We start from the raw sequence: 144179 nt of genomic DNA, 5'->3' as shown, positions 1-144179 counted from the left end.
GATCATGAGGCTGACTCAAAGGAAATTTTTGTTGGGTTTTACCCCAACTCAAGATGCAAGGGACAACAAGAGGAGTCCAAATCGAACACCGCCAATATCACATGTTAAAAAGGGAAAAGAATTAACACCATTAGACTTCAATGGAAACAACAACTATGAATTAATGACTAGACATGCTAAGAATAGGATAAATATCAATTTCACACTTTAAAACCAAAGAAACCAAACTTGCCTAAAACTCAAAATACTCACAACTAATTCAATGAACATTGAAGATATTTGCTTATGTAATTCATTGATTAATCAACTATCAAAAAAGAAATTTTTATATAGATCTTGAGAACACGAACAAGTAATGAACTGATTCAAACATCTAACTTAAACATAGAGAATGGAAAACAAGACATTGAATACTGATGACTACTCTATATCGCACACATTCATAATGAGCAAGAACAAAAGTGAGACAGGTAGAGTAATTCAAAATTAATCATGATAAAGCTATGAGGAACAAGAAAATGAGAACATTATCAAGTTACGATCATAATTCTAATACATAATTGTAATCTAACTAATGTTCAAATGTTCACAAGAAATGCTAGATTTATGAAGGGGCCAAGCATAGGCTGGAACTTGAATGAAATTTAAAACGATAAATTATGGCGACTACATATTCACAGAAACAAAGTAATATATACAAAAGGAAAAAGATATTACCTTTTTTAGGGCAGCGTCTTGGGACCGGGATGAGCTTAACAATGAAGGAGCTTCCACACCTCAAAAAATTATAAAAATGAAAAAATTATTTAAAAAATAACTTGAAAATATTTTGGATTTTATTAATTCTAATTATTTTAAATTGTTTGAAATTGAAGAAGATCGATAACTAATTTATGTTATCGAGGATCAAAATTGGGTGTCAACAATTATCCCTCTCTTTGGATAGGGTCGAAGAAAGAGAACCTAGGCAAAGAAAAATGACTAATCCAATTTTGGCCAACCACATCTTCAGCTTTTTAAAGGGATTTGGTATGGACTTTAGAAAATTATGGTCGGACCCTGATATCGTGTTGCCTACATATCTTAGGCTATATGAGAATTCAAGTCACTAGTAGTTCAAAATGCTTGATTTAGTGCACGAATTTGAAAGAATACAAAAGCTATCATAGTGTAAAATTTATAGAGAAACAAGAATGCTCGGGAATGATATGAGAGAGTTTTATTGGAGTACAGTTGAGTTTTCAACATTGAGTCCGCCTACATATCCCTAAACTTGGGAATCAGACTTTTGTAGTTGGACTCAATCTGTTGAAAAGAAAATATTTTATGCTAAGATAACCTTCAGTTGGGAGGAGTGAAAAATAAATAGAGTATGAAAAAAGGCTTGCAACCTCTTCACCATGAATGTGGTGCACATCACTCCCATAATTAAGAACTTGCATGACATAATTTCCATATCTCTCGGTGCATTATCACTCAGATTGGACAGTTGACTCCTGTGAGAGTCGAAGATTTTCGGATGCAAAAATGAAACTAAAAATTCTCAAAAAATATCGCATGCCTTCTGATAGGGGTGTGGTTTCATTGTGGTGGAGGTCACTCCTTAGCTCGGTTCAAATAGTTTGATATTTCTCTTCGGACTATATCTTAGTTTGCCGCTAAGAAAAAGTTTCACATTGTACTACATCCTTTTTTATGTCATCCTCACTTGTGGTTTGATTTAGAATACATCCTCTTGGATGTTCTCGATAAAGACTAAGAAGAAACTTATTAGTAAAACTGTAATTTAGATAGAGAGATGATATCTTTGACCATATTCAGCACATGTTCTTTCTTTGAATATTTTGAAGTCATCCTCATTTTATTTTGACATAATAGATGATAAAATGATATGATGCAATATGTTGATGGCCCCCTCGGTGATGATATTATGTTGATTACAGTGATATAGACATGATGTCGCTCTTGGTGATGATGTTATGTTGATGACATTCTTGTAATTGTATAAAGATGAGGTCACTCTTGGTGATGAAAGCGATGTCCCTCTGGGTAATTAAGATGATGTCCCTCTGGGTAGTAAATACGATATCCCTCTGGGTGGTAAATACGATGTCCGTCTGAGTAATTAAGATGATGTCCCTCTCGGTAGTAAAGACGATACCCCTCTAGGTAGTAAACATGATGTCCCTCTAGGTAACTAAGATGATGTCCCTCTGGATGATTAAGATGATGTCCCTCTAGGTAGTAAAGATGATGTCCCTCTAGATAGTAAAGACGATGTCCCTCTGGGTAGTAAAGATGATGTCATTCTCGATAGCAGTATTATCTCCTTTGATAATATGGCACAAATGTCCCTCTAGGTAGTAAATATGATATTCCTTTGACAATGATATAAAGATGATGTTTTCTCCGGCAATGAAATGAAGATGATATCCCATTCACAGTGAAATGAAGATGATGTCCCCCTCAACAGTGATATAAAAACGATGTCTCCCTCTATGATGAAATGAATATGATGTCCCCCTCAGCATTGATATGAAAATGATATCCCTCTCAGCAATAAAATGAAAATGATATCTCGCTCGATAATAAAATAAAAATGACGTCCCCCACAGCAATGAAATGAAGTTGATGTCCCCTTCAGAATTGATATTAAAATAATGTCCCCATCAGCAATGAAATGAAAATTATGTCTCCCTCGGCAATGAAATAAAGATGATGTCTCCTTCATTAATGATATGAAAATAATACCCCCCTCAGCAATGAAATAGAGATGATGTCTCTCTCAGCAATAATATGATCTTATTTAATAATACGGTGTGAATGACCCTCTAGGTAGTAGACAATGGTCCCTCTGGGGAATGCATATCACCGCTTTGATACTGATGTGACTTATGAATTTCCTTCAAACGTCCTTGATGCTGGAGAATGTAATTCGACATCATTGTAAATGCTAGTATATCTTGAAATTGACCTTATTGCTTGTTCCTATTTTGAATGCTTTGTGTTTGTTGTGACTCATGATGTGCTGGAGATTTGAACGAGGCATTGTTGCTCATATTTTAAACTTCTTTTTTATCATCTAATGATCCTCAATGACTTTCCTCCTTTCACTAAAAAATTATCAGTTTTGGATAGCTCTTTGCTCTTTTGACTTTCTCGTATTTGCTGAACTGAAAGATAGGATGATCTAGTGTCATCCTTGTAAACCTGCATTCAAAGAAAAATCTTTTAGTCTTAAACAAATTGATCTGTGTTGACTCCTTTGGTTGTTTTCTCCTTGTATTGATATCTCCAATTAATTACTTTTATATCACGCTTCTTGATAGATACAAGACGATTATATTTTACGCAAAATATTTTAACACATGTAGAAAGCTTTTTAAGGAAAATAAATTTTGAAAAAATGAATTTGAAAAAATCACTATCAAGTGTCATGTCATGTAAAACATAGATGAAAGTCCTTGGTTCAAAGATTTGGCCTGTCTGATAGCTTGTTCGAAGGATTTTAAGATCTTGAAGCTAAGGAGATCTTGACATGGTTTTCTCAAAGATTGCTATAATTGGTGAGCCTCGCAGGTGACTCTAAACTCTAACGGTGCTGAAGATTGTTGAAGTTAATCTTGAATTTTTAACGATGCTGGAGATTATTTGAAGTTGATTTCTAACTTTTGATCATGCGTGATGAAATATTTGAGGTCATCCTCAAAATATTTTGGTCTAGTAAGATGTCTTAGTGAATCTCGAACTTTAGAAGGAGCTTGTGGAATTTTTTAGACACTTTCAAAAATTCTACCCCAGTTGCTTTTTCTGATGCATTCTCAGTCTTGATTAGTTGGAGAAAGATCTTCCTCTTTAGAATTTTTGAGTCCCTCTCAAAACATTTTTCCTAGTTTCCATTATTAAGAGAAATGGAAATCCTACGGGATATGACCGAACTGTTATGGCACCTACGTATTTCGTTGAGGTAGGAATCAGATCAAACATAGTCTTTGTCTATCAAGACAAGCGAGGAACCATGAGCGGATTGGATGTCCAATTAGGCATTTGCTCCTTTAGCTCAGTGTCTCATATGCCTGGCATCTCGATCATCACAACATCACTTTCTTTAAATATATTCCTGACTCCTTCCCCTAGACCAACATCATTGTCATGTTTTCACACTGATAAAGACTGGTACATGTGAGACAAAGACTTCAATGGAACACGATCAACTTTATTCTTGTTCTGACCCTTTGTTGGCACTAAAGCAAAAGTTTGATGGGGTTCCATGATTACAAATTTAGGTCTCTTTTTTTGCTTAGTGAAGCTATCGCTCCTTCATGATGGTCAAGATTGATTGAGACTATTGCCTTATCTGTACAGTAATCTTTTTTGACTTCAATCATGTTAATAGTCACCCCTCTATGATTCGACAGGGTTATTATTTACATTACAGTTTGAAAAGAGACAACTTTTGATCTCTCAAGTCTTGAATGTTATGCTTCAAGTTGATACAGTCCTCGGTGGTATGTCCAGCACCTCTTGATTGATAAGCACAATAAAGATCTGATTCATAAATTTGGAATTGTCATTAATGTTCTTTGGATCAATCTCTCAAAAAGATGGGTTCGACTCTCAATCAAAGGAGTAAAGACTCGAGGGGGTTTCTTCTCAAGGTTTGGGCAAGGAAGGTTGTAATTATTTCATGGATGTGGAGGTATTTAATGATATTTCAAAGGATTTCGATAAGTGTTGGCATATGGAAATTTGGGTATATTGGAGTTTGGTAGCTAAGAGGGGCATTTTGGTAGTGTGGAGATGGGTAGTTAGGAGGCGGATTTGGTAACTTGGTTGGATGTAGAAAATTGGGTAGGGGTTTTGCGGATCTGAGGGATATATTTTGGAGGATGAGGCTTTTCTAGAGCTAAAATTGGACAATCTATTTGTCCTTCTATCAAGCTTTTGAGAAATAAATAACACATCTTCTTTTTTGTTTTTGAACAAACCTAAGGACCCAACTTGGACAGCCACATGGGCAATCTTTTTGTTCTTAAGACCGTCTTCGATAGTCTTACCTACTTTGAATATCTCAGTAATTTTTTATCCTACAAGCAACAACATCCTATCATAGTATTAAGTCTCTTGAATGCGTACAAAGACTTCGATAATCTCTTTTTCAGTCATAGGAGGTTAAACTCTGACAACCTCTTTCTCCAACAGTAGGCATACTCTCGGTAGTTTTCAATAGACTTCTGTTTGATTCTTTCTAAAGAGTAACGATCAGGAATGATCTCCACATTGTAATCAAATCTCTCAATGAATTCCATAGCTAATATATTCCAACTAGACCATTGCTTATTTCTTGAGAGGTAAACCATTTCAAGGCCTCCCCATTCAAACTTCGGCTAAAAAGCTACATCAACAAAGCTTCATTTTTCCAACTCCCATAAGTTGGTCATAATATGCTCTCAGATGAGCCAAGGGATTTCCGGTTCCTCCAAAAATATCAATTTTTGGTACTTTAAACCCTTTTGGAAGGTCTAAATTAGGGTGAATGCATAGATCTTCATAGTTTAGCCCTATAACGTCTAGAGCATAATGAAACTATTTCATAGCTTTTATAATCTCTTCCTTTATGCTCTGCTTACTCATCTCTTGTTTAGCCCTCCATTGTGTTCCTTCTCCTCATAATAATCGAGTTTGGGATAGGAAATATAGGGACGATGAGGTTTTGTGTGAACTGGAATATGAAAAGTAGCTTTTGAAGGTAAGGGTTGAGTGGTAGGTGGGTTTTGAATGTTTTTATATGGAGTCTAGTACATGGGAGGAAATGTTTGTGAATGGTAAGCATTTATCATTTAAAGGGAAGGAAGGTTTGAGAGTTGTTGGTATTTGGTCCTTGAGAGGAAGGAAAGGTCTGAGAGTTGTTGGCATTTGATGCTTGAAAGGGGGGCAAGTTTTGAGAATTATTGGCGTCTGAGCCTTGAAAGAGAAATGGTGTTTGATATGAAGGGCTAGCATGATGTGGGTTAGGAGTGGTTAAGTCGATGATTGATGATTTCTGAGTTGGAACGACATGAGGGTTATTTAGGATATTTTCTAGAGGATTTTGAGGATGAAGATGGAGCGGAGGCATTCCTTCTCCTAGAATCGGAGTGTTGGCGGCGATAGCCAGATTTTTCGAATCTCAATTTTTTTGTATTTAAACTCTCATCTAGGCGATTTGTTGCACCAACTGTGCAATCAACTCATTTTGTTCAACGATGACAGGGTCCATCACAACAATCTTAGTCAAACCAGTGTTCTCATGATTGCCAGTCATTTTTTTTCCCTTTCGACGAATTTCGGTCGGGGAAGGAATTTTTAGAGATTTTGAATCTCATAAAGTATGGATGCTCATCCAGTTTATCAACACAGATCAATTTTGATTGCCTGTAAAGAAAAATAACTCAAAATGTAAATATGTTAGTGTTTGTAAATGATAAATAATATAAAATATCACACGCAAAGCAATAAACACACAAGAGTTTCTTTATATGAAGACAAACTAGCCCATGGGTATAGGAAAAATGACTAAATAGACAGGATTTTGTCTCTTCGATTTGAGATTTATGAATCAGGAAGGTTTACTTGCGTTGAGCAAAGGTCTCCTTATATCTTTCAAGGTTGTATCTCAAAATCTGCTGATGCAAAATTTCTTTTTCCTTATAAAAACAAAGGGGGGGAAATGTAGGCTTTTAAAAGATAGGGGTTGGACCTTAAAGGTTGGCTACGTATCTCACGAATGAGAAATCAGGTCCTACATAGTTTGATTATCTTGAATCTCTTTTCGAATGAAAAATCAACCTCTTTTGAGATAAGAGAGCAAAGTTTGAGAATGGAGTTCAAATTTTGTTGGAAACTCAAGACTCAAAGAGTGCTTGGACGAACTTTTGATAGTGACTTGATATTTGATCTAATGGGGTTCTAGAAATATTTTGAAAAAGAGTGGACTTGCATATCTCAAAACGAAGCAACAAATTCACAAAACGGCTATAACATATAGCACATAAATAGTTATTGCACGTTCATATATTTTGTGCCAAGGGTAGGCCTAACGATTTGAAGGATGTATAACATCATTTGAGACATCCTATTTCTCCAAAAAAAAACTCATATGTATACAAGCTTTATGAACCAACTGAATGGGAATACATAACAGGGAGCAGGGATATAGGGGTACAATCCTAAACTAAGACTTCATGGAAGATCACTCCTTGTTAAAATCTTCGAACTCCAATGCCTTTTGGATGAAGTGGTAGGTTTTGAAGATCCTTCTTCAACTAGACTAAGCTATTAAAATAAAATTTCAACCCTGAGGAACAATGGTTTGACAAATTGTACACACATCCTTCAAATTAAACACACAATATGAGCTTCCATTTAGGCCGGAGGCCATGTTGGACTCAAGGTGCTCTTTCTAATGGGCCCAACACACCTTGAGTGTTGGGTCATCTTAGGTCAATGCGAAAAATTCAGGTTTTTGGCTTCACTCTACGATAGTTGACAAAAAGTGGACTTTATTTAAAGTGTACCGGTGACCCAAGCGGACAACTCGGGTTGGAGGAAGCTAGCGACTATTGACCATCTAGTGACCAACTCATTTCGCCAGGGTACCCCTTAGGAACATTTTGGATTCAACAGTTGCGACCCACATAACCATTATTTAACTAAAAATTAAAAAGATCAAGTGGCGGAAGAGATGTTGGGAATGAAATGACAATTTAATATTTGAAATTTAAACACATAAAGTGAAAAAGAAATTAAATTATTAATTATTACATTCTCAAATAGTTAGTCAAATTAGTCAATCAAATCTAGCAGTTAGAATCTAATTAAATTTCCAGTAGAGTCGTAATTTCAGTTATGTCGTTGAAAAGACGGTTAAAAATTGATTTAGACTTTTTAGAAAAAAATCAACTTAAAAAAGGAGTCGCCACTTAATTTTTTAAAGAAATTAAAAAAACTTTAATTTAAAAGACTCTAACAGAAATAAGTCTTAAAAATTCAGAGGAAAAAAAATTACGAGGTTCTTATTTCCACTTTGAGAAGGTGTTAGCACTCAAAGTGGCCGCTAACGTGAGGTTATCCAACGATTTGAAAAATTTTAATTTGACTAACTTTTGAAAAAACTACTTTAAAACATATAAAACCATTTGAAAAGTAATTAACTTAAACGCTTGAAATATTTTAGAAATAGTGAAAGTTTGTCAAAAATAACAAAGTAAAGGAAAGGCAATTAAACAAAATCATTTAAATGAAATAAAACATCATAAAAAAATAGTTCATCTTTAGGTGATTTAATTAAATTAAACTAAACAAATAAGATTAGAGTAATACAAAATAATAATAAGCAAATAAAAAATAAAGAAAGAATAAGTTTGAGCCTTGCTCAAAATTAAAGTTGTTGGGCTTAACAGCAGGCCTAACCCTAAACCTGTCCTAAATAATTATTAGAGACGCCTCATGTGGGCTTGCCTTAGCCCATATCGATAATGTATATCAACGTATACTTCCTGATTTCCTCTGTATACCAGATGTATACAACACCGTATACAAACAATATTTGGCTTCTGAAACCTATAATTTTGTCTATTTCCTATTTTTAGCATGTATACTTATAGTATACTAACTCCCAAATAATTTTTGATGGCTTGGATCACAAGGCTGACTCAAAGGAAATTTTTGTTGGGTTTTACCCCAACTCAAGATGCAAGGGACAACAAGAGGAGTCCAAATCGAACACCGCCAATATCACATGTTAAAAAGAGAAAAGAATTAACACCATTAGACTTCAATGGAAACAACAACTATGAATTAATGACTAGACATGCTAAGAATAGGATAAATATCAATTTCACACATTAAAACCAAAGAAACCAAACTTGCCTAAAACTCAAAAAACTCACAACTAATTCAATGAACATTGAAGATATTTGCTTATGTAAATCAACTAACCAAAGGCAAAGGGGAGGGGAAGAAATAGTGATAGCATGATTTATACAAAAGAAACATGTAAGCTTAAAATATTGAGCACAAAGTAACCAACTAAAATCATACACTTAGACATTATCTTTAGTGGACAAAGGGAGTAGTTAATTAAACCAAGTGATGCAAAAAATAAGAAAATTAGTTACTGCCAAACATGTGATTTTTTAAACAAACAAATAAAATCTCAATATGATCATGAAAAATATTAATTTAATAAGACAAATAATAACAAAAAAAATAAGTAACATCAGACAACCATAAGACATTTAGGCTTATCTAAAGATGATGCTAATAATATGATAAAAGAAATGGAAGGCCTGATGCTTGCAAAACAAAACAAAATACAGACAACAACTGATTCAATAATATTAGAATGACTAGATGCAGGATGAAGAATAACAAAAGACACATAATTAACCTTGTTGGAAACAAATAGCTTAAACCAACAACAACAACAACCAAGTAAAATTTCATAACGTGGGGTCTGGGGAGGGTAAAGTGTACGCAAACCTTACTCTTACCACGATAGGACAGCTATTTCTGAAAGACCCTCGGCTCAATAAAAGCATAAAAAGAGATCAGATAAGGCTAAGAAGTTCAAAGCGATATGAGAAAGCAAATAACGAAAGCGACACAGATAAATAGCTTAAACCAAGGAAAGAGAAACCAACAAAAAAACCTAGATTGATCAATTTATTAATTCATTTCTTAATCAGATATCAATAAAGAAATTTTAATACAGATCTTGAGAACACGAATAACTAATGAATTGATTCAAACATCTAACTTAAACGTAGAGAATGGAAAACAGGACATGGAACACTGATGACTACCATATATCTCACAGATTCATAACGAGCAAGAACAAAAGTGAGATAGGTAAAGCGATTCAAAACTAATCACGATAAAGCTATGAAGACCGAGAAAATGAGAACATTATCAAGTTACGATCATAATTCTAATATATAATTGCAACCTAACTAATGTTCACATGTTCACAAGAAATGCTAGAATTATGAAAGGTCCAAGCATAGGCTGAAACTTGAATAAAATTTAAAATGAAAAATTATGGCGGCTACATATTTGCAGAAACAAAGAAACATACTATCGAATCAATACTGACTAAAATGCAAAAGAGAGAAATTAGAGTAACTATATATGAAAGGAAAAATAGATTACATTTTTTAGGGCAATGTCCTGGGACTGAGATGAACTTTAAAATGAAAGAGCTTCCAAATCTCAGAAAATAGTTTGGACAAAGCTCCAAGAGTAATGCACGAGAGAGGAAAAAGAAACTAGAATCCAACCTTCTGATTTATACGCTAATAAACACTAACTCTTCTTTGTTTTCACTCACTTTTTTCTCTAAGTATTCTCTTTGTGTATCTCTTTGCCTATCTCCTTTTCTTTCCTGTCTAACAGAAACTCTCTCTAATTTCTCTGTTTTATCACCCTATCATCCAATCTCCAAACCCTATTTTGCAACCTTCTCACACTGATCAAAAAGGGGTATTTATAAAATGGGAATTAGAAAAAGTTTTGGGGGGGATTCGAGTGGGACATTTTGGGATTTTGGATAGAATTCAAAATTTAAAATTTAAATCCTTCAACCTGATAAGGAATATCTTAAATTCAGTAAGAAATATCCCCTTTTTTCAATCAATTAGGAATACAAAAATAACAGAATAATTTGATCTTCGAACAAGGACGACCACATAAGGAGATGGAGCCACCTAGATTAATTTGAAAAGATTCCTAAATCTAGGAAAAGGAAAGAGAAGAGGGACATTGGGGGTTCATACAATTGTCGGGTTGAATAAGGAGATGATGAACAGGGTCTTTGCAAAATACATGTATTAGAGGAGTATTATACGCGTTTGGGTTTTTATATGCACCTGGGAATAAAGAAATTAAGTTGGGGAATTTTGGTGTATGCCTTTGTGTATTTGGGATGAAGGAACATATTAAGTGATGGGTCGGTTGTTTATGTATTGAATATGAGGGAATTGGATTAGCGTGCTGGATAATTTTTATATGATGTATGTTGTATAATGGAAATAGGTGGTGGGGTGATGGGCTTATTTAGAATAGGCCATGTGTATGGTGTGTTGTAGGGAATAAAACTTGGTCAGTTTAGTTTGTATGAAGTCATGTGGAATTGAAGTTGGTTTTGCTATTGAGTTGTAAGTGTAAGGAATGGAATTGGAAATTGGGGGAGTGGGGGATTGGGTCGGTGGGGTTATTAGTGTAGTGTAGTGTAGTGTAGTGTAGAGGGACTGAGAATTTTAAGTGAATTTGAACCCAAAAGTTGGTCTGAAAATGAGGATTGAATGTATGGGTTAATAGGAGAGGCAGGAGTGGCTAAAATTGAATTAAAGAAATAGCCAAATGGACTGTAATTTTGGCCAAGTAAATTTAAAACATAGTCAAATTGATTTAAATTAGTAAATTCAACTAGTAGTTAAATAAGAAGAATTAATATTAATTAATTAATGAGCTTCTTAATCTTGACAAAGTAAAATAATTAACTTAATTATAAACTAATTAACACAAAAAAACTATAAGTAAACTAACATAATTAACAAAATATTTAGTTAAAAAATAAAATATTTTTGAGACAATTTTCGAATAATCATAAAAGGTAGTAATTACATATATAAATATATAAAAAAATATATGTACTACTAGAAAATTATAAAAATGAAAAAATCATTTTAAAATGAATTGAAAACATTTTGAATTTTATTTTATTCAAATTGTTGAAATTGAAGAAGCTCGATAACTAATTTACGTTGTGGGGGGTCAAAATTAGATGTCAACAAGGCCAAGATTCAATCTCAGAGTACTACGAACTGACCAGATCAGCATGGTAATACTTCTTGTGGCGGTCAGCGCCAAAATAGATTTTTTGCCCTTCAGACTCATCAGGAGTTAGAGAATTTGCCCAATGTGGTGGCTGGTATGTTGAAAGTCTTTTACTTTGATGTTTATGCATTGTTGGTTTTGGGTTCTACTCTATCATTTGTTACTCCTTATCTCGATGTGAAATTCATTGTTAGTCCCGAGATCTTGTTAGAGCTTTTTGGGGTCTATTCTCTAGTTGGTGATTCAGTTGTAGCTAAAAGAGTCTATAGGAATTGCTCAGTTTTAGTTTTTCATAAAATCACCTCAGTTGATCTTGTAGTGCTTGATATGATCGATTTTGATATTATTCTCGGTATGGATTGGCTTTATGCATGTTATGCCTCTATATGTTGTAGAATCGGTGCGGTTAAGTTTAAGTTCCCTAATGAGCTAGTCCTAGAATGGAATGGTAGTAATTTTTTATTTAAAGGTCAATTCATCTAGTGTCTTAAAGCTCAGAGAATGATTTTCAAAGAATGCATATATCATCTAGTCCGGGTTAGGGGTACAAATTCCTAAGCCCCTACTCTTAGTTAGTTTCGATTGTTAATGAATTTCCAAAAGTTTTTCTCGATGATCTCCCAAGTATCCCTCTCGAAAGGAAAATAGACTTTGGTGTTAATTTTCTCCCCGATATTCAGCCTATCTCTATTCCTTATTACTGAATGATCCCGGCAAAACTGAAAGAGTTAAAGGATCAATTGAAGGATTTTTTGGATAAGGGTTTTATTATAATGAGTATTTCTCCATGGAGTGCTCCGGTTCTCTTTGTTAGGAAGAAGGATGATTCTCTTCGAATGTGTATTGACTATCGGTAATTGAACAAGGTCACAATTAAGAATAAGTATTCCATTCCAAGGATCGATAACTTGTTTGATCAACTTTAAGGAGCAATCTACTTTTCAAGGATTGATCTAATCATCAACTCCGAGTAAGGGAATGTGACATTCCAAAGATAGATTTTAGAACTCGGTATGGTCACTTTAAATTCTTCATTATGTTTTTTGGACTAATAAATGCTCCTATAGCTTTTATGGATTTGATAAATAGGGTGTTCAAGCAATATTTGAATTTGTAAGTGATTGCGTTCATTGATGATATTTTAGTTTATTATCGGAGTGAAGAAGAGCATGCCGATCATTTGAGGATTGTATGCAAGTCCTCAAGGACCGCCAATTATTTGCTTAGTTTAGCAAGTGTGTGTTTTGGTTGAGGTCAGTTGCTTTTATTGGCCATATTGTCTCCGATGAAGGTATTATGGTTGATACTAAGAAAATCAAAGTGGTAAAGAATTGGCCTAGACCTTTGTTCCCTTATGATATTCAAAGTTTCTTGGGTTTAGTCGGTTATTATAGATGGTTTATGGAAGGTTTTTCTTTCATTTTATCGCTCTAGATTACTATGAGTCAAAAAAAGGTAAAATTCCAATGGTTCGAGGCATGTGAGAAAAGCTTCAAAGAGTTTAAAGATAGGCTTACCTCCGCTCTAATTTTGACTTTACCAAAAGGATCCAATGGGTTTGTTGTGCATTATCTTGCCTCAAGGGTTGGTCATGGTTGTATTTTGATGCAAAATGGTAAGGTGATAGCCTATGCTTCTAGGAAACTCAAGGTACATCAAAAGAATTACCAACTCGTGACTTAGAGTTAGCAGCAGTTGTGTTTGCTTTAAAGATTTGGAGGCACTATTTATATGGTTTCCATATTGATATATTCACTGATCATAATAGTTTCCAATATGTGTTCAACCAAAAGGACTTGAACCTTCAACAACAGAAATGGCTTGAGTTGTTGAGGACTTGAACTTTCGACAATGGAGATGGCTTGAGTTGTTGAAGAACTATGATACTAGAGTGTTGTACCATTCAATAAAGCAAATGTAGTTATGAATGCTCTTAGTAGATTGTTCATGAATAGTGTGGCTCATGTTGAGGATAAAAAGAAGGAGTTAGTTTGTGATGTCCATAGACTAGCTCATTTAGGTGTTCATTTGGTTGATTCCGAAGATGGTGGTGTAGTTGTGCAAAGTGGTTCTGAATCATCTTTTGTGACAGATGTTAAGGAAAAATAAGATAGTGATCCTACTTTGGTGGAATTAAAGAAAATGGTTATCGAAAAAGCCATTAAGGCTTTCTCCGGGGGGAGATAGTGTGCTTAGGTATCAAGGCCTATTGTGTGTTCTCGATGTTGATGGCTTGAGAGAAATGATATTTTCTGAGGTTCATAGTTCATAGTATTCTATTCATCCGGTGTTTCATGTGTCTTTGTTAAGGAAGTTTGTTGGTAATCCTAGCTCTATTGTGCATTCGGACAACGTTGGTGTGAAAGAGAGTATATCATATGAGGAGGTTCTAATTGAAATTCTAACCGGCAAGTGAGAAGGTTGAGGAACAAGGAAGTAGCTTCAATTAAGATGTTATGGAGGAATCAAGACGTTGAAGATGCTACATCTGATATGATTTGACGATATCCTCATCTCTTTTCTTCTGTTCTTAGTTGAAATATTGAGTTCCTTTATGATTCACTCTGTTAAAACCCATGTGTTTCAGTCATTCTTATGTTTTCATATGCATTAATGTTTATGAAATGAGTTTTAAAGTCATGTTTTAGCTTGGATTGAACATTCCATATTTTTATGCATTTTCAATATGTGTTGCATTCATGTTGGGTTGTTATGTCTCTTTTCTCATCCATTTATGCTAGTTTGAGTCATATTCAAGGATGATGTTCCTAAGGGGGAGATATTGTAAGACCCCAAAAGTTGGAAAGTTGGAAAATAGAGTTTAAAATGAAAATCACAGAAAAATTGCACCAAATAATGATCACGAGGCCCATCACGGGCCGTACTCAGCACCACGGACCATTGAAAGGAGCCATGGAAGTGCTAGAGAACAAAGGAAAGATTAGGAGTGGACTAAAACCAAGTTCACGACCCATGATCATGTTCATGGACGGTCAAGTGGTCCGTGAAATGCGGCCCTCAGAACCAAGGAATCATGTTAGCTTCACAAGGGCCACCACAACCTATCATGATTACCACAGACTGTGGTCTCTCCGCTAAAGTTCCTCATGCCCAACCTTGACCAAAGAAGTTCCCATGGACCACTCCAAGGCCCCTACAGCACTTCACAAACTATGAAGGTGGTCCTTCCAAGGGTCCCGATTAGTAAGTCTAGGGGTGTTTTTATCTTATCCTATTGATTTATTAATGTATTTGGATGATTTTTGTGGATTTATTATATCTTATTAACTACCCCAAACCCTCCTAACTCTCTCATTCACTCCCTAACACCCAAATCACAAAAGTTTCTCTCTATAAAGTTCTCCTAAGGTCTTCTTTTTCCTTAAACAAAGAATTTAAAGGGTTTCAAGCTTGAGTCTCCAATTCAAGTGCAATTTAAGGCTTCTATGGTCTAGGGTATTTGGGAATTCATCCATTGAGTCCCAAGGTTCTTCTCAAATTCTCTTTACGAATTCTTCTTCTAAGCCTAATTCTCATGAAGTTACATTAGGTCATCTTAATTATGATTTATCTTATAATTATTGATCAAACTATGCATAATTCAAGTCACATTGCATGATTTCCAGTTGTTTATCATGGACCCATACTACATGCTATTTTCAAGTATGATTTCAAGGATTTATGATCATGATTTACAAAAGTAATGATCTATGAATGTTTATCAAGGCTTATGAATGACTCATAAAAGTAATGAATGATGATGAACTATGAACTCAATGATGTTTCAAGCAAAGTATTAAGGTTGTGATGGGTTTTTCTCTCACACTTATGTTGAAGAGGTGAAAGGCTCTTCTCACCGACTCATGGATTCTTATGAATCAAACATATTAATGATACTCTTATAGTTATGTTATGATGAGGATTGATTTCTATTATTGTCTTTTCTAATGATGTTAATGGCTATGATTTATGACTTTCCGTTGGATAATGACTAAGCATCGAGAGGACTTTAAGGTGGGGTTTGGTCTGGTAGCTCAAGTACATGCCAAAGGGAATCTTAGTAGCAATCTTTATCCCCTAACTATGTTGCCCACGTAGGTTCTTTTGCCAATATGGTCGAGCTAGTGGATCCAAATATAGCTATGATGTTATGATGTTCTCATGGAGTCTACCTTCACAAAGTAGCCTCTCTCTTCTCGATGTGGGAGTTACATTGGATTCCATGGTATATTTCACATGGTCTTATATATCGGTTAAAGGTCTTATCCCACACCAAGGTATATGATATGGTAAGAGTTCTTATGATGTTTATGATGCATTGACCACATGATCATGGTATAATTTTCAAATGTTATTCAAGTTTTACTCATGTTTTCAAGATATTGGTCATGCATCTTATTTCATATTGCTTATGTCCTATTATTATAGTTCATGCATACTTCTCACATTCTTAGTGCATTCCATGTACTAATGCATACTTTTGCCTATATTATATCATAATATAGGATCCAACGATTACGCTCATCCTCCTGTTCGTGTCTAGAGCTTATTACTACTCTTATTGTTGGTGAGTCCTCATGTTTCAGGGTCGTGACCATTTATCTCTTCCTTATGTTTGTATGACTTTTCTAACATATTTTGGGTAAGTTAGGAGCTTGTCATATGCCCCCACCTAGACTAGTAGAGGCATGTTAGATGTTCATGGAGTCTATACTGTCTATCCACTTGAGACTTATTCTCTTTCATTGAGACTATCCACGTTGAGACTTACTTTTGCATCTATGTTTTAGCTTTATTGTTTTATCTACCTTATGTATGATCATGAATAATATACTAAGAGGCTTGGTTGGGGTCCCTTAAGTCTCTAATCATCGTGTCATACTAGGGCCTAGCTTGGGTCGTAACAGTCAGAGCATCCCATTATCTCACTATCAACTACACTTGAAAGACAAACGAGTATGAGAAGGATGCAAAGAAGCAGTATACAATAAGAATAGGAAAACGAAACATACCTAGTGAACTAAAGTAGTCCCAAATAACAGAATCCCTTAGAAAAACCCCAAAATGGAGCTGCACACCCTATCCATCGGAGAACAAAACTGCAAAAAAGGAAGAAGAAAAGTCAAAAATGCAAAATATAGAGGTTGGAACAAAGAATTCAGGTGAAATCTTACTTCTAGTAGCTGAACTAAGAGCTGAAGGATGAAGAGGATAGTGTTGATTACCCAAAGAAGGAGAAGTTAAAGCTAACCATTCCAAGGAGAAAGCATCTTCAGGAGGATGCGGCAAGCAAACCAAGGGAAAGATGAAGTGAAGTAAAGATTAGGAAACCCTACCACTAAGTTATATGTAAACATAGATCTGGATTATATGGGTTGGGCTTAATGGTAGTTTTCTTTTTATTAATTGTTTGTTTTTAAGTTGAGTTAGGATTTGTTGGACGATTGGGCTTTGCTCGGGTTGGTGTAAGGTTGTGTATTATGTTTCTTTTTGGATTGAGATTATTAATAAAATATCAAAAAATTATTTTAAAAAAGATTCCCAATAAGACATAGAAACTTGTAAGTTTAAAATCAATCTCTCTTCAAATCCAACATCTTGTAAAATAATGTATGTTATCATAAAAGTTTGTCTCAGTAGTAAAATCAATGGAATAATCCACGGTCCGTGGACTTCCTCTATAGAACTCACACATTTCTACCATGTATCAAGTTTTTTTCCATAGGACCATCCACGGATTGTGAAATGTTCTACGGCTCGTGAAGTGATTTGTGGAACTCTAGATAAATGTTATCTCTTTGGTCTAGTTCCATAGACTTCATCCATAGCTCCAAGATGCCAGTCGTGGAAACCTGGTGCCGAAGTTTTAGACTGATTTTTAAGCTAAGTGCTAAGTGTTCACAGATTCATAATTTGAGGTGTTATAATTCCCCCTCCTTGGGATTGATAACGTTCAACTATACACCTTATAAATTGATGTATGGATGATTGTATGTAATATACAACCAATAATGAGTTGGGATCGATCCCACAAGTAATAATAGTATAGTATTCACTGTACGGTGTAATCTTATAGACTAGAATTTCGTATGTTGATTGAGTTCACCCATAAATCTAAAGTGGGTGGATTTTAAGTAACAATTCAAATTAGTTAACAAGTTGTTAACAAGTCTCAAAAGCAATGTTCAACACAAGAGATTTTCACAAGTAATGAAAAAGTCTTAGGAGTGTGCGTAGGTAGAAGCTAATTTCACAATATGACTATTATCAATTGCTATAAATAATTTATTATTAATAGGTAGGCTAGATAATAAAAATACAATTGAACCCATATCAAATCAATACTATATTTAGTAATCAAACAACACCCACATGATAATTATGCATCCATTTACATTACTCACCCCTAAGACTATGGGGTTTAGCTACTCATACTAAAAATCAAACAGAAATTACCATAATGATGCTCCAATGTAGCTAAATTAATTGAATAAGTATTGAGAATGCAATTTTCAAATCCTTTCAACCCAAAAAAATCTTCAAGTACAAGACAAAATCCCAAGTACGAAGGTTCTTCAAAGCATAAAATATTTAGTAAGTAAAAGGTGTTTTTCTCAATCCAAAAACATTTATTTAAATGTTTCCAAAATTCTTCACAAAAATTCCCCTCGAAGTCAATGCAGCAAGCTCCATCGTGCTTGCCAACTAGATCGATGAAGTGCCGAATGTGCGTTTCCATCTCCTAATCAACCTTTCAGAGTTGGATTTAGCCTTCAAACTCCTATCACTTTCGGTGAGCTCGATGGAGTCCGCCAAGTGGATTTGATGAAAGTCTGAATACCCATGTCATCTTCGAGTTTGTATCTCAAACTTGATATTGGTCTTCAGGCTTTGTGACTTTCGTCGAACTCAATGTAGCCCACTAAGTGACTTTGGCGATGCACCAAATAATCATTTCCTCACTGACCTGGCATATTTCTTGGGGCATGAACTTCTGATCTTTTAAGCAAACTGAGAGACACTCTGTGAGTCGCCGAGATGACTTAGGATAACTCTAGCTTCGCCCAAATACCCAGTTTCCTTGTTTTTGGCTGTTTTTGCTTCCCTTTGTCTTCACTTTGTCCTTGAGCTATCATAGCCGAATTAAACACATTTTTATCAGAAATGGACTAAACAAGTATTGAGGATATACTTTGGTGAACTAAGAGCCAAAAATGAGTCCAAAATCTCCAACTCATCAACACTCCCAACTTAAACTTTTGATTTTCCTCAAGTAAATCATGATATCAATTAGTTCAATAAAGATGTCTACAAATAGTTCTTATTGTTGTCACAAGGCTAAATTCAAAGCTTCCAACTTCCAATTATAAATTGGAAGCTTCAAGCAATGACTAGTCGATATCTCTATTAAAGTACAAGCTCACATGTGCTCACTAAGATGTAATGTCATGCTCAACAAAGGTATTCAAGTGTCCTCACTTCAAGAAATATTCCAATCTCTCACAAACTACAATCAAAATGTGAACTTTTAGGAATCGAGACAAACTCTCACACTTACGAAGAGAAATATCATGTTTTCTTCTACCCATATGCTTGCCCATATTTTTCAAACAATCAATGACTTAGCTCCTGCGAGACCACAAAGGTCTTTCAAGGCTTGTAACGGGGATGAAGGGAATGGTAGGGAGACTTTGGTTCATAGTCACTCAATCCTTCTCTAAGCATTCACAAGGCATTACTTCTTTCTAGCTTTCTTTCCTTTTGGGACATGAACTCTCACCCAAATTCTTTTCTTTATCAATCTTTTCTCAACTCATTTCAATGAAAACCCCTTTTATTGAATAATTCACAAAAATAAACCACCACATTGACACAATCATATTATGACTTTCTCTCTTCTTTTTTTTACTTTTTTTATATAGAGGAGTTCCATCATTTTATCGCAACGGCTCTTTGGAAGAGATTCATGATTTTCCACTCTATTTCATTCCTCTTTCATTCTCCTTTTTCCTTACTACACCCCCAACTTAGGCTTTTGGACTAAGTTGGCTTTCAATTACAAATGCTTCAAGAACGTTATGGGTGAGAAAGAGGGGTATTTATTCAAAATGTTTTAAGGATTGGAGGTTCATTTCTTTTCCACGAAAAAATATTCAGGGTCAAATGGTGCCAAATTTGGTTCACACATTCACAAGGTAGTTACAACAAAGATTTAATCAATAGGTTCACTCTCAAGAATAATGCCTAATATCATTTCCCATGTTTACCAACATCAATCTATAAGACCAACAAGGCAAGTTCTAGGTATTCACAATGCATGAATTTCAAGTAAACCTCACCACATATGGCACTCAACACAATCATCAAATACAAATCCACAACCCTATCTTGTATGCAATGATCATTGCAAGTCTCATAACTCAATATTCAACTAGGCATTACAAGATGCTCAAAATGAACCAATTGAATGTTCAAAAACACACCTCTTATCAATAGCACTATTCAAGTCAAAGATATCGATCACAGTTGATACTTGAATGTTCAAGACAAGCATTCATGCATTTAAACACAATTATCAACCCCAAATTTTATGACAAAATAGAAGGAGAAAACCATTAAACTAATAACAAAAAAAGAAGTTACTAGATAAAAATAAGACACGCATTACAACCAAAAAGTGACCAAACTGACATAAATATAAACACCTCTCCTCCACAAAAATTAGGTTGTGTCCTCAATGCCATAAAAAAAATCAAAGCATAGGGAGAGATAGTGTAAGAATCCCCCTGTCAAGCTAAGCATGTGGAGATGACTAGCCCAATGGTGCGGCTCATCATGGGCATAAATACCCAGTTTAACTCTGACATCAGAAGTCATTGCAACTGTCTCCTTAGTAGGCTTGGACACACTAGACCCGATCATGCAAATGTCACGAATAGACTACTCCGTAGCTACATGCACCATCACCTCTTCCAATCGCTATAAATCATCATATGGATAAGTGCCATGCTCCTCAACTACTCCTAATGACTCATCATCGATCTCAAAGGTCTCAAAATTAGCTTGATCATCACGCTCCACCTATCCGGGCACACTAGCTAGAGGAATCTCAGAACCAGCCTGAACAATAGGATCCACGTATCTGGTCACTTTGATCGAAATTCTCAGATTTTGTACCCTAAGGGGCATAAATATTACTCCAGAACATCTATATACCATTGGAATTCAACTTGTCTACTTCTTTCCTTAAGACAACGATATCAGCCTTTAAGGCTATCAACTCAGCAGAACTACCCTCAATCTTCTCACGCTTCTCAATTCGAGCAGTAAGGGTATCTAATCTCAGCCTATAAGTAGTCAATAACACACGATGCACCTTTATCTCATTCTGAATGGGAGAAAACAAAACTTCAATGGCATGCTCAATCATGAAAGGAACACCAGCCTCAACCCGAGAGGCTCTCACATCCACTGAATGAGCAAGATTACCCATCTAGTATATCACAGCTTATGTCAAAGGGGGGAAAGGTAGATGAAGGTACACTATAGGGAATAGGTGTAGGTGTACCTAAGGTCTCGACTATAGGAGTAGGAGGTACAGGATCAACCTCTAGAGATTCCACATCAAGCACTAGAGAAGAGTCTACTAGGGCATTCATATTATGCTCAGCCTCATCCCTTCAATATTTAACCTCCATCTGGTGAATTTTACAAGAAGAGAATGGGGTGATCTAAACATCCGCCTTCGCCACAAATAGTACACCTGTCTTCTAGCAAAGAGTTGTGATCAAAACCATAAATGGTAATGAGGTTTGATTCTATTTTTCCCTCATAGCCATCTCCAGATCAATGATAAAGCCCAAATTGAGCCTCTCTCGATCAATAATGCAGCCTAATAAATCAGTCTTTTTGTGTCAAATAATGGATTCATTCATAGACGACATCAACGAGCTTCTAAAAAACCCAAACCAAAGTTGAGCGGTGATATTGATATCTTTCTCCTCAATAACTTCTCCTTCTATATTCCACAGAGGTTTAGCATCACTCAACAATAGGGCAAGACACCCCTTCAACTCCTCCAATGATCACTTTAATTTATCAGCCAATGAATGGTGAGTCCTCTCTGTGTAATTCAACTCATCATTGATGTTCGTCTCGCTGCACTTCATTTCCTTCCCCTGTGCCATTACAAATTCAATAGGTATTAGTGCACCAGCCTTATTCTTTCTTCAAGGAAGTAATTTAGCATACCTTAAATAAAATTCTCTAACCCATGTTTGAGCGTATGGGCGTCGAGGCTTAGTGAATGGCTAGAAATTAAGATAACAGATTGTTGCCAAATATTCAAGTATTTATCCACCACATCATCTATAGACAACCTCTTTTACTCAAGTATTATTCTCAGCCCGACAGCTTTTAATCGATTCATTGAGTGAGGATCCAATATTGGCATTGTTGGAGGGACAAACCCTACCAAAGGATCATAAACCACTTTTGATCACATTTCAATGCACCTCCACTTTGTGGACTGAGATTAAGACACAAGTTTGGGAATCGAGGTTGTGAAACCCTTATCGACTTCATTATCGGACCCTATCCAAAAATACTCCAATGAGTTCTCACCACCACTATATTTTGGACTTCTAGATTTAACAATCTTCTACTTTCCTTTTCCACTCATATGCAAAGATGTGCGTTGAGTGGTTATAGGATTTTTAGCCCATTCAGATATCACTATTCCCTTTGCCTTCTTCCGAGATGGTAGATCATTTGGTGTGAATTCTTTCTAACTAGAACTTTAGGATGAGCCAGACCTATATAAAAATCATACAAGAACACATTTTTCGATGAAGGGTTAGTGAATGAGTGCAATGAACAAGTTCAAACAAAAATTCCATTTGATGCTCGTCGAAGTAAATCAGCGCATCACTGAGTTCACTCGGTGAACTGAGGCATCATCGTCGAAAGTCACAAAGGCCCCACTCAATCAATTAGGTAATGGAGTTAGGAAACAATGATGCACCAAGTATGTTCGGTGATCTTGATGGAGCTCGCCAAAGTGGCTCAACGGTCAACACATCACCTCCCCAACTGTGATACAAGGCAAACACAGGGGACAATTGTCATAAATCTAATTCGGGTATAATAGCACTCATCATAACCCACCAATATGAGTTAGCCTAAAACCCAACGGAAAGTAAATACGGAAGAAATAAGATAAACAAGATTTAACTTAAGCAAAATGGATAAATAAACTCAAAATCTCCCAAGACTAGTTGTCACATGTACAAGCCGCTAATTTAAAATAAAAATAAGTGTAAAGAAAATATAGTCACAATGTCTTTGTCTCAAGAACAGGACTAAAACATAGATAGAGTAAGATGTATCCGCTAGAAGAATACAATAGATACCTCAACAATCAAACAGAAGCCTCGAATATGGTAGGAATGCTAGTAACATGCGGGTCTGGACTCACGACCTACATAAGTGTAGAAGCAATAAGGGAGTACCAAACAACATGGTACTCTACAAGCGAACTACTACCACTAAGAAAAGCTAAATAGAATACAAGTACCGCCATCATCCCAACCAAACCTCCTCAACTACAAACTTCATAGAAATCAGCCCAACCTAATAGTTCAGATATCATGTATCTCACAATCAGGAATATCTCAACAACTTCTTAGTTAAATCACATCAAGTTTAATAGTATCATTCATGGAAGCAACGAGGAGTAAACACAGTCCACAAATGGCAAAAGATATGCAATATTATGTAATGAAATATCGTGCTATAGTGATGCATGTTTGTCCTAATGATACACATATTCTTACTAGCAAACCAAAACCCATAGGAGACTCACATGGTCCATGTATCTGTCAGAACCATTTCCCTTAGGCATAATCATCAATCGCAAGAACTATTTTCCTAAGACATCGCCAGAACCATTTCCCTTCCAAATAATCATTAATCCAAACTCATCACAATGTATCAAAACCATATGAAAATAATCAATGTTCACATAAATACGAGGATATGATGATTCAATAACAACACGCAATTCATAACAATATAATTACGTCATATATCCACAACGAATCAAGGTCATGAACACATCAGATACACTGATATAGATCAATAAGTTAACCTTTTATTACCCCACTTCTTCATTATTAAGATCAACCAACATAAACAAGAAACCCAAACTATTTCCCATTACTCACCAATACACATAACAAGAAATATGAGATTATACAAGATTTAAAGAGGGTTTAGAAGTTCACTTGCCTCAACTTAAATCTCAACTAACCCGAAACTTGGGCCTTCCCCGTTTCTCCTAGTTCCAAATCAAAAAAAGATATTCAAATAATGATTCTCAAAAACAATATGAAGCTAACAACACCAATGCTACAAAATTTGGACAAAAGGGTTAAAATGGCTAAAAGTCCTGATTACGAAAATGAGGTTAAATTGGGGGATTTCTTACATGAAAATATCCCTCAAGAAAATTGAAATTCATTTGTGAAAACCATTTTTAAAATAGAGTGAAAATTAGTCCATAGTCACCAATTTATGAAAACTTTGAGTTCTTGAGAAAACTCACACTTGTGGAATCAAAAATCAAGAATTTGAAGTTGAAATCACAATTTAATCGATGGTATTAAAGACTCTAGGTTAAAATACTTACCCAATCAACAAAACTTGAAAATCTACTTCAAAATTGCTTATCCCAAGCTTTAGTGTAACAAAAATGGTGAAATGGGGTTGAAACCCCGACAAGACCCACTCAAATGTCGCTTTTGCGGACCACTGGTTATTATGCAGCCATAGCAATTGCGAGCAATGGCCGCTTGAGCAAACCCTGCAAAAATAGCTGCCTTCAAGAAAGTGAAGGATCATCTTAAAAGCGACCACCCTTCTGTGATCGCGAGGCTTAGCACTAGATACACAGCAACTTAACCAAGTTCAAATATTCTCTGAATGAACCTATGGAATTCGTTCAGAACCTCGTGCTCACAAACCATACATGCTACCCCACTAAGTTTGGCATTCCAAACTTAATGAAACCATTAAATTTAAATTTAAGGTCTCTTTGACCCAGAATTATCTTAGTCGCAATCAAACTAGTTTTAAGACTCAAAAAGACCAAAATACCCTCGGAGCTGCCAAAAATTACACACAAACTCTTTGTAGGCATAAAATCATCTTCTGAAACCAATGAAATCATTGAAAATCCAAACCGAGCATCCAAACTTCAAATATTGATAAAAGTCAACCTTAATCTAAAATAATTTAAACTCCCAACCAAAAACCTCAAATCCACGAAATAGCTTCGAATTGAGAAGCGATGACCCTCCTAGATCAAATTTCATATTTCATATCTGATAGAAATAATGAAATTTCATTCACAGACTCATAGCTCTGATTGGTATCAACTACCACTTTTGAACAACTTAGGCCTTCAAAACTCAAAAACTTCCAAAACTCTAAACTTTTCAAAGATTTCTAAAACCAACTCCAAGCACTGATCAAATATGACTCGGGCAAACTATCGGGAGGGCTAAAATGGTCATTCTACAAAAAAATCCAAAAATAACCTTCAGAGTCATTACATCATCCACCACTAAAAATTATGTTCATCCTCAAATATAAAGTAAAGAAAAGTAGTCACAATGTCTTTGTCGCAAGAACAACACTAAAACATAAATAGAGTAAGAGGTGTCTATTGGAAGGATGCAACAGCTACCTCAACACTCAAACAGAAGCCTCGAATATGGAACGAATGCTAGAAATCACGTAGCTCCGGACTCACAACCTATACAAGTGTAGAAGTAAGGAGTGAGAACAAAACAACACGGTACTCAGGAAGTGGACTACTAACAGTAAGCAAACCTAAATAAAATGCAACTACCCCTGTCATCCCAACTAAACCTCCTCAACTACAACCAGCATAGATATTAGCCCAACCTAACAGTGCAAATATCATGTATCTCACAATCAGGAATAGCTCTACAACATCTCAGTCAAATCACATCAAGTTTAATAGTATTATTCAAATAAGCAACAAGGGGTAAACACAGTCCACAAATGGCAAAAGATATAAAATGCTATGTAATGAAATATCACGTATAGTGTTGCATGTCTGTCCTAATAATACACATCCACTGATAAGCAGAACGAAACCCATGGAGAACTGACATGGTCCATGTATCCGCCGGAACCATTTTCCTTCAACATAATCATCAATCGCAAAACAATTTCCTGTCAGCATCATCAAGACAATTTTTCTTTGGCATAAATCATCTATTGCTGGAACCATTTTCCTTCAACATAATTATTAATCTAGTCTCATCAAAATATATTGGAACCGAATGCAAATAAGCATTTTTCACATAAATATAAGGATATGATGATTCAATAACAACATGCAATTCACAATAATATAATCACATCACATATCCACAAAGTATCAAGGTTATTATCACATCAAATACATCTATATAGATCAATAAGTTACCTCTTTATTACCCCACTTCTTCTTTATTAAGATCAACCAACATGAACAAGTAATCCGAATCAATTTCCATTACTCTTCAATACACATAACAAGAAATACGAGATTCTATAAGCTTTAAGGAAGGTTTAGAAGTTCACTTGCCCTAATTTCAATCTCAACTAACCCGAAACTTGGGTCTTCCCTGTTAATTGGCTCTCTAAATCAACAAAATCTATTCAAAGAATAATTCGTGATGAGAATTTGAAACTAAAAACACCAATTTCAAAAAATTAGGACAAAAGGGTCAAACGGCTAAAAATCTCAATACCGAAAACGAGGTTAAATTCTGGGATTTCTTACATGAAAATGTCCCGCAAGATAATTGAAATTCATTTGTGAAAATCATTTCAAAAATGGAATCAAAATCAGTCCATAATCACAATTTATGAAAACTTTCAGTTCTTGAGAAAACCAACACTTTTGGAATCAAAAATCAAAAATTTAAAGTTGAAATCACAATATAATCTATGGGTATTGAAGATTCTAGGTTAAAACACTTACCCAATAACCAAGACTTGAAAATACACTTCAAAAATCGCCTATCTTGAGTTTAGGGTCCCAAAAATTATGAAATGGGGTTGAAGCCCCAACAAAACCCACTCAAATCGACCTCAACTAGTCACTTACACTATCGCGATCGCGGCCAATGGTAGCATAAGTGAACTCCACAAAAATGATGGATTGATTTTTGTGATTTGTTTTTGCATTTATTGTGATTTTTATTCATTCAAAAGTCTTCCTTAGTAAGTGCACGCATTGAGAACTTGCCCATATTCATTGCTTTCTCGGGAGGAAGGTAGTTATTAGGAAAAGATTATCACAACAGAAATTCATAGGAACAAAGCTTCGTTTAAGTTACTTAAGACTGGGAGGAGATAGTACTCTGAGATCCAGGGAGATGATTAGTAAAGATTACATTTTGAGACCGGGACGAGATGAATAAGATACGTCTAAGAAGGATCGGGAGGTGAATAAGATGTTACCTAACTCACTAGATTTTGCATGCAATACATTGATCGATATCATAAATATAAGCTGTCTATTAGGTTATAAGTCATGGGGATCATAACCCTAGCCTAGTCTTCGTATTGTTTACAAACTAAATCTTGTTTATTTGTCATTATATTGTTATTTATTCTTAAAACAAAAACAAAACCCCCGCTTTTACTTTATGCACTCTTATTTTTGGGAAATAGCAATAACAACTGAATAGTGATAGCAAATAGAACTATTTCAGCCTATTCCCTACGGGATTGACCCCGAATCTTAGTTAGGTAAATATATTACAAACAATCATCTATATTTCTTTTGAGAGATACACTTGAATGTTATCATGACTCAATGTTAGTATACCGAATGAAGGCCAAACAACACATACACCCTCTATCAATCAACATCTGAGCATGAATATAACAGATGGCATTACAAGGGTAAGAACCACTAGTACCATTCCACTCGATCCTCGGGACACCAGGTATCACTAAGCTAATAGTCTTAGAATAAAAATCAAGAATCAAAAGATAGCTAGTAAGTCAATCCATACCCAATATAAAATCAAAATATATCATCCCCAGAATAATCATATATACCCAAGTATCATATCTCGCCAATGAAATAAGACAGGATTGATACACTTGATCCACCACTAGGGGATCACCCATGAAAGTAGAAACATGAACAAGCACAAGCATATAATCACATGTCAAATCAAAATCAAATACAAAATAGGCAGACACGTAGGAGAATGTAGACCCTGGATCAACTAACATAAACACAGGTGGATGGTAGGTTGGGACAATACCTGTGATAACTGTTTCAAAAGCCTCAGCCTCGATTCTCCCTAGGAAGGAACAACACTGAGCTCCCCTACTTCTACTAGTTTGCACTACACCTCTACCTCCTCTCTGTGGAACTATAGCACCACTAGCACCCCTACCAGGAGTGCGACACCTCTACCCATTTGAGCTCTACCTCGACCCTAGGCTGGAGGTACTGGTGCTCTCGCTAGAGTAGACTATGTATGCTGGGGACTTGAATGAGTTAGTAGTTTACATTAACGAATCATATAACCGTGATACCCATAACCATAATATGACCTCGGAACGGAGTATTATTGTTATGAACCAGATGAGCTTGTCAAACCACCCTGACTCATTGACTTCTACTGCTATCCCTGATAACCAAGACCCGTACTGTAGGACCTATAAGGTATCTTACCTTTCTCATATGCTAGTATGGAAGCATGAAATTGTCTTCAATGTTGAAAAAAATCACCTCATCTAATGGACTAGAAGGAACCCCCCTTATAAGTGGATCTGAACATAGACCTACGAATAGAGTAAGTCAATCCTCGCAAAAATCTATGATGCTTCTCAATATCATTAGGAAGAATAGCTAAAGCATGCCTGGACAACTAGTAGAAATGAGTCTCATACTCTGTAATTATGAGGCCCTCCTGCCTCAAACTCTAGAACCGCAATCGGATCTCTTCCCTCACACTCCAGGGAAGAAAACAATTGTAGAAAGCACTGGAAAACTCATCCTAAGTCACCTGCTGTGAACCAACCATTCTAGAGCTCAATTACACTTTCCACCACTCTATAGCCAACCCATGCAACTGAGTGTAACATAATGAACACTGTGAGTCTCGGCTATACCCATTGTCTCTAACAACTATCTGCACATGCTCAGGAACTTATGAGCATCTTCAGTCTTTCCACTCTTGAATTGATGTGGATCCATCTTCTATAAACTTTCATATCTATGTTACTTATCATCAGTCAACACCATCAGTGACGCACCCTAAGCTCTTTCCCTCTATACTCCAATCTCATCAGTTATAGGACCCACTGGTGGTTTTCCCACCAAATAATAAACAATTGAAACCTAACGTTGCTCTAGGTTTTGAGCCCCTACTCTAGTCTAAGAACCCTTGGGTGTACCTATCGTACCCATAATCTATGTAAAACCCTCAAGCACACCCAACACCCTTATAAAATTAACCTAAAGCAACATTATAGCAGCAATCTCTGGAGGGACCTGGTCCTCCCTAGCATCAACTTGTCGCTCAAGAGAAGTATCTCTAACATGATCTTTGACTAGTGTCGCTCTTTGGGAAAGGCCTCTACCTGATGCCACTCTATGGCCACAACTTCTAGCTCGGCCCTTACCTTCGCCCCTATCTAAGTCCCAACATCAGCCTTGGGGACTACCGCCCTCCTCTACCACTAGTTATAGCTCTGGTCTTAGCCATCTATCAAAAATTACATGAAAAAACTCAGCACTAACGCAAGTAAGCGTGCACGATATAAATTGAAAGAACAAAGGAAAATTTCCTAACAGTCTTCATATCCACTCGAAGATAAGTACAGACCTCTCCGTACTGATCCTTGAAACTCTACTTAGACTTTGCATGTACACACATGAGACCTATGAACCTAGAGATCGATACTATTTTGTAACGATTCGAATCCAGTTGTGATGGCACTGGTCTTAACCCATCAAGATGAGTTATTCTAAAACCCAATGAAAAGTAAATGCAGAAAGAATAAGATAAAATAATATTTAACTTAAGTAAAATGGATAAATAAACTCAAAATCCCCTAAGACTAGCTGTCATATGTACAAGGCACTAATGTAATACAGAAATAAGTAAAAAGAAAATAAGTCACAATGTCTTTGTCTCAAAAACAGGACTAAAACATAGATAGAGTAATAGGTGTCTGCTGGAAGGATGCAACAGCTATCTCAACACTCAAACAGAAGCCTCAAATGTGGAACGAATGCTAGAAATCACGTGGCTTCGGACTCACAACCTACATAAGTATAGAAGCAAGGAGTGAGTATCAAACAACACGGTACTCAGCAAGCGGACTACTGACACTAAGCAAAGCTAAATAAAATACAACTACCCCTATCATCCCAACCAAACCTCCTCAACTACAACCTGCATAGATATTATCCCAACCTAAAAGTGCAAATATCATGTATATCGCAATCAGGAATAGCTCTACAATGTCTCAGTCAAATCACATCAAGTTTAATAGTATTATTCACATAAGCAACAAGGGTAAACACAATCCACAAATGGCAAAAGATATGAAATGCTATGTAATGAAATGTCATGTATGGGATGCATGTCTGTCCTAATGATACACATTCGCTGACAAACAAGACGAAACCCATGGAGAACTCACATGGTTCATGTATCCACCATAACCATTTTTCTTCAACATAATCATCAATCCGAGAACAATTTCCTGTCAGCATCATCAAGATAATTTTTCTTTGGCATAAATCATCTATCGCTAGAACCATTTTTCTTCGGCATAATCATCAATCTAGTCTCATCAAAATATGTTGGAATCAAATGCAAATAAGCATTTTTCACACAAATATGAGGATATGATGATCAATAACAACATGCAATTCACAATAATATAATCACATCACATATCCACAAAGTATCAAGGTCATCATCACATCAAATACATCAATATAGATCAATAAGTTATTATTTTATTACCCCACTTCTTCTTTATTAAGATCAACTAACATGAACAAGTAATTCGAATCGATTTTCATTACTCCCCAATACACATAACAAGAAATACGAGATTCTACAAGCTTTAAGGAAGATTTAGAAGTTCACTAGCTTAAATTTCAATCTCAACTAACCCGAAACTTGGGCCTTCCCTGTTAGTTGGATCTCTAAATCAACAAAATATATTTAAAGAATAATTCGTGATAAAAATTCGAAACTAAGAACACCAATTTCACAAAATTAGGACAAAAGGGTCAAACGGCTAAAAATTCCGAGTCAGAAAATGAGGTTAAATTTTGGGATTTCTTACATGAAAATATCCCACAAGACAATTGAAATTCATTTGTGAAAATCATTTCAAAAATGGAGTCAAAATCAATCCATAATCACCAATTTATGAAAACTTTGAGTTCTTGAGAAAACCAACACTTTTGGAATAAAAAATCAAGAATTTGAAGTTGAAATCACAATTTAATCTATGGGTATTGAAGATTCTAGGTTAAAACACTTACCCAATAACCAAGACTTGAAAATACACTTCCAAAATCGCCTATCTCGAGTTTAGGGTCCCAAAAATTATGAAATAGGGTTGAAACCCCAACAACACCCACTCAAATCGACCTCCACTAGTCACTTACACTATCGCGATCTCGACCAATGGTTGCATAAGAGAACCCCACAAAAATCATGGCCTTTGTGAAAGAGAAGTGTCATCACAAAAATGAGGGTCGCGAAAGCAACCACCCTTTCTCTATTGGGAGGGACCGACAACAGATACACAATAACTTAACCAAGTTCAAGTATTCTCTGAATAAACCTTTGAGATTTATTCAAAATCTCGTGCAACAAACCATACATGCTACCCTACTAAGTTTGATGTTTTGGACTCAATGGAACCATCATAATTCAAATTCAAGGTCTCATTGACCCGAAATCCATTTAGTCGCAACCAAATTAGTTTTAGGACTCAAAAAGACCAAAATTCTCTCGGAGCTCCCTAAAAATTACACTGAAATTCCTAAGCCTAGAATCACCTCTAAAACCAACAAAATTATCGAAAATCCAATTCGAGCATCCAAACTCCAATTGTTGACCAAAGTAAAACCTTAGTCAAAAATAACTTAAACTCCCAACTCAAGACCTCAAATCCAGGAAACAACTCTGAATTCAGAAAAGGCGACTCTCCTGGACCAAATGTCATATTTTGGAGCTGATGGAAAGTCCATTTCGAGACTCGTAGCTTCGGTTGGTACCAAATATCACTTTTGAACAACTTCGGCCTTCAAAACTCAAAAAGTTTCAAAACTCTAAACTTTTTAAAGAATTTCCAAAACTGACTCAACGCACTGATCAAATATGAATTGAGGCAACTATCAAGATGGGTAAAATGGTTATTTTATTTAAAAAATTCAAAAATGACCTTCAGGGTCATTACACCAATTGGCGCATAGCCAAAAATTCAACTAGGCACCAAAAATGGCACACCCCATGGACTTTGTGCAAAACCAACTACGATCACATTACGAGGCATCAACTTACTTCATTCTCAATCAATTTCTTACCTACCCAGATGATTCAACAGCTAGGGTACTCAAACTTTCCCCTTTTAGTATTTCAAACCCAAAAAACAACGATTTGACCTTAAGAAAGTCGTCACTCTATCTACCATTGGTCGTCACCAAATCTACAGGCTGTATATCAATTCGTAGACCATAGATGGTCTCGTGGAAGCTAGTGATATCAGTTTTCAGTTATAGTCATTTTGGTCTTTTATCCCTCTTTTAATTCCTATACCGTGTCAATTTATCCTACTCTAAGTGGGATCAAGGGAATTTAGTCGACCTAAACCCTCCTTTCTCACGCATAACATCAAAATCAAAATCAGTACTCTCAAGGTTCCTCTCAAGTAAGAACTAGGAATCCTCATCCTCAAGCTTCAAGAATTCAATCTAGTGTCTTCACTCCACGTAAATGGAATTTCATCAATGAGTATTCTTTCATCCACTGAGTCCCAAAGAAACCTGAGCATTTCAGTTTATGATTTCTACAAAATCTAGGGTTTTATGATCATATGAATTTTTAATGTAATTCAGTTCTTCTTCATGAATAGTTTTTGCTTACATGTTTTACTTATAATTTTATACTTTTAAATAGTAATTTCATGAACCCTCAGTACATAAATATTACATGTCTCAGTTTATCAGCTTTTAGAATTTAAGATGCCTTTAGATAAAGTGTCTCTCAGATTTATCAGTTTTTTATCATAATTCATGAGCTACTCAGTTATTATTAGTCTTATCAACATCATTCAATATTATTAGCTTATTATAGTTTTCAGTTTATTTGCATGTTTTTCATTGAAAGTTTTTCTTAGTACCAAGTGGACCTAGGGATGAAGGCTCACCCGTTAATTGAGGATTGAGACTTTTAATAGCACTAAGTCTCAAAACTACGTGCCACCGTAGGATTATAAGGGTTATCCGTCAGACCATGACTGACTCTTTGGTCCTCTATGGATATTAGCTTAATGCTACCACATTAGCTAAGATCAGCCTTTATACCCTGACAAGATATATTAGGCCCATTTGATGAAGATTATACATCAACTCCATGTTGTAGCTCACATGGTTATATGTCAGTTTATAGTATTTTCCATGATCTAGTCTTTTAATTATTGCATGACCATGTCATCAGTTATTTCAGTACATTATTTATTAGATTTCATGTTATTTACTTGATCAATGCATCAACTCATGTCATTATAGTTCACCATGTTCAATTCTTAGTATTATTATGCATATCTTACATACTCAATATATTCAAAGTACTTACCGCATACTCTCACACTATATTATTTTTATAATATAGGTTCAAACGTTCAATATCCAGTTCGCAATTAGTATGATCTCCGATCAGTAATAGAATTGGTGAGTCCTCATCTTTCAAGGACAACCTCTATATTTCTTTCAATCATTTATTACTTCAGTTTTCAGATAGTTAGAATTATCTAGGGGTTTATCCTAGCAACCCATCTTAGTAGAGGCTTTTCAGTCAAATATAGTATTAGCTTTTGAGTTTTTCAGATAATTCTTTCGGTTATTATTCACATGTATCTTAGTATCATGCCACATCAAAAAAGGAAAAGTAAAGGAAAAGAAAGGCTACAGCAGCAATGATTGAAAGTTAGGAAAAGTAAAAAGAAAGAAAAAGTAAAAGTTAGGCAGCAGCAACTTTTGAATAATTGCTGCCAGCCAGCCTTTCCTTACGCGTTTTAAAACACGAAAATGCATATACTCCTTCTTTTTACGCGTTTTCATTCTACTATAAATAGAGAGCCTCTTACCCTTATTTAATTCATTCAAAAATAGAGAGAGTAAGAATACAAAGAGAGTTATACACCAAGATAATTATTGTAGTCTTGAGTGTCCTCTTTAGTAGTTGTTCCTTTTATATGAGAAAAGTGTTTATTGTTGTTTTCTCCTTATATTTGAGAGCAATGTACTCCCATATTATCATAGTAAAATCCTTTTACCCCGTGGTTTTTTCCCTCTATCTGTTTGAGGGGTTTCCAAGTAAAATTCTCGTGTCCAATTTATTTTTGTTATTTATTATCATATCAAACTTTAGTTGTGGTGCTTTCTCTCCCCAACAGTGGTATCAAAGCCCTCGGTTATTCTATCTTTTTTATGCGAAGGTACTATTTGTGAATAATATTTTTTTTGTGAATAGTAAAATTTGGTAAAAAGTATAATTCAGGTGAATAGTAAATTCAGTGACGGTACAGTTTGTCACGATTATTCGCAAAAATATTCAGAAATGATCTAAAAGGGTATGAAGCAAATAAAAATGTCAAATACAATAAAGTTTGATATTGAGAAATTCAATAGGACTAATTTCTCATTGTGAAAAATAAAAATAAGAGCGATATTGAGAAAGGACAATTGCTTAGCTGCAATGGAAGGCAGGCCCACAGACTTTACTAATGATAGAAAGGGGAATAATATAGACAGTAATACAGTTGCTGATTTACACTTAGCACTAGCTGATCAAGTGTTGTCTAGTGTGGCTGAAAAATGGACAGCAAAGAAAATATAGAATACTCTTACGGGATTGTACGAGGCCAAATCTTTGCATAAAAAAATATTCTTAAAAAGAAGATTGTATACTCTTCGAATGGCAGAATCCATGTCAGTTACTAAACACATCAATACTTTAAATACTCTATTTTCGCAACTTACAATAATGGGTTGCAAAATAGAGGGGACTAAACGTGTGGAGCTTCTACTTCAAAGTCTGCCTGAATCGTATTATCAACTTAGCATCAACCTGACGAACAATACAGACAGTCTAGTTTTTGATAAAATTGCAGCTGCCATCTTAGAAGAAGAAAATCGATGCAAAAATAAGGAAGACACACAAGCAAGTTCGCAGCAAGCTGAAGCTTTGATGATGGTGAGAGGAAGACCAACAGAACGTGGCCCTAATGGGAGTCACAATCATGGTACATCTCAATCAAGAAGTAAGAAGAATATCAAGTATTACAACTGTGGCAAGAAAGGGCACTTCAAGAAAGATTGTCGGTTCAAAAAGAAGAGTGAACACCCTGAGTCATCAAATCAAGGGAATGTTGCAAGTACCTCGGATGATGGAGATATTTTATGTAGTGAAGCAATATAATTGAAGGCAGAAAATATTTCACTAATATCTGGATCATGGACACAGGAGCAACATGGCACATGACTTTCCAGAGAGAATGGTTCCATCAATATAATCCTATCTCAAGAGGGTCTGTGTTCATGGAAGACGATCATGCTTTGGATGTTATTGGTATTGGGTCCATCAAAATAAAAATATATGATGGCACGATATGCACCATCTAGGAGGTACGACATGTAAAAGACTTGAGGAAGAATCTATTGTCTTTGGGTCAATTAGATGATAATGGATGTTCATATAAGACTCATGGTATCATGAAAATATCCAAAGGAGCACTGTAGTGATGAAAGCAGAAAAACTTTCTGCAAATCAATATGTGCTTAAAGGTGAAACACACCAAGAAGGAGAAGCATCAAACGCGTCAGTAAGTTTATTTGAAGAACCAATGATGATATGTCATCGTAAACTTGGCCATATGTCAGAACATGGTTTGAAGATTTTTGTTGAGCAAAAGCTTCTTCCAGGGCTCAAAAAGGTTTCACTACCCTTTTGTGAGCATTATGATACCAGTAAGCAAAATAGACTAAAGTTTAGTAGTTCCTCTGCTAAAAGCAAGGAAATATTAGATCTGGTCCACTCTGATGTCTAGCAAGCATCGGTGGAGTCCCTAGGAGGAGCGAAATATTTTGTGTCATTTATCGACAATTGCTCTAAGAAAAGTTGGGTGTATCCAATCAAGAGAAAGGCTGATGTTTTTTCAATTTTTAAAGAGTTCAAAGCGCGGGTGGAACTTGAATTTGAGAAAAAGATCAAGTGTTTGAGGACAGATAATAGAGAAGAATACACTGGTGATAAATTTGATAACTTCGATAAATAAAAAAGTATTAAATGGTAGTTCACGGTGGCATATACTCCACAATAAAATAGAGTAGCGGAGTGGATGAACAAAACCTTGTTGGAATGGACAAGAGCTATGTTGGCAACTACAGGGTTGGAAATATTATTCTGGGCAGAAGCAGTCAAAATCGCATGTTATGTGGTCAATCAATCACCATCAATCGCAATTAATCTAAAAACAGCAATGGAGATATAAATAGAAAAATCAGCTGATTATTCTCGCTTACATATATTCAGAAGTCCTACTTATGTTATGTACAACACCCAAGAAAAATTGAATTGGATCCGAAATCTAGGAAATGCATTTTTTTAGGGTATGCTGATGGAGTCAAGGGATATCGCTTGTGGGATTCCACTGCCCGCAAGGTGGTAATCAGCAGGGATGTTGTACTTATTGAAAACAAGATACAAGCAAAAGAAGGTAGCACTTCAAAATAAAATCAGAGACTACTACAGTTGAAGTTGAAGAAATAAAAGAAGTTTCAGTTTCTTCTGAAGCAGCACTAGAGCACGAAGAACAAGAGCAAGCTGAGATCGAAACTCCATAAGTTCGACGGTCAACCAGGGAGAAAAGAGAACTAGCTTGGCACTCAGATTATTCTATGGAGGGCAATGTTGCATACTGTCTACTAATAGAGGATGGAGAGCCTTCAACTTTTTACGAGGCTATGAAAGGCCAAGAATCATCTCTTTGGATGGCAGCAATGCAAGAAAAAATTGAAGCTCTTCATAAAAATATAACATGGGATCTTATTCAATTACCACAAGGAAGGAAGGCCATTGGAAATAAATGGGTCTATAAGATCATATGCAATGGTAATGATCAAGTGGAGAAGTATCATGCAAGATTGGTGGTAAAAGAATTCGCTCAGAAAGAAGGTATAGACTTTAATGAGATATTTTCTCCGGTGGTTCGACTCACAATAATTCGAGTGGTCCTGGCGAAGTGTGCTACATTTGACTTATACTTAGAGCAGTTAGATGTCAAAACTGCATTTCTTCATGGAGAACTTGAAGAAGAAATTTACATGCTCCAACCAGAAGGTTGTGAAGAACAGGGAAAAGAGAACTTGGTTTGCAGGTTGAATAAATATCTATATGGTCTCAAACAGGCGCCGAGATGTTGGTATAAGAGATTTAATTCCTTTATTATAAGCCTTGGGTACAACAGACATAGTTCAGATCCTTGTGTTTATTACAAGAGATTAAGTGATGATAATTTTATTATTTTGCTATTGTACGTTGATGACATGTTGGTAGCAGTCCCCAACAAAGATAGTCTCACAAATTTAAAGACATAATTGGCTAGGGAGTTTGAAATGAAGGACTTGGGACCAGCAAACAAGATTCTAGGGATGCAAATTCACCAAGACAGAAATAATAGAAAGATTTGGCTTTCTCAAAAGAACTACTTAAAGAAAATCTTGCGACGCTTCAAGATGCAAGATTGTAAGTCAATTTCTACCCCACTTTCTATTAATTTTAAGCTATCCTCAAGTATGAGTCCTAGCAATGAAGCAGAGAGGATGGAGATGTCTCAAGTACCGTATGCATCAACAGTGGAAATTTTAATGTTCGTCATAGTATGTACAAGACCTGACATTGCACAAGCAGTGGGAGTGGTTAGTCGATACATGGCTAATCCTGGTAAAGAGCATTGGAATACTGTTAAAAGGATCCTGAGATATATCAAGGGTACCTCAAATGTTGCAATGTGTTATGGAGGACCAGCCTTTATTGTTAAAGGTTATGTTGATTCAAATTATGCAGGTGATCTTGATAAAAGCAAGTCCACCACAGATTATGTGCTTACTCTTGCTGGAGAAGCTGTAAGCTGGATTTCAAAACTACAATCTATCGTGGCTACATATACGATGGAAGCAGAATATGTAGCATCTAGACAAACTAGCAAAGAGTCAATATGGATGCAGATGTTATTGGGGGAGCTCGGGTACAAACAAGAGAAGGTTGCTCTATTTTGTGACAGTTAGAGCATTTTGCATCTTGCAAAGAATCTGGCATTTCATTCAAGGACAAAGCACATACGAGTTCAGTATCACTTTGTTCATGAGAAGGTGGAAGAAGGCAGTGTGGATATTTAGAAAATTCACACTAATGACAACCTAGTAGATATGTTTACGAAATCGATCAACAGTAACAAGTTCATAAGGCGTCAATCTTCTATTGGCCTAGAAGAAACGTAACATTGCAATAATTTGATAGAAAGGATGGTGTGAAGACTTAATTGATTCTCAATTAAATCTTCAAGTGGAGAATGAAAGAAAGTCAAAAAAAGAAAAGTAAAGGAAAAGAAAGGCTGCAGCAGCAATGATTGAAAGTTAGGAAAAGTAAAAAGAAAGAAAAAGTAAAAGTTAGGCAGCAGCAACTTTTGAACAATTGTTGCCAGCCAGCCTTTCCTTACGCGTTTTAAAACATGAAAATGCATATACTCCTTCTTTTTATGCGTTTTCATTCTACTATAAATAGAGAGCCTCTTGCCCTTATTTAATTCATTCAAAAATAGAGAGAGTAAGAATACAAAGAGAGTTATACATCAAGATAAATATTGTAGTCTTGAGTGTCCTCTTTAGTAGTTGTTCCTTTTATAAGAGAAAAGTGTTTATTATTGTTTTCTCCTTATATTTGAGAGCAGTGTACTCTCATATTATCATAGTAAAATTCTTCTACCCCGTGGTTTTTCCCCTTTATCTGTTTGAGGGGTTTCCAAGTAAAATTCTCTTGTTCAATTTATTTTTATTATTTATTATCATATCAAACTTTAGTTGTAGTATTTTTTCTCCAGCAAAGATATGATAGGGAAAATTTTATTCAGAGATAAGAAAGAAGAGCAGTTGTGTTCTAACTTAATGAAACTGTGTGGATTTTTATTAATGATTATTAAAATAAAATTTATTTTTTACGTACTTACACGTTTGTTAAACTGTTGAGTACAGATTGTGATATTTTCTTTTAAAAAAAAAAGTTTAAAGTGAAAATTGCTTTTTTAAAGTAAAAAAAAAAAAGTAACCAATTATAGAGGGAAATGTACATATACTGAGATTGTATCATTTTTTTTCAAATTTTAAATTTTAAATAAATTTAAGAATAACCATATTTAGGTATACACGTGGATATGCTACTGATGATAAGATATAGCAGTTTTTTTAATAAATATTTATTAAAAAAAGTAAAAGTAATAAGTCATAACTAACATAACTAAATCCTTGTCCTAATATGACAAATGGTTGATTAATAAAAAGACACATGACTTAATAAGGAGGCTACATCCTCTCCTATTAATAATAGATCTACACCTATATTTCGCGATTAAATCTGATCGAAACTTACAATTTCTATAATAACATATGAAAATTTTTAAATTAGTTAATATCAAAAGAATAAAAGTGATTACTTAAAAATGAAAGTGATAGTTTCATTACCAAATAAGTCATTCTCCTGAACATCAATTTGATTTATCAATTATTTGAATGGTCAAAAATTGAAGAGATTACATGAAAACAGAGGATTAGACATTTTAGTAACAGTAGTTCGTAGAGTAAAATTAAGTTTCAAATCATGATTTGTGGCTCTTAATTTTAGAGTATTTTTACAGACAATAAAGTTGGTCATTAAATATAGTCCTTCCTCTTTAATATATGTTTGTTTGAAATGTTTCAGAACTGAATTTGCAATAGAAGTTTGTAACCGATCACGCTAAAAATATAACACATTTTAATTAATTAAGAGATGGAAAAACAGATAGTATCTGATTTCCCTAAAAATGTAACACATATCAGTTAATTAAGAGATGAAAAAACAGAAGAATCTAAAAACAGTAAAAAAAAATTATTAAAATACCTTTTCATCCTGTAGAATTAACTTAATGGCATAAATAGTATCAGAATTGTAATCATCTTTTACTTTTCATAGATGAACTACAAATATTTTTAAGGTCCATTGCATTTTTTTAATTGTGATATTGTTGATGATTTCTTTCATCATTTTTTTAGAAGAAGTAAGTATTTGGAGAATGTTGAAAGAGATTTGCAGAGTTGAAGTATTTTAAGTTTTATAATTAGTTATATAAAAGTATAACATCTTTTGAAGATGATGATAAGATATAATAGGGGAAGTTTTATTCAATGATAAGATAGAAGAGTAGTTATGTTCTAACTTGATGGAATAATAGGAATTTATATTAATGATTATTAGGTAAATAGGATTATAATAAAATTTATTTTTTTAGTGACACATTTGTTAAACTGTTGAGTATAGATTGTGATGACAAAAAAAAAATTAAAAAAAAGTGAAAGTAAATTGTTTTTTCTAAAAAAAAACAAAAAGTAACTGATTATAGAGGAAAACGTACATATGGTGAGATTGTGTCATTTTTTTCAAAATCTGAATTTTAAGTAAATTAAAAAGTATCCATATTTAGGGTATATACGTGGATATGCTACAGATGATAAGATATAACAAAAAAATATAAATTTTATAAAAAAAATAAAAAGTAATATGTTATAACTAACATAACTAAATTCTTGTTCTAGTATGATAAATGACTGATTAATAGAAAGACAGATGACTTAATAAGGAGGTTGCATACTCTCCTGTTAATAATATCGAGATTTACAACTATATTTCGCGATTTAATCTGATCAAAACTTATAATTTCTGCAATGGCATTTGAAAATTTTAAAATTCTTTAATATCAAAAGAATAAAAGTGATTACTTAAAAACTGGAAGTGATAGTTTCCTTACCAAAATAAGTTATTCTCCTGAACATCAACCTGATTTATCAATTGTTTGAATGGTCAAAATTGAAGAGATTACATAACAAGAGAGGGTTAGACTTTCCAGTAACAATAGTTCATAGAGTAAAATTATGCTGCAAATCAAAATTTGTGGCTCTTAACCTTAGATATTTTTACAGACAATAAAGTTGTCCATTAGATATAATCCTTCCTCTTTAACATATGTTTGTTTGAATTGTTTCAAAATTGAATTGTGTTAGAATCTTGTATCCGATCATCGTAAAAACATAATGCATGTCAACTAGTTAAGAAATGAAAAAAATAAATTATCCGATCACCCAAAAACAGAACACATATCAATTAATTAAGAGATGAAAAAACAGAAGAATCTAAGAACACTAAAAAAATTGGTACAATACCTTTTTGTCCTGTAAAATTGACTCAATGGCATAAATAGTGTCAGGATTGTAACCATCTTTTACTTTCCATTGAAAAACTACAAATATTTTTAAGTTCCATTATATATTTTTAATTGTAATATTGCTGATGAAGTCTGTCATTTTTTTTTAAGAAGACATAAGTATTTGGAGAATATTGAAAGAGATTTGCAGAGTTAAAGTATATTACGTTTTATAAGTAGTTATATAAAAGTATAACAGGTTTTGAAGATGATGATTGTAATCATTTAAAATTTATGATTCGGATTATATTAAACTCAAGATATATTAGTCCAAATAAATATAATAGATTAATATAATTGAATTAATTATTTAAATTCAATAAATATGAATTTAATTAAAGTCCAATTTTATTGGGCTAGTTCATTGATTTGAGCTACAAAGATGAGCCCACTTAGCTAAGCCCAATATCATCTCATCCTAGAGGTCTATCGCCATATGTCAAGTGACGTGTCATGTCAAGTCAAACAAATAAACCAATAGGATTATGTCATGTGTCAAAATGACAGGCCCATTCGCTAAAGCTCATTATACCATTTCACTTAAATCTGATTGGCAGAAGAAAAACTTGTTCTTATCACAATTCCTCTATTCTACAATTATAAATAGGAATCCTCATAATTTAGAAAAGACACCAGAATTCTAACAAGAAGCCAAAGAGAGCTTGTGGATCAAACGCCGCAGATTTCTCTACAAGCTATAAGTTCAAGAGTTCAAGAATTCAAGATGAAGTTCATCAAGCTCAAGAACAACTCAAGATCAAGACCACCAGATTCAAGAACAAGCCCAAAAGCCCTTGAATTCAAGTACAAGTGAAGATCAAGTTCAAGAACAAGTGAAGATCAAGATCGTCAAGTTTAAGAACAAGTGAAGTTCAAGATCATCAAATCAACAAATCAAGATCAAGACCGCAAGATAAAGATCAAGCCCAAAAATCCTTGAATTGAAGTAACAAGTCAAGATCAAATCTATCAAGTTCAACCAAATTCAAGATCAAGCTCAAGAACCCTTGAATTTATATTCGAAAAGAAGAATCAGAGGATACATAAAGATTGTAACACTCATATTCAAAAATCAAATACTATGATTGTTGCGATATTTTTCTTTCTTGATTATTATTTTCTCGACGCGAATTTTATTGTCTATAAATTCTGGCACGCCTAGTGGGACCATCTATATCTCTCATCTCAACTTTTCAACCATCAGAGAATATCAAAATGATTTCTAAGAAGATCAACTCCCAATCAACTTCCTCTAAGATTGTTGACTCCAAGTTCTCTACTGATGTAGAAGGAATCCTTGGTGTTACCTTCGGAAGCTTTAGAGCTGTCACGAGGAGCAAGGCCACTATGTTGGGACAACAAACACGTCAAGTGTCGTCCACATCAACTCTTGTTTTTGGGTCCTCAACTCCAAACGAATCAAAGTCCTCCACAAATGCTTCAGAAGGAGGAAGTAGTGTTGCTGAAAGGATCAAGAAGACTTTAGCTCTACTCGGGTGCTCTAGCTCAAAAGACTCTACAACAAATGGGAATCATGATTCAATTGGTAGATCCTCTCCACATGTACCGCGTAATGTGAGTCCATTGAAAATCAACTTATGCGATAATCTATACTATTCTCCTACAACCCCAATGATCATGCAAGCAATGATAACTGATGCTTTATCCACATAGGAACAACTTGCAAACCTGACAAAGTTAGTTGAAGGATTGACGAAGCAAGTATACCATCAAGAGTCTCGAATTGATAAGTTGATGGATAGGATGGAGGGTCTCTTTGATGGAGATGCTAGTCATGCACCTAAAAAGGGTATAGAAGTTCAAGAGATTGAAGATCTTGGAAAGCAGGCACCGCTTGTCAAGGATATGCCAATCTCTTCTGAAGGGATGATCCCACTCGATCGATTGAAGGAGTTCATCGAAGGAACCATCAAAGATAAATATGAAGTCTCCACCAAGTCTTCCTATATGTATGCCAAGCAGTACACTGCAAGAATTGATAGCTTCAAAATGCATGTTGGTTATCAACCTCCCAAATTTTAACAGTTTGAGGAAAAAGAAAATCCAAAGCAACATGCCGCACACTTTGTGGAGACATGCAATAATGCTAGGACCTAATGATTACAATGATAAGATATAATGGGGAAAATTTTGTTCGGGATAAGATAGAAGAGTAGTTGTGTTAACTTGATGGAACTGTAGGGATTTTTATTAGTGATTTTATTAAAATAAATAGAAGGAAACGTACATATGCTGAGATTGTATCATTTTTTTAAAAATTTGATTTAAATAAATTAAAAATAATCATATTTGGAATATATACGTGGATATGCTACTATGATAAGATATAGGAATTTTTTTAATAAATATTTATAAAATTATAAAAGTAATATGTTATAACTAACATAACTAAATCCTTAAGGCCCTTCCTCGAATTATGTGCATAGCATTTAGTGCACCGGACTGTTCTTTTTTTTTATATATATATAAGAGAACCTTAGGACCGTGGCGCCTTCTAAGGCCTTGAATGTTATTTATTTATTTCTTACATTTTCACCCTTTTCTCCATTTAAATTTTTTAAAAAATAGAAACTGCAAAAAAAAAAAGTAAAATATTTCCTGAAAAGTTGTGTCTCTAAATGGTGGCTTCTCCCGGAAAGTTGTGCCTCTAAACGGTGGCTTCTCAGTTTTACAGTAGATAGATTATACAATGAATCGGTTCTTTTTTTAACAAACCATTGGCTTCTGCTTTTCAAAAGAAAAAACGTTAAACTTCAAGCATTCAAATCAACACCCAATAAACCCATATTCTTCAGCCTTAGATTCCCAACCTCAAGATTTTATCTCTCTTCATCTAAAAAATTTAAGGTGTACATTCTTCTGGAAAAAAAAAAGCATAGTTTTTGAGTTTGTTTTTAGTATACTTTTGATTTTGTTCTTTTATAAAAAAAAACATCAAACTATTGGTCAAGGGCGCTGATAATGGGCTAATGGTAAGATTTTTTCCCCTCTTTGTTAGTATAACTTATATGTTATTATATATAGTTTAACTTTTAATTTACCAATTTGTACTATTTTAGTTTCCTACTTATTGTGTTTTTTTCTATAAGATTCTCAGGTTGAAGTTTGATGCTATTTCTCTTTTGATAGCATATGTTAGTGTAGTTCCACTTACAAATAAGTTGCTGACCTTTTTTCAAAAGGTAACTTTATTCCTTCTCTGTTTCTCTTTCTTCAGTTAAATATGATAAATTTTTCTTATGTTTTCTTGAGATATGCATTTTTTGAAGATTTCAATAACGTTTGGACAAAAGGCTCCACGTATTTGTACTAATCCAAGTTTCTTGAATGTTAAGGAAGCTATTTTTATGACGAAGAATTTCATATTTGATTAATTGATTGGCTATAAGGACCGAATCTTATGAGTTTATGTTTAAATTTGCACACTCTTAATACAACTGAAAAGAAAACTTATACCTCCTATGTCGGATTTCTAGCTTCGCCACTGCTGGATATGTTTGCCATCACGCTAGATATACTTAAGTACTTTGTCATGTAAGCCTCAACTATCCAAAGAAAGAAGGATACAACAACAACAACAACAACCCAGTGAAATCCCACAACGTGGGGTATGGGAAGGGTAGAGTGTACGCAGACCTTACTCCTACCAAGGTAGGACGGCTGTTTCCGAGAGACCCTCGGCTCAAAAAAAGGCATAAAAGGAGGTCAGATAAGGTTAAGAAATTCAAAGCGCTATAGGAAAATAAATAACGAAGGCATCACAGATAAAATAGAGTAATCAAAAGTACTGAAAGCAATAAATAGTAACAGAAATAGCAGAAATGAGAGTACAAGGAATCGTAATGTGCTAGTGCGCCTATGAATAGGGAAGAATAACGAGACTATGTACTAGCCTTCTACCCTAATGTGGGTCCTCCACAGCCTCCTATCTAAGGTCATGTCCTCTGTAAGCTGTAACTGAGTCATGTCCTGTCTAATCACCTCTCCCCAATACTTCTTCGGCCTACCCCTACCTCTTCTGTAACCATCCATTGCCAACCTCTCACACCTCCTCACTGGGTCATCTGTGTCTCTCCTCTTCACATGCCCAAACCATCTCAATCGCATTTCCCGCATCTTGTCTTCCACCGAGGCCACTCCTACCTTGTCCCGAATAGCCTCATTTCTAATCCTGTCGCTCCTGGTGTGACCACACATCCATCTCAACATTCTCATCTCGGCAACTTTCATCTTTTGAATATGAGAGATCTTAACTGGCCAACACTCTGCCCCATACAACATAGCCGGTCTAACCACCACTTTGTAGAACTTGCCCTTAAGTTGTGGTGGCACCTTCTTGTCGCATAGCACTCCGGAAGCGAGCCTCCATTTCATCCACGCTGCCCCAATACGATGTGTGACATCATCGTCAATCTCCCCGCTGCCTTGCATGATAAACCCAAGATACTTAAAACTACTTCTCTTTTGAATGGCTTGGGCACCAAGCTTAACTTCCACGTCAACCTCCTAAGGTGTCTCACTAAACTTTCACTCTAAGTACTCTGTCTTGGTCATACTCAGCTTAAACCCTTTAGACTCCAAGGTATGTCTCCAATCCTCCAGCTTAGCATTAACTCCACTACGAGTCTCATCAATCAGGACTATGTCATCCGCGAAAAGCATACACCATGGCACCTCACCTTGAATTTGTCGCGTCAATGCATCCATTACCAAGGCAAATAAAAATGGACTTAGAACCGATCCTTGATGCAACCCCATCCCAACTGGGAAATGCTCTGAGTCCCCTCCTACTGTCCTTACCCTGGTTTTGGCTCCCTCATACATGTCCTTGATCACCCTAATATATGCCACAGGTACATCTTTAGCCTCCAAACATTTCCATAGTATCTCTCTTGGAACTTTATCGTAGGCTTTTTCTAAGTCGATGAATACCATATGCAAGTCCCTCTTCCTCTCCCTATATTGCTCCACCAGTCTCCTCATAAGATGGATGGCTTCTATAGTTGAGTGTCCCGGCATAAATCCGAACTGGTTCTCTGAAATAGACACGCCTCTCCTCACCCTCATCTCCACCACTCTTTCCCACACTTTCATAGTGTGGCTTAGTAACTTGATACATCTATAGTTGTTGCAACTCTGGATATCCCCTTTGTTTTTGTATAGAGGGATCATTACGCTCGACCTCCATTCTTCGGGCATCGTTGCCGTTTTAAAGATGACATTAAATAACCTAGTCAGCCACTCCAAACCTACCAAGCTGGCGCTCTTTCAAAATTCCCCAAGAATCTCGTCAGGTCCGGTTGCTCTTCCCCAGCGCATCCTACGAACAGCACCCTTAACCTCTTCGACCTTAATACTCCTGCAATATCCAAAATTGCGACGCCTCTCTGTATGTTCCAAATCTCTCAACACAAAGTCTCTGTTCCCTACGTCATTCAAGAGTTTATGGAAGTATGACTGCCACCTCTGTTTAATGAGAGTCTCTTCTACCAATACTTTTCCATGCTCGTCCTTAATGCACTTCACTTGATCCACATCGCGTTCCCTTCTCTCCCGCGCCCTGGCTAGCTTGAACAATTTCCTATCCCCACCTTTTTCTTCTAGTTCAGCATAAAGGCGTTCAAAAGCTATTGTTTTTGCCGTCGAAACAGCCGACTTCGCCTCCTTCTTCGCTATCTTATAAAGTTCCTTATTCGTCCACTTCTCCACCTCATCCGTGCTTTCTATCAACTTCGCGTACGCCATTTTCTTTGCTTCCACCTTCCCTTGCACTTCTACATTCCACCACCAGTCCCCTTGATGTCGACTACGACTACCTGTCGAGACTCCCAACACTTCCCTTGCTACAACCCTAATACAACTAGTCGTCCTATCCCACATACTGTTCGCATCCCCACTACTATTCCAGGCCCCCATGTCCTTCAATTTCTCTCCCATCTCCAGGGCAGTAGCTGTGGTCAAACTCCCCCATCTGATCCTAGGTCGATCATTCCCGACCCTCTTCTTCCTCGTCATCTTGATCCCTAACTCCATTACCAAGAGCTTATGTCAGGTTGTAAGGTTGTCTATCGGAATGACCTTGCAGTCTTTGCACAGACCTTTATCATCCTTCCTAAGGAGTAAAAAGTCTATCTGAGTCTTAGCCACCGAACTACTGAAGGTTACCAAGTGGTCCTCCTTTTTTGGGAAATTCGAATTAACTATCACCAACCCAAAAGCTCTTGCGAACTCCAAAAGTGAAACTCCTCCTCTATTTCTGTCCCCGAAGCCAAAGCCTCCATGCACATCGTCATACCCTCCCAAAATAGACCCGATGTGCCCATTGAAGTCCCCTCCCACGAAAAGCTTCTCAGTAGGCGGTATGCTTCCCACTAACTCGTCCAAATCCTCCCAAAAGCGCCTCTTCTCCTCCTTTGCTAAGCCCGCTTGCGGCGCATAAGCACTAATAATGTTCAAAGTGGTCCCTTCAACGACCACCTTAATCGACATCATCCTATCAGTGATTCTCCTAACCTCCACCACCTGATCCCTTAGATCACTGTCTACTAAAATGCCTACCCCATTCCTATACTTTGATCTACCAGAGAACCAAAGCTTATACCCGTCTACCTCCTTAGCTTTAGTACCTACCCATTTGGTCTCTTGGACACAAGCTATATTAATCTTCCTTTTCTTAAGAATCTTAACTAGCTCTATTGACTTTCCCGTTAACGTTCCAATGTTCCAAGAACCTACTCTTAGTCTAGACTCTCCTTTAACCCATTTACCCCTCCTTACCCTCGTCCCCGACCCTAAATGAGAACATGATCCTAATCTACCATCACTATCCAAAGCCACGAAAACGCGTATGAACTACTAAAGTATTCAATGGTCTAAAGTCAGCAAAATATAACAAGTGTATGAACAAAGAATATTTGGAAACCGGAGGTACCAACTCCAGTTGAAAAGAACCTGGTTCACGCCGGAAATATTGTTCGCGCGCTGAAAATACTGTTCACCTCGAAACATTGTTCACGCGCCGGAAACACTGTTCACGCGCCGGAAACACTGTTCACGCGCCGGAAATACCGAAATACCTGTGCAAAAACTGCCCGAAAATCTACTGGTGGAGGATTTTCGATCGCAGTCAAAGAGGAAAAAAGAAAAGAAAAAAAAACACAAAGAAGAAGGAAAGAAGAGATGAAGAGAGAGAACAGAAGGGGGAGAGATCTGGCCGGAAATAGTCTTCGCCGGTGGCCGCTTGGGGAGGTGTTGGCCTGGGTGTAGGTGGGATGGAGGTGGGGGGTCAGGGGGGTCGGGGGTGGGGGTGGGGGAGTCACTTACCGTTGTGGAAGATGAGAGGAGAGAGAAGAGAGCAGACAGCAGATTTGGTGAAGTTGGACTAATTTGAAGATTAAAGGGAAACAACATGACAAACAATTACCAATGTCTGTGCAATGAGATGATTGTATATATCTTGAAATCAAATGGCACAAGCAACAGGATGGAACATATCATACATGTTAGAATCAATATTGCTCAAACTATTTCAAAACTTAGTCAGAATCTTCTCATTAATCTTATAATAATTTTTGATACATTGTGTACATACAAAGTGTAGAGAAACTTTAGAATTAGTTATCAATGTTTAAATCAAAGATGTATTTAATTGATAGCGAACAAAACAGGCTGGTTAGCAATACTTGGAGAAACTTTATCTGTTTTTAGTGAACATAGAAAACTCTCTTTTGCTCTTCATCAAAAAAAGAAATCTCTCTTGTGCTAAATAAATTATTTACTAATTTTGAGATCAAATTATGAATGAAAAAGGTAAATTATTGATCTTCTTTATGGTCTTTCTGAATACGGCTTCTAAATCATTTGTTTGGAATTCTTTAGTAGCCTATTTCTCTTTTTCTTTTTTCTTTTTTCATTTTTAATTGAAAAAATTTAAGCTCTTATATGCATCAATTGAAACAGAGATGGATGTGATAGCTAATGCAACGATCTTTCTCAATTTCTTTATAAGTTCCGACCTTGTGAACCTGAGAAGGAGTTCTTCATCCCCCAAGCAAAGAGAAATATTGCATTGTTTTGGTTGAGTACTTTCATATGACAATTCCTTCATCTTGGACTTTTGTCATGTCTCGGAAATATGGTTACAAAGAGGCTTTCTTTTAATTTTCTCTTCTCTATCCAAAGAGAAAAAGATTATTTTATGCAAAGATATTGTTCCTTTGGTACAAAGTGATTGCTTTAACATACTATTAGGGGCTCAATAGTACAGTTGCTTTGCTACAAAGGATAGTAATATTTTATTTTCATATATTTAGTCACCATTAGGAATCTGAAATTTTAAGTCCAGGTCAATCTATTTCCTCTTTAAATTGAATCATCCGTGACAACCGTCATTTGTCTGTCTAACAAATGAAATTTCTTTAGTATCCTATTTTATGGGTGTTTTCCGCGCCGCACCAACTGCTGGTAATTTTTCTAGTGAATTAATACGAAGACACATCATCTCTTATTAATAATATAAAATTTGATTTAAATAAATTAAAAAATAATCATATTGGGGGTATATACATGGATATGCTACTGATGATAAGATATAGGAATGTTTTTAATAAATATTTATAAAAATAGTAAAAGTAATATGTTATAACTAACATAACTAAATCCTTGTCCTAATATGACAAATGAATTAATATGAAGACACATGGCTTAATAAGGAGGCTGCATCCTCTCTTATTAATAATATACTAGTATATGTATCCGTGCGTTACGCAGCTATTTTAAAATATAATAATTTTTAAATTTAAAAATGATTAATACGAATTATTATTGAGTAACAAAAGTACATGTGTATATAATGTTTTAATTATATATATATATATATATATATATATATATATATATATATATATATATATTTAATGCTAGTAATATTCTACCCTAATTTATGTGCAATGAGAATATGTTCTTCAAAGACACAAAACACTATTCTCACTTCTACTTCTTCTAACATAATGAAGATTAATAGCATATGTGGTGTGTGTTTAATTGATATTTGTGCTTATTAATTAGATTTTAAATTCATAGATCAATCTAAAATCTTGTATGAAAAATATTGACAATGTAGTGCAAGCGACGGGTAGCGCTTGCCATAAAGAAGCTAGCCAGAAAGCAGGTCAGGCAGGCGAGCGATAGTACAAGCAAGCTAACACACTTTTAGGTAAAATTTAAGTATGAGTTGCAAAGCATATTGCAAGCTCTTTAGCACACTCCTCTCTCGTTCAATCCTGTAAAATAAGACTATTTTCATTTAATCAAATATAATTTCATAAATTAAGAATATACAAAAAAAATGAATTTCATGATCAATTACGAAAATACTATAATCAAATAAATATAAGCCACATAAAAATAAACAATTTTCAATGGAAAGAAAATTTCTAAAGATGAAAAAAAGGATCATCTTGTGTTCCTATGATTTACTATTAGTCTCTTCATTTATTTTATGAATTTTTAGATTTGTTTAGCCTTTTTAAATATGCTATAGATTTTATTCTTTAGTAAATACGTATAACTTAACAGTGGCACAGATAATATTAGGATTTAATTTTTAAATTTTAAAACTAATTTGTATAAATAATTAATATATATTTTTTTAATATTAATTAGATAAAGTTTAGAAGTTATAAGAACCATCAATATGCTATTACGAGTATAACGTGAAAATATATATGACAATTTATTTTAAATCAATTTTAATTCAAAATTTTGAAAGCAATAATATCAATTATTGTCTTAGATTTAAATACATGTGGAGAGATTTTATATGATGGAATGAAAAATTCAAAATGATAATAGCACTTTGCAGGTCATCATAAATTTTATAAAAATCTTCTCAATATGTTATGGTGCTAACGAAATAATAACTACTCCACAAATTAATATTGACTATATGAGTTCTCACTAATCTAAAGCCTAACTTTTATTAATATGAAATTTATCCATTTTATTCCATCTTCAAATGTGATCTAATATAGTAAGATAAATCATATATATTTATAAAATTGTTCAAATATCTTTTTTGTGTATGTACAATTCATTGTTAGCTTTAATTATTTTTTATTTATTTATAAGGGGTAAAAAACTCTAATACTATGATTTTATATTACGTTAGTGTATATGATTATTAAAAAATATAATAGGGAATGCTTCTTATCCCAAGTTTTATGAGTTTATATGATTATTAAAAAATATAATAGGGAATGCTTCTTATCCTAAGTGTCTGGCTTAGCTTATTTAAATAAGTTTATAAGTTGTTTTTAGCTTATAAGTTATTTTAGATAAGTTAAGCCAAACAAATTCAATTATTTTTTTGATTTTAAATTAAATCATAAAATGACTTTAAGTTGATTAATCAAATACTCAAAAGAGCTGAAAGCAGCATATAAGTACTTTAATTTGACTTTCATTCAATGTTTAATATTCACTTTGAAATTCGATTAATTCAAATTTGCTTCAAAAATTCAAATTACAAATTTATTAATTGTGGCAATATTCAAACTAAAAATTCGAGAATTATTTTGATGATAGCATGTGGCACTATTTTGCAAAATACGAATTTATAATATTTTAAATTTATTCTTTTAAAAAATTGATAATTCGAAAACATTTTTGGTGATGACATGTCTTTTTTTATTTTTATTTACAAAGTATAGATTTGAAATATTTAAGTTAGCTTTTTTAAAACTCAAAATTATAATTTTTTCTGATGTTGATACTTGATACTAAGACTTTTGCCTTCCTATTATATAGGTAGAAGATTAAAATATATAGTTGAGTTTTGAGATATTAGGGTAATTAGGTAAGTGGTTGAGGAATTTTAGGGATGATTTTGGTTAGTTTTTTTCCCGATCATTATCTGTTTTCTTTTTAATTTTATTTACGTATTTTTCACTATCCCTTTATTAATGTTTTCTTTTTCTTCTTTTTTTTAGTTAATTGTCTTATTGTTTATTTATTTTGTATCATGGCATTTTTTAATTAATTATTAATCAAATAGTTACTATTGTTGTTTATTAATTTTTCTTTTGTTTTAGCCTTGTTCTAGTGCCTTGATATTAGACTGCCTCTTGGAAGGGAATAACCATTTGTAAAGTTTTCTCTCTCTAAATTCATCATTATTAATTATAATAATATTTTATTATTATTTTTGTAATGTTATGTTTAAATGTCAGGTTAGATTTTTTTTTATTTTCACCAAAAAAAATTTCTATTTGACCATGCATGTAAGACCTATATCAGTAACAATGTTTCTCTTGATTTAATGTCATACCGTGATATATCTTCATTGTAGTATTTTGATCCTACTCATCTTCTTCTTTATATTATGAACTTTAGTGGATCTACTCCTCTTGGAGGAATGTAGATGAGTCTGATTAATTGGCATGTCAAGTCCATCACATTTCTCATATTAAAATCGGAGATGATTTAGTTCTTTTATCTATTGAAAAATGGACGAAATAAGATCATACAAAAAATATGATTAAGAATATAATAGAAGCCAAAAATATTATTGAGCAATAATAACTTGCCTCTTATGTTTTGTCTCGAGCATTTTATCATGATTAATTTAAGTTATGATTCGTCATGACATCTAAGAGAAAAACAACAAAAGTTAGATACGAAATAAGCATTGAGATGCCCACATAATACTATTATTTTTGATATAAATATTTCCCGCAATAAAATTGTTTTTTTTCTTTTCACTTAAACTAATCTATATTTCTTTGACGGCGAAGGAGATTCTTCGACCGATCTACCAAATAAAAAATGAAACATGAAGTCCACTAATGGATACCTATAATTCTCAGCCAGATATGATAAACTGTTTAGTCAATGTTGACATACAAACAATATACACTATAAAGTATAAATAAATTGGAAAAATAAACAAATCAAAAAGAACTTTGAAATATTAAACGTTCTTCAGATGATTAGTAAACTTGATCTCAACATGAAATAAATGTTGTTTTGTTTGGAAAATGGTGTTTTAAATTGAGAAGTAACAGAGAGAATTTAGGACTCTTAAAGTTGTAACCTACACCTTTCCGTTTCTGTAAAAGAAAAGAAATACACAATTTTATTTTTACTATTACAGTTTCAGTTTTTTTTTTCTTGCTTTTTCTAAAACTAAACACGTGTATAGTTTATAAAACTGCTTTCATTTTTATTTTAGAAAAAAAAATAAAAAAATGCTTTAAATTTATGTTTTGTTTTTTAAACAATGCTTTAAAAATAGTATGATAAATTCCCACAAAAACAAAATTACAAACGGGCTTATTGAATTTTTAAATTAAATCAAGTATTTACACTTTTTCTTTTTCAATATTACTCTTTTGTATTATTGTTATCTGCATTTATTTTGCTATAAATAAGGATGAGTTGTGTAAAGATAGTTAAAATATTTCACAATAAAACAATGATAACTTCCACAAAGAAGGAATCACACACGTGATATTAAAAAAGAAGTTATAAGTACAGATTTATAGTTACATCTAGGGCTGTACGCAGTTTTGGTTAAAATCAAAACCAAATCAAAAATTTAACCAAACCGAATAAAAAAACCGACATTCAGTTTGGTTTGGTTTGGTTTGGTTTTAAATTTGAATAACCGATAATATTTGGTTTGGTTATGGTTATAGAAAAAAATAACCGAATAAATAACCGAACCAAACCGATAATTATATACTTAAAATTTATAATTATTTATATTTATAATATTAGTTTTTCATAAATAATTAAAAATATTTTATACGTTTTAATTATTAATTTAATATTAATATACTTATTTTTAAGGCCCAACAATCCAAACCCAACTCTCAAACCCAATTATAAATTCTAATAAACACTAAACAGCGGTCCAAGTCCAACAATCCAAGCCCATTAGCCCAACTCTCAAGTCCAATTCTAAATCCTAAATTTCTAATAAGCACTAAACACTTGAGCAGCAGGCAGCAACATAAAGTAAAAGTTAAAACTTTAAAACCCTAGTATATATGTTTCCTTTTACATTTTTGTTCCTCTCACGTTGGTTTCTCATAAAGTCACAGACTCACAGTCATAGACTAACAGTGAAGACTCAAGAGCAACCTCAACTCTTCAACCCCAAGTATAAGATTGTCAAATTTTGAGAAGGTTTGTAAGGAGTTTTTCAAATTTTAAATTGATTTTAAGTTGTTTTCTTTTTTTTTTCCGAATATTTAAGTTGTTTCATTTTCTGTTTTGAACCTCTGTGGGTCGTGAGGAAAAAAGAGTTTTATAAGAATTTGAAGAATGTAGAGAGAGAATATTTGAATTATCTCGGCTAGTCATAAACCGAATAACCGAATCAAATCGAATCAAACCGACAATAACCAAACCCGTGGTTATTATTTTACTTGGTTTGGTTATGGTTTTAGACATTTAATAACCGATTAAATTGGTTTGGCTATGATTTTAATCAATAACCGACTCAAACCGAACCATGAACACCCCTAGTTACATCACCCTATTTTTTTGAAACTTTTTTAAAATTATTTTTCATTTGATTGTAAAAATTGCTTTAAAATCATTTTAAAAATTAAACAGTAATTTATTAATTAATCCTATTATATGTAATTAAATTTAATTATTTAAAAATTTATTTTTTGTAGTGCTGACACTATGCGTTTTCAGCTCTCCTATTATATATAGATAGACATATATAGATTTTATTATTATTATTTATTAATTTTAGATTTTATTTTAAAATTTGAATATATAGATACCTGATTAAAAAACTATATGAATTTAAATTTATTTAAACAAGTAAGAAGAAACATCCAGTAAAACCTTAATAAAGTAATAATCTCGCTAAATAAATATTTTTCTCCGGTCTCGACTTGGGCCAGTTATATTAAAGTAATATTCTCGCTAAATGCATTAGATAATTATTAAAAATAAAGTATTAAAGACCCAGAAAAAATATAAAGTAATAATTACTAGAATACATAAAGAATTTATATATATTTAATCAGTCAATAATATTAGACCAATAATTATTTCTTTTTAAAATATGATTCTATAGTTGATTGTTTTTTCTTACACCAAAACTAAAATTAATCTCATCCTTAACATTTTGAATAGCGAGTTATGTTGGATATGGTTACATTAGTATTTTTCAGTTTTTTTTTTTACTGTTGGCAATTTTATTTTTATTTTTAGTTGTAGATTTTAAATTAATTTTAATTTTAATTCTATATATAGATTTTAAAGAAGTAAAAAGAAACGTATTAGGGAGTTATTGTGGATATGGTTACATTAGTATTTTTAAGTTTTTTTTTCTTTTTTTTTACTGTTGGCAATTTTATTTTTATTTTTACGTGTAGATTTTAAATTAATTTTAATTTTAATAATTCATAATTTCTATTTTTTTATAGTGCTGACACGTGACACTTTTGCTTCTCCTATTATATATAGATAGATTTAGTTTTCTATATTAACCTCGTGTGTTCTTGTCAATTTACAGTTTTTAGGATTGTTATATTTTCAATTTTAAAGTTGTGCTTTTTTTTTTGTCAATTGGCTGTTTGTATTGTATTACTTTTTTGCTAATCAGTTTTTCACTATATATATTTAATTGTCTTTTACAAAACTGAAAATTCAAGAATAATCATTTTTTTATTATATTACTTTTTGTTAATAACTGATTGGGATATTAGAAATTTAAATCTTTAAATAATAATACAATTTGTTTTAAAAAGATAGATATTTCTTAATCGAAATTAAGGATATATACATGAATTAAATCAAATAAACCCACTTTTAAAGCATTTTCTATTCGTACCGGAAATTAAGGATATACACACGAATTTTTACTCTTTTTAGTATTTAAAAAATTATATTTATGAAAAAAGCAGTAAAAGAAATGTGTGTTATCCCCCCACCCCCCACCGAATGTATCACAATTTTTTTTTTTTTTTTTTTTTGTGATTTAGTAATTAAATTTTAAAACAACCAATAACTAATGTAACTAATTGTTTGTCCTAATATGTCAAGTGGCTTAGTTTTAGAATGCCAGTTGGCTTAATGTGGTTGGTTTATCCTCTCGTATTAGTATAATATAGATAAATTCTAGAAAAATAACCATCATTTTATTCTATTCATTTGTTCTAGAAATTATATAAATATATCTATGAGCATCAAAAAGCCTTTCTCCTCCTCCGACTGAAGCAACCATGACTAACAATCAATTAATTTATCATTGTTATCGAAAAATATTTTTTCGCCAGAAAAAATTATGATTAACAATGATTATCTTTCTCTTCATTTTTTCATTACCTCCGTCGAAAAAATCAAACACCTGTGACAATAAATTTACTATCACCCCAATGACCAAGAAGACAAGAGACACAAAAAAATCAAATAAAAAATAAAAAGAAAAAAGGTAAAAAGTTCTTTTAATAAACAAAAAATAAATATATTTATCACTCTTCTTTAAAAGAGTGAGTTACATTCACTTTATTAAGTGACTGGAAATGGTATATTTATACCATATAAAATTATTCAAGTGGATTATAAGACTTCCACGAAATTTAATCGTATTTTTAAAAAAAAAACAGGTACTAATTAGGGGCACTTTCGTGTATTCTCTCTCTGTAAACTCTCTTTTTAAACTCTACCTACTTGGAATAAATACATATCATTTTAAATATAATTTAGGAAAATTGTGTAATCTCGAAGGAGTGTTTCTTAAAAACACAAAATATTTCCTCGTCACACCAATTAGGAAGAAATACACTTTATTTTTCCTCCATCTTATTTTTTTAATTTTTCAATTCACATTACAGGCTTACTTTTTAAAGAAAATCCAATAGATTTCACATTTTTCCAAATATAAAATTAACCCACAAATATAGATTTTGTAAAAAAAATTCCATCATTTTATATCTTTCGAACATTTATTTGATATGCAAGCAAAATCTACAGTTGATATTATTACTTTTATTAACTTTTAAATCATTTATATCGGTTATAGCCATTACACTTACCAACCAAATTTATTATTACTTCAAACCAATGCCTATTTTGTGGGAGGATTATATTAAGAGTAGTACACTACAATTTATTTTAATTTTACTTATTGAATTAAAGTTTATCAATAAATATTATATTTTTTAGTAATAGCTTTTATGATAGTGTAGTTTAGGGGACTTTTATTTATTCTCTTAAAATCTACCTATTTGAGATAAATACATACGTGCCTTTAAATTAAACTCTATCTATGTCACGATCCAAGCTAGACCCTAGACGTAACACGGCGAATAAAGTCCCAAAAGAAACTGAACTTGCCTCTTAGCATAACATGACTTAAGAATACATGAAAACTAACATAAAATTGAGATGCGGAAAGGTAAGTATTAAAACAATCTTATTATAGCTACTCAACGTAAGATGAATCTAAGAGTAACATCTGAAATATGAAAGAAAACATACTAGTCTGACATAGCCTCTACTACATAGATGGGGCTTAGGACAAGCCCTAACTCACCAACATAAATCTGAAACTCATAAAAGTCTTAAAAGAAAGACATAAAGAACTAATAATGTGGTTGTGTACTCAATGAGGACTCACCAAATCAGTATAAGCTGATTAGAATCTCGAACTAGCAATGTCCATGAGAAGGAGCTTCAAATCCTATATTATAAACAATGTAGGCACAAAGAAGTATGCGTTAGTACTATAGGATATATTAAGTATGGAGAATGTGCAATGCATAACATAAATATATGATGATGCAATGACCAAGCTAAAACATGATATCATTTTTTAAAACATTTTTAGAACATAAGATATGGTCAAAGCAATATTCGTAAGAGAATCATACGCTAAACATAACATAATGAGAATCATAAATCATTGTGAAAGATACCGTTAATAGACATAAATCATGTAAGCTATAACATGGAGCCCGATATCTTTCTCCCATATCGAAAAGAGAGGGTTTGTAAAAGCCAAGGTAAGAACTATTACATCGCCTACATGGATGCACTAAGCTACTAAGGAATGAAGCCTCAACTAATGGGTGACCCTTTCTAAGGAATCAAACCTCTACTAATGGGTGAACCTTTCTCCTAAGTGGCACAAAGTTATGGGAAAATGGATTGCTAGTGGAGACCTGGCTTCTACTAATGGGAAAGCCTTCATCCCAAAGTCCTTTCGGTGCTTAGTAATCTCTCAACGGAATATCATAAACATATCATAATCTTTGAAGATGGTAAGAATCTAATAATACCAAGTTCATCATAAAATACTTGAAGTTCATAAGAATAGCTCCTTTAACAAATCTTGATTCATAACACAATCCTTTCATAAAAGATACTTTATCTAAAGCATCCTAATCATGATAAGATTTTTCATAAAATTCACATCAATACTTCATCTAAAAGCATCCTTAAATCATAGTTCATAAAAATCACGGTGCATGCATATGAAAACATGGCTCATAATCATAAAATAGGCATAATGCATGGGTTCATGTAATAATCCTTGAAAACATGCTATTTAGATCAAATCATACATAATAAAATCATTGAAAATGAATAAAATCATAATTGATTGAACCCAATACATAATCATGAAAATACCTAGAGTTTAGGAAGAAATCATAAAGAGGAATTGAAAATACTTTAGGACTCCATGGATGGAAGAGGATCCATGGATGAAATTCCCACATACCTTGATGATCCTTAGCTATGAAATTGAAAAGAAGACTCGAGTTCTTGAAACCCTAGCTTAGAGGAGAACAAATCCTTGGGAGAAATACTCGAGAGCCTTAGAGAAATTTTAGGTGAAAGAGAGGGAATGGAAGAAAATTGAAGGGTTTGAGTAGTTATAAGTCATGGGGAGAAGTCCAAAACCACGTAGCTTGAATATTAAAAAAATAAAAAATGTCTACAATACCCCCCAAAAATAACTGACAGCTAGGGTCTACATGTGCCTCTACGAACCGTAGAAGCTCATACGACCCATAGGCCCCATAGAGAGACATCCGTGAAAATCGCCTTAGGTTTCTGTGTTCTGAATACAAGGTCTACGGAACCCTTATACAGCCCGTAGAACTTTAAACGATTCATACAAAGTGTCGTGCAAACCAAGCTCCTAAAGATCCATCTTCCTACGACCCATTTATATGTGTTAGAACTAAGTTATTTTGATAGTGACCCAATTTTACAGGAACAATTCTCACAAGGAAAAATAAGTCATGCAAATCAACAAGGAAATATGACAACTACAGATGGAACAAAGATATGCGGAAATCGGTGGTAAAGTAATCTCCCTAAACAAACTCACTGATTGAAGATCAGAATGAAAAGAAGATAACGCCAATCAAAGAAGAGCTAAACAAATACTAAACATCTCACTGATTGAAGACCAGAATGGAAAGAAGGACTTACTGATTGAAGATCAGAACGAGAGATGATAGTGCCTATTAATATGACAACCAGAATTAAAGAAGTCTTGTGTACAAGGCAAAGAATCTATCAAAGAAGGAAAAAAGATATTGCACGAACATATCTGATATGGACGTGCATCATCATTCAAGAAAACATTATAAATCCTTGAATTATAGAAAATCCCTTGGGTTTTCCTTTTAGAACAGATATGATGATCACACCATATCCATATAAAGTCACCCTCATCTAGCTAGATAGTTACACACTTTACTGAAGCTTGACTATTATTTTCTCTCATCTTTCAGAAAACTTTGTATTCTGTCAAAGTCTACAATTGTAATAGAAAAGAGAAAGAACTATCTCTAGCATAGGTTATACGAGTGGAGGTGACGTCGAGTCAAGAAGTTTGATTTGTATATCAGACAAAGTTTACTCAGTTTCACAGTTGTACTCATTCAAACCACTACAATCTCTAAAGGAAACCCTTGTAACCTAAGAGGACTGTACTAGGCACCACATCAATGATCCTAACTAAGATAAAATCTTTGTCTCTTTTAGTTCTCCACACTTGTCTTTTGCTTATTATTATTGTGACCAACTTGCAGGTCAGTTGACTTTCAAGCTTGAGTAGTCAACTAATGAATTAATTTTTAATTCACCCCCTCTCTTAATTTTCAATTGGTATCAAAGCAGGCCTCACACTTCAAAGTGTTTAACCATACGTGAGAAAAGATCCATGAAAAACTATTAAATTCCTGGAATGATCCTTCAAGATGGACACTCATTAAATCTACCTCCCTACTTTAATGGTCAACACTACTCTCACTGAAAGGATAAATTTAAAATCTTTGTTCAGTCAAATGATTTTTAAGCATGGGTCATACTCAAGAAAGGAACAAAACCCATTCTAGGCATAACTGGAAAGGAAGCTGTCGGGAAGGAACTCGATCTAGAATCCTTTGACATAACAAAGGATCAACAAGAGAAAATTCAAACTAATGTTAGAGCTATAATCTTATTGTATTGTGTAGTTAGCGGAGCAGAATAGGACAAGAGCTTAACATGCGAAACTGCTCAAGAAATGTGAGACAAACTTGAAGTAACATACGAGGGAATCAGCAAAGTAAAATAAGCTTGCATCAGCTCTCTAGTGAATGAATATGAATTGTTCAAAATGGCAGAAGATGAAAATGTTGAAAACATGTTCTCCAGATTCAGCAAGAGTGTATGTGAACTCTAATCTCTAACTATGGTATATTCAAATGGCCTACAAGTTAGAAAACTCACCAGGAGTCTCCCAAAAGCCTAGAAAACCAAAGCAGCAATTCTTAAAGATGAAGATCTATAAAAGATGACCTATGACGAACTGTGGGGAAACCTTACAATATATGAAGAAAATCACATCAATAGATACAATAAGGATGAAAAGAAAAATATTATCGCTTTCAATGCAGAAATTCATGAGATAGAAGAAGAAGTTGATGAAATAAATAGTGAAAGATTGGCTTTCATAAATCAAGGTATCAGACAAATATTAAGGCAAAAAAGGCAAAGACCTCAGTATGATTTAAGAAATAGTAACTATCTAAGAAATGATGACAAATGTTATCCTTGTGGCAAGCCAGGACACACCAGGCAAAACTGTCTTGAATTAAAGAAGAAAAACTTTCAAAGAAATGAAATCCAAAATCTCTTGGAGTCTGGAGTGATGAAGATATATCGGAATAAGATCCCTCAGAGACAACCAATATCTATTTCATGGCAAAGATGAATAAAATGAGGTAAGAAGTTCTATTTGTCAAAATTGTGTTGAATTTACAATATTTTTTAGACATGATTACTAATGAATTTTAAAAGGTTATTGACAAATATAACAAACTTGTTAAATAAAAGAACGACTGGCAAATTCTTCTAGGAGTAAGTCAAGTGGAAGTCGACTTACTCCATGAAGAAATTGGTGAACTCAAGATACAATTGACTAGCATCACCAAGTCATAGCCCAGTTCGATCAAATAGATCTTCCCAAAATATTTCTCAAAACTCATCTTTTTACAGTGCTAAGTCATCTGTTAAACCTCGTTGTTTCACTTTTGGAAAAGTGGGACACAAATCCTTTAACTGTAAGAACTACTCTTTCAGTAAATGGATTTGGTGCCCAAAAATATTAATCCTAACCATCAATTACCCAAGAGAACTTGGGTACCTAAAAAAAACTGAATTATTATTTTGCAAAGTCTAGAGAAGACCTACAAAAAGAAAATGTGGGTAATCAACAGTGGATGTTCCAGACACATGATGGAAAAGAAAGAAAATTTTAATAAAGTTGAGAAAATCGATGGAGGTTATGTTAGATTTGGTAACAATGCTAAAGGAGAAGTCACTGGAATTGGTTCAATCACCATAAGTTCTTCATGTGACTTAATCGAAGTTTATCTTGTTGATGGACTAAAACACAATTTATTGAGTATCAGTCAGCTATATGATGCACGATTCGACATTTGCTTCAATATTGTAAAATGCATCATTAGCAACATAGAAAGGAACATCAAAACCGTTGGAGACCGAGTAGAAAATATATATGTGATGAACAATGTACATATTCCAACACTTACATGTATTACCACTATGTCTAGTGATTCCTGAATTTGTCATAGAAAGCTCAGACATGCAATTATGCATGTTATGAAAAAACTGTCAAGAATGGAACTAGTTTTCGGACCACCAAAGCTCCAGTTTAAAAAAGATCACATATGTGATGCCTGTCATCTTGGCAAACAGACTCGTACTTCGTTCAAAGTTAAAGATATCGCAAATACTACTAAACCTCTTCAACTCTAGCACATGAATCTATTTGGACCTACTAAAACTGTAAATATTAGTGATAAAAGATATGTTTTTGTAATTGTTGATGATTATTTTCGATTTACTTGGGTTATTTTTTATCACATAAACATGAAGCTTTTACTAATTTTGAAGTGTTTTGTAGAACAATTCAAAGAGAAGGAGGTTATTTTATTTCTACCATTCACGTTGATCATGGAGGAGAATTTGAAAATAAATCTTATGAGGAATTCTGCAACAAACATGGGATTACACATAATTTTTCATCTCCTCACTCACTACAACAAAATGAAGTTGTAGTGAGAAAAAATCGATCCCTTTAGGATACTGCTAGAACTCTCTTGCTCGATTGAAGCCTCCCAGATCACTTCTGGGCAAAAGCTGTAAGTACTGTCTGTCACATTTTGAACAGGTGCTTGATCAAACCCATATTGAAAAAGACACCCTATGAACTTTGGAAAGGAAAGAGACTAAACATTAGTTACTTTTCTCCTTTTGAATACAAATGCTATGTCCATAATAACGGTAAGAACAATCTGGGAAAATTTAATCCCAGAAGTAATGAAGGATATTTATTGGATGCTCTCCCTCCAGTTGTTCTTTTAGGGTTTTTAATAAACAAACCTTAAGCGTTGAAGATTGAATCTGTTCATGTTGTATTCGATGATACTAACCCAAGTATGCAGGTCTCTGATATACTAGTCTCTGAAGAGAAAATTTCTCCATAAATTTCCTCATCTCAAAATATTTCGAAGGGTACAAATAACATTACTCAAATAGAGTTGACTAACACCAGAGATGAGTCAACTATTAGCATAGAGAAAACTACTGTTCCAGAGAATGAAGACATAGTGCAATCTTTTCAAATGACTTCATCGTTGGTAACCCAAAGGAGAAAATACAGACCAGAGCTTTATTTAAAAAGCAAGCATCGATAGCATTAATATCTCAAATTGAGCCAAAACAAGTTGACGAAGCTTTAACAGACGAATCATGGGTACAATCCATGACGAAAAAACTTGATTAATTCAAAAAAAAAAAATCAAGTATGAGTTCTCAATAAAAGACCAAATAATTATTCTATAATAGAAACTAAATGGATATTTAATAAATTGAATGAAGAAGGTAAAGTGATCATGAATAAAGCCAAGTTGGTTGCTCAAGATACTCACAACAAGAAGGTATTGATTATGATGAAACATTTGCTCCTGTTGCAAGGTTAGAATCTATTCGCATTCTTCTTGTCTATTCTTCTTTTAATAGATTCAAATTATTTCAAATGGACGTCAAAAGAGTCTTTTTAAATGGTTTTATAAATGAAGAAGTCTTTGTAAAATAGTCCCCTGGATTTAAAAATTCTTTCTGTATTGACTATATTTTTAAACTCTCTAAAGCTCTCTATGGTCTTAAACAATCCTCTAAAATTTGCTATGAACGGTTAAGCTCTTTTCTACTTCTTAACAATTTTCAAAAAAATTGATACCACCTTGTTTACTAAAAAGCGTGATTCAAGTCTACTCATTATTCAAATTTATGTAGATGATATTATTTTTAGAAAATCTAACCCCTTTTTGTGTGAGAGTTTTGTAAATCTTATGAAAGAAGAATTCGAAATGAGTCTTATGGGAGAACTCACATTTTTTCTCAGACTACAAATCAAACCAATATCAAAAGGAACCTTTATCAGTCAAGGTAAGTATGCAAAAGAGATAATCAAAAGTTTTGGTGTGGAAAAAAGGAGAGGCTTTTGGCACTCCTATGAGTACGGAAATGAGCCTTGAAACGGACAACACCGAAAAGACATGGATGAAAAACTATATCGCGGAATGATTGGCTCATTATTATACTTAATAGCTAATCGATCGAATATAATATTTATTGTATTCTAATGTGCAAGATTTCAATCTACTCCAAAGGAATCACATCTCATTATCGTAAAAAGAATTATACGATATCTTATCGGAATCTCAGAAATGGAACTATGGTATCCTCACTTATCTAATTTTGATCTAATAGGTTATTCAGATGCTGATTTAGCAGGTGAGAAAAATAACAAAAAAGCACTAGCGGGAGAGGTCAACTGCTAGGACAATCCTTAATCTCCTGGCACAACAAAAAACAAATTTTTGTGGCTTTATCAACCACTAAATTTGAATATCTTGCTGTCGGAAGTTGTGGCACTTAATTACTATGGATGATGCATAAATTACTTGATTATGATTTATGTTATGAAGTTGTTCGGAATAAATTTATACCAAGAATTCTTGGAATTCCTTGGGCATTCTTGATTGGTGTTGAGATAACTATAGCGCAAAGCCGAATCTCTTTGATAATTTTCTATGATAACACAAATGCTATTAGTTTGTCAAAATATATTGTGTATCACTCTAGAACCAAGCATATAGATATTAAATATCTTTTTATCAGAGATCATGTTGAAAATGATGACTCTTTACTCAAATTTGTTGATTATGAAAATCAACTTACAGATATTTTTACCAAACCTCTTCTTGAGAACAAATTTTGTTTCCTTAGAAAATGTTTTGGTATTATTACTTTTCCAAATTAAGTTCCTTTATTTTTAATGTTTTGTTTACTTTTCTACATGTTAATTATGGCCTCAATATTTATTTCCCTTGTTTAGAGTGTTTCTTTCTATTTCCGTCTTTTCAATCAAAATGTCACTTTCTTTAATACAAAACCCTTTGTTGCCACTTGCCCTTCTTAAAGAGAACCACCTCTTCTTCTCTCCACAATTTTCTGCTCTCACAATGACATGAACAAGATTCATGGCTTCCCAAAAACTTTTCACTAAAGAATCTGGGTCTTTTGAAATTGATTTTATTTTGCTTTTCTTTGGCTCTTTTGAAGCATATTCCTCTACTAAGGCCTCCACTTCCAAGAAAAGACCTTCCTCCATCAAGAAGAAGGATCCAAAAGGGTTCGACCTAATCCCAAAGTATCCTTTGTTCCATAACACATGAATAAGTTTTGGGGTGTCGAGCAGAAGCAAAGGTTTGAAGCTTTTAAGAAAAGACATGTAGTGCCTAGACTGGTAGTCAACTTGGAATAATGGAAAGATTCTCACTGCTCGATAAGTTCCTATTTCAAAACTCAAAAGCTATATCTAATATTAAGATTGTGTGGTTTTGAATACTATGAAGAACATGTTCGTTTATTCTATGCTAATCTTCGTGTCTATGAAGAGAGTGGGGATCTTGAAACCCTAGTCTTAGAAAATTGTATTGTCATCAATGAACTTTTTTTTAAAGAAGTGTTTGAGTTTGAATTTTCTAGTGATATTCCTTTTATGAATGGTGTCTAGTCTGAAGAATTTGAGGTGTCTCTAGAAGAAACAAAAATGATTGTATCTGAGTCGAATGCTGATTAACTGATTTTGGTCCTTGATTTCTATATTTTGAAAATTAAATCTTGGCTCATATTGTTGCTACAACTCTGGTACCCAGAAAAGGTTTTCTCAGCAGCATGTTCAACAGGGATGTGTTTGTGCTATATTGCCTTCTGAAAAAGTACAAAATCAACTAGACTGTCTAGATTAAGAATACATGTGGGAAAGGACCAACGATCCAAATTCCATTGCTAGTCTGCCATATGGGTTGATTGTTTCTCGCATTATAGTCGACTCCCTGGTAGATCTCTCTTAGTTCAAACCCACTAAGGTTGCAACCACTTATGATACTCGAACCTTCTCGAGCATGGGATATGTTCTCATTGACAATAAGTGGCACAAGAAGGAGTCCATGAAGGCAAGGATGGATGCGTCCAAAGTTTCTCGGGTGACTATTGACTCCGCCGCCTTTCTTCTCCAAGAAACTGATAAACTAAAAACTTACATGGCTACTTTGGAATCTAGTGTGCAATCTATGCAAGTATCTGTTGACAAAATTTTACAGGTATGCAAAGAAACAAGTATTGATGTTAGAAAGCTGTGTCTGTTGTTGGACAACCTGAAGAAGGATGGGGTCAGGTCTGTCAACAGGCTGATCAAACAAGTCAACTCAATCAGAGCCGGAGCTGACTCTTCCAACAATGATTTTTTCATCTCTGTTCAGACCTCTTACTCAAATTTCTTGAAAAATGTTGAAGAGTCCTATAATACCTCCTGTAGGAATGTTTTGAACACTCTTATATACTTTTTCGGTCATCGCTAAACTCTATTTTTGTTACTCCTTTGATAAGACTCTCTTTGCGAGGGATAATCCCTCCATACTTTTGGCCTGTCATATTGAGGGTGGTTTCTCTTACTTTGGATGGTTGATATTTTGCTTGCATATATGTGTGCATGTCTACATATATATCTTTGTTGTTTGACTGTATATTTTCATTGTTTTCCTTTTTGATTATGCCAAGGAGGTGAATTAGATAACTATACAAGTAAAAGGACGAAGAAGAAGTCATAATGGTAGGGGAACTACAACTCAGAGGAAGTCTATTCCAACTTAGAGATAAATACGGTAGGGAAGTTAAAAAACAAAATTTGCATAGTTAGTTGTTATTATCAAAAAGAGGGAGATTGTTAGCACTAACTTATTTTGATAATGACCCATCCTTTGTAGGAACAATGCTCACAAAGAAAAATAAGTGATGGAAATCAAAAAGGAAATATGACATCTACATATGATTAATTGGACATCAACTTTGAAATTTGATTAATTGGGCCACTTTTCCGATCAGATCTGGAGCTTTCTGTCTTGCATTGTAACACAAATTTACTTATTGTAGAAATGCTGCATTGTTAGCGGTGCCAGGTTCTTGTATTACTCTATTTTTTCTTTATGTATATTTTCTTGTACACAATTTGATTACCTTGGTTCCTCAAATTCAGATCTGGAGCTTTCCATCTTGCATTGTAACAAACATTTACTTGTTTTATTTTCTAAGTATAATTGGTCAGACCTGTTTCACCTCAAGTCCTGCTGAGAAAGAAGGCAAAGCATTTGTAATAGATCTAGTTTTATTGCAGGATTCTGTGTAGAGGCTTTTTCCGGCGAAATCTACTTGTGATCTCTTTCTTCTCCAGCGAAATCTACTCGTGATCTCTTTCTTCTCCAGCAAAAACAAAGATTGTGGGTTTTGCCTCTCTTACCTTAGATCTGTCTCTCTTCTGAGTAGACGAAGACACTAATTTTGTGTCTGGAAACACGGCTAGTCAGATTTTTCCACACCGAAGAACTCACCTTCGACGACAATCGGATTCATTTCGGCTGGAGTTGGTACCTCCGATTTCCACATCTTTTATTCTTTTTATATCTATTCTTTGTTCATATACTTGTAGTGACATTTTGCTGACTTGACTTTTGAATAATTTATTTAAATAATTTATTAGTTCATATGCGTTTTCGTGGCTTTGGGTAGTGATGATAGACTAGGGTCATGTTCTCGCTCGAGGACGGGTATGGTGATGGGGACAGGGCCGAGGGTAAGGGAGGGTAAGTGGATTAAAGGAGCATCTAGACTGAGAGTAGGTTCTTGGAACATTGGGACATTAATGGGAAAATCCATAGAGCTAGTTAAAATTCTAAAGAAAAGGAAGATTAATATAGCCTGTGTCCAAGAGACCAAATGGATAGGCTCTAAAGCTAAGGAGGTAGACGGGTATAAGCTTTGGTTCTCTGGTAGATCAAAGTACATGAATGGGGTAGGTATTTTAGTAGACAGTGATTTAAGGGATTAGGTGGTGGAGGTTAGGAGAGTCACTGGTAGGATAATGTCGATTAAGGTAGTCATTGAAGGGATCACGTTGAACATTATTAGTGCTTATGCGCCCTAAACGGGCTTAAGCGAGGTGGATGAAATGGACGCTCGCTTCTGGTGTGCTATGTGACAAGAAGGTGCCTCCACAACTTAAGGACAAGTTCTACAAAGTGGTGGTTAAACCGGCTATGTTATACAGGGTGGAGTGTTGGCCAATTAAGGTATCTCACATTCAAAAGATGAAAGTTGCTAAAATGAGAATGTTGAGATGGATGTGTAGGCATACCAGGAGTGACAGGATTAGAAATGAGGCTATTTGGGACAAGGTAGGAGTGGCCTCGGTGGAAGACAAGATGCGGTAAATGCAACTAAGATGGTTTGGGCATGTGAAGAGAAGAAACACAGATGCCCAGTGCGGAGGTGTGAGAGATTGGCCATGGATGGTTTCAGAAGAGGGTAGGGGTAGGCCAAAAAAATATTAGGGAGAGGTGATTAGACAAGATATAGCGCAACTACAGTTTACCGAGGACATGACCTTAGATAAGAGGGTGTGGAGGACCCACATTAGGGTAGAAGGCTAGTTCATAGTCTCGCCATTCTACCTTATTAGTAGGAGTATTAGCCCACTATAATCCCGATGTCTGATGTTTGTTATAATCTATTACTTCCACGACCTTTTCTACTTTGATTGCTCTATCTTATTTGGGTTGCTTTCGATACTTGCTTTTCCATATCGCTTTGAACTTCTTATTCTTCTCTGACTTCTTTTTTGATTTTACTGAGCCGAGGGTCTTTCGAAAACAACCGTCCTACCTTGGTAGGAGTCAGGTCTGCATACAATTTACCCTCTCCAGACCCCACGTTGTGAGATTTCACTAGGTCGTTGTTGTTGTTGTACATATGAAAGAAAGATATGCGGAAATCAGTGAAAGTAAAATTCCTAAACAACCTCACAGATTGAAGACCAGAATGGAAAGAAGATACCACCAATCAAAGTAGAGCTAAACAAATGATAAACATCTCACTAATTGAAGACTAGAATGGAAAGAAGAATTCACTGATTCACTGATTGAAGATCAGAATGGGAGATGATAGTGTCAATCAAAATGACAATCAGAATCAAAGAAGCCCTCCGTACAAGGTAGAGAGCCTATCAAAGAAGGATATAAGATATTGCATGAACATATCTGATATGGACGAGCATCGCCAATCAAGGAAACATTACAAATCCTTGATTGATAGAAAATTCCTTGGGTTTTCCTTTTGAGAGCAGATATGGCTATCTCACCATATCCATATAAAGCCATCCTCATCTAGCTAGATAGTTACGTACTTCATTAAGACATACAAAAAAATGGTCTTTACTGTTACATTCATAATGTAATAAAAAGGAAAAATAAAATAAAATTATAAATACATTTCAACCAAGAAAAGAATAGCTACAGAAATAAATTGTTACATACGTAAAAGAATAAACAATGATATTATAGAATAAATAATTTCATTTTTAATCTTCTTTGCGAGAAAAATAAATATAAAACTAATCATCATAATTCTATTGGTTGAATTAAGATTATTATATAAATTATGCTTCATAATAAAAATAGGATCGTTGAGAACTAAAAAAGTAGTGTTGTCAGTAGGTGTCACTATATTACTATTACAAGCTAAAGTAAAAAAATCTCTAGCAAAAATAATTTTTAATTATGCTTCAAAAAGTTTTCTTCTAGACCTTCCTTTGCAAGTAGATCCATCGCCATGTTCCGCTCCCTAAAGTTATATTAAAATCCTCATCATATCTTTCTACTTAAATAATTTATAAAACATAATTATGAATAAATAAAATAAATTATTTAATGATAATAACATAAAATACAAGAGAAATATATACAATTATTAATATGATATTGCACTATGTGTGATATTTATAATATTTCTATTTTAATCAAACCAATTCAAAAATAATTATAACAAAAAGAAAAAAGAAATTTAAACTATACAACACATCTGCAAAATAAAAATAAAAATTGAGTGTACTAACAATTCAAAATCATAATATCTAACAAATATTATAATCACTACACTTTATAATTATTAAATTAGTGTTAGACAAAAATTGACTATTTGACCAATCACACAAAAATGATGTATTAAAAATATCACCGCTATCAAAATTATCTTAGTATGATTATCGTAAAGATTTTCTTGGTCATATATATATACTTGCTTGGAGGAGGATAACAAATATGTAAAAGAAATATATTCTAAAATTAAGAAAGCACAACCAAATACATAAAAATAAAAAAAAGACTTGAGAATGATATATTTTTTATCTTCATATATTCCTTTTCTGTTACATGTTATAATTCACAAGCTAAAATGATGGAGAAGATAAAGGCTAACTTTGAATGAGAGTCTTCATAAAGCAAAATTATGAGAGTTATGAATATAAAAATTATGAGAGTTATGAATATAGTTAAGAGTAGAAATTGAAGAGATATGAGTTATGAGTGGTTATTGCTTATAAATACATTACATAAAAAAAGAAAAATACTTAAAATAAAAAAAATATTGTCAATTTATAATAAGAAGAAGCCCAATAAAATAAATTAAATTTCTTGACCTAAAAAAATGTCATATCACTTTTTTTTAATTTTAATTTTAGTGTATATATCACAACAATTAAAATATAAAGTGAAAAGTTTAAAAAGAGTTGAAAGAAATTAGGAAAGGAGAAGACATGAAGTGGCCTTTTCAATTCTTAAATAATTTATATAATAATTTATATATAATTAATTAATATGATTGTTAAATTTTTTAATGAAACTTAATGATGGCTTTAGAGAACGCCAAATAAGCTTGTTTACGTTTGGTTTTATATTATATATTATATATAGATATAGAGATCGTTTGGATTGACTTATAAGCTGTTTTCAGCTTTTTTTTAGTGTTTAACTAGCTAACTTAAAGTCATTTTGTGCTTAAAATAAACCAATAAATAGTTGAATTTATTTGGATGAATTTATTATTTTTAGCAGTTTATAAGTTGAAAACAACTTATAAGTCAAAAAAAAGAAGTTGGCTTGCACCTATTTTTTTTTTAACTTATAAGTAATTTTCAATTTATAAGCTACTTAAAAATAAATCAATCTAAACAGTGTAATAGATATAAAAATAGATTAAATTACGTTTAGTATAATTTTCCTTTCTAAGAACTGTGTAGTCTAGAACTGAAAAGTCAGCAACTGATCATAGTGGAGGCATGTCGTACATTCCACCGCACAAGAGGCACACGAAGGCTTCGCCGTCGCCGAAACCAACTCCGGCACCGGAATCCCTGATACCTGCCTTTAGAAAAAACCTGAATTTCATGTCGTTTGGGGAGCACAAGAGAAAGGAAAAGTATTTGAACGAGATCCGTTATGCTCATGATGCAGTTAGGAAATGGTTCCCTATTTGTTTGACTGATGATTCTCACTTTTCATCTCTTGTGAAGCTCGAACCTGTTTCTGTGGACCGAAAATCAGGCGAAAAACCTCTTTCTTTTGTCCTAGTGCAAGGTACTAATTTCTTATTCTTTTTCAGGAAGATGATCCGCTAACAGTAAACTCCTTTCTGGGTTATATATGTTGTTTTGCTTCTAATGTATTTGATAAATGTTGCATTAAGTGTTTGTACTTTTATTCTTTGATAGTTGTACGCAGAGAGTGCTTTTTTATTACTTCTTTCGGTTTGTCATTATAGCCCGTCCGACACCCTTCATCAAAAAATTATAATATATATATATTATACTAAATATATAGGTCAGAAAATATTTAAATTTCTCTCTTCGCCAAGGTGTATGAGTGGAACTCTTTGAACGTCACAAACAACTCCAATGAGGATGAGTTTCGGTTGTCTTCATATTGTAGGAAAAACAGATAGAGGGAAAATCATCTGAGTATGCTGCTTCTCTTTCTGCTAGGATTGAGGTGTCTTTCTTTTTATTTTAATGTAGCATTACACGAGTAAATAGTCACAATTGCAAAATACTAGAAGAAATGGAAAGGAGAGGATTAATTGCAAAGAGAGACGAAATTGAAAGACCACGTACTCATATACAGGATATAGAATGAGATGGATGACAAATTTATGTTGAGCTATATACTTTTTTAGGTTGCAGTGAAGGAACAAATGAGCTTATGGATGAGCCATGGCGTTTGGTGGCTAAAAGTGTGATGAAGGACTTGCTTTTGTCATTTCAACGTGTGAAATGTGAAATGGAGGAATCTAATATGGAACAATTAAAGCCTGCTCTAGTTGCTCGTTTTGGAAGAATTCTCTTTTATGGGTTAGTATTGTTCATTTCTCATATTAAGCTTGTCATATTAGGAATCCTTGAAGTCTTTTGTACCCTTGTGAAAACTAATACCATGTATCCTTTTTATTTGAAACATATAGCGACCATTTAACAACTGAAACCCCCTGGAGAAAATAGGGGTGGCTGTTCTCTTTCGTATCCCCCGTCATTTATCTCCTTTGGCTTGAGAATAATAGCAAATGCACATGCTGAAAATTGGGATGTGTTTAAGCATTAACTTTTTTGGGGAATTAAAGAATATAGGAATCAAGTAGAATTAATATAATGCATGATCGGATGTGCGCCCCCTTCTCCCCCCACCCTCACCCCTTTTTTTTACCCTCAATTTACTGGATGACCCAAAGGAACATGGATGAAAGTCAAAATAAGGAATTCCACAAAGAGTTTAGAGTAACACAGTGACATAAACAACAACACGTGATTTTTTCTTATTTGCCTAAGCCTTGGTGTGAGGAGTTACTCGGTACCTATATTGGTGCAGTAGTAAGTAGGTTCCTAGTGGAATAGTTGAGGTGCATACAAGCAATACAGACACCATCGCTATTAGTTTTTTTTACCATTAGTGTGAATTTTATATTATCTACATATGACGAAGTAACGAAGATATTCATTAGATGGGTAATCTCTTCTCAATGTTTGTCATTAGGAGGTTAGTAAAACCCTATTGAAGACATCAATGCTACTTTTTTTTCTTAACAAACTTATTGGAAGTTGTTTCCTTTATCATTTGGTTTTGCCTTGTAGTCCCTACAGATATTGCTACATCAAAAGATTACTAGAGGACCTTATCAAAACTCAAAAGATCACTAAATGACTACTATATTGATGGGCATGTTGTGTTTTCTAATTTTGCATAAACTGGCATATAGAATCAAACAAGAGAATGGTGTAGAGATTAATTTGCATTTTTACTTGGTTTTTTTCGTTCGTCAAAATTGTAATAATTTAGCCTTCATGCCCCACAATTGTGGTCTTTGCAATTTGCTACTTTAAGATCATGTCTCCAAGTAATATTACATCAACAAATAATTAATCAACCAGCTATGCGTCCATTCCAATCTAGCTGGGAGTCATTATATGAATTCTCTGTATATCAGCTTTATTCAAATCCATTTTATTATAGTACTCAATTTTTGTCTTGTAAGACAAATTAGGACTTATCTAGAACTAGAAGTTCTTTAGGTCACAAACTTATTTTACTTTGACTTGCAACTCTTTAACTTTTCTCCTAGATGTTATAATGTTACTTCTTTTGCGGTGTCTGAAGCAGTGCTTTGTTGAGTCTTTTAAATCCAGTGCATGTTTGAAATGTAATCCTCCTCAAATTCTCTATGATGTAGGATTTCTGCAAATAGTCAAGAATCCCTGAATAGTAACCCATTGGGTGAAGCGATGTTGAGGCAAATGAAAAAATCTTTCTATACGAATGTTCCTCTTTCATATATGGAATATATAGGAAACCTTGCAGTTGAGAAACTTGGCTTAGAATATGTGGAGGAGAAGGAATTATACTACGTTAAGGTAATATTTTCATGTTTCTAACAAATGTCTCTCTTTATGCGTTGGTTCTTTTAGTTCTATCCCTTGTGCTTTGTAGCTTTCAGACAACGTGCGCTCTGATTTAACTGTCACCTGCAAATGCACGGTGGTCAAGGATCAGGAGAAAATTCAGCTCCATAAGGTTAGTTCTCAGTTCCTTGCTTCTTGTGATGAACTTGTAAGATGCCCAATTAACCGTTTACTTTTCAACTTTAGCAAAACAACATTAAGTGTTGTCATGAACATATTTACCTCCTCTTACCTATCTTTTTGCATGCCTTGCTTCTTGCAGTTTGTCTTTCCTTATCAATCTTCTGACGCTGCACTTTTTCTTTTAGATTGAGGTGAACGGAGTACGCAACATGGTTGAAGACATGAGCTGTCTTGGAAAAAGTTTAGACCTGAGGTTGATGTTGTTTACCAAGAGAATCATGACGGCTTTATCTGTAAGTTACTTCTTTGAGGATCAAATATCTTGAAAGTCAGATCATATTTGTAAGTTCTGCCCTATATTTGGATTTATATTTGCTGAACTGGAAACATTCCCATTCAATTACTTTTTTTTTTTGAGAAGGGTAACTTGTCAATTACTTTGGTGCAATTTCTTGTTGTTGCATGTTTCGTGGCTTTGGGGGAGGGTTGGATGTTTGAGAACAGTAAAGTGAATAGCCTATTGGGATGACCCTATAGACTCCAGTAGAGTTAAGATGCTCAAATACAGGTCTGATTTACCATGCACATTATTGGAGCTCTGTAGTGGATGGAATGAGCTAGATATGAATCATTTCTACAATGAAACCTAAGAGAGGGGAAGTAGAAGAGAGAAAAAAAAGGAAAAGGAAGATACAGAGGCAAAAACTAGAAATGAAGATATTCTTCATAGGCATTCAGCATTAGGGTGGTGCTTTGGGATCTCAAAGTAGCTACCCTTATCTTAATCAGATTTAAGGGCTTCCAAAACCCAACCAAAGGTGAAGTTTCACACCAACTAAGTAGAGTTCCTTTAGTTGGAAAATGAGGTGTCCTATGATTTTTCTTTAAGTCTAATGCCATTATCTTCTAGATAAATAGTGTTGCTTGCCAGATTTAATAATTATCCAGTCATCTAGTACCAGGGATGATTGTCACGATTCAAAAACTAAGGTGATACACCTGTCTTGTCCCACCAAGACAAGTCACCCTACACAACCCTCGACAAGGGTAAATGCGGAAGTAAGAGAGGAAATAAGAATTGAACATAACTTAGCATTGTGGAAATCATAACATAACATAACCTTTCCCAAATCCTGGTGTCATGTGTACAAGCCACTGGGTAATAATACAGATTCGATGAAAGAACAAGTCTGAATGTCTCCAGTTCTAGAATAAGACATAATATAAGGGCATGTGACGTTTGCTGGAGCAACTAGCAGCTACCTCACGTACTCCTAAGTGCAAGCCCCAGACACTGATGCGGGAGGATGATCAGAACAAACCGGGCCTGTAACCTATACAAGTGTAGAAAAGCAAGAGAGTGAGTACCAAACAACAACGGTACTCGACAAGCATCCCTAGCCGGCCCTAAATAAAGTAATGTCGAACACACTGCACCCAGGGGCGGATCTAGGTGGTGTCCAGGGGTCGAAAAATTACACTATATATATAAGGTCAAATTCTGATTTTATGAGTATATATATTAAAATGAACCCCCTGAAAACAAGTGAGAAGCTTAGCTCAATGGATAAGGGGTTCAAAAATTGCCCCTATGTCATGGGTTCAAATCCCATGTGCAGCAAGTCTTTTCCCCTTTTTAATGCTTTGCAAAACGGGAAAGTCCCATAGTAAAGACTTAGTTAGACTCAACTTTTGGGCTTTGATCTTCTTCTCCTTTTTTTTCTCTTTTATACCATTTTTCTTCTATCTAATTTGTCTTTGTTTAAATTTATTAGACACATTCTTTTTATTTTTATTTTTTATTCTTCTTAGAAATATATATATATTTTTAAAATAAGGTAAATTAGATGTAATTGAATGAAGAAACTTAAAAATCATCATTATCCTTTTAACAATATCAATTTAATAGAATTCATGGAATTTCTTTTTCTATTTTTTCAATTTTATGTTAGATAGATGGAAACTAAACTTATTTGATTTATTCGTTATTTTTCTTTTTTACAAATGATGACTAACCTAGTTAATTGAACTATTTGAAATTAAAAATTTGACAATGTCATTTATTTATCTTTTGAATATGCATTATAATATTAGTAACTCTATTTTTGCACACTTTTAGAGAATCTTGACGATTTTCATAGTAACATTTGATTGAATAGATACTAATTTAAAATTTTTAAAAAGTGCAAAATAAAGTTAAACATTACAAAATAAAAGTATAAAAAACACAAGAAATTTTAAGAATGCTCGATGGAGCAGGGTAAAAGTAGGAAGAAATGCTTAATGAGGTATGCTACGATAAGTTAAATTTAGCGGGTTAAGGTAAATATTTTTCTAACTCGTCTTGTTTTTCATCCTTTATTTTTCATGCGTTTTAGGAATTAACTTATGTAATACAACTGATCCACTAAATTTTTTTTTTCAACGTATCTTTGTTCTTGGTATTTTTGATTAGTTTGGTGTGTACTTTTATGAACAATTGAAATACCTATGATTGCTTGTACAAAGGGCATGCCGAAAAATAAACTGAAGCTCTATCTAGGCGTAAAATCACCAAACCATCACTGATCTTAGTAAAATTTCATGCTCTTAACATAATTCTCCCACAATCTTTAAGCTGCAAAAATCTAATCTTTAGACAACGCGTACTCATCAAGAGAGAACCCAACTAATTTGACCCAAAAAAGGAGATGATCAAGTAACCACCCAGTGAACGATAAACCCAAGCATACAAAACCTCTAATAACACTGTCAGGATGCTGGAACAGTAGTTGTGATTGTAAACACTCCTGAAAATGGCAGTACTAGGCCCTATGGCCCTCAAAGTCAATCACACATAGCTGAAACATGTCCATAATGACAAGATGAATACCAAGACTGTTGAGAAATTGCAATTTCCCATGACAGATCTCATACAAGCACTCTCAACAAGGTTCGCACATGCAGTACTATTAGTACACCCTAACTGCCCAAAATTCTCCTTTGTCTTTACTCAGAATATTCCCTCTGTAGTATCCACAGTTCAAAATTCTCCAGTTATCTAATTCCCATCTTTTTGACTTCTCTCTGCCTACGATATTTGATTTGATCACCAACACAATTCAAAACGTACTCGACTCATCAAAATCCAACATATTCACTATAACCTGACAACTGAAACCCAAAAATTCAGTGCCAATGAAATATCATGACCTTACTGATCCTCTACCCATACTTCCAAAACCATCATTAGTATTAAAATTCCCTAGCAAATACACTGCTACTCTCCGTAACTCTGAATTATGACCTCTCTTTTCCCAAAAGAAAGACTTCTATCCGCCCCAAGCCTACTCTAAACATTCCATGCTGGAAATTGGTCCTACCCAAGGCTAATAGCACTAATTCAAAATCTGATAGCACTTTTCCATCGAGTTAAGGCTATTGAGAAAATAACAACTACATGCAACCATTTCACATGCCATGCCTTAACCACCATTCAAACAATTATATTCTCTGTCAAATCTTAGAGAAACCCTTGATCACCCCAAGAATTTTGTGACTCTTATTACTTTCGCTAACTCATTTACCAATCCTATCCTTTTACCAAAAGCCTATGACATTTCACCTCATAGTCTAAATCAAAAACTTCAAGTGAAACACTTAGTTAGGCCTTTCGACAGTTATAAGTAATAACCTCTACAACCCAAATCATGCACAAGTTCTTCTAAATGCTCAATAATCGACTTGACCAATCATTTCTTACCTTACCAATTCATACCCTGACAAAACCTACTACCACGAATGTAGACTTACAATGAAAAATTTGAATTCTAATTCACACCATGTAAACCAATCCCCTTATCAACCAACATCAGCCCGTACTTGGAAGGTCTTAGGAAATCGCATACCTTAGCTTATCGTCAACTACTTTCCCATTGATCTCACCATATCTTTCATTAGAAAACCAAGCCATGCCAGTTACCGAATTCAAAACCATTTAGGACTCCTCACAACACTTGAGCCAAATGTTCGTAGACTCCATTCTTGAAGCATACTCAACAGTTTTTAACCCGACTGATGAACACCTGACACTATTACCATCACCAGAGAAAGACGGATGAAACCATGTGTTTCTGAACCCAACTCCTCAACTCCCTGAAGTTAAATCCTTGGACTTTACAATCTGAGTAAATATTCTTGCTCTTGCCTTCTTTCGAAGGCCAAACTACATCCCACTAAATTTTCTCGTTATAAGTTGAAATCCTTTCAGTTCTACTCGAGCGGTGTTATAACACATCATACAACTTTCCATATGACTACGCTACTTATCAAGTAGTAGTAAACCGCAACCTTAGATACCAACAAGTTATCATTACCATATTGGATCCCTTTAACCAAAACCCTTACCATATAGTTGCATCCTAATCATAATCCGTCCTGAATTCTTATTACCATGCTCTATAGTCCTTACCATCATCACGAAGTTAACCTTATTGTTGACATGATACCTCAATCCAGTTATACAGTCAAATCATGTGAATTAACCAATTTCCACACGTACTTTCTCGCTAGCACTCCCAATTGCCTTCACACAGGTATACTTGTTGGAATTTCCTTTACCCATAAGCTTATTACCTCAATATCGATCTACTCCTTTTGGCTTATAGTGAAATCACCGGTCCCCAATTAGATCCTCGAAGTACACTTCACAACCCAAACACATTAATACCTTACAAAGATCCACTACTATAATTTTTCTTATAAACAATGCCTAACTCAAGTGTCTGTAGTAACAACCAGTTGGTTTCTCAAATGTGAATGCAAGATTAAACCTCATTACTCGAGTAGGTGAAACAACTGATAACTCTTTAAGTAGTTAGTATTCACACTTGATAACCGATGCCTCCGTTTCCATATATCACTAGTACCACATCGTGAAAGTCTGCTAAATCCACCACTAGAGCACATCATGACCACCGAGAAAGTCATACTCGGATTGCCCCACACGTTTCTGCCCATTGAGTAACTCATAACTCTAACCAAGTGAACACAGGTACCACTGTAGCAGTCATATCATAGCACTTAAAACATTTCCATTCTCTTCGTTGCGGAAGCACTAAAAAAGGGCAGCCCGTTGCGGAAGCACTAACTATAGAAGATAATATTTTCATAAAGCCCCTCAAACCATTGTCCATCTTTCCATGCGGATATCCTCAAAATGCATCATTAAACCAAGACTTTAATCAAACTCTTCGAATCACTGAACAGTCCAAGTCTGACTGCACATCCTTTCCATACGTCTACCACTTCATCTTTAGTATTAGATCTTACACCAAACCACTCGTTCATACCCCAACTGAAGCGCTCAAAACCAAGCACGAGTTCGCACTATAAGTGAGAGAATGGATTGAGGTGATAGGAATTAGACTAGACCAAGGATGTACAGTAGAGAATAAAGAAGTGAAGACTTTCCTAAAAGTCACCATAGCCTCTCAAAGATAAGCAATGGACGTCTCCGCGCTGATTCTCGAGACTCTACTAGACTTGGCTTGTATCAAATACCAATTTATGATGATCCAAAAATCGAGTGTGATGGCACCTATTTTATCCACCAAGATAGGGCAGCCTAAACAATCCCTCGACAAGGGTAAATGCAGAAGTAAGAGAGTAAATAAGAACTAAATATAACTTGGCATTGCGAAAATCATAACATAACATATCCTTTCCCAAAACCTGGTTCACCTGTACAAGTCACTAGGTAATAATACATATTCAATGAAAGAACAAGTTTGAATGTCTCTAGTTCTAGAATAAGACATAATATAAGAGCATGTGATGTCTACTGGAGCAACTAGCAGCTACCTCACGTACTCCTAAGTGCAAGCCCCGGACATTGATGCAGGAGTAAGATCAGAACGAACGGAGCCAATAACCTACACAGGTGTAGAAAAGCAAAGGAGTGAGTACCAAACAACACTAGTACTTAGCAAGCGTCCCTAGCTGACCCTAAATAAAGTAATGCCGAACACACTTCACCCTGACTCACCATCCGAACCTCCACATACTACAAACTCCACAGAATGTAGCCCAACACAACAATACTTTAGTGACAATGGACATAACACAATAGAATTAACTCAATGGGTAATAACATCAATAGACTTTCCATAAAAATAGGATCGGTAGCAACAATACTGGATAGTCAGTGTTGCGGTTGACGATTTACCTCTCAGAAATGAGGAGGTAGAACATAACATTTGGTGGCAAACCATTGATGGGGGTTAAGCATCCGATTCGACGATGAACACTAAATGAAAGAGGCTTTAAGTTCTCAATCAACAGTCACGACAATAACATGTCATCATACAAATCAACCAATAATATTGAGGTGCAATGCAATGCAAATGGCATATAAAGTGATGCTTGTCTATCCTATCGATACACACACACTGTATAGCTTCACGGGACCCATGGGGGATTCACAAGGTCCATGCATTTGTCGGAACTATTTCCCTTCGGCATATCACATTCGCGGGAACCATTTCCTTCGGCATATCATATTGTCGGAATCATTTCCCTTCAGCATATCGAGGATACAAATTTCATAATGGTGCCTTCGAACCAATGCAAATAGGCACAATCATATGCATAATGAAAGGATGACAAAGTTCACATCAATAACCAATCACACAAAATCATGGGAACACCATCAAAAGTGGAATCAATAAGGTCATCCAATTCACTCATGACACATCACATAGTAATATTTCAACGATTTCATTTTTTTACCCCACATGATCATTACTATCATTCGGACAACCTTTGATAACAAGCATAACAATACGAAGACCCTCACCATTTCTCATTACTCCCAAACACACAAGTAAGGCATACAAGGTTCAACACACTTTAAAGAAGTCAAAGAGGTCCACTTGCCTTAAAAGAGAATACAATCAACCCGGCACTTCAGCCTTCCCTTTACATTGAGCCCCCGAATCTACACAATCTAATCACATATAGAATCCCCATAAGAAATCATGAACAACGATGCCCATTTGCTATTTTTGAAGATAGGGTCCAAATTGACCCAAAAAGTCAAACCTGAGGACTAAGGGAAAATCTGGAAATTTTCTTTGGAAACATGTTATCCAAGGATTTAGGAACTCATATGCTAAATCGTATCGAAAAATGTGTTAGAAATCATGCTTAAACTCCAATTTTTCTAAAAATTCAAGTTCATGAATAACTCCTCAATTTTTGTATTCAAAAACAGTGATTTGATGTTAAAACAATGAATTAATAAATGAGTAATGAACGCTAGGGGTTAAAATCACTGTCTTACCCAAAAGTTTAATCTTGAAAAACCTCTTTGAAATCGCTTATACCGAGCTCTTAGGGTCCAAAAATGGTGAAATGGGGAAGAAATCCCGATTTTGGGAATTTAATTAATCTACCAGAGGTTACCCTTCGCGATCGCCATCAACCCCTACGCGAACGCGATGACCAAATGTCAGAACCCTTCGCGATCGAGGTCAACACCCATGTAAACGCAAGGGTCAAACACCTAACCCTCCAGAACGCCAAGTCCCCGCAAATGCGAAGGCTAAAAACTCAGCCCATCGCGAATGCAGCAAAAAGAGCCATGCGTACACGAAGAGGAAAAACCAGACATCAAAACGGTACATACCAAGACTCAAAATCCTCCGAATAAACCCTCGGGATTCGTTCGGAATCCCATGCACACAATCAAATATGTAACCCCACTAAATTCATCGTTCCGAAATCAATGGAACCATCAAAACATGGATCCGGGATCTCCTTGACCCTGCATCCGTTAAGGCCACAACAAATTAACTTTCACCCAAAAAGACCACAATGCCCTCAGAACCTCCGAAAAATAAATCGAAGCTCTAGCTAGGCCTAAAATTACCTCCTGAATCCAGTGGAATCAAAGGAATTCCAATTTGAGCGTCCGAATTTTGAATGTTGACCAAAGTCAAAATTTAGCCTTAACTTCCACTAAAATCACAACTCAAGGGTCCAAATCACCATAACAACCTTGGAACTAAAAATAACAACACCCCTAGGCCAAATTTCGCATTCCGGAGCTGATGAAATTGTCGGAATTCCATTTCGAGCTTGCTATCACTAAATGTTGGCTAAAGTCAACCATTTCAATTTTAAAACCACCAAAACTCCAAAAATTCCAAAAATCTCAACTTTTCGGTCCAGTTTCAAATCTAACCTTGTATACTGATCAAACATGACTCGGAGTAATTATCGGGAGGGGTAAAATGGTAATTTTCCAAGAATTTTCAGAAATGACCTTCAGGGTCATTACAGTGATACTGTTGATGTTTACATTGGCAAGTACAGGTATTAACAGCACTCCTGGATTTAAAGTGCATATCAGCCTAATAAAAGGAAAAAACAGAGAATTTGGAAGTATGCATGAAACATCAATGATTGCTTCTCATCAAAAGAATTTAGTCTGTAATTATGTAAAGGATTAAAGTCTAGGTTTCAAGCTTCTGAGGAACATATGCTTTTTGGCTACTGCATGAACCTTCCATTGCGTGAAAGCGAGCTCCTTTCATGAGATGAGCAGGGTAGCAAGGATAAGAGCACAACAAAACCCATAGAGTTGAGAGTAACGGTGAAATTTTGTTTGCACTTCTAATGTACATATTATAACTCCACTCCGACGAACAAGGACCTTTTCCTGTGTAACTCATTTTACATGGACTTTAATTTCTGTCTTCTCATCGAGACTTCTGCACTCTCAACTGAAAGGACACCAGTAGTGTTATCTCTATAGCTTAAGAGTATGTTCTTATTTGGATTACTCTACTTTTTTCCAGGATGAGGAGATCAATGGAATTAAAAATCTTATTGGTTCTGCCGTTATGGACTCAGAAGTTAAGGGTGGGTTGAGATGGCCCTTTGGCAAGGATTATTCAGGGAGTCAATATGCTGTTATCGGTGTCTGGCACACAACTGCAAAATCATATGGAAATTCGTTAATTAGGTTTAAGCTTCGACATGCAGATCGATTTGATTTCAGATCTTCAACTGGTGAGGTTGCACAGGAAGCTAACCTGAAAATGCCTGGGATTGTATCCCAATTGTGGGTAGGTTTTCTTTTCCTGATGAGCAATTATGTAATTTCTGTTGGTAATACATCTGTGCATGCTTGCATTTGGTACCGTTACACCAAACCATACCATAATATTCTTACAAATAAGATTTGAATAGTATATCCTGTATCCACTTAATGATTACATGCACCAAATTGGGCACAATATCATCCAGCTCAACTGGAGCAACAGAATTTTATCACTGATTCCAATCTGGTTCATTTCCGTCGGAAATTATCCAACTTTTTGTATGTATATAATTCAGATTTACAGTAGCTCATGTTAGCGAATGGTTACATAACTGGCATGTGCTAAGGAAATACAAACATAACCATGTAGTGTCTCTTCATTGTTGAATTGATATGCCTTTCTGTTCTTTTCCTGATTCGCCCCTTTACTGAAATAATTAATTTTTACATTTTCTTACCGAAAATGCAGAAGCAAGCGATTGATGAAAACCTGGTGCTTAAAATGCTTGAAGACAACTTGAGGTTAATCTGGGATCACTGTTTGACTGATGGTTCTTCAAGCTGACCATGATTCGTATTTCGTGGTCCTTCACTTTCTTTTTGTAAAAAGATCTGCAGAAACTGCTCGAATCACAAGCTATGTTCGGTTGGTGAAGAAAGTTGACCTTTTTTGCACTATGTAGTTTGTGTATGGAATGAAATGAGCCAAGGCCTCTGATTTTAGCGGTATCAGTAAGGAACACTAGATGAGATTGTAAATAGTTCTGTCGTGTAATGGATCAAACTTGTTATTTGCACGTACTATTGAGTTCACATATTTGATTCTACTGAAATGTTGGGAAACGTAAATTGCATATTGATGCATAGAGGAAAAATCTTACAGTCTGCACAAAGCAGAAAATGCAAGACATGGTTGAGAACTTTTATCACCCAACCCATGGTGAAGTGATGTATAATTTCAATCAAAATTGTTCGATTTGGTATAAACATCTTTTAAATTTCTTCCGCCCTGAATTATAGTTAAGATAAACAGAATATGGACACGTTGAAATATTAGAACACCAGATAGGGATTTTAAAGGAGAAGAAATATATTATTTATGTTATAAATGAGCAATCTATTCCAGGCAAAAAATTTAAAATAAATAAAATAGAAGCTATACATTCTGCATGTGAATAATTTTCAATATTTCTCTCTCAACAATATTTACCTTAATTTCCTTATTGGTAATGCATTCCCAAAGAGTTTTTCTACTTCAGTTGCTTCCATTTTAAGTCCATCCAAAATATCCATTTCTTCTTTGCTGAGTTCTCTTATGAAGTTTTCTTCATCTTGTTGCAGCTCTTTCAAACCTTCAAACAGTCTACTGAATAAGCTGACTTCTTTATCTTTCACCTTCTCAACTTGTTCTTCTATTTCCTCGACTTCTTTTATGATTGTTCTCTCTCCTTCTTCCACTTTCTTCTCCAACCGCTCAACAAGGGGTGGTTCAGGGCCACAAGTATTGTCTGTTTTAATGAACGTGTTGAAATCACGACCAACTTTTTGAGCTGCAATTTGTAACTCAGGTATAATGCTTTCAGGCAAAACTGAGCTTCTTGTATAAAGTACAGAACCACCATATCCATCCCATGCATCATTTCTGCCCTTATAGTACACAAATATGTAGTCATCTGGACTGTTTTCTACTTTGGTTGACAAAATATACCTGCAGAGAAAATCAATTCACATGTTAAGGTGAATTGCAATGCAAGTACAAACATCTCTCCCAAGCTTAAATATTCATCTATTAGTATGGATTAGGCCAGTACGGAGACATGATATCAAAGAGGTATGAAGGGAAATACCAGTCATCTTGGTAGTGAAGATACTCATTATCATGATTGTAGAGTATCCCTGGATACTTTGTATCTTGCACGAATTTTTGCACGGCTGATCGAGTGAAAAATCCTCCATCAGGTGTCCCTATTCTCCAAGTCAGATTTCCCACAAGTTTGTTTCCTTCTGTATGGAACTCATGCAACTGACAATCAAAAGCATCAAATGTGGGATTTAAACCGCGAGTGATGAACCATTTTCCATTAAAATCTTTCATGTCAAACTTTTGGACGAGAACACTGGGGTCAGGTACAGGAAAGTCACCGACATCAGATTTACGAGGTACGCATTTCTTCCGGGAGACTGCACACTCATTGAACTCGTCTACAACACTGTTTTCAAACAAATCACCACATTTTATCTGCACCAATATTCCAGCATATTAATATTCCATAAATCTGATCAAATCAATATTCAGTTTAACAAGATGTTTGTAGACACCTGACATTCTGTTTCATCAGGTCTGTTGTTGCAAGTCTGGAGACAGGCAACATTAGCTGCACATGCAGGGTTTGCGATGCACTTTGCAAGCTCTATCCTGAAAGCATAATACTTCGGTAAGTCACCTAAGAGTGTCAAACATGCATGCTCGAATGGAGGATAGAAACTTTTCAATACTACTCCCTCCGTCCTAATTTTTGTGGCACCGTTTGACTTGGCAAAACATTTAAGAAAGAATAGAAGACTTCCGAAGTTTGTGGTCTCAAATAAACCTTAGACATTTGTGTGGCTATAAATCGTTTCATTAAGGGTAAAAGTTATGTTGTTTATGATTATAGAAACGTGACATTCTTTATGGAATGGGCTAAAGAAGATGTTTTGGCAGAGGGAGTAACAAAGCATTGCTCTTCTAGTGGCCAGGTGAGAGAAGGAAAACAATTGGATTGTTAGAAGAATTTTTGGGATAATCAAGTGCATCAAATTTTGACATATTCATCGAGACAATACTGGCAGAAACTTTCCTGCATCCCTAGCACAGCAACAGTATCAGTTATTTTTACCACTATAATGGTCTGAAAAAACTTGCTGAAAATAAGTTAAATTCATACTGCTATTCTTTTGGCCTAAGTAGAAGTTTAGAACACAGAAAGTCTTAACAATCTCAAAATCAAAAAGGAGTTAGATGGAAAAGCATTACGGTTGGGATTATGGTTCACTTTGAACATGCTTAAAACTTGATTTCATTGATAAAAATGACTAGAATCGGGGAATTATGGACGGTTGATCATAAAAAGCTTCAACTCAACATTTTTCAGAGTGAGGAGGTTAACATAAGATAGCTCCGTCAAAACTGAAATTTACATCTTTACCACTCAATTTTTAAACCAGGATGATAATCCACAGAGTACAAACAAGAACCTATTTCACATTCCTTATATTGTCTTATATGGGATAGAAGAAAACAAGCTCAGAACTCTTGAAGGAAACATACAAGGGGTAGCAAAGCAATCAGGAAAGGTCTAAGTAGTTTACTGCCATCTTCTTATTAAATTCATTGGTTTTTAGAAGAAATTAGGCTGTGATCCTTACGCAGCAAAATATATTAGTAGCTTAGTATAAGGAAGTATTCCTTCATACTTTAGTAACATCTGCACAATTACCTGCACTCTTTCAGTAAGCAAGTACAAGTTTTGAGAGCATCAACAGCATCAGCCTTTGAAGCAACTGACAAAATGAATATAGTTACAATTGCTGTTTTGGCCAATTGGCCCCATTTCTTCCAGACCATCAAAGCTACATCCTCTGGAACTTTGCATATTGTATTTCCCTAAATAGAGGATGTCTGTCAGCAAAGAGAAAGAAGAGGATGAAAAGGATGCAGAGGACAGAGCTAGATCCCCACATTCCCTCGGAAAGTAGTAAATGAGAAGCAACAGAATACAGTTTATCAAAAGTCACCTTAGGTCCATTCTGGTTAACACTATGTGCAGAAGAGAGGTTTTGTTTCCCCTGTGATGATAGTTGCAGACCTCTAGAATCCAAACTAGAGCGTATTCTAGGAGATTTCTGCAAATATGTAGGTATCTGTCTTCTAGAACAAATTTTCACTATGACTATAGCACCAAAGTAATCTGTCCTTGCGCAGCTAAATCTTTTATGACTCTGAAGCTTTGACCCCACATGACAGCTGATGGTTTCATGGTTGGACAGAAAGTTTGAATGGGGGGCAAGCGCCATTATTCAACCGGATGACCACCAACTCCAATCTATAGAAATGAGGTATATCAGATTGTGCTATCTTCAAAAATCTTTTTGATTGATATCTACTCATGCAACACATGCGAACATAATAGGCTGATTGGTCTAAGATGCATTCTATGTGTGTGCACGCGTGTGTTGCACGCCAGTACATATTAAATCTTACTATCAGAGTCACAGCCAAGAATTTTGCCACATTCACAAGTAGATGGAAATTCTATAATACATAAGTAATTAGGGTCAAATATTGAAATGCAGATAAATTTTCAACTCATCAAGATTAAAGGGTGATCCAATGATGAAATATTTATGAAAAAGTTGTAGCTATAACCTATGAAACATCTGAAAAATAAAGTTGGTTATTACCTCTAGCAGCAAAAAGCTTATAATTAACCAATACAATAGCAATGAAGCAAACTCCCCTATTAAACAAAACTTACAAAGAAATCAAAAGCTACACTCCATTTCCTAACACTTCCAATCTTTCTCCAAATATAAAAGATCAGTTAATTAGTCTTTAATATACCGGAGCTTGTTACAAAAATCTGAGGGGTTGCATTAAGATTTGAGCAATCATTCTAAGGTCAAGGGACTAACTTCCGTGGAACAAAAATCTTTTGATGAAACCCGCCACAAAGACTAGGTTAACATTTTCCCTGTTCTGTAGATGAGCTCCAGACCAAGACAAAGCAGATCTAAATCTGTCGGAGAATTTGGTTCATGTATGAGGTTATTTTTGTTAAGATTTTGATGTTCATAATGAACCACATTGTTGGATTCACAACAATATTGTCCTGAAACCATGCTTTGCTTAATCAATCCAATCCCCAGTCAAATTCATGTGTTCACTTTGCTCTTATTGTTCGAGCATTCTGCTTCAGTTATTTCAGCATTGAGATTCCAATGAAACTATCGAAAAGCTATCCTTTTGATACTTATCTATATACTCATAACATAATTAAGCTCTTAATTTGTTCCCTCTCACCCCGACTTCCATGTCAGTTTTCAACCTCCCACATTCAGTGGCAAAGCCACCTTGTGGTTAGGGGACCTCATTAGGTAGAAAACTATACTATTTATAAATGATTAAACTAATTTTTTACGTATATATAATAGATGTCGAACTCCCTTAGACTAGTTCATGTGTCTACTTCTTATATTTTGACCCCCTTAGTCAAAATCCGGCTGCGCCACTACCCACATTCCTCTTCGATTCCAACTACAAGTTTTCGTAATCATTTTTTGTGCTCTACTTTACACAATTAATCAAGAACTCAGCCCTCCACTCCCACACACCCCTCCATTTCTCTTTCTATTTCCTTCAGTTTAACATTAAGTCCGAAAAAAAATTATTTCCCATTTGCACCCCGAGAACAAAATTTTAGAATGCCCTAAACTTAAGTAAAGGTACATATTAATATAAGCACATCATAAAAAAAAGTGGTAAGTCAATGTAGAATCATATTCAATCAGTAAAAGACCAAACTCTAGACCTTGGAGACATGAAGAAGTGAAATATAAATAGAAATCCCACTAACTGACCTCATGTAAATAGAGTGCTATGAAGATTGAACATTGAGTATAAGGAGTCTTGTGGGGTTTGTATGTTTTTTCTGAATTTTGGGTCTTTAAGTTGAGTGAAGGGGAAATGGATGGAGGAGGATAAGATATCTTGTGATAATTAGATTAGCAACGTCACCACATTTCTTGTTTCTGCACTTCCTCTCCTCTTTTTTTTTTTTTTTTCTCTTCCTGCATTTGGAAGTTTTGGCAATTGGCATTTGGTCAGAAAAAGATCTTAGGGTCTCTTTGGAAAGGTCATTTGGTAATTGTAATTAGTGTAATTATTAGGTAGTCTCAGCACTCTAGTAATTATGATAATTTATTTTATTTTCACAATGTAATTAAAATGTAATTATAAGTATATTGTTTGGTTGCACAAGTGTAATTATAAGATTATATTAAAAATTTTAAATATAAATTAATTATCTAAAATTACTATTTATATTAGATAAATAAGGGTCTTTAAAAATGATATTAAATTAAATATATATATATATACAACAACAACCCAATGAAATCTCATAACGTGAGGTCTAGAGAGGGTAAAGTGTACGCAAACCTTACTCCTACCAAGGTAGGAAGGCTGTTTTCGAGAGACCTTCGGCTCAATAGAAGCATAAAAAGAGGTCAGATAAGGCTAAGAAATTCAAAGCGATATAGGAAAGCAAATAACGAAAGCGACACAGATAAAATAGAGTAATCAAAGTATAGAAAGTAATAGATAATAATAGAAATCGGAGCACAAGAAATTATAGTGCGCTAATGCGCCTACTAATACGGAAGAATAACGAGACTATGTACTAGCTTTCTACCCTTATATGGGTCCTCCACACCCTCCTATCTAAGGTCATGTCCTCGGTAAGCTGTAATAGTGTCATGTCCTGTCTAATCACCTCTCCCCAATATTTCTTCGGCCTACCCCTACCTCTTCTGAAATCATTCATGGCCAACCTCTCACACCTCCGCACTGGCATCTGTGTCTCTCCTCTTCACATGCTCAAACCATCTCAATCGCATTTCCCGCATCTTGTCTTCTACCGAGGCCACTTCTACCTTGTCCCGAATAGCCTTATTTCTAATCCTATCGCTCCTGGTATGCCCATACATCCATCTCAACATTCTCATCTTGGCAACTTTCATCTTTTGAACGTGAGAGACCTTAACTGGCCAACACTCCACCCCATGTAACATAGCCGGTCTAATCACCACTTTGTAGAACTTGCCCTTAAGTTGTGGTGGCACCTTCTTTTCACATAGCACACCAGAAGCGAGCCTCCATTTCATCCACCCTGCCCAATACAATGTGTGACATCATCGTCAATCTCCCCGCTGCCTTGCATGATAGATCCAAGGTACTTGAAACTACTTTTCTTTTGATGGCCTGGTCACCAAGCCTAACTTTCGCGCCAACCCCCTGAGTTGTCCAACTGAACTTGCACTCTAAGTACTCTGTCTTAGTCCTACTCAAGTTAAACCCTTTTAGAATCCAAGGTATATCTCCAATCCTCCAGCTTAGCGTTAACTCCGCTACGAGTCTCATCGATCAGGACTATGTCATCCGCGAAAAGCATACACCATGATATCTCACATTGAATTTGTAGCGTCAATCCATCCATCACCAAGGCAAACAATAATGGACTGAGAGCTGATCCTTGATGCAACCCTATCACAACTGGGAAGTGCTCTGATTCCCCTCCTACTGTCCTTACCTTGGTTTTGACACCCTCATACATGTCCTTGATCACCATATTGTACGCCACAGGTACACCTTTAGCCTCCAAACATCTCCATAGTATCTTTCGTGAAACTTTATCGTAAGCCTTTTCTAGGTCGATGAATACCATATGCAAGTGACTCTTCCTCTCCCTATACTGCTCCACCAGTCTCCTCATAAGATGAATGGCTTCTATAGTTGAGCGTCCCGGCATAAATCTGAACTAGTTCTTTGAAATAGACACACCTCTTCTCACCCTCATCTTCACCACTCTTTCCTACTCTTTCATAGTATGACTTAGAAGCTTGAAACCTCTATAGTTATTGCAGCTCTGGATATCCCCCTTGTTTTTATATAGAGGGATCATTACGCTTGATCTCTATTCTTCGGGCATCGTTGCCGTCTTAAAGATGACATTAAATAATCTAATCGGCCACTCCAAACCTACTGAGCTCGTGCTCTTCCAAAATTCCTCAAGAATCTCGTTAGATCCTGTCGTTCTTCCCCAGTGCATCCTACGCACAACACCCTTAACCTCTTTGACCGTAATACTCCTGTAATGCCCAAAATCGTGATGCCTCCCTGTATGTTCCAAATCTCCCAATACAATCTCTCTGTCCCCTTCTTCATTCAAGAGTTTATAGAAGTATGACTGTCATCTCTGTTTAATGAGGGTATCCTCTACCAATACTTTTCCATGTTCGTACTTAATGCACTTCACTTGATACACATCGCGTCCCCTTCTCTCTCGCGCCCTGGATAGCCTGAATAATTTTCTATCCCCGCCTTTCTCTTCTAGTTCAACATAAAGGTGTTCAAAAGCTGTCGTTTTTGCCGTTGAAATCATCAACTTCGCCTCCTTCCTCACTATCTTATAAAATTCCCTATTCGTCCACTTCTCCATCTTATCCTTGCTTTCTATCAACTTTGCATACGCCATCTTCTTTGCTTCCACCTTTCTTTGCACTTCTCCATTCCACCACCAGTCCCCTCGATGCTGACCACGCTACCTGTCGAGATTTCCAATACTTTCCTTGCTACAACCCTAACACAACTAGTCGTTCTATTCCACATACTGTTCGCATCCCCACTATTATCCCAGGCCTCATATCCTTCAATTTCTCTCCTATCTCTAGGGCACTAGCCATGGTCAAAATCCCCCATCTGATCCTAGGTTGGTCATCCCCGACCCTCTTCTTTCTGTCATCTTGATCCCTAAATCTATTACCAAAAGCTTATGTTAGATTGTAAGATTGTCGATCGGAATGACCATACAGTCTTTGCACAAACCTTTATCATTCTTCCTAATGAGTAAACAAATCTGAGTCTTAGCCACCGAACTACGGAAGGTTACCAAGTGGTCCTCCTTCTTTGGGAAACTCGAATTGTCTATCACCAACTCAAAAGCTCTTGCGAAATCCAAAAGTGAAACTCCTCCTTCATTTCTGTCCCCGAAGCCAAAGCCTCCATGCACATCATCATACCCTCCCAAAATAGATCTGATGTGCCCATTGAAATTCCCTTCCACGAAAAGCTTCTCAGTAGGCGGTATGTCTCTCACTAACTCGTTCAAATCCTCCCAAAATCACATCTTATCCTCCTCGCCTAAGCCCTCTTGGGGCGCATAAGCACTAATAATGTTCAACATGCTTTAATCGATGTCATCCTATCAGTGACTCTCCTAACCTCCACGACCTGATCCCTTAAATCACTGCTACTAAAATGTCTACCCCATTCCTATACTTCAATCTACCAGAGAACCAAAGTTTATACCCGTCTACCTCCTTAGCTTTAGAACTTACCCATTTGATTTATATTTTTTAAAATATTATACTTTAATTAAATTAATCATAAAAGCTAAAAGTACAAGATTTCTATGAACATCATGAAATGCATGTTTGACAAAAAGATTAATATTATAAATATAATATCATAAAATTACTAAAACATTTGACAAAAAGATAATATATCAAGTCTAACTAAAAAATAAATGGCTTGCAATACTACTAAAACAAATCAGACTGAAAATATAACATAAGTTCTAAATTAAAATAAAATAAAATTTAACATGATACTTTGATGTCAAATTTCAACATAAAGTACATAAATATGATTTAAAAGAAAAAGGAAAACATAAGTCTATAGACTTATTCAACAATTAATTCTACTTTAATTATTATGCTAATGAAAAAAATAAACATGGGATAAAGAAAATAGATAATATGAAAAATTGCTTGGATCACATGAAGTAAAGGTTGAGAATGAGAAGAAAATGAAATATAAATAATATAAAATAAAAAAATATTTTTTTTAAAAAAATATTAGAATAATAAAAATAAAATAAAAGAATTTAAAATAATATAAATAAAAATTAAATAAAAATAAAAATAAAAGTAATCAATTTGTAATTACACCATGTAATTACTAGCAATTCACGGCTCCTTCTTGAGAATCAGAGAGTGTAATCACCCCCTGCTAATTATACTCAATTACTTGATTAATTGCATGACCAATCAAACATGTCACACAATATAATTATACTCAACTACACTAAATTCTGTTATCAGAATGACTTTTCAAATAGGCCCTTAATGTATAGGAGTAGGACAACTTTGGTTCTTAATGTATACAAAACAGAAATAATCCCCTATGTTATGATGCATTATGGTGGTTACTCTAGTATATTCTCGGTTAATTGATTTCTTTAGTAGAATTTTACTGTGGTTAGGTTATTGGGCTAGCGCCTTCAGGTGCGTTTCTTTGCTTCAATTACCTATTTCTTTTATCATATTTCCTTGTCTTTGCTTACTCTTACTATACGCCATCTGTTCTTTAGCTACTTGTAATTTATACTCCCTCTCTAATTGCTATTTATACTTTCTTTGTCTTTGGAGTTCAGTCGGCCTATACCTATTAAGTACCACTTGTTGGTACTCATCAGAGGCGGAGCTACGGTGGTATTAGGGTGTCCAATCGAACACTCTTCATCAAAAAATTATACTATATATATATATAGATACAATAGTACTTTATATTGGTATATATATTATTTTGGACATCCTTAAGAAACAAAAAAAAGCATGTAGTGTAGTAGATAGAGTGATCATGACCACTTAGTGCCCAGGTTCAATTCTAGGCAACAACATCTTTTATTTTATTTTATTATTTGTGTCTAGCTTGAAATCTATAAGTAAAGAAAAAAACACATAACTTTGATGTAAATATCCAGTGGCCTAGTGATAGATGGTTGAAGTTGCATGCAAGGCTATCCAAGTTTGAATCTCACTAAGCGTGGTTTTTGTGATTTTTCTATTTTTACTTCAAATTAAGCTTTAATTTCGTTAAATATTGCTTAGTTGGATCTTTTTTTTTGGTACATTAAATCATCGATTTTTTTTTAAAAAAAATCATTATCCAAAGTTTGGACACCCTTCATAAATTTTTTGACTACGTCACTGATACTCATACTACATTTCTGCACCCTACAGATCATAGTGCGAGTTCTTGTTGTTGACGTGTGCCTCGTGCGGAGTAGTTGTGGATCGGAGACTTGGGGTGAGCTCCTGGCATGCGGAGTTGTCCCTCTTCTTTTGTTTTGGCTGGGCTAGCCTTTATTTTATATTTGGAGATGGTTCTGCATAATTGTATTTACCTTGTACTCCTATTTTGTAGTAGCTTGACTACTGACTGATGCCAGATTTTGTGGTTGTTTCTTGTATAATTTAATTCTCTCCCTCTGTCTTTATTTTGATATTTGTTCTTTGATTTCCATATGTTTCTCTTCCGGGTGATAGTCGGTTGCTTCTGGTTTTAATCTATGATTTTGGATTATCTATTGATGGAATGTTAGTAGGTGTCATCATGACTTAAGATTTCAGTGACACAAAGAGTACAATTTCTTACCTAAATAATTCTAAATTGTGCAACAACCTAATTATTTCATACCTAATATAGAAGAATCATTACAAGGTGGAATTGTGGCAGCTATTACATCCCACACAAAGTAGTATTTTACTGTTATAGTAAATTGTAGAAGTTACTAGAGTTGTTTCTTTAGTGAAGTTGATTAAAAATCTTACAAATCGTAGATCGTACTTTTTACCTCTTTATGAAAGGAGGTTTTTCACAATAATAATTGTGTTCTTTATTTACTGTTTAGACGAACTTAAGAAATCCGATTTCTTAAGATTAGTACTTGGTGCTAATTTTATTTCATTATTATTGCTAAAACTAATAAGGATGATGTATACTAACCACTGCCCTCATGAAGAAATTCTTTTCTATGCGAGTTTCGTTAATAATTTTTATTTATACTCAGTTTTATTTGTCCACAGTTTTAAAAATAGATTTTTTATTTTTACTTACTACTTTTGACATATTAAGATTTTTTTTTCATGTATTACCCTTATCATTAGTTAGTTACTTCCCAAATAATTTTTCAAAATTTAATATATACTAAACATCAATTAATATATGCATTATGATAAAATCCTCATATCAATCATTATTTTAAAAGACTGCAAATTATAAGGTGGGCACGTATGTAAAAGTGATTTGTCTGCACTTTGGGAATAAATTAATCACGTCATTAGACTCTTCACTAATCATAATTAGGGCTCATTTGGTAGAATAATGCATATATTAGCTTTGTATATTAGTAGTATCTTTTTGTGTATCAATCATTATTTTTTCATGCTTGCATTAGTTATAGGGAAATAGTCAGATTTGTCGTTGTACTCTCACAAATAGGTTATGTTTGTCTTTCCGTTAAAGAAAATGTCATTTTTGGATTTAAAGGTGGATGCCAAAGGCATTTTAGACCCAATAGATAAATAAGAGACATTTTTGTACCATTTTTAATAGTTTAAGGATATGTTAGGCCCTTTTCCGTTAATTCAATTAAATCTATTAGCCCATTTATTGGGACAAAATGAGGAAAAAAATATATTAACCCATTTATTAAATAAGTTAGTAAATTAATTGGAAAAAGAATATGTCCCGTAGAATCCATATATCCAGATATGTGGATCCTCTAGGACATATTTTTAGCAAATACTTAATAAATGGGATATACTTATTTATCTAGGACATATTTTTTTCGAATTAATTTACCAACTTTTTAATAAATGAGCTTATAACATATTTAATAGAGGGACTGATATATTCCCCCCCCCCCCCCCTCCAATTTTTCCTCAATAAATGGGCTAATAGATTTAATTGAAAAACATTATGTCTCATAAATCATGTAAGAAATTAAAGTGGAACACTAGGATTTAATGTCGTAGGAATAAATATGACTTTTTTTAATAGTATAAGGGGAAATATGACTCTAAAGTTAGAAGGAAAGAGCAAATATATTGAGGACATGGGGATTTAACGTCGTAGGGGTAACTATGACATTTATTGAAAGTAAAAGACAAATATGACCCTATAGTTGGATGAAAAGGGCAAATACATTGAAAAAGTATAACGTGTTAAACTAATCAGCAGATGCACACACAAAGGAGAATCATTGAGAATTCTGGAAACCTCTCATTAGAATTCACAGTGAGGCTTTACAATGAAGATCAATTGAATGAATGAATCAGTTCCTATGCATCTATATACATACATCAATCAGTAAAAAATATCTTCTAACAAACTATCATAATAGTGACAACTAGCTAACTAACTAACTATAGCTAACTAAATAACTAACTGGGACAGCTGGCTATGAATCAACTATTTGCTATTTCCTTGTTATATTCTCTAATAGCCCCCTTCAAGCTAGGTGATATGAAGATATTCTTCATTCCTAGCTTGGATACCAAATAGGAGTGTTGAATCCTACCAAGGCCTTTAATAAGAACATCTGCAGGCTGCTCAGAACAGCATAAGTATTGGATGCTCACAAGACCTTTCAGGACCTTTTCTCGAATAAAATAACAATCAATATCGATGTGCTTCGTTCGTTCATGAAAAACAGGGTTAACAACTATTTGGATAGCTTCTTTATTAGAATAATGCAAAGGAACAGGTAAGGTCAATGGTATATCAAATGTATTGAACAAGCCTATGATCCAAGTGACCTCTGCAACAGTGGAGGCAAGACTCTTATATTCTGCCTCTGCTGAGCTCCTAGAAATCATGGATTGTTTCTTAGACTTCCATGAGATTGGTGAATTGCCATACTTGATCAAATAACCAATTATTGACCTTCTGGTATAGACTGTTACTTCCTGTCACAAGGAGATTATCCATATATATGAGTATTGCTACAATATCATCACCAACTTTCTTAGTCATGAGGGAATAGTCAAAATGACTTTGCTGAAATCCTATTGCAAGCAAAGTATTGGTCAACTTGACATTCCATTGCCTGGAATCCTACTTGAGTCCATAGAGTGACTTAAGTAGTTTACTACTAGACCCTGTTCTTCTTTAGTGTGCTGAAACCTCTGAGGCAATTGCATGTACACTTCTTCTATCAGATCTCTCTGCAAGAAGGCATTATAAACATCCATCTATAGGACATTCCAACCCTTTTTTGCAGCAATAGATAGTATTGTCCTAACAGTGACCATTTTGACCACAGGAGAAAATATTTTCTGATAATCCAAGCCCTCCTTTTGGTTATACCCCTTGGTTACTAATCTGGCCTTAAATCTCTCAATTTTTCCATCAGCTTTGTATTTAATTTTGTACACCCACTTGCATTCAATAGCCTTCTTATCAGGAGGTAATGTAACAAGTTCCTATATCTTGTTATCTTTAAGTGCTTTAATCTCTTTCTTCATGGCTTGAATCCATCTGTCATCATGCATAGCAGCATGGTAAGTATTTAGTTCACTTTCCACTAAAGAATTGACAATGTAACATTGATATGACTTTGAAAGACATATAATCAATACTGTCCAAAATGAAATTTGATTGTTTAGGATTTCCTGAAATAACAAAATCCTTCTGCTAGATTGGAGCCTTGCTTGCTCTGACTGATCTTCTCTGCACATGTTGTGGTATGTCACTAGGATGGACCACTTGTTCCCTCCATCTTCTTGAACAACATGAGTAGGTTCAATCTCTGACACAATTGGTGAAATTATATGGTCTACAATGTCATCTTCATGTATAGTAGTTGGAGAAATTGTCTTGTCCTCCATAGATCTAGAGGAAGGCTCCATATCTAGTTCACCACCCATAGTGTCTGGGACATGAGCACACTATTCTACAAAACATCTGAGGAGTGAGCCTGAAAAGGAAAAATTATCTTAGTAAAGATCACATCTCTGCTGATAAAGAATGTGTGATTTTTCAGGTCATATAATCTGTAGCCTTTTTGTGTGCTTTCATAGCCCATTAATACTGATCTAGTAGACCTTAGGCCAAAATTATCCATTTTGTGTGTGATTGTAGCATGACATAAATATCCTATGATCCTCATATAGAAAAAATCAGGTTGTTTTCCAAAGATCACCTTAAAAAGAGACACATTATGTAAGACAGATAAAGGTATTCTATTGTTAATGTGCACAACTGCTGATATGCATTCTCCCCAGAATCTGATTGGTTAGTGTCCTTGAAATCTGATTGCTCTAGCTGTTTCTAGGTTATGTCTGTGCTTTCTTTCGACCACACCATTTTGTTGTGATGTATGTGGACAAGAACTTTGATGTATGATCCCATGACTCTTGAATAACTCAGTGCACTGAGAGTTGAAAAACTCTCCTCTATTATCTGATCTAAGAATCTTAATCGGTAAATTAAATTGTGTTCTAATCATCAGAATAAACTCTTTCAATACAATAGAGACATTTGACTTGAGATGTAGTAAGAATGCCCAAGTCCATCTGGAATGATCATTAACCAGTGTAAGAAAGAACTTCATGTTATTATATGTCGCAACTTTATAGGGTCCCCATACATCCATATGAATTAGATCAAAACAACTATCACTTCTACTACTACTAGCATGAAAAGGAAATCTAATTTGTCTTGCTAATGGACATACATCACACTGAATCATAGCTGGACTTTTATTGAGCTTAAGCATACTAACTTTTCTAATCACAGTCATGGGTACATACCCTAATCTCTTATGCCAAGTGACATTATCCTTACCTCTTTTTGCTGCCACTAGTGGCCTTGCTTCTTGTGCTGGAGTTTGATTTTGAGTCTTCAAAAAATTCAGTCCATCCTCTTTTTTACCAATGTCTTTCACTTTCCTAGTGAAGAGATCTTGAAGGGGAAAGAAATCAGAAAACAATAAGGCACAACAATTCAACTCCCTAGTCAGTTTGGACATTGCTAAGAGATTGAATTTAAATTTTGGTACACATAGTATATCCTTAATAATATCACCTCCTGTTAGTTGAGAATGTTCTAAATGTGTAACAGTTGCAAAGTCAGCCATAGCTAAGTGAACTTTTCCTGAATTTTTCACTATTGATCCATGATTCAATAGTGTTTTAGTCCCAACCATATGGTTAGTTTCACCACTATCTACTATCCAATCTGAACAACAGTTAACAGCAAGATTACAAAGAGAAGTACCTGCAAATATACCTTCCATGTTTGCACTTGACTCATTATATTTGATTTGTTTAGCATTTGCAAAATTTGATTGTACTGGTTAGGTGTGAAATATGGAACAAATCCAACTTCAGTACTTGTTCCAGGCTGAGAATAATAATTGTACTGCAAACTTCTATTCCTCTGCAGCCTTACATCTAGGGAGTATTCATTTCTTCTGCTTGTGATCCATTTGATGCTTGAACCATGTGAACTCTTTTCTTTTCTTCCTAATCCGGAGGATATCCAATCCACTGATAACAAATTTCCTTTGTATGACCTTGTATATTGCAATGAGTACAATGTTTCAACTTGTTATAATCCTCTCTAGTGTGTCCTTTCATCGCACAATGATCACAATAAGGTCCACCTCCTCTTTGTTGTCGATGAACATGACCATAACCTCTTCCTCCCCTTCCTCTAGAATCTGATCCTCCAAAGCTAAAACCTCCAAATCTACTAGTCAGTAATGTAGTGGAATCAGTACTGGCACCTCCTCCATGATACTCACCACTTAAGGCTCGCTGACTCTCATCTTATACAATTAAAGCATAACACTGATTTACACTAGGTGGTCGATTCATCATAAGAATTTGACTTCGAGCCTATCCATATAACTATCATTCAAGCCCATGAGAAATTGTAACAGCTTTTATCTACTCATACTATCAGTGTATTCCTTTGATAATTCACATCGCAGGATGAAGAGCTTACTATTGAATCAAATTCATACCATAGGTCTTTTAATTGTGAGTAATAGACAGAAACAAGAGAAATACCTAGAGTATGTGGGACTATGGCTTTGTGTAGATAAAAATTCTGGACATATTAACCTTATCAAATCATTCTTTCAGATCTGACCACACGAGAGATGCATTTGAGCGAAAAAGGATTCCACTAACTAGTTCCTTGCTAACATTGCTCATAATCCATGAGAGAACCATCGCATTGTACCTGTCCCAATCTTCTCACTTTCGTCCTTGAAATCATCTCTCTTGATGCTGTCATCGATAAACCCCAATTTGTTCTTCATGAGCAAATTCAGTTACATGGCATGACTCCATAAAGTGTAATTCTCCATTCCGATGAGCTGTATCCCGATTTGCACAACTCTTGGTCCATCAGAAGGGGTAATATACAAAGAATGGTCATGATCGATCTTCTTCGTCATTATTCTTTAACCTTCGAGCTTTTAACAGAAAGTTGTGATTCTTAGAATTGCGTGAATAGCTATGATACCATGTCAAACTAATCAACAGATGCACACGCAAAGGAGAATCATTGAGAATTCTGGAAACCTCTCATTAGAATTCACAGTGAAGCTTTACAATGAAGATCAATTGAACGAATCAATTCCTATGCATCTATATATATATATATATATATATATATATATATATATATATATATATATATATATATATATATATATATAACAACAACCAATTGAAATTCCATAACATGGGCTCTTGAGAGGTTAGAATGTACGCAGAACTTACTCCTACTAAGGTAGAACGGCTGTTTCCTGGAAACCCTCGGCTCAGTAAAAGCATAAATACATAAAAATGTTAGATAAGAATAGAAAATTAAAAGCTTTATGAGAAAAATAACAAACAAATAACGAATAGATAACAAATAAATACAAATAAATAAATACAAATAACGATTAAATAAATAATGATAGCGTAACAGGTTCAATAGAGTAATCAAAGCATAGAAAGTAATAAATAATAACAGAAATCAGAATTCACAGCGCAAGAGATCGTAATGCACTATTACGCCTATGAATAGAGAAGAACAACGAGACTATGAATTAGCATTCTACCATAATGTGGGTCCTCCAAACCCTCCTATCTAAGGTCATGTCCTCCGTAAGCTGTAACTGTGCCATGTCCTGTCTAATCACCTCTCCCCAATACTTCTTCGGCCTACCCCTACCTCTTCTGTAACCATCCATGGCCAGTCTCTCACACCTCCGCACTGGGGCATCTGTGTCTCTCCTCTTCACATGTCCATACCATCTCAGTCGCATTTCCCGCATCTTGTCTTCCACCGAGGCCACTCCTACCTTGTCCCGAATAGCCTCATTTCTAATCATGTCGCTCCTGGTGTGCCCACACATCCATCTCAGCATTCTCATCTTAGCAACTTTCATCTTTTGAATGTGAGATGTCTTAACTGGCCAACACTCCGCCCCATACAGCATAGCCGGTCTAACCACCACTTTGTAGAACTTGCCCTTAAGTTTTGGTGGCACATTCTTGTCACACAACACTCCGGAAGCGAGCCTCCATTTCATCCACCCTACCTCAATACGATGTGTGACATCATCGTCAATCTCCCCGCTGCCTTGCATGATAGACCCAAGATACTTGCAACTACTTCTCTTTTGGATGGCCTGAGCACCAAGCCTAACTTCAACGCCAACCTCCTGAGGTGTCTCACTGAACTTGCACTCTAAGTACTTTGTCTTTGTCCTACTCAACTTAAACCCTTTAGACTCCAAGGTATGTCTCCAATCCTCCAGCTTAACGTTAACTCCGTGGCGAGTCTCATCGATCAGGACTATGTCATCCGCGAATAACATACACCATGGCACCGCATCTTGAATTTGTCGCGTCAATCCATCTATCACTAAGGCAAATAAAAAAGGACTAAGAGCTGATCCTTGATGCAACCCCATCACCACTGGAAAGTGCTCTGTGTCCCCTCCTACTGTCCTTACCCTGGTTTTGGCTCCCTCGTACATGTCCTTGATCACCCTAATGTATGCCACAGGTACACCTTTAGCCTCCAAACATCTCCATAGTATTTCTCTTGGGACTTTATCATAAGCCTTTTCTAGGTCGATGAATACCATATGCAAGTCTCTCTTCCTCTCCCTATGCTGCTCCACCAGTCTCCTCATAAGATGGATGAGTTCTGTAGTTGAGCGTCCCAGCATAAATCCAAACTGGTTCTCTGAAATAGACACGTCTCTCCTCACCCTCATCTCTACCACTTTTTCCCACAGTTTCATAGTATGGCTTAGTATCTTAATACCTCTATAGTTGTTGCAACTCTGGATATCCCTTTTGTTTTTGTATAGAGGGATCATTATGCTCGACCTCCATTCTTCGGGCATCGTTGCCATTTTAAAGATGACATTAAATAACCTAGTCAACCACTCCAAACCTACCGAGCTCGTGCTCTTCCAAAATTCCACAGGAATCTCGTCAGGTCTGGTTGCTCTTCTCCAGTGCATCCTACGAACGACACTCTTAACCTCCTCGGCCTTAATACTCTTGCAATACCCAAAATCGCGATGCCTCCCTGTATGTTCTAAATCTCCCAACACAAAGTCTCTGTCCCCTTCCTCATTCAAGAGTTTATAGAAATAGGACTGCCATATCTGTTTAATGAGGGTCTCATCTACCAATACTTTTCCATGCTCGTCCTTAATGCACTTCACTTGGTCCACATCGCGTGCCCTTCTCTCCCGCGCCCTGGCTAACTTGAACAATTTTCTATCCCCACCTTTCTCTTCTAGTTCAGCATAAAGGCGTTCAAAAGCTGTTGTTTTTGCCATCGAAACCGCCGACTTCGCCTCCTTTCTAGCTATTTTATAAAGTTCCATATTCGTCCACTTCTCCACCTTATCTGTGCTTTCTATCAACTTTGCGTACGCCATCTTCTTTGCTTCCACCTTTTCTTGCACTTCTTCGTTCCACCACCAGTCTCCTCGATGCCGACTATGACTACTAGTCCAAACTCCCAACACTTCCCTTGCCACAGTCCTAATACAACTAGCCGTCCTATCCCACATACTAGTCGCATCCCCATTACTATCCCAAGCCCACATGACCTTCAACTTCTCTCCCATCTCCAGGGCATTTGCAGTGGTCAAACTCCTCCATCGAATCCTAGATCGATCATCCCCGACCCTCTTATTCCTCATTATCTTGATCCCTAAATCCATCACCAAAAGCTTATGTCGGGTTCTAAGGTTGTCTATCGAAATGACCTTACGGTCTTTGCACAGACCTCTATCGACCTTCCTCAGGATTAAAAAGTCTATCTGAGTCTTAGCCACTGAACTATGGAATGTTACCAACTGGTCTTCCTTCTTTGGGAAACTCGAATTGGCTATGACCAACCCAAAAGCTCTTGCGAATTCCAAAAGTGAAATGTCTCCTCCATTTCTGACCCCGTAGCCAAAGCCTCCATGCACATCATCGTACCCTCCTGAAATAGACCCGATGTGCCCATTGAAATATCCTCCCACGAAAAGCTTCTCAGTAGGTGGTATACCTCCCACTAACTCGTCCAAATCCTCCCAAAAGCGCCTTTTATCCTCCTCTCTTAAGCCCGCTTGTGGCGCATAAGCACTAATAATGTTGAATGTGCTTCCTTTAACGATCACCTTAATCGACATCATCCTATCGTTGACTCTCCTAACCTTCACCACCTGATCCCTTAGATCATTGTCTACTAAAATGTCTACCCCATTCCTATATTTCGATCTACCTAAAAACCAAAGCTTATACCCGTCTACCTCCCTAGCTTTAGAACCTACTCATTTGGTCTCTTGGACACAAGCTATATTAATCTTTCTATTCTTTAGAATCTTAACTAGCTCTATGGATTTGCCCGTTAACATTCCAATGTTCTAAGAACCAACTCTCAGTCTAGACGCTCCTTTAACCCACTTACCCCTCCTTACCCTCGTCCCCGACCCCGTCCATCAATCAGAAAATATCTTCTAACAAACTAACAGAATAGTAACAGCTAGCTAATTAGCTAATTAACTAACTATAGCTAGCTAACTAACTAACTAACTGGGACAGCTGGCTATGAATCAACTATTTGCTATCTCCTTGTTATATGACTTATTTTTTAGAGTACAATGACAAATATGACCCATTTTCGTCAGTTATACACTCTATTGTGTATTGAGTTATATATTACGAATACATGAAAATCCATGATATTAGTAATGCATGGGCTTTTTGTTGGGTGGAGGAAGCACCACAACTAAAGTTTGATATGATGAAAATAATGAAAATAAATTGGACACGAGAATTTTACGTGGAAACCCCTCTAAATGATAGAAGGAAAAAACCACGGGGTAGAAGGATCTCACTATTTTAATATGGAGTACACAGCTCTCAAATACAAGGAGAAAACAACAATTAACACTTCTCTCTTGTAAAAGAAACAACTACTAAAGAGGACACTCAAGACTAAAATATTTATCTTGGTGTATAACTCTCTTTGTATTCTTACTCTCTCTTTCTGGGATGGGATAAATGAGGGCAAGAGGTCTTCTATTTATAGGAAACTAGAAACGCGTAAAATCCGCGTATTGAACCTCCCTTTTTGACTACGCGTTCAAAACGCGTTTTGTTCTTTTTTTGACTACGCGTTCAAAACGCATTTTGTTCCTTTTTGACTACGCGTTCAAAACGCGTTTTGTTCCTTTTTGACTATCTTGCATTCTCCCACTTGAAGATTTAATTGAGAATCAATTAAGTCTTCACACCATCATTTCTACCCAATTACTGCAATGTTACGTTTCTGCTAGGCCAATAGAAGATCGACACCATATAAACTTATTACTGTTGATCAGCTTCGTAAACATATCTGCCAGGTTGTCATTAGTGTGAATTTTCTGAATATCCACACTGCCTTCTTCCACCTTCTCATGAACAAAGTGATACTGAACTCGTATGTGGTTTGTCCTTGAATGAAATGCCGGATTCTTTGCAAGATGCAAAGCGCTCTGACTGTCACAAAACAAAGCAATCTTCTCTTGTTTGTGCCCGAGCTCCTCCAGTAGCATCTGCATCCATATTGCTTTTTTGCTAGCTTGTGTAGCTGCTACATATTCTGCTTCCGTCGTAGATGTAGCCACGATAGATTGCAGTTTTGAAACCCAGCTTACAGCTCCTCCAGCAAGAGTAAACACATAACCTGTGGTGGACTTGCTTTTATCAAGATCACCTGCATAATATGAATCAACATAACCTTTAACAGTAAAGTCTGATCCTCCATAACACATTGTAACATCTGAGGTACCCTTGATGTATCTTAGGATCCTCTTAACAGTATTTCAATGCTCTCTTCCAGGATTAGCCATGTACCGACTAACCACTCCTATTGCTTGTGCAATGTCAGGTCTTATACATACCATGGCGAACATTAAACTTCCCACTGATGATGCATACGGTACTCGAGACATCTCCATCCTCTCTGCTTCATTGCTAGGACACATACTTGAGGATAACTTGAAATTAATAGGAAGTGGGGTAGAAATTGACTTACAGTCTTGCATCTTGAAGCGTCTCAAAATTTTCTTCAAATAGTTCTTTTGAGAAAGCCAAATCTTCCTATTATTTCTGTCTCGGTGAATTTGCATCCCTAGAATCTTGTTTGCTGGTCCCAAGTCTTTCATTTCAAACTCCCTAGCCAATTGTGCCTTTAAATTTGTGAGACGATCTTTGTTGGGGCCTGCTACCAACATATCGTCAACATACAACAGCAAAATAACAAAATCTTCATCACTAAATCTCTTGTAATAAACACAAGGATCTGAACTATGTCTGTTGTATCCAAGGCCTATAATGAAGGAATCAAATCTCTTATACCAACATCTCGGCTCCTGTTTGAGACCGTATAGAGATTTGTTCAACCTGCAAACCAAGTTCTCTTTTCCCTGTTCTTCAAAACCTTTTGGTTGGAGCATATAAATTTCTTCTTCAAGTTCTCCATGAAGAAATGCAGTTTTGACATCTAACTGCTCCAAGTACAAGTCAAATGTAGCACACATCGCCAGGACCACTCGAATTGTTGTGAGTTGAACCACTGGAGAAAATATCTCATTGAAGTCTATACCTTCTTTCTGAGCGAATCCTTTCACCACCAATCTTGCACGATACTTCTCCACTTGATCATTACCATTGCGTTTGATCTTGTAGATCCATTTATTTCCAATGGCCTTCCTTTCTTGTGGTAATTGAACAAGATCCCATGTTTTATTTTTATGAAGAGCTTCAATTTCTTCTTGCATTGCTGCCACCCACAGAGATGATTCTTGGCCTTTTATAGCCTTGTGAAAAGTTGAAGGCTCTCCATCTTCTGTTAGTAGACAATATGCAATATTACTCTCCATAGAATAATCTGAGTGCCAAGCTGGTTCTCTTCTCTCCCTAGTTGACCGTCGAACTTCTGGAGTTTCGATCTCAGCTTACTCTTGTTCTTCGTGCTCTGGTGCTGCTTCAGAAGAAATTGGAACTTCTTCTATTTCTTCAACTTCAACTGTAGTAGTCTCTGATTTTTCTTTTGAAGTGCTACCTTCTTTTTCTTGTATCTTGTTTTCAACAAATACAACATCCCTGCTGATTACCACCTTGCGGGCTGTGGGATCCCACAAGCGATACCCCTTGACTCCATCAGCATACCCTAAGAAAATGCATTCCCTAGATTTTGGATCCAACTTTGATTTTTCTTGGGTGTTGTACATAACATAAGCAGGACTTCTGAATATATGTAAGCGAGAATAATCAGCTGGTTTTCCTGTCCACATCTCCATTGGCGTTTTCAGATCAATTGCGGTTGATGGTGACCGATTGATCACATAACAGGCGGTTTTGACTGCTTCTGCCCAGAATGGTTTTTCCAACCCTGCAGTTGCCAACATAGCTCTTGTCCGTTCCAACAAGGTTCTGTTCATCCGCTCTGCTACTCCATTTTGTTGTGGAGTATATGACACCGTGAACTGTCGTTTAATACCTTCTTGTTTACAGAAGTTATTAAATTCATCACTAGTGTATTCTCCTCCATTATCTGTCCTCAAACACTTGATCTTTTTCTCAGATTCAAGTTCCACCCGCGCTTTGAATTCTTTGAAAACTGAAAAAACATCTGCCTTCCTCTTGATTGGATACACCCAACTTCTCCTGGAGTAATTGTCGATAAATGACACAAAATATTTTGCTCCTCCTAGAGACTTCATCGGTGCTTGCCAGACATCAGAGTGAACCAGATCTAGTATTTCCTTGCTTTTAGTAGAGGAACTGCTAAACTTCAGTCTATTTTACTTGCTGGTAACACAATGCTCACAAAAGGGTAATGAAACCTTTTTGATCCCTGGAAGAAGTTTTTGCTCAGCAAGAATCTTCAAACCTCGTTCCGACATATGGCCAAGTTTACGATGCCACATCATCGTTGATTCTTCAAATGAACTTGCTGACGCGGTTGATGCTGCTCCTTCTTGGTGTGTTTCACCTTTAAGCACATATAGATTTGCCGCAAGTTTTTCCGCTTTCATCACTACAAGCGCTCCTTTGGATATTCTCATGACTCCACCATGAGTCTTATACAAACATCCATTATCATCTAGTTGTCCTAAAGACAATAGATTCTTCTTCAAGTCTTTTACATGTCGTACCTCCTGGATGGTGCGTACCGTGCCATCATACATCTTTATTTTGATGGACCCAATACCAATAACATCCAAAGCATGATCGTTTCCCATGAACACAGACCCTCCTGAGATATAATTATATTGATGGAACTATTCTCTCCTGGAAGTCATGTGCCATGTTGCTCCTGTGTCCATGATCCAGACATCAACGAAACGTTTTCTGCCTTCATTATTTGATATTGCCTCACTACATAAAATATCGCCATCATCCGAGGTACATGCAACATTCCCTTGAGCATTTGATGGCTCAGGGTGTTCACTCTTCTTCTTGAACCGACAATCTTTCTTGAAGTGCCCTTTCTTGCCACAGTTGTAGCACTTGATATTCTTCTTACTTCTTGATTGAGATCTGCCATGATTGTGACTCCCACTGGGGCCACGTTCCGTTGGTCTTCCTCTCACCATCATCAAAGCTTCAGCTTACTGTGAACTTGCTTGTCTGTCTTCCTTATTTTTGCGCCTATTTTCTTCTTCCAAGATAGCGGCTGCAATTTCATCGAAAACTAGACTGTCTGTATTGTTCGTCAGGTTAATGATGAGTTGATCATATGAGTCAGGCAGACTTTGAAGTAGAAGCTCCGCACGTTCAGTACCCTCTATTTTGCAACCCATTGTTGTAAGTTGCGAAAATAGAGTATTCAAAGTATTGATGCGTTCAGTAACTGACATGGATTCTGCTATTCGAAGAGTATACAATCTTTTTTTAAGAAGATTTTATTATGTAAAGACTTGTCCTCATACAACCCTGTAAGAGTATCCCATACCTTCGCCGTCCGCTTTTCTGCCACACTAGACAACACTTGATCAGCTAAGTGTAGATCAGCAACTGCATTGCTGTCTATGTCGTTCCACTTGCTGTCATCAACAAAGTCTGTGGGCCTGCCTTCAATTGCAGCTAAGCAATTGTCTTTTCTCAATATCGCTTTTATTTTCATTTTCCATAATGAGAAATTAGTCTCATTGAATTTTTCAACATCAAACTTTGTTGTACTCGACATTGTTATTTGCTTCACACCCTTCTAGATCATTTTTGAATATTTTTGCGAACAATCGTGACAAACTGTACCGTCATCGAAATTTACTATTCACGTGAATAGTACTGTTCACCAAATTTACTATTCACAAATAGTACCTTCGCATAAAACAAACAGAATAACCGAGGGCTCTGATACCACTGCTGGGGGGGAGGAAGCACCACAACTAAAGTTTGATATGATGAAAATAATGAAAATAAATTGGACACGAGAATTTTACGTGGAAACCCCTCTAAATGATAGAAGGAAAAAACCACGGGGTAGAAGGATCTCACTATTTTAATATGGAGTACACAGCTCTCAAATACAAGGAGAAAACAACAATTAACACTTCTCTCTTGTAAAAGGAACAACTACTAAAGAGGACACTCAAGACTAAAATATTTATCTTGGTGTATAACTCTCTTTGTATTCTTACTCTCTCTTTCTGGGATGGGATAAATGAGGGCAAGAGGTCTTCTATTTATAGGAAACTAGAAACGCGTAAAATCCGCGTATTGAACCTCCCTTTTTGACTACGCATTCAAAACGCATTTTGTTCTTTTTTTGACTACGCGTTCAAAACGCGTTTTGTTCCTTTTTGACTACGCGTTCAAAACGCGTTTTGTTCCTTTTTGACTATCTTGCACTTTTAAAGTATGTATTAGTATGATTAAAGATACAATTGTCCCTAAAAACTTTTTCTACATCTTTTCCACCATATTTGTGGAGGTATTTTTGTACGTAAATATAAATTTTTAAAAATTATGCAATGCATGTTATTTTTAATACATCAAACCAAACATTGCATTAGAAATATGCATAATACATAAATATGTCATTTAACTTGATTTCAACTGACATTCATGTCCTCCAACTTTGGGTGTGCACTAGTAGACAATTAAACTTTATAAAATTGAACAAATACACACACATGTAGGACACGATATAGGACACAAAATTGCCAGGTAGAACACCACATAAGATGAATATGTCTATTTGTTCAATTTGATACAAATTGAAGTGTCTACTAGTGAAAACCCAAAGTTGGAGGACATGGATGTCAGTTGAAATCAAGTTAAATGACACGTTTATGTATTATGCCTAAAAAATAATCTCTCTATAACTAATGCAAGCATAATTAATACAAATCATGACTAATACACTCTATTTAACATTATTCTTATAAACTCTTCCAAATGATATTTTATATTTAATATTTACGAGTTACGAAGGTTTATTGTACTAGTACTAATAAACATTGAACGAAGTTACCTATGTATGGAATAGAATTTGCGCCATTGGTCACCAATCACCATCACACTAAACGAGTGAGGAGGATTTCTGTAGAGCAGAAAAGATTGGAGAAACAGAGAAATCTCAAATTAGATAAAATATTTACATCAAAACATGTCTTACATTCATTAACATATTCTGTTCTTTGTCATCTTTGTTATGGTAACTACTAACTACTAACTAGGTAGTCCTTTGGACTTGCATCAATAATATGAAACGAAAAGTGGCCCATTTTCCTTAGTTGATCTTGGGGAATATCAAGGTGACAAAGGAATTGCATAGTAAATTTAACAAGAAAATTGACATTTTTGTGTTTCCCAGACCTAACAATTATAAATACTGCACATATTTCTTCGTTTGAGGTTGCTCTATCTTCGTCTTCTTATTCTTCATGAGTTTCGGTCCACCTCTTTTTATTTTCACTTCTACACATATTTCTTCGTTTGAGGTTGCTCTATCTTCGTCTTCTTATTCTTCATGAGTTTCGGTCCACCTCTTTTTATTTTCACTTCTACCTACTTTATGAGTCCATATATTGATTTTTCTCTTTATTTCATTAGTTTTGTGATTATTTATGATTTTGAATATTTTAGTATCTTCGTAAAAAATTCAAATGTGAGTTGATTTGTGCTTAGCTTCTTCAACATCTTAAGCAAATAATCTGCTAAAAGTTTGGAATTTTTTTTAGAAATAAACAAGTGGAAGAACATAAAAAATATTAAGATAAAAGAAAGACTTGCTCTTTAAAATAAGATTTTTGGTAACTGAGAGGTTTGGTACTTAGTGATCAGCTGCTAATGCAAAATTCATATTTTTTGTTTTATCTTTCCTTCTAATTAAATCGTAAGTTCTTAATTTGTTTTCTGGTATAATACGTAATATGAGGGTTTTATTTTGTTAGAAATTATTGAATATCTCCTTATATAATAATCTGAGTAAATTTTATAATTGGACCACATAATTGATACAAGTGCATCTAGCTAGTGGTGATATTAGAGAAGCATTTAATTACAAAAAAAAGATTATTAGTTAAATGGAAAAGGAATTTGTTGCAATCATCGTGACAATAGTATTTGTCACAATACTTGTCATGGTGGTGAAATGCATTTTCAAGAGAAGTAATAAGCTAGTGGTTGCTCAAAATGTGGAGTCCCCTACCATTAATGGTCTTTATAAATTCACAATTGTTGAGATTGAGAATGCTTTAAAAATTGGAAATATGAGAAGAAGAAAGTGGCTAGGGCATGGAAGAAGAGGAGAGTTTTATCAAGGGATATTACCAAGTGGACAGAGCGTGGCTATTAAAGAGATGAACAAAACAAAAGATGCAATGGACTCTTTTACTAGGGAAGTTGAGTGTCTATCAAGAGCTAGACATCCAGTCATTGTTTGTCTCTTGGGTTTTTGTAATGAAGATGGAAATCACTTTTTGGTTTATGAACATTCTTTTGGTGGAAATCTAGCTCAATATTTACTCAGTCAGTTTCTCTTCCTCTAACTTTTTAATATATTAAACATAATGATTGACATAACTATTTTGCCACATTATTCATAGTAATTGATGTTTAGTATTAGTACTCTTTATGTGTACTTTTTCTTATCACATTTGAATTTGATGTTCATTAAGAATATAATGATTGACATAACTATTTTACCATATACTATCCCTATTAAATGATGTTTAGTATTAAGTCTTGTAAAAGGATTTGAAAAATAAATAATTAATGTTAAAAGTAAAATATGAAAGAAAGTAATTGCATTTTCTTGAAATATTAAAAATGACAAATAAAAAAAAAATCTATTTTAGAAATAATGGACAAATAAAAATGAACCTAGGTCAGATCATTCTCTTTCTTTTTTATTACAAGATTAGGCTTATTATAGAGGATTACATATTTGTTGTTATAGGCATCTCTTTGTTTAGTTGATTTTTGCATATAAAACAAAAATACACTAATAATGTATCTTTATTTATCCTTTATCTAATTTTTGGGCAGGCATGTACCCCTATCGATGACTATAAACTTTGTAAAAATCGCATAAATATTGCTTTCTTCGTTTCATTTTAGGGGGTTTTATTTGATCGGACACAGAGTTTTAAATAAGATTTATTGAATGATTTAAATTGCCTTCACAAGACATTTCTCATAAAGATTCATTCGTTTTATACGTAATAATTTGTGTCTAGTTAATGTTAGAGCTTGTTCATGAAATATTTAGGAGAAGATACTGTTTTGACTTGGGATATAAGAGTTAAAATACTAAGGGACTGTGCAAACGCAATCACATATCTCCATAACTATAGTGGTGGCAGCATTATTCATCGCCACATTAAGGTAATCATTTGTTGCACAAAATTTATTAATCTTTTCTGCTGTTAGGAATTGTTTTTACAAATTAAGTAGTAATACTAGTGTTCCAATAATTTTTGGCTGACAGCTTAGCAGCATTCTTTTGAATGAGACATTGGAACCAAAGCTATGTGGATTTGGTCAATCAAAAATGTTAGGAATGGAAGAAAGAAAAATATTTGGAGATGTTTTGGAAAATGGAATGTACACAGACCCTGAATACAAAAAGAGTAGGATACTCACTTGTGCAACTGACGTTTATAGCTTTGGGCTTATAATGTTGCAAGTCCTGTCTGGGAAAAAAATTGCTCACTTCGATAAAGATGCCAGACACGTATTGTTAACAAAGGTAGATATTTTCTCCGTCTCAATTTATGTAATGTATTTCGACTTGACATGAAGTTAATGAAATAAAGAAAAAATACTTTTCTTGTGATCTAAAATAAATCATAGATATTAGTATGATTATAAAATATCTCATTAAGGGTAAAATGAGTATTTTAAAATTAAATTTTTACTAAATATAAAAATAATATCATTCTTTTTGGGACTAATTAAAAAGAAAAATAAATCATATAAATTGAGAGAAAGGGACAAGAGAGAGTAATGTTTAGGGCATTAATGCTTATGGATGGTCGAAAATGGAAATATTATTGATTTTAAGGTTTATTCTTTCCTAATTAATCTTAATCAAGATGTGATGTACTCTAAACCGCGTTTAATCCATTTATATATATCTCTCCCTAGGCCCATTTGACTGAGCATGAAGTTTAAAAAATATTTTTTTTGAAATATACGGTCTAAAATGAAAAATTTAAAAATACGTTAGTGTATATTATCGATCTGATCATCCTGGTGAATTGATGCAGGCAAAGGATGTGAGTACAGGAAAGCTTCCAATCACTGAGTTTGAAGATCCGAGGTTGAAAGGGAAACTAATAAACCACGAAGCATTGAAGTCCATATTGCAAATTGCAGTAGTCTGTGTGTCTGAAACAAGAAGAGAGCGTCCAACAATAGAACAAGTTTATGAGGAGCTGAACGATGCTTGGAGGCTCACCAATAGTGGTTGGCCTATTAATGTTCCTCCTGTCTAGATGTTATTAAAGCCTATGTTTTTAATTGAAGTATCAGAAGAAAAGGGGGTTGAGGAATAAGAGATAAGTTTATTTTTTTAAACGCATAATACATAATAAATATGATCTTTAACTTGGCTTTAACTGATAACTATGACCTTTAACTTTACTAATGCATAAGTAGACACTTTAACTATCTAAAACTTGAACAAATAGACACATTCGTTCTACGCGACATCCTACATGACAATTTTGTGTCCTACGTGTATTGTGCCACGTAGGACATGTGTCTCTACTTGTTCAATTTTATACAAGTTTAAGTGTTTATTTGTGTACACCCAAAGTTGGAGAGCATAAATATGAAATGAGGCTAAGTAGAAGTGCATATTTATATATTATGCTTTAAAAAAAGTACCCGTTAGGTTTATTTACCCTTTGTAATCAAGAAATAGCCTACACAAACATGTTGACTGTCTCAGAATAAAGAAAAGGGATAATGGAACAAGCTTTATATATGTCATAATGTTGAATTACTGCAGCGCTACTATATGTATGGTTTTATTTTGGCTTTAAACTTTTTTTTAATTAATTTAAATTGATTGGCTCGATAAATAAAATGACAACAGGGATGCTCCCCCCTCCCCCACAAATTGGTATATGATTCTATCCGAACTCTTTATAATAATAAATAATTTTTAATGATCATCTCTTGAAGGGGAGCATTGGAGTAACTGGTAAAGTTGTTGCCATGTGACCAGGAGGTTATGGGTTCAAGCCTTGGAAACAGCCTCTGGCAGAAATGCAAGGTAAGGCTGCGTACAACAGACCCTTGTGGTCGGGCCCTTTCCCGGACCCTGCGCATAGCGGGAGCTTAAGTGCACCGGACTGCCTTTTTTTTTTTTTTTTAATGATCATCTCATCTAAGATGAAGAATTCAATTCTTGCTTAAAAGCTAAGAAAAAAAAAGAGGGGTGTTATTTTTTTTCTTGCTGATATAATGTTGCAAAACGAAAACTACTTTTCTGGTGAAATAATAATATTGGGCGACTATTTGGAATAGTCCTTGTGTCCAAGACTTGTATGAATTGCAACGAAAATTTATACCTCCTTTACTCCTTCAAAGAGAAAAACTACAAAAAGTAGTTTCAAATTATACAATTATAACACAATAACACAACCATAATAGGAGTGACAGGCGAGGCAAGTTGAACATCTTAAATAATTCGATAGACGACGTACATCACAAACGAACAAGATTATTACTTACAAGAAAAAGAATATAAGTATGTGGATGGGCGCGTACATCCGATTTCTATCTAGTTGAACCTCCTTGTCTTTTCTATTTGGACATACTTTTTCGTAAGAATTTTGAGGAATTGAATTGATGACTCGAGAAGTTTTCTTCTAATCAAAGTAAAGTAGAACAATTTCAAGCATATATTACAGTGTCATTGTTCCAAATTTTTTTCTTCTTTCTTTTCTAATGAATGCAGATTTCCATTCCAAAAATATAAAGGCACACCGATTGGTCTTTGGACTTGGGAAATGTCAATTTCATATAGAAGTATATTGTTATGCACAAAGAGCCATTTCAAAGCTGTTGTGCGCGGAGAATAACTATGCAAGATAAATAATAAAATAAAGAATATTCTCCTGTCCTCAAAACATTCTTCGATTCTAATGAGGAAAATATCCTATATATATGATCACCAAATGAGTTTTATTGTATATTGAAAAAACGATATTTACTAACTTGTAATTAGGAATATGTTAATATTAATTTTCACCTTTTCTTGATTGTGTCATCAAGCTGTATCCTTGTGGTGTTCGACGCAGCCGATGGATGAATGTCATCCTGATCAACTCAGAAGTTAATTAGCTACTAAGTATCATCAGTTAAGGGAGATGGTTGTTGTAGTCATCAAGGCACTCTTCTTTATCCAAATATGTCTTATTTTTGCTCATCTCGCCGCTGCTTCTCCAGAAGACCCAGGTATTAATTTCCATCGCTTCTTTTTCTTCGTACCAAACACAGTTACCAAGCTTTGTTGCTATTCATAGTTTGATGTCTGGTTCATAAATGTGCAGATTGTGGGCTGAACTTCACTACATCTCCATACAAACCAAGCGGGGAATGCGTTGCAGGTGATCAAGAAATCATCCATGAATGGGACAGTTTCCCCTCCACAAGATGCTGCCAAAATGCTCTCAACTTCTTCTCACAGGCATTGGCCAAACAAGCAATTCAACAAGGGAACCTCTTCCTCCATGGAGATCAATGGGGACGTTGCGCCTCTGGACCGTTTAAGCACCAGCCCTCAGTTTCCATCAATAAATGTGGATTTGATTCCTTCTATCAACAAAGCAGCCAATGTTCTACCCTTTCTTTGACAAGTATTGTGCAGGAACAGAATTTTAAGGATGTCAAGGATAACTGTTCAAGTTTCAGTTCCTCCAACTTCGACGATGCTTGCAGGGATTGCACGAGTGCCATCAAATCTGCAAGGGATCATTTCCTCAATCAGTTGAATGCCAAATATAATGAAACTGAGAGAGCTATTTGTCTTGTGGCTGTGGTCATTTCAGTGGCTACAACAAAATTAAACGATCCTTCTTTAATCGATGATTTCTTTAGTTGTTTGCCAGCATTAAATACTTTAGGTGAGGAAAGTAATGACATTAGTTTTATCTTCTACTAGTTCTTAATTGCAATGCTTACTAATGTCTTTCTTTGTACAGATAAGTCAAGTGAAGATTACATTAAAATCAAGTGTAAGTATGAGATTTTGACAAAGTAGCTTGCACTAATTGTTTCATAATCTCATTCTAACTAATGGATAAATAAAAATGCAGATTCTTTAGCGAAAGCATTGATTGCAATCATTTTAGCAACATTTGGGATGATGATGGTGATCTTTCTAGTTAAGTATGTAACAAGAAACTCTAGGGCTGGACGAAAGCTTCTTCTTTCGAAGCCAAAGATGTTTGCTTCTTGTCCAGGGCTATATACTTTCTCAAAAGCTGAGATTGAGAACGCGATAAATTATGGGGATAAGAAGAAATTCCTGGGACGCGGTAGTGCAGGGCAAGTTTTCAAAGGGGTTCTTCCCAGTGGACAAATAGTTGCTATAAAGCAAATATATAGAAGTAATACGTCCGATTCTTTCAACAGAGAACTCGAGAATCTTTCCAGAGTCAGACATCCTAATCTTGTTTGCCTCTTTGGGTGTTGCATTGAGGACGGTGAACAATATTTAGTCTACGAGTATTGTTCTGCTGGAAATCTAGCTCAACATCTTCTGAGTGAGTAGAGTAGAGTAATTTTTCAAGATCCATCGTTTTCACCCTTTTAATGTTACTAATTAATGTGTTAAAAACTTTTAGGGAAAGACAGGGTCCTAAGTTGGGAACAAAGGGTAAACATCTTAAGAGATTGTGCACTTGCGTTGAGGTATCTCCACAGCTACATAGATGGATGCATTGTTCATAGAGATATTAAGGTGTAGCTAGTAAATTAATTAAATATTTCTCTTTAATTGTATTTCTTGTGATCACTATATATATTTACTTTTTTTTCTTCTCTGAATTACGACGTGTGCAGCTTACAAATATCCTTTTAACAGAGGAATTGGGAGCAAAGCTATCAGATTTTGGGCTGGCAAAGATGTTGGGAATGGAAGAGAGCAAAGTGTTTACAGATGTAAGAGGGACAATAGGTTATATGGATCCAGAATATATGAGTAACGCAAAGTTGACGTGTGCAAGTGACATTTATAGCTTTGGCATAGTAGCTTTACAAGTTCTTTCTGGCCAGAAAGTGATTGAACTTGATTTGGATGCCAGAGACCAACTAACAAGAAAAGTATGTACTCCCTAGCTCAGTATTTTTAGCTTATAGAATAAATTAGCAGTAATAATTAACCAAACCTACTGTTAATTAGGCAAAGGATGTGAGCATGGGTAAACGGGGACTAAAAGACTTCGAGGACCCATGGCTAAAAGGTGAAGTAAACAGTGTGGATTTCGAATCCATACTTAAAATTGCAGTGCTCTGTGTCGCCAAATCAAGCAAAGGTCGTCCAACTATCGATGTTGTCTTCGAGGAGATGGACAAAGTCTTGAAAAACACATTGTCCAACAAGGTATGTTTAAAAGCACACGTACAATATATTAAAACACACTTTTTGAAAGTTCCTTCTAACTTGTCTTTGTATTTTAGAAAGCGACGGAGCAAAGTGCATTAGCTGCGTTACGGAGATCCCATTCAGTTGGTCATGTCATCCCTGTCTGAAACATGACATCGAAGTATCTTTGTCTCTGAATGCTTAGTTATTATTCTGTTGGGAGAAACTCTTGTTCTCTTCCATCTTATTTTTTTAAAACAATTTTTTAGATCGATGGATGTGCAGCTAGCAAAGCTGCTTCCTGTTTGTGAAACCGCTTTTTTGGTTCTTGAGAACATTTGTGATTTGTTGTATTGTGGTGGTGTAAATTTATGATAAGAATGATCCATTGTTGTTGTCTGTTGTATAGAAGAACACTCTTGATTCTTGACTATCTAGGACTCGTCTCCTTATTCGATTAGAATTTTGTTTCCTATGTATTTACTCTGTGTCTATTAGTCTAGGAATCCGATTTATATAAATTTATCCATTGTTGTGTAAAGTAAAATAAGCAAGCCTTTACATATATTTGTATCTTCTTCTTCTACTTGAGTCTCTGCCAAGATTTAATGTGGCATTATGTAGAGCTTATGGCTTCTTCGTCGACAACGTGGTCTTCTACACAACTTCTTCTCCAAACCCCTTAAATCAAGCTCTTCACTTTATCTCAATCAGCTGACATTAAAAAACTACCTATTTTGGAGAATACAACTAGAACTATTTCTTCACGGAAAAAATCTTCCCAGCTTCATCGATGGATCAAGAATTTGTCCATCACGGAGTTTCTTTAGTGGCGGAGCCAAGATTTTCAATAAGGAATTCAAAATATGAAAAAGTAAACACACAAAAGTCGAATGGACTTCTACATCTACTATATACACATAAAATAATAATTACACCCATGTATAAATAGTGTAATATTTCACCGAAAGGGGCTTGGGTGAACTCCCTAGCATCATGCTGGCTCCACCCCTGAGTCTCTCCATTGAAGGATCAAACGCATCCAAGATAAATTCGGATTATGTAGTTTGGATACCACAAGACCAACTTGTCCTTAGTTTTCTGATCTTGTCTCACTCCGAAGAGCACATGTCTACCTTCTGGATTTATAAGGGTCCCATTAGGATATAGTTAGCTACTTTATTTTATCGTTTTGTTTTGCTAGATCATTGTAAGACCCTGAAAGTTGAAAAGTCATAGGACGAGGATCAAAGTACAAAATTTCAGAAAAACTCAGCTTTTGGTATTAGTGATGACCATGGAGGCCATCACGGGTCGTGGTGTGCCACCGTGGTGAGGATTCAGAAACCAAGTCCTGTAGGGAAGGGACCACGAGCTCACTACGAGTCGTGGTTCCCTCCTTGGTGACCCCTCCTGTCACACCCTGACATTAATAGGGTGTGATGGGCACCCGATCCCATGCTTGGAGCCGAGCGAACCCGCTGCTTCATAGTACATACTTAATCTCCTTAGACTTTTACATCAATAAGAAATAAAAAAAAACATAACTAAGCTTCCCAAATTATTATTTTTTTCAAAATCTATCATCCCATAAAACTCGTGACATACGACATAATAACATATCGGCTGGTGACGCCGCTTATAAAGCTGACACTCTATACCCACGACTCTGTCTGCAAAGTCTCTAACTTTGAACGAAATATCATATCGCATATACTCTGACTCGGCCGCACTCCAGGAACAAGTGGAGTTGCTAACCCTGCTGGAACATCTTCTACAATAGCTTCTTCTCATCTGGGTGTACCTGCGCGGCATGAAACGCAGCCTCCGAAGAAAAAGAGGGTCAGTACGAGTAATGTACTGAGTATGTAAGGCATAAAAATCAGCATAACAAAGAACATAAGGCATGAACAACCATATCATAGAATCATAGAACATATAGTGAGATAAGAGAGTAACATGTACATGTGAGTGCCCTTTTAGGCCTGATGCCATGCATGCTTGTCTTTCCTTTAAAACATTTCTTTTTCATATACATAGAAAATAAAAGTCATATCACCGAACAACGTCGGCTCGCCCACATATGTCCCGCGTCCGGGATGGAAATTACTCCAACTGATCAGGTGGGAATGCGTCTATAGCGCCACATATACACCTCCCCATATCCCCCATATACATATACATATAGACAGCATACATGAGAGCCCAACGAAAGTCGTGTATTTATCGGAGTGACGGAAGGTTGGTAACCTCCGATTGTATTATAGACTAACCACGGTCGCTTTGTCTCACCTTGAAGGAACAATTATTATAGGATGAGACTATCAATGAAGGATAATATTAAGAGAACGTAGAATAAGGTCACAGCCTTGTAAGATGCCAAATCGTATACATATGCACATTGGACCAATTTTCAAGACTCGTAGAATAATCGGAATGAGCTATGATTCAAAATCAAGATAAGAGTCATGTCAAGTACCTTTCAAAAATTACCATGGATTATATCAAAATAAAACTTTTGGAATATATACACGTATCTAAGCACGAGAAAAATATCCGTTGGAAACTCAAGAAAATGGGCTATCCTAGTGGCTCTACGAATAAGACTTCCTTGAAATTGTATAAATATCATATACTTATTTCATAAAAATCATGCCAAAAGAAAGTGTAGCTCTATATACTTATGTCAAAACATGCCAAGAGAAAGAAGAGTAAACATTACATACATGAAGCCGTTCTTATCTTAGCCATCATAGACATATTCTCATCCTCGACATCATCAATGTCATTGTAAAACATATCCATCGTCATTGTCATAAAATCTTGTAATACTGTAAACCTTTGTTTTGGGAAACTATAGACATTTTGGAAAACATTGACGGGTTATAGAAAAAAGTAGTCATTTCCTTGGGACCATTGACACCTAGCTTTTGAAAACAAAGAATATATGGAAGCACTTATGAAACCATAACATCGGAATCATGCCTTGAAAAAGAAGGGTAAGCCTTACATACCTTGTCCGCTTCCTTAGTCACCCCACCTAACTCTTGGCCTTTCCAAAATCTATAACAAGATTAATGAATGCCAACATTAGCTATAGGTATCCAAGAACCTCATTCTAAACTAACATTTTGTCTACCGAAATTTCGACAACACTTCCCATGTAAATACACCATCCCCGAGAATTTAACTCGTCCAAAATATCAACAACAACACCCACAAGCATACCAACAACATTAACAATTATTACAAAACACAATTTACACTAGTAGTCTTTCTTCTTTTTCTTCTTTCTTCTTTCTCTTCTTTCTTTTATTACATAAGGCCACAATTTCTACTCCAACTTCACACCTTCAAACTAATATCAACATTTCTTATTCCCTTACTAGCTCAAGACCATTTAAACATAATTCGAAAGAAATTAGCATTATTCCATACAAAATACCAAAAATTTCATCAAAACCATAATCCACCCAAAACTTCTACGAACATAACGGAACTACCAAATCACACTGTCTTCCTCCAAATTCATTAAGAATAACAATAATCCCCACATTAAAATTCCACTTCCATGATTTCATAAAACTATACTAAAATCACATAATTTCATATAACAACTTGTAACCAATTTCAAGGCCGTCTCGAATCGTTCAACTTTTAATTACACCATAACCGCCATAACGACACAACTAACAAGCTAAATAAAGTTCAACTCCTCTTCTCCCAACCATCACACCACATGGCCACACACACCCACTTGTACACCCACACGTTCACACACCCACATACATCACAATTACATGATTTCCACTTAATTCTACTAGCTACAACACATAGACTTCTTCCATAATATAAAAAGATAGAATTCTTACCTTTTCTTCAATTTTTGACTTGCCACAATCGTAGTTCTCTCGCTTACCCAATTATACCCCTTTGAAGAGGAGCTTGAACTTAGTAAGAATTTGAGAAAGACGAGATTTTTGGATCAAAGTTGAAGAACTTAGCAATTTTTTTCAATTTTTTTTCTAGCCTCGGTCTCTTCTTTTCTCTTTTGATGACTTGATTTTTCTTGAATGTTCTAGGACCTTATGACTAACTAGCCCCTTTCTATTCTTTTATAACATGACTAAATCATATGGGCTTGGATCTCCCTTTTCTTTTTCTTTTGTTTTGGGCCATGGCTTATGATTGGGCCTCTCTTATTATTTTGATTTCTTTTCAAGCCCAATCCCTTGGCCCATATATTTTCATAAACTACATTTTGTGAACTTCCAATTTTTTGTTTCCTTATTTTTTTTTCCCAATATTTCCACCTCCAAAATTCCATAACCAACTTATGTATCAAACAAGACCAAAACGTAGCATTATCCTTCACTTATTACAATTATCCCAAATGTACAAAAATACGGGTTGTAACACCTCCCCTGAGTCCCTTAGAAATTATTCCAAGACTGGGACCACAGTTGACCACCACGGACCGTGGTGGACTTAACGGGCCATGATGTGTCCCGTGGTGGGCACACCTTTTCCAGAACCTCCTCCAAAAGCTCAAGTCTAGCTTCATGTTCACCAAAACAGACTGTGCTGATGTTCACCGGCCGTGGTGGGTCCTCCGTGATCCCCAATCCTCTGTTTTAAGTTGGGGTTAAATTGGTCTTTTCCCTATATTTTTCTGTGTATATGGACAATTTTTTGGGACTTTATCCATGGGTACCTTTCACCCATGAAATCCCAACAACTTCTTCTCAATTCTCTTATGGTTTATTCAAATAAAAGCCCTAATTTTCATGATTTGCATTGGGTCTTCTCAATTATGATATTCCTCAATGTTATTAGGCTAATTATGCATAATTCACATCATGTTGCATGCTTTCAAGTTGAATTGCAATGACCCATGCTATATGATAGTTTCAAGTATGATTTATGAGATATGAGCATGATTTTCAAGTTACAATCTATGAAATCTTTATGAATGAATTTAAAGATGCTCTATGCAAGGAAGATTATGAATAATGATGCAATGATATTTTTCAAGCAAGTGCATGTAAGTGTGACTTAGGATCCTTAATGAGAAAGGTGACCTAAGACTCTAACTAATGATATTTATATGAAGAAGTATGTATAATGATAGAAGACCTACATCCACATTGCATTATAATGAATCAAATGAAAGAGTGACTCAAGATCCTTCATGGTGACTTAAGACCTTAATGAAAAACGCGACTTAAGACGATAATGGAAAGGTGACTTGGGATCCTTAATAAGCTATTCCTATGAACATGTTTATGAAGTATGATTATGAATATATTATGATTTATGCAAGCATGATTTATGATTTTAATTATGATATGTATTCCATGGGTTAATATACTTAGCATCGAGTGGACTTTGAGGTGGGGGCTTGACCTAAGCCCTAGTAGCAACCTCTAGTCTCTTAAACTACTTTACCACCGTAGGATTGCCAATACGGCCTAACTAGTGGATCCATATATAGCACATGATAATATTAATTGGACAGATCTTACCTTGGTAAGTAGCCTTCCCCTTTCTCGATGTGGGTATCATCAAATTCCATGTTATAACTCGTATGATCTTAATGTCAATTATGGTAATCTCCCACATATGTAAGTACTTAGGATGATGTTTATGACGTTTTGATGCATTGACCATTGAGATAAATATTTTAATATTTTCATGACTTTACTCATGTTTCGAAGATATTGGTCTTGCATCCATGATCCATATTGATTACATCGTATGTTTATTGTTCATGCATATTCTCATATACTTAGTGCATTTCATGAACTAACACATACTTTTTCCCTATATTATATCATAATGTAGGGGCTGACGATTACGTTCATCCTCCTCCCGCTCGTGGTTAGAGTTTTGCTTTTAGCTTCTTGTGGTGAATCCTCATGTTCCTAGGATGAGGCATTTACTTCTTACGAGTTTAAGACTTTCTTTACACTTTATTTTGGGTGAGATGCATGGGAGATTGTATCACGCCCCCATCTAGTAGTAGAGGCATGTTAGATATTATAGAGTCTATGTTGTCATTTTTCATTTTGCGACTTATGTTCTATTTGAGACTATGCTTCCGTATCATTGATTATTATTTTCTTATTTGATGTACTTTATGTATGCTCATGAATTTATGCAAGAGGCTTAATTGGAGTCATTCGTGATTCTAATAACCGTGTTACAATTAGTCCCAAGGTCAGGTCATGACAAACTTGGTATCAGAGCACAAGTTTCAAGTGTCTTAGGCCATCTAACATGACACATCAAGTAGAGTCTTGTTCATCAGTGTGAAGTGCGCCACACCTATGGATAGGAGGCTATAAGGCGTCTTAAGAAACAATTCACTTCTTTCATGATCTTATCGTGCTATAGAATTGAACTCTAAGGTTTCCTCCTCTAATGCTTTCTCTTTGCGATTTCAGAATCATGCCACCATGACATACCCCGATTGAAGGAGTGTTGTTGATGAGGAGAAACATTCTCCAAATGACCCTGTGAATGATCAAGTGTCTAATGCGGAGTTTCGAGCGGCTTTTCAAATATTATCCAGGTTGTGACTACTCAGGTAAATTGAGGGGTGGTAGCTCCTTAAAATGTGATTACTCCAGCTTCGAGAGTAAGAGAATTCATGAGGATGAACCTTCCTGAGTTACATGGATCTAAGGTCGATGAGGATCCCCAAGACATTGTGGATGAGTTATAAAAGATAGTGGATATCATGGGAGTGTCTTCTGAGGAGAAGGAGGAATTGGAAGCCTATCAACTCAAAGGAGTCACTTAAGTTTGGTACACTCAATGGAAAATGGAAAGGGTTGAAGAAGGTCCTGTAGGTTGGGAAAAGTTCAAGGTTGCCTTTCTTGATCGCTTTTTCCCACTTGAGTTAAAAGAATCAAAGGTGTTGGAGTTCATCACTCTTAAGCAAAGAAGTATAAGTGTGAGGGAGTATACCCTCAAGTTCGCTAAGTTTTCTAAATATGCCCCATCTTTGGTAGCCAACTCTCGTGCCCGAATAAGCAAGTTTATTTTAGGAGTGTCGGACTTAGTTATGAAAGAGTGCTGAACCATCATGCTTCTCAAGGAGATGGATATTTTTAGGATCATGACTTATACCGATCAGATCAAAGGATAAAAGCTTAAGGAGAGAATAGCAAGGGAGTCCAAGAGGGCTTGGTATAAAGACATATTTTCTATAACAAATCTGGTGGTGGTAATGAACATATCCGACAAAGCCAAAATTTTCAAGGCCAAGGTTTGTTTACACGCTTCGGGGTAAATGTTTGACAAATATAAGATCTCAAATCCTAAGGCACAAGGTGGTGTTAGTGGATCTACTCTTCCTAAGTGTGCCAATTGCGGGAGAAATCATGGAGGTAAATGTTTGGTTGGAATAGGTGCATGCTTTGGATGCAATAATATGGGGCACAAGATTTCCAAGTGACCTAACAAGGGAAAGGAAAGGGTGTCCTCAAGGTCAAACTACTCAAGGTGGACAAAATCTACAAGGTAATAGGCCATGCCAAAATAGGTTTTATGCCCTTCAAGCTAGGCAAGAAGTTGAGGAGTCTCTTGATGTGGTCATGGGTATGTTGAAAGTATTTGAATTTGATGTTTATACATTATTAGATCTGGGTGCTACTCTATTATTTGTTACTCTTTATCTTGTTATGAGATTCATTTTTAGTCCCGAGATCTTATTAGAGCCTTTTTCGATCTATACTTTGGTTGGTGATTCAGTTGTGGCTAAAATAATCTATAGAAATTGTCTACTTTTGTTTTTTCATAAAGTCACCTCCGTTGATTTAGTAGAGCTTGATATGACTGATTTTGATGTTATTCATGGTATGGATTGACTTCATGCATGTTATGTCTCTATATGTTGTAGAACCCATGTGGTTAAGTTTCAATTTCCTAATGAGCCAGTCCTAGAGTGGAAAGGTAGCAATTCCGTGTTTAAGGGTCAGTTCATTTCATGCCTTAAAGCTTAGAAAATAATTTTCAAAGGTTGCATTTATCATCTAGTTCAGGTTAGAGATATTAACTCTGAAACTCCTATTCTTGAGTCAGTTTCAGTTGTTAATGAGTTTTTGGAAGTTTTCCCCAATAATCTTCCAGGTATTCCTCCCGAAAGAGATAGACATCGGTATCGATCTTCTTTCCTATACTTAGCCTATCTCTATTTCTTCTTATCGAATGGCTCCGACAGAATTGAAAGAGTTAAAGGAACAGTTGAATAATTTTCTAGATAAGGGTTTTATTAGATCGAGTATCTCTCTATGGGGTGCTCCGGTTCTCTTTCTCATAAAGAAGGATGGTTCTCTTAGTATGTATATTGATTATCGTCAATTGAAAAAGGTCACAATTAAGAATAAGTATCCCATTCCAAGGATTGATGACTTATTTGATCAACTTCAGGGAGAGAGTTACTTTTTAAAGATTGATCTTCATTCCGGTTATCATCAACTCCGAGTACAGGAATGTGATATTTTGAAGATGGCCTTTAGAACCCGATATGACCACTTTGAATTTTTGGTTATGTCTTTTGGACTAAAAAATGCCCCTGCAACTTTTATGAATTTGATGAACATGGTGATCAAGCAATACTTGGATATCTTTGTGATTGTCTTCATCGATGATATCTTAATCTACTCTTGAAGTGAGGAAGAGCATGCCAATCATTTAAGGATTGTGTTGCAAATTATCAGTGACCATAAGTTGTATGAAAGGTTTAGCAAGTGTGAATTTTGGTTAAGGTCAGTTGCTTTTCTTGGTCACATTGTCTACAAAGAAGGAATTATGGTTGATCCAAAGAAGATCGTTGATTCCTTCTGATATTCAGAGTTTCTTGGTCTTAGCCGGCTATTATAGATGGTTTGGAGAAGGTTTCTCTTCCATTGCATCATCCTTGATTACTTTGACTCAAAAGAAGGTGAAGTTTCAATGGTCTGAGACATGTGAGAAAAGCTTCCAAGAGTTGAAGGATAGGCTTATCTCTACTCCGGTGTTGACCTTATAGGAAGGTTCCAATAGATTCGTTGTGTTCTAATGCAAAACAGTAATATGATAACTTATGTTTCAAGGCAACTAAAGGTGCATGAGAAGAATTACCCGACTCATGATTTGGAGTTGGCAGCGGTTGTATTTGCTTTGAAGTTGTGGAGACACTAACTTTATGGTGTCCTTGTGGATATTTTCACTGATCACAAGAGTTTGCAATATGTGTTCACTCAAAAGGACTTGAATCTTTAACAAAAAAGATGGCTTGAGTTATCGACGGATTATGAAATAAGTGTATTATACCATTTGGGTAAGGCAAATGTGATTGCCGATATTCTTAGTGGATTGTCCATGAACAATGTTGCTCATATTGAGGATGAGAAGAAAGAGCTAGTTCGAGATGTGCATAGATTAGCCTGTTTGAGTATTCGATTGGTTGATTCCAAGGATGGTGGTGTTATTGTGCAAAATGTTTCCAAATCATCTCTTGGGGCGGATATAAAGACAAAACAAGATAGTGACCCTGCTCTGGTTGAATTAAAGAAAACTATTTTCGAAAAAAAGCCATTGAGGCTTTTTCTCAAAAGAGAGATGGTGTGTTGAGATATCAAGGCTGATTATGTATTCAGGATGTTGATGGCTTGAGATATATTGTATTGTACGAACCTCATAGTTCATGGTATTCTATTCATTCCAGTTCCACAAAGATGTATAGAGATTTGAGGGAAGTATATTGGTGGAATGGCATTAAGAGAGATATTGCACAATTTGTGGCTAAGTGTCCAAATTGTTAATAAGTGAAAGTTGAGCATAAAAAACTGGGAGGTTTGATATTCCTACTTGGAAGTGGGAAGCCTTGAATATGGTCTTCATTGGTTTTCCTCATACTCGAAGGCAACATGACTCTATTTGGGTGATTGTTGATCGAACGACTAAGTCAACTCATTTCTTTCGGTTAAGACTTCATATACAATCGATGATTATGCTAGGTTGTATATTCGTGAGCTAGTTAAGCTTCATGGTATTCCCTAGTCTATCATTTCGGATCGAGATACACAGTTTATATCTCAATTTTGGAGATCTTTCAAAAAGAATCTAGTTAAGCAAGTGAAGCTTAGTACATCTTTCCACCCTCAGATGAATGGACAGGCCAAGTGCACTATTCAGATATTAGAGGATATGTTGAAAGCATGCGTTATTGATTTTAAAGGAAATTGGGATGATCATTTGTCATTGATAGAGTTTGCTTATAAAAACAATTATTATTCTAGCATTGAGATGACCCCTCTTGAGGCTTTGTATGATAGGAGGTGTAGATCCCCTATCGGTTGGTTCGAGGTTGGTGAAGTTGCTTTGATAGGAAGTGTTTGAGGCTATGGAGAAGGTTAACCTCATTATAGAAAGGCAAAGCCGACAAAAGTCCTATTCAAATATGAGAAGAAGAAAACTTAAATTTGAGGATATGATTGGATTTACTTGAAAATTTTACCCATGAAGGGTGTGATGAGTTTTGGCAAGAAAGAGAAGCTTAGTCCCCGCTATGTTGGCCCATATCAGATTTTGAGGTAGATTGGTAAGGTAGCTTATGAGTTGGATTTGCCTACTGATTTGGCATCGGTGCATCCGATGTTTCGTGTGTCCTTATTGAGGAAGTTTATTGGTGATCCTAGTTCCATTGTGCCATAAGACAACATTGAGGTAAAGAAGAGTAGGTTGAGGTTGCTACTTTGGAAGCCGAAGCCGATATGATGTCCCGATATCCTCATCTTTTTTTTTCCGTACCTAGTTGAGGTATTTAGTTCCTTCATGATCCAATCAGCCCAAATCACGTGTTTCAGTTGTTCTCGTGGTTTCATATGCATTCATGTTCATGAAATGAGTTTTAAAGTCATGTTTTAGCTTGAAATCAAAGATTTTATGTTATATGCATTTTCGAAATGTTTTGCATTCATGTTAGGATGTTATGTTCCTTTTCTATTCCATTTATACTAGCTTGAATCTCATTCAAAGAAAATGTCCCCAAGGAGGGAGATATTGTAAGACCCTGGAAGTTGAAAAAGTCATAGGACGAGGATCAAAGTATAAAATTTCAGAAAAACTCAGCTTTTGACACTAGGTGATGATCACGAAGTCCATCATGGGCCGTGGTTCTCATCATGGGACGTGGTGTGCCACCTGGTGAGGATTCAGAAACCAACTCCTGCAGGCAAGGGACCACTGGCCGTCGTGAGCACTACGAGCCATGTTTCCCTCACTAGTGACCCCTTCCCTGAGTCCTTCAAAAATTATTCCAAGGCTGGGACCACGGTTGATCACCACGGACCGTGGTAACTTTAATGGGCCATGGTGTGTCCCGTGGTGACCATCTCTTTTCAAGAACCTCCTCCAAAAGCTCAAGTTTAGATTCACAATCACCCCACGGACCGTGGTGATATTCACGGGCCGTGGTGGGTCCTCTGTGATCCCTAGTCCTCTATTTTAAGTTGGGGTTAAATTGGTATTTTCCCTATATTTTTCTATGTATATGGACAGTTTTTAGGACTAATTACCTACCTATTAACTATCCTAAGGTACTCTAATCTTCTCATTCTCAACATAACTCCCAAAATCCAAAACCCTCTCTCTTAAGTTTTCTCTCAAGGTCTTCTTCTTTCTCAAACAATTCAAGAGATTCCTTCAAGGTCATGCTTTCATCCATTTCAATTTAGGGTTCATCAAGGTCAAGATATGTGGGACTTCATCCATGGGTATCTTTCACCAATGGAATTCCAACAACTTCTTCTCAATTCTCTTATGATTTATTCAAATAAAAGCCCTAATTTTCATTATTTGCATTGGGTCTTCTCAATTATGATATTCCTCAATATTATTAGCCTAATTATGCATAATTAACATCATGTTGCATGATTTCAAGTTGAATTGCAATGACCCATGCTATATGCTAGTTTCAAGTATGATTTATGAGATATGAGCATGATTTTCAAGTTACAATCTATGAAATCTTTATGAATGAATTTAAAGATGCTCTATGCAAGGAAGATTATGAATAATGATGCAATGATATTTTTCAAGCAAGTGCATGTAAGTGTGACTTAGGATCCTTAATGAGAAAGGTGACCTAAGACTCTAACTAATGATATTTATATGAAGAAGTATGTATAATGATAGAAGACCTACACCCACATTGCATTATAATGAATTAAATGAAAGGGTGACTCAAGATCCTTCATGGTGACTTAAGACCTTAATGAAAAACACGACTTAAGACGATAATGGAAAGGTGACTTGGGATCCTTAATAAGCCATTCCTATGAACATGTTTATGAAGTATGATTATGAATATCTTATGATTTATGCAAGCATGATTTATGATTTTAATTATGATATGTATTCCATGGGTTGATATACTTATCATCGAGTGGACTTTGAGGTGGGGGCTCGATCTAAGCTCTAGTAGCAACCTCTAGTCTGTTAAACTATGTTGCCACCGTAGAATTGCCAATATGTCCTAGCTAGTGGATCCACATATAGCACATGATGATATTAATCGGACGGAGCTTACCTTTGCAAGTAGCCTCCCCCATTCTTGATGAGGGTATCATCAGATTCTATGTTATAGCTCTGTGATGTTAATGTCGCTTATGGTTATCTCCCACATATGTAAGTACTTATGATGATGTTTATGACGTTTTGATGCATTGACCAATGAGATAATGTTTTAATGTTTTTATTACTTTATCATGTTTCAAAGATATTGGTCTTGCATCCATGATCCATATTGATTACGTCCTATGTTTATTGTTCATGCATATTCTCATATACTTAGTGCATTTCATGAACTAACGCATACTTTTTCCCTATATTATATCATATTGTAGGGGCCAACGATTACGTTCATCCTCCTCCCGTTCGTGGTTAGAGTTTTGCTTTTAGCTTCTTGTGGTGAGTCCTCATGTTCCTAGGACGAGGCATTTACTTCTTACGAGTTTAAGACTTTCTTTACACTTTATTTTGGGTGAGATGCATGGGAGATTGTATCACGCCCCCATCTAGTAGTAGAGGCATGTTAGATATTATGGAGTCTATGTTGTCGTTTCTCATTTTGCAACTTATGTTTTATTTGAGACTGTGCTTTCGTATCATTGATTCTTATTTGTTTATTTCTTGTACCTTATGTATGCTCATGAATTTTATGAAAGAGGCTTGGTTAGATTCCTTTGGGATTCTAATCGCTGTGTTACGGCAAGGCCCTAGATCGGGTCGTGACAATTATTGAAGCGTTTAGTTAGCTTTTTCTCCCTTGTACCGTCTACTTGGATTCTTAGCTACCATTTATTTCCTCGCTTTCCTTTATGCATTTACTTTCCTAGCTCAATCAGCTTATGATTCTTGCTGGGTACATGTTGTTTTGATACTCACACTATATTCTGCATCTGTTTTTTTGCTGATGTAAATCCAAATGCCAGCCGACAGCGTTGATTCCGAGCTTTAGCAAGGAATTTCGAATATAGAGGGTTCGCTGAAGGCATCCTAGTTTGACTCATCTCTTGCTGCGTATAGTTTTTGGCTAATCTTTTATATTCGAGGCAAGTTTGAACTTATTTTGCTTATTTTGGAACTTGTACTCATTTTAGTAACTTTGTACCCTCGTCCACCAGGTCGTGGGAATGGATCACGTATTTTTGTATATATTTATGTATTTTCCTCTCTCCTGCTATCATTTCTTTATTATGTTGTTAAATTTCCGCCGATGTTAGATTTTTGCCCACTAGGCCCGTTACTAGTCCCTCCGAACTATGGATTGGTTTACCTATCATGGGTTGTGGTAGGTACCATCATGACTCATGATTTTGAATTGTGACATCCACTGGGTCATGGGATTGGATCTTGTACTGTTGTATATTGTGATGTCATTTCTTCTTTTCCGGTATGTATTCTCTTTTTATGTTGTTATTTTTCTTAAATTTGGACTTTTGCCCACTAGGCCCATTACATGCCGTTATGGTATGATTTTGTTTACCTACCGGTGGATTTTGATAGGTGTCATCATGACTCGAGTTTTTGGATCCTGACATTCTCATTCTTTAATTTTTCCATTAATGAACATTTTATTTAAATTAGTATTTATAATTACAAGCTAATATATATTCTTTTGATTATAATTTAATATACATCAAATTATATTTTGGAAGAGATTTGTACGTATAATAATTTATAATATGTACTAGTAATATATTATTATTTTATTATGTGTAGATTAATGTAGGAAAAAATTGTTTAGGGAGATTCAAACCAGGATTTTTATCAAAAGAGAGATTCTCAATATGTTAGCAGGTAACATCCTTCTAAAAGAAATTGATAAATTTGAATAATCATTTTTCTTTTCTAAAGTCTCAAATATTTTTTGAAAACAAAATATATCATCAAATTATTGTCACATAAATTAAAAGAATTGCTCATAAAAAACTTTTTTAAAGATCACTCAAACACACAAATTGTGGCCATATTTGTCATTAGGGGTGTACATGGATCGAGTTGGTTCAGATTTTTTACAAATCAAACCAAACCATTTGTGTCGGGTTATTAAATCTATAAACCAAATCAAACCAATAAAAGTCGGATTTTTTTATATCAATTTTTCTCGGGTTTTTCATAGTATCTAATAAAAAACACAGAGCAATGCTTCTTAAAAAGAGTTCTAGTACAAAATATCAACATATAAGATGGAGGGAAGAACACTGTTTGGAGTTTTAACTTTATAATATAACTTTATAAGATGAGCTTTTTTGTATATTATTTAGATAGGCTTCTCAAGTCCAAATCTAAATGTAAGAAAGAAAACAAAAATTATGAAATTTTTTTAAAAAATATTTATAAATTACATTTTAATAAATATTTTTATGTATAACATAATTTAAAAGTAGTATATCTATAATCGGGTCGGTTTGGATTCGGTTTGACTTTTTTTAGTTAAAACCAAACCAACCCTATAATGGTCGGGTTTTTTTTCCAAACACCAAACCAAGTCAAACCAAACCACTAGTCGGGTTATTTTTCCGGTTTGGTTCGATTTATCGGTTTGGTGCGGTTTATCGATTTGTCCTGTACAACCCTATTTGTCATAGTTTAATTTACAGCCCCACAAGAGTTAGAACTTTTTGTTGGTTACTTCTTTTTGAGATATCTTTTAATGGTCTTCTTTTTATTGTTCTTGTAATTTCCGAACTTTATAAACTGCAATCTAGACATTATTTTTTCTACAATGTTAAAATTTTATTAGAAATTTTTTGATTCAGTCAATCTAAACTATGTACACGTTAGACAATAATAAATGTTTTATTAGTTTCAATAGTTATATTTGCACAAAATTTTAAAATAGCAGGGAAAATTCAAAATGAAGGCCTATAAAGTGACATTTCATCATCAATAGAATCACAAATTGTACAAGCAATAATCAATTTAAATTCTCAGCTCTTGAAAAAAAGAATTCAAATATGATAATAATTGTATTTTGATAAGTTGAATTATAGGCCTTTCCGGTTATGCGATCCAAGCTTTGTTATCAAGGGTCTATCAACAGATTCTCTTTTGCATGCGCTGAAAAAGAATTCAAACTTTGGTAAGTTATATATTTTCTACTTCACTTCTATTTGATATTTTAAATACAAAAAAATATTATCAGTATTATTTTGTAAATTTAACATTTATTGTATATTCTACTTTTCATTTGTTGTTATTATCTTGAAGCGTAAGTAATGCAAAAGTCTTAAATATTGTTAGCAAGAAGGGTCCTTGGAGGAATATTCTCTTTCACTTTGCTTTTGCATCTTTTGCATTAATTAAGATTTTATGGCATGTTATCTATCTTAAATAATTACTTATTTACCTATTTCTATTTTAATTTTTCAATTTATAAATAACACTATTAAAAACATGATTGAACTTGCAAGTTCAAACTACTTGTCAATTTCATGTCCATACTAGGCTACACTAGCACTCATGGCTCTACCTCGATAACACTACAACGTAACCCTTCTTCATAAGATCAGGATGCTCCACTGCCTAAACAGATGAACTTGACTGTTTTGGGTACGGTTATCTATTTTTACATCTTATAATTATGTGAATTTTTTAATTTATGAATTTGAACTCCCAATGTTTAATTGTTATATTGCAGATTTAATCCACGTCATGTAGCTGCAAATGACATTACAACTGCTATTGTTAAGTTTTTTGATGTCGCATACTTGAATTGGAATGAGATTTCATAATTAGTCTGGCAATAGATTTTCAATGAATTTAAGGTATATATGAATTTATTATTTCAATTCAAACACTATACTTATTATGATTCATTCCTAATGCGAAAAAATAATTTTCTTTCAGAAAATATTAGTCTGACTTCCCCATCATGACAAACAGATCAAAATTAACTTTGAGAAAAGAGCAAGTCATAAAATATCAGATTCATTTATAAAGGTCATAAAAGAGAGAGGAATTTCATGTTGTGTAAATCAAATATATGGGAAGATCTATGCAAGCAATAGAGTAATTGTAAATAATTTAAGAAGAGGAGCAAACTAAGAAAGAAAGCTTGAGCATTTAAGAAAGGTGGATCCTTGCAACATTGAGTGTTGTCAACATAGTGTATTAATTCAATTTTTTTAAGAAGTGGACTTCGAATTATGACTTTAATGGTAGTTTACTAATTTTAACGAGTTTCAAACAAAATTGGATAATATAGTTTAATTATGTTAGATTAGAAATAGAGGTAAAAAAGAGGGCTACTCAAAAGGTTTATATTTTAGCACACTGAAGCCACCTTTCAACTTAATCTTTAGGTATGATTTTGACTATATCGTCATTATTGATTATTAGTTTTGTGGAGATGAGAATATTATGATGAACCAATAATTAGGCAATTGATGAGGATAATGATTAATTACATAATGAAATATGATAGTTGATTTCAAAAAAGGTTGCTTAATCTAGATGCGGCGGCGGGGTGGGTGGGTGGGTGGGGGGTTGAGACATAATTGTTGCTTCAATTTTAATATTTTCATGAACCCAAAATCTTAGGTATTTAGGGCATCTACTATGTCCCACCAGTAGGTAAGCCGACCCCATAGTTCGATGAATTTTGGATTTTCTAAAAGAAAAGTAGATTATCCTTTTTTCTAACAGATAAAAGAAGAAAAAAAATTAATATTAGATCGAATTGTCTTTTTTCGTTCGATCCTCCCAGGCTGGGACGTCTGGCAGAATGCTTGGCCTCCTGCGTTGGAAGCGAGACCCGAAGGAATTCAGAGACAATGGGCTATCATACAGAAGTGAAGAACACGAAAGAAAATAACAATAATTAAAAGCAAAGAAAAGGGATAGAATCAACTAAATACATAAAATACACCCCCAAGACCTGATATTAGTCGGTATTTGAGCAATTAATAAAAAAGGGAGTACAATGACAATACAATATATAACTGTCTCCTAAAACAAAATGAAGACTAGCTCTAGCTGAAACAGAGGTAGAATGGCTATTCCGAACACCAAGAGCTTACCCCAAATATCTGAATCCAAAAGCTGCTCCACACGAGGGACAATCAATGGTGAGAACTCATACTAGTATATGCAAGGTGCAAAAGTATAGTATGAGTACCAAACAAATGGTACTCAGTAGGCATAGACCGACTGAGCTCCAAAGATAATATAAGCATAAACATCGGGTAAGAAAGGAGCATATATCACAAGTAACTAGAACAATAACAAGGAACTTCATAATAAGAACGAACTAATTCAAGGAGAAGAGAGTTAAAAAAATAGATAAATGAATCAAGAGACGTACCTGGAGGCGCTGGCCAAGAACCCTATTCGCAACAACACTCTACGAAGGAAGACAATTAGACGAAGTCATACTAGTAGAAAATTACAACAAATCTATCTATACTATATTAAAAGCATGAAGACCCTTAAAATGTTGATTGAACTTTTTGCCCTTAATTAAAAGTATCTTCTTTAGATAAAATCGTCTTTTCACTTATCTTTATAATATTATATATTAAATATATGAAAAGATTCGAAAAAGAAGAACTAGGTAGATTATTTGAGGTAGAAATCTTCTAAACATAATTGTATTCTAAGACAACTTATCGGCAACGGTAGAAGATTTCACGTTTATTTAGGGTAAAATATAAGTTCCGAACATCAATTGTATTCTAAAAAGACTTTTTAAGGTGAAATATGATCACTTTCCAGTTTCCATTCCTTTAAAATTACCAAAACCTTAGGGGATTTTTTTTATAAAAACAAATTTAATCCTTTTTTTTATTGGATTTTAAATATACTTTAAATAACATTCTTTAGAGATGTTTAGTAACAAATAAAAATATTGAATTCTTTAATATATTTCAGAATAGTAATTTATATTTTCTTTCCCTAATATTTAGAATTTTAAAATCAACTAAATATTTTGTATTAATTATTTTCTTATTTGTATGAAAAAATAATAATAGTAGACCATGACATGAAAAATCCTTATTTGTTATGTGTTCTAAGGAATAGAATCTATATATGGCTTTTATAATAAAAAATAAAAAAGCCCATGAATAAAGTTTATTGTTAGGTGACTTGCACTATTAGGGCAAGGAGAATCCTAATTTTTCATGGATTCTAAATGATAGAATCATATATATGAGCTTTATAAAAATAAAAAAAATAAAAATCTTGAATAGGGTTTGTTGTTAGGTGATTTGCTCTATTTTTCTTTCAAAACTTTTACCTCTTTTATATCTCATGTTTTTTTCTTCTTCTTCTACATGTTTTGTATTTATTTAACTAGAATTTTTTTTAATAATGTGATTTTGATTATGTTGCCGTAGTTTATGGCATAACTTATGAACTTTATCTTTTTGTAAAAATTCAAAACAGAGTAAGAGTTTGTTGTGACAATTGATTATTTATCAAAAGCTACAACAAATTTTCAATGTCGTGCTGGTGAGTAATGTCATTCATATTTTTACATTCGATTTAGATTAGTCATATTTATTATTGACATATCCGCATGCACCTTAATTACTACAAGTAATTTAATATTTTTAGTAACCATACTTGAATTTTCTCTCAATAATTAATTTTATGTGTCTAATTCAAAGATGGTAAAAAAGCACCACACAAAGAAAAGAAGACAGTCTTTTGGAATAGCATTCATACTTGAATAGAATAAGCAACATGTTAAATAAAAGATGGATGTCATTGTAGTGGAAGCCACCACCAAAATGATAAGGTGGGGCTCACAAGGCAAGTTGTTCAACTTGCTCTCTTTCCTTTTGCTATAAATTCTCATGTTTAGCAACATGAATGAAAATACACAAAACACAGAAACTAAAGAAAAATACATCTATAATTCTCTCTTCTGTTCTCTTTTTAGTTTCCTTACTTTCCGGGTAATTAATTGTTAAGATAGTATATTTATAACACGTTATCAGCACGAGGCTCCGGCTATTTGTTTTTGAAGGTAACAAAAAGCGGTAAGAATTTTATTTAATTTTCTTTTTAATAAAATGGCAAATATTTCAAAAATTGAATTTGTTGCTTTGGATATCTCTGGAAAAGATTACTCCTCATGGGCACTAGATGACGAAATTCATCTTGAATCAATGGGTCTGGCAGACACCATCAAAGATGATAACACGTCATCTAGTCAAGACCGTGCAAAAGTTATGATTTTCCTCCACCACCATCTTGACGAGGGTCTTAAATTACAATATCTTACATTAAAAGATCCCTTGAAATTGTGGAAAAATTTAAAAGAAAGGTATGACCACCTGAAGTTGGTCATGCTTCCACAAACACGTTATGACTGGTTAAATCTGAGACTGATGGACTTTAAAAATATAACAGAATATAATTCTGCTTTATTTAGAATTATAACTCAGTTAATTTTATTCTGAGATGAAATCACGGAACAAGATAAACTTGAAAAAACATACTCCACATTTCCACCCGCGAATATGCTCCTGCAGCAACAATATCGCGAAAAAGGCTTTAAAAAATATTCTGAATTACTTTCTCACCTTCTTATTGCTGAAAGACATAATGAACTATTAATGAAAAATCATGATAGTCGGCCAGTTGGTTCTTTGCCACTCCTTGAAGTGAATCAGGCAAATTCTAACCAACGAGAAAGAGGTCATGGCCCCAGTCGTGGTCGTGGTCGTAGTCAAAGAAGAAATTTTAATCATGATGATCGGATGGCACCGAGAAATAACCAGCAATATAAAAGACAGGGTAAAAAGCCAGAAGCTTTACCAAAGAATAATTCAGAAACAATATGTCATACTGTGGAGGTGTGGGGCACTGGTCGCGTATTTGCCGGTCATCAAAACGCTTGGTTCAGCTATATCAGGCATCGTTAAAGAGGGCAGGAAATAATCCAGAGACAAATTTTATCTCTGAGGACAATATTGAGCCCATGCATCTGGATGTAGCTGATTTCTTTAATTTTCCAGAAGTAAATATGAATGTTGATAAGCCCGATAATATTTAAACAATTCTCTTTGTTGTTGTATGTATTAAATATTATATTTATATTTTTCTAGATCCATGTAATAAAATAAAATTTTGTATAGTAAATTATGTATTAATTATAATATTTACTTTCTTTCTTTGTGAAGAAAATATGGAAATGCCTCAAATCTTGTTTGGATCAATGATAAATCACGAGGATATTTGTGTAATTGATAGTGGAACAACTCATGCTATATTTAAAGACGAGAAATATTTTTCCAATTTACTTAGAAGAAAAGCTAATGTTACTACAATCTCTGGTAATTCAAAAATGATAGAAGGCTCCGGAAGAGCTACTATAATTCTGCCTAAGGGAACAAAAATTGTTATAGAAGATGCACTATTTTCTTCTAAATCCCCAAGAAACTTGTTAAGTTTTAAAGATATCCGCAGAAATGGATATCATGTTGAGACACTAAATGAAATAAATATTGAATATCTTGGTATAACCAAGAGTGTCTCAGGCCAGAAATATATTTTGGAAAAATTACCAACTTTGTCATCTGGCCTATATTATGCAAAAAATAGTGCAATTGAAGCACATATGATCGTAAACCAGAAGTTTACTGATCCAAATACATTTGTGCTATGGCATGATCGAATAGGTCATCCTAGATCAATAATGATGAGACGAATTCTTGAAAATTCAACTGGACATCCGTTAAAGAACCAGAAGATTCTTACAAATGATAAATTTTCATGTGCTGCTTATTATCAAAGGCAAATTAATTGCCAGACCATCGACCCTGAAGGTTGGCATCGAATCTCCTGGCTTTTTAGAGCGTATACATGGAGATATATGTGGACCTATTCATCCACCTAGTGGATTGTTTAGATATTTTATGGTCCTAATAGATGCATCATCTAGATGGTCTCATGTGTGCTTATTATCATCTCGCAACCTGGCGTTTGCAAAGTTGTTAGCACAAATAATAAGATTAAGGGCGCAATTCCCAGATTATCCAACTAAGGCCATTCGCCTTGATAATGCTAGAGAATTTACATCCCAAGCTTTTAATGATTATTGCTTATAAATTGGGATAAAAATTGAACATCCGGTTGCTCATGTTCATACTCAAAATGGCCTTGCGGAGTCATTTATAAAGCGCCTACAATTGATAGCAAGACCTTTACTAATGAAAACAAAATTGCCAATTACTATTTGGGGTCATGCTATCTTACATGCAGCAGCACTTGTACGTCTCAGACCGACATATTATAATAAATATTCTCCGTCACAATTAGTATTTGGTCATGAACCAAATATAACCCATTTAAGAATTTTTGGTTGTGCGGTATACGTTCCTGTAGCACCACCACAACGTACAAAAATGGGCCCTCAACGAAGGTTGGGCATATATGTTGGGTTTGACTCACCCTCCCTAATTCGATATCTTGAACCGTTGACTGGAGATTTATTCACTGCTCGATTTGCAGATTGTCGGTTTGATGAAACAATTTTCCCACCATTAGGGGGAGAGAAAAAGGAAACCGAAAAAGAAAAAGAAATTGCGTGAAAAGTTTCATCACTATCACATTTTGATCCACGCACCCGCACATGTGAGTAGGAGGTCTAGAAGATCATCCACTTACAGAAAATAGCAAATCAAATGCCAGATGCATTTACTGATTTGAAACGGATAACTAAGTCACATATCCCTGCATTGAATGTACCTATCCGAATTGATGTCCCAAAAGGACCATCTACAAGTATCATAGCTTCTGAATCCCAAACACGCCAGAAGCGTGGTAGACCATTGGGTTCAAAGGATAAAAATCCTAGAAAAAGAAGCGTAAGAAATAATAAAGATGATACTACACACGAACTTCTTGAAGAAGGTCAAGGTTTGAGTAATCTTGATATTCCTGAAGAAATCAGTGAACCCGAGACTCAAGTGAATGAAGAACTTTCAATAAGTTCTACCGGTGATGAGATAAATTTAGATCGATCAAAAATTACGGTGGATAATGTTTTTGCATATAATGTTGCAATTAACCTCATGCAAGATAGTGAAAGTCTTGAACCTAAATCCGTCGAAGATTGTCGACGTAGATGTGATTGACCAGAATGGCAAAAGGCAATTCAATCAGAATTAGACTCACTTTCTAAACGTGAGGTTTTTGGACCTGTAGTCCAAACCCCTGAAGGTGTAAAACCAGTTGGTTATAAATGGGTTTTTGTTAGAAAACGAAATGAGAGAAATGAAATTGTAAGATATAAGGCACGCCTTGTTGCACAAGGATTCTCTCAAAGACCCGGAGTCAACTATGAAGAAACATATTCACCGGTTATGGATGGAATAACATTTTGATATCTCATCAGTTTAGCTGTACATAAAAATCTTGAAATACACCTAATGGATGTGGTTACAGCTTACCTTTATGGTTCACTTGATAATGAAATTTACATGAAAATCCCAGAAGGATTAAAATTGCCTGAAGCATGTAAAAAGTCTCGGGAAGTATACTCAATAAAACTCCAAAGATCATTATATGGTCTGAAACAATCAGGGCGCATGTGGTATAATCACCTAAGTGAGTACTTAATAAATGAAGGTTATATTAATGATGTTATTTGTCCATGTGTTTTTATTAAAAAAACGGAATCAGAGTTTGTTATACTCGCTATTTATGTTGATGACATAAATCTCATTGGAACCCCTGAAGAGGTCCAAAAGGCAATTGAATATTTGAAGAAAGAATTTGAAATGAAAGACCTTGGAAAGACAAAACTTTGTCTAGGTCTGCAAATTGAACATTTAGCAGATGGAGTTTTTGTCCATCAATCTGCCTACACTGAGAAAATCTTAAAAAGATTTTACATGGACAAAGCACATCCATTAAGTACTCCAATGATTGTTCGATCACTTGAAGTGGAAAAAGATCAATTTCGACCTCCAAGAGAAGATGAAGAAATTCTTGGTCCTGAAGTACCATATCTCAGTGCTATTGGTGCACTTATGTATCTTGCTAATGCAACTAGGCCTGATATAACATTTTCTGTTAATTTGCTAGCAAGATATAGTTCATCCCCAACGCGAAGGCATTGGAACGGTATCAAACATATTTTGCGATACCTGAAGAGTACTATTGATATGGGTTTGTTTTATACTAACAAAGGTTGCGCAGACCTTATTGGTTATGCAGATGCAGGTTATTTATCAGACCCACATAAAGCTCGATCTCAAACATGCTATCTATTTACACACGGAGGGACTGCTATATCATGTCGATCTACAAAACAGTCCATTGTTGCTACTTCTTCAAATCATGCTGAAATAATAGCAATTCATGAAGCAAGTAGAGAATGTGTGTGGTTGAGATCGATGATACAGTTCATCAAAGAAAGATGTGGTCTAGAAAATAATGTTAAAATACCCACAATTATATTCGAAGACAATATCGCGTGCATATCTCAATTGAAAGGTGGCTTCATAAAAGGAGACAGAACAAAACATATTTCACCAAAATTATTCTTCACACATGATCTCCAGAAGAATGGTGATATTGATGTACAACAAGTTCGTTCAAGTGATAATCTTGCAGATTTATTCACAAAGGCATTACCAACATCAACTTTTGAGAAATTAAGATATAAGGTTGAAATGTGCCGTCTCCAAAATATCAAATGAAGTTTTCATCAGGGGGAGTAAAATACGCGCTGCTTTTTTCCTTAACCACGGTTTTGTCCCACTGGGTTTTCCTGACAAGGTTTTTAATGAGGCAGCAATCAAGGCGTATTACCAGATCTGTGTACTCTTTTTCCTTCACTAGGCTTTTTCCCACTGAGTTTTTTCCTAGTAAGGTTTTAACGAGTCACAACATATATGAATATTGAAAATAACTATGTATATTATCTCTGATAAAATTGTTAAGGAGACATGAACATCCAAGAGGGAGTGTTAAATAAAAGATGGATGTCATTGTAGTGGAAGCCACCACCAAAATGATAAGGTGGGACCCACAAGGCAAGTTGTCCAACTTGCTCTCTTTTCTTTTGCTATAAATTCTCATGTTTAGCAACATGAATGAAAATACAGAAAACACAGAAACGAAAGAAAAATACATCTATAATTCTCTCTTCTATTCTCTTTTTAGTTTCCTTACTTTCCGGGTAATTAATTGTTAAGATAGTATATTTATAACACAACATTCAATATCAATTTATTGTTTCCACTAAAAATATTGTTTCCACTAAATATCAACCTACGGTCAGAAGCTGATTACCTAATAAACCAATAATTTTATAATTAAAAGTAAAATTTTGTTCCTTACATTAGACTCCTAAAATAACAATACGTAAGTATGTGTAAGTGTATCATATATTTTATTTTCCGGTGTTTTCATTCACTCATTACAATTTTGTATTGTTAGAATAGATACAATAAAAAATCATAAAAATAGTTTAATAATTTGCCTATATTAAGAGAAAAGCTACAGATCAGTAGCAATTTAAAAATTTATATGAAAAATAAATTTTATTCTTAATATTAAGACTATTAAATATAACAATAAGTAATACATGTAGCCGTATCATGTATATTTTTTTTGTTTCAGTTTTTTCATTCATTTAGTTACAATTTTGTATTGTTAAAATAGATATACTGAAAATATCATAAACTATATTAAGAGAAAACATACAGATCGGTAGCAATTTTAAAATTTATATACTGGTTGTCATCTAAAGAGGTATATTTATACTAAATAAAAAAAACAGTTTATCAAGATAAAGGTTAACTAAATTTGAATTATAAAGTCCTGTGCTAATTTTCATACGTACTTCTTTCATTTTCCCCCATAGGTATATGCAGAAGACAAAAAAAATGAGGACCAAAAGGCAAAAAACCTCGAAAAACACTTTCTATTATTTTAATATAACAACGACTTCTGAAAGTTTTAAACGAAAACTAATTACTGTTCGGGGAGGAAACACCACAATTAAAGTTTGATATGATAATAAATAATGAAAATAAATTAGACACGAGAATTTTACGTAGAAACCCCACAAACAGATAGAGGGGGAAAACCACCGAGTAGAAGGATCTTACTATTATAATATAGAGTACACTGCTCTCAAATACAAGGAGAAAACAACAATTAACACTTCTCTCTTATAAAAGGAACAACTCACTAAAGAGGACACTCAAGACTACAATATTTATCTTGGTGTATAACTCTCTTTGTGTTCTTACTCTCTCTGATTGTAGTTTTGTGGGATGATATAAATGAGGGCAAAAGGCCCTCTGCTTATAGGAAACAAAAACGTGTAAAAATTTTACGCGTTGCGTTTCTGTCAAAAGAGGAACGCATTTTTCTACACGTTAATTGTCAAAAGGGCATGCATTTTTCTTTGCTGCCAACTTTTTCTTGCTTTTTACTTTTCAAAAAGAGGCATTACTTTTTCTGCCTACTTTTTGACTTTTCTTGCATTCTCCCACTTGAAGATT

The 144179-nt window shown here is 34.9% G+C and overlaps 4 protein-coding genes and 1 long non-coding RNA gene across 5 annotated transcripts; 3 read left to right on the top strand and 2 right to left on the bottom strand.

Moving 5' to 3' along the window:
• Nucleotides 1–72013: 72013 nt before the first annotated feature.
• Nucleotides 72014–84729, top strand: LOC129903184 (uncharacterized). Its single transcript, XM_055978691.1, has 7 exons — nucleotides 72014–72350; nucleotides 72946–73120; nucleotides 74491–74671; nucleotides 74748–74831; nucleotides 75028–75135; nucleotides 83683–83952; nucleotides 84397–84729. Exons 1-7 carry the CDS (start codon nucleotides 72053–72055, stop codon nucleotides 84490–84492), a joined length of 1212 nt encoding a protein of 403 aa, XP_055834666.1. The 5' UTR covers nucleotides 72014–72052; the 3' UTR covers nucleotides 84493–84729.
• Nucleotides 84730–84993: 264 nt separating this feature from the next.
• On the bottom strand, nucleotides 84994–89780 carry LOC129903173 (violaxanthin de-epoxidase, chloroplastic). The gene is made up of 6 exons (XM_055978679.1): nucleotides 89547–89780; nucleotides 87705–88012; nucleotides 87407–87573; nucleotides 86247–86343; nucleotides 85775–86166; nucleotides 84994–85635 (listed from the first exon to the last, which is right to left on the bottom strand). The coding sequence occupies exons 2-6, from the start codon at nucleotides 87981–87983 to the stop codon at nucleotides 85134–85136; spliced, it is 1437 nt and encodes a 478-aa protein (XP_055834654.1). The 5' UTR covers nucleotides 87984–88012; nucleotides 89547–89780; the 3' UTR covers nucleotides 84994–85133.
• Nucleotides 89781–96767: 6987 nt separating this feature from the next.
• LOC129903166 (uncharacterized) lies at nucleotides 96768–101173 on the bottom strand. The gene is made up of 3 exons (XR_008770216.1): nucleotides 99811–101173; nucleotides 99379–99495; nucleotides 96768–98509 (listed from the first exon to the last, which is right to left on the bottom strand). It is a non-coding gene; the product is annotated as an uncharacterized LOC129903166 (long non-coding RNA).
• A 10461-nt stretch (nucleotides 101174–111634) lies between these two features.
• On the top strand, nucleotides 111635–114049 carry LOC129892247 (probable receptor-like protein kinase At2g42960). The gene is made up of 4 exons (XM_055967812.1): nucleotides 111635–112079; nucleotides 112822–112937; nucleotides 113041–113301; nucleotides 113822–114049. Exons 1-4 carry the CDS (start codon nucleotides 111635–111637, stop codon nucleotides 114047–114049), a joined length of 1050 nt encoding a protein of 349 aa, XP_055823787.1.
• Nucleotides 114050–115839: 1790 nt separating this feature from the next.
• On the top strand, nucleotides 115840–118703 carry LOC129887619 (probable receptor-like protein kinase At1g11050). Its single transcript, XM_055962788.1, has 8 exons — nucleotides 115840–116021; nucleotides 116117–116710; nucleotides 116783–116800; nucleotides 116882–117331; nucleotides 117413–117528; nucleotides 117630–117890; nucleotides 117970–118170; nucleotides 118248–118703. The coding sequence occupies exons 1-8, from the start codon at nucleotides 115934–115936 to the stop codon at nucleotides 118317–118319; spliced, it is 1800 nt and encodes a 599-aa protein (XP_055818763.1). The 5' UTR covers nucleotides 115840–115933; the 3' UTR covers nucleotides 118320–118703.
• The last annotated feature ends 25476 nt before the right edge of the window (nucleotides 118704–144179 follow it).

The sequence above is a fragment of the Solanum dulcamara genome, chromosome 1 (genome assembly GCF_947179165.1).
Source record: "Solanum dulcamara chromosome 1, daSolDulc1.2, whole genome shotgun sequence".
NCBI lineage: Eukaryota > Viridiplantae > Streptophyta > Magnoliopsida > Solanales > Solanaceae > Solanum > Solanum dulcamara.
Note: the sequence above shows the minus strand (reverse complement) of the source record. Positions and strands in the feature narration are given on the sequence as shown.

What these genes read in the sequence shown, in the direction of transcription:
- LOC129903184 (XM_055978691.1), top strand. Translation starts at nt 72,053, where the DNA reads ATGTCGTACATTCCACCGCACAAGAGGCACACGAAGGCTTCGCCGTCG. An exon ending in GGAAGAATTCTCTTTTATGG is followed by an intron (nt 73,121 to 74,490) that starts GTTAGTATTGTT and finishes TCTATGATGTAG; the next exon opens with GATTTCTGCAAATAGTCAAG. An exon ending in AGGAATTATACTACGTTAAG is followed by an intron (nt 74,672 to 74,747) that starts GTAATATTTTCA and finishes TGTGCTTTGTAG; the next exon opens with CTTTCAGACAACGTGCGCTC.
- LOC129892247 (XM_055967812.1), top strand. Translation starts at nt 111,635, where the DNA reads ATGGAAAAGGAATTTGTTGCAATCATCGTGACAATAGTATTTGTCACA. An exon ending in TCTAGCTCAATATTTACTCA is followed by an intron (nt 112,080 to 112,821) that starts GTCAGTTTCTCT and finishes TGAAATATTTAG; the next exon opens with GAGAAGATACTGTTTTGACT. An exon ending in GACACGTATTGTTAACAAAG is followed by an intron (nt 113,302 to 113,821) that starts GTAGATATTTTC and finishes GAATTGATGCAG; the next exon opens with GCAAAGGATGTGAGTACAGG.
- LOC129887619 (XM_055962788.1), top strand. Translation starts at nt 115,934, where the DNA reads ATGGTTGTTGTAGTCATCAAGGCACTCTTCTTTATCCAAATATGTCTT. An exon ending in TGCTTCTCCAGAAGACCCAG is followed by an intron (nt 116,022 to 116,116) that starts GTATTAATTTCC and finishes ATAAATGTGCAG; the next exon opens with ATTGTGGGCTGAACTTCACT. An exon ending in GAGACCAACTAACAAGAAAA is followed by an intron (nt 117,891 to 117,969) that starts GTATGTACTCCC and finishes ACTGTTAATTAG; the next exon opens with GCAAAGGATGTGAGCATGGG.
- LOC129903173 (XM_055978679.1), bottom strand. Translation starts at nt 87,983, where the DNA reads ATGGCGCTTGCCCCCCATTCAAACTTTCTGTCCAACCATGAAACCATC. An exon ending in TTAACCAGAATGGACCTAAG is followed by an intron (nt 87,574 to 87,704) that starts GTGACTTTTGAT and finishes TCCTCTATTTAG; the next exon opens with GGAAATACAATATGCAAAGT. An exon ending in CTGATGAAACAGAATGTCAG is followed by an intron (nt 86,167 to 86,246) that starts GTGTCTACAAAC and finishes ATATTGGTGCAG; the next exon opens with ATAAAATGTGGTGATTTGTT.